This window comes from Budorcas taxicolor, chromosome 13 (genome assembly GCF_023091745.1).
Source record: "Budorcas taxicolor isolate Tak-1 chromosome 13, Takin1.1, whole genome shotgun sequence".
Lineage (NCBI taxonomy): Eukaryota > Metazoa > Chordata > Mammalia > Artiodactyla > Bovidae > Budorcas > Budorcas taxicolor.
Window position 1 is genome coordinate 24,327,452 of NC_068922.1, and position 144,179 is coordinate 24,471,630.

The following is a 144,179-nucleotide window of genomic DNA, read 5'->3' on the forward strand; positions in this document are numbered from 1 at the left end:
TGACATCACAGCGATGGTACAAGACTGAGTACTTCCCCTCTAAGACAAGAAACAAGGCAAGGATGTCTCACCACTTCTATTCATCATCATGTGGACCTGTAGCCAGTGTGGCCAGGCAAGGAAAAGAAATAAAATGCATCAAGATCAGAAAGGAAGAAATGAAACTGGTTTTATTCACACATGACATAATTACCTATGGGAAAAATATGATGAAAATGTATAAAAAGAAGTTGCTAGAACTAAAAACTGAATTTAGAAAAGTTACCGGATACAACAACAACATACAAAAGTCAATGTGTTTCTATATATTAGCAGTGAGCTGTCTGAAATTGAAAACTGAAAAATAGTATCATTTACAGCAGCACCAAAATGATACAATATTTGGGATAAATCTGACAAACAATGTGCAAAATCTATACACTGAAAACTATAATCCACGCAGAGAGAAATTTTAAGAGATCTAAACAGAAGGAGAAATATGTCATATTTCTGGGTTGGAAGACTTCACATTGTTAAAATACCAATTGTTTCCAAATTGTTCTATAGATTCAACATAATCCCAATATAGAAAAACAAGCTCAGGGCTAACATTCTACTAAAATTTCTAAACCACACCACAGAATTGGTTTTAGAAGAAATTATGGCCACAGTTGCCACTGCATTAGATATACCTGGCTTTGCAAAGGCTGCCAGCAATTCAACTTGGCTTCATCTGCTCCCACTGCCAAAAGGGATTCCACTTATAAAGACATTACTTTGCAATCACAGCTTCTGCTAAAAGCTGAAAAGTCTTCTCCATCAGTCTCTCCAGCAAAATGGATACTTCACCTAGAGGTTATTTCTCATACAGTTCCCTTCTGAACTGAAGTCTCCTGTGGGTGTAACAGACCACTGACACCATGTGGTCACCTGCCTGTGCTCTAGCTGCAGGGGAGGTTGAGGAAGAGAGACATTCACTTTTTTAATCTTGAAAAGGTGGAATTTACAAAGTGGAACATTTCCCAAAATTAGAAGGGTTTTCAAAAGTGTTGGGCAGCCAGAGACATATGTCCCATATATAGGGCAAATACTAAAAATATTCAACATAAAATAATTGGACTTCAGCTGTATTTTAAAAGAGACTCCCTAAATTAGATGTATAAGAGTCCTTTTGTTAGTCCTTAAGACAAGAAAGGCCTGTGTTTTAAACCAGGTTGTACATCCATCTCCATGTCCCTCTGAGTCACTTCAGTTTCAAAAACGCGTATATAGGTGGCATTCAGGAAGACAAGATACAAAAACAAAAAGTAGCTTAAGGGATGCATAAAGTCTCTATCAAAAGTCTGAGAAAAAGTGACCTATTTCCCTTTGTCCAATTTGCATCGTTTTCCAGGGAGTCATAGAATGGAGAAAGGGGGCCATGTGTGATCAGCATGTGAGCAAGACATGGACCACCTCCTTGGAAGTGTTTCAAGAATTAGTGCTTGGATATTGGGACTTGTCCCTCACTTGGTTTCCTGTTGTTGTTTTCCAAATATCCAGAAGTTCCTGGAAAAAAAAAATCCAGACACCAGGGTCATTGTCAATGTTGCTGTTATAGTTTAAGGTATTCCTGGCATCCTGGAGAACAGATCAGCAAGTAAACTGTGAAAGAATAGTATCTTTCTTCATGGTGTTTTGGATCTTTGGTTTTTTTTTTTTAATCTTTTTCCATAGCTTTATGTGGATGTAGTCTGAAAATATCTAATCTATTTCTCCAGGCCACCACAAGTGCAGGGACTTAATAGACATACACACAAACACATACATATACGTATCGTATTTATATAATTCTTCCCTGACCCACACTCTCTTAAAGGGCTTTAATCCTCCACCTACAGAGCGTTCCTTACATGTCCTTGAGGACTCCAGCTCTGGACCAAAATCCTACATGGGATTGTTCAGGGTCAGATAATTACAAGGGCTTTACCTGGCCAGTCCCATGGAGGCAATCTGCCCTCATCACACCAGCCTTGGTAAACGACCACGACACTGTAGTTTTCTAGAGGGAGTTACAGTCAAGAACTCAGGCCCCCAAGGCCAGCCACCCTCACCCATATATCTGCTTTCCTATAGTCCAGGAATCTTCATTCAGAGACCTCTTTCTGAATGCCCAGAAACAGCTTGCAGCAGTACAATAAAAGGACATATTTTGAACTCACAGCCATAATCACAGCCTCAGAGGTAGGTCATGGCTTGCTTGAGAATTCAGTTCTATATATTTTTTGCATATCATTTCTAGAGTCTCATGTCTGCCGTCAGAACTTTTTCCAATGGATCTTGCAACGATTTTGTGGCAACCAAATTCTGGACCTTGAATCACTGCTTCCTTAAAATATCTAGAATTTCTGTTCCCTATCTTGAACCCTGACCAATACACTTCTCTTGCCAATAGATCTCTAGGTGGGGGACAGTGATATACGCTTACACACAAGCCAGAAATGTCCTTTCTCACCTTAATCTCACCCATCCCCCCTGCTATAAATACTTCTCTTTTGATATATACATTCTTTCCTGCCAAAGACTGAGAAGTATGTATCTTCTGATGGTGTTTTAACTAAGATGTACAGTTTCAAACTTCAGAAGAGGTTGCTAGAGAACAGGTACCATGCATTTCTCGTTTTATCATTTTAATGGGAATGTCCGGGAGACATTTTGACCTGCATTTCTCATTTGCCATGGTATTTTACACACAAATCTGAAGAGTAGATTGTCATTTTTTTTAAGCAGTTGTTGAAGACACACAAACTTAATGATTATTATTGTGGACTGGGTAATGTTTTAAATGATAACATCCTCCCAAGTCAGCTCTATGTACTGTACAAATCGATGGGGTTTTGCTCTGTTGGAGAGGATGGAAGGAGCCAGGATTGTGCAGACTCAGTGCCTTTGCCGTGTTTCTACTCTGTGGCCAGCCAGTGAGCGGTTCTTTCTGGGAACTTTGCCTTAGGTATTTCTGCAGTGGTGTCAAAGGGATTTCTTACTATATGGTGCTATATCCAATTAATTCAGAAGACTAAAAATATAGCTGGAGACACTGAAATTTGTGACTGCAGAAGTCTCTGGCCGAGGTTTCCATCCTGACACATTAAAATAACATTACTGCATCAGAAGGAAAGCCCCAGGCAAAAAGCAAGAAAGGCGGGGAGCTCCCTTTTCTTAGGCAGTAAAATGATGTGAGATTTTCAATTTTATGTAGTACAGCTCTTTCTACACTGTATATTTTCAAATGTCATAGGTGTTTTGGACATGTGACCTGTCTACTTAATGATTTACGCTACAGTTCTAGCTTAATTACCTCAACCTGGTAACTCTGTTGCAGGAAAAGATCAGCAGCTCTGCATATTACAAACTGGGAGATATTTTTGACAATGTTTCCAGCAATTTCTTTGCTCTTTCCTTGAGTTTGATGATGAGAGGATGTTTCCTGATTTCTACAGTGAACTCAAGGCTAATGTTTGGATTGCTGTTTAATCAAACAATGAAAGTTCAGGCAGTTTGCAGTTGTGGCCATGGGCAGTTACCAGTGGTTAACTCATAAATCTTGAGTGCTAGGTTTCAGCATTATGTGAACCAAGAACTTCCAGATGTCCAAGCTGGGCTTAGAAAAGGAAAAGGAACGAGAGATCAAATTGCCAACATTCACTGGATCATAGAGAAAGCAAAGGAATTCCAGAAAAACATCTACCATTTCATTGACTACACCAAAGCCTTTGACTGTGTGGATCATAATAAACTGTGGAAAGTTCTTAAAGAGATAGGAATACCAGACCATCTTACCTGTCTCTTGAGAAACCTGTATGCAGGTCAGAAAAGCAACAGTTAGAACTCTGTATGGAACAATTGATTGGTTCAATATTGAGAAAGGAGTATGACAGGGCTGTCTGCTGTCACCTTTTTTGTTTAATTTAGACACTAAGCACATCATAAGAAATGCCAGGCTGGATGAGTTACAAGCTGAAATCAAGATATGCTGGAGAAACAGCAACCTCAGATATGTGGATGTTACCACTCTAATGGCAGAAGCGAAGAACTAAAGAACTTCTTGATGAGGGTGAAGGAGGAAAGTGAAAGAGCTGGCTTAAAACTAAATATTAAAAAAATTAAGATCATGGCATCTGGCCCCATTACTTCATGGCAAATAGTGGGGAGAAAGGTGGAAGTAGTGACAGATTTCCTCTTCTTGGGCTCTAAAATCACTGCAGATGGTGACTGAAGCCATCAAATCAGAAGATATTTGCTTCTTGGCAGGGAAGCTATGACAAACCTAGACTGTGTGTTGAAAAGCAGACATTACTCTGTGAACAAAGATCTGTATAGTCAAGGCTATGGTCTTCCTAGTAGTTATGTATGGTTGTGAGAGCTGGACCATAAAGAAGGAAGAGTGCTGAAGAATTGATGCCTTGGAACTGTGGTGCTAGAGAAGACTCCTGAGAGTCCCTTGGACCACAAGGAGATAAAACCAGTCAATCTTAAGGGAAATCAACCCTAAATACTTGTTGGAAGGACTGATGCTGAAGCTGAAACTCTAGTATTTGGGTCATCAGATGTGAACAGCTGACTCATTGGGAAAGACCCTGATGCTGGGAAAGATTGAGGGCAGAAGGAGAAGAGGGCATCAGAGGATGAGTTGGCTGGATGGCATCACCGATGCAAAGGACATGACCTTGGGCAAACTTTGGGAAATGGTGAGGGACAGGGAAGCCTGGTGTGCTGCAGTCCATGGGGTCACAAGAAGTTGGACATGACTAGGTGACTGAACAACAACAGTGCACATAAATGCCCCCAGGCCCTGTGTTTCCTGCAATAAGTGTGTGGCAATCTATAATTCTCATGTCCTTTATGTGGGACCAATTATACACTCCCATCTTCTTATTTAACTTACTCCTTCTGGACAAATACATCTTAACCATACTTAATGCTGCCTGGCTTTTTGGGTGGAAAAGGCTTAAAAGGAGATTACTTTGAATACTTTGCAACACGAATACCACTTAAGTATCACCCTGCCATTTCTGTAGCCTAGAGGCGGGTGGAGAAAAACTGCAGGTGCGTCTCCCTGCCAGAATATATAGTAACATATTTTTGGAAGATTGTATAATGTAGTGCCCATTATACCATTGGTTTCATGAGATAATTAGGATGCACTAAAGCAAATCAGCATACTAGACTGGATGAATATGCTCACATTCTAATTTTGTATAGAGGGTGATTACTGTTATTATTATTTATAGAGTGCAGTAAGTGTATGTAATGCTTGATAAACACGTAGGCAGACAAGGGCTTGGTCCAGAGGTGCTTCAGTTCTAATTTCCTGACTTAGACAATGTAAATGAAAAAAGGCTACACTATGCAAAAATGGAAGGGGACCAGGCAGAAAATGGGGTTAATGAAGTAAGTGTTCCCAATGGACTACAGGATAAAAGCACGTGTCCTTTTAGACTTGGGCTGAAGTTTCTCTTAACAGTTCAGGAAGAATCACATATTGTAACCAAACCCACTTACAAATAATTTCTGAAACCTTTCAATGAGATCCAACTAGTCCATTCTAAAGGAGATCAGTCCTGGGTGTTCTTTGGAAGGAATGATGCTAAAGCTGAAACTCCAGTACTTTGGCCACCTCATGCGAAGAGTTGACTCATTGGAAAAGACTCTGATGCTGGGAGGGATTGGGGGCAGGAGGAGAAGGGGACGACAGAGGATGAGATGGTTGGATGGCATCACCGACTTGATGGATGTGGGTTTGGGTGAACTCCAGGAGTTGGTGATGGACAGGGAGGCCTGGCATGCTGCAATTCATGGGGTTGCAAAGAGTCGGACAAGACTGAGCAACTGAACTCAACTGAACTGAATTCATTTCTGTAAATTTAGCTCTTCCCTACTTGCCCAGGTCTAGCTCTATGGACTCTTAGATCCCAAAGCACCACTCCTAGGGACTTTACAAAGAAGGTAGGAAAATAGAATGATACCAGATTGCAGATTCTTTGAAGGCAGGAATGAAGTCTAATAGGTACTTGACCTTCTACATCCACTCCCTTCGTTAGGATTTTTCTTGCCTTGACACCTGTAATGGGAAAAAGGAAGACTTTGTAACTAGCAGTATTGTTTTCACTTTCAAGCAAACCCACATATAGGAGTTGCTCTTGTTATTGCTCTGTAGCTAAGGTGTGTCCTACTCTCTGCAAACGCCATGGACTGCAGCACACCAGGCTTCCCTGTCCTTTACTATCTCCCAGAGTTTGCTCAAACTCATGTCCATTGAGTCAGTGATGTTATGTCAAAGAATGTTCAAACTGTCGTACAGTTGCACTTTCACATGCTAACAAAGTAATATTCAAAATCCTTCAAGCTAGGCTTCAACAGTACACATGCATGAACTGAGAACTTCCAGATGTAGTAGATGGATGAGAAAAGGCAGAGGAACCAGAGATCAAATTGTCAACATCCTTTGGATCATAGAAAAAGCAAGATAATTCCAAAACAAAAATCTGCTTCACTGACTACGCTTAAAGCCTTTGACTGTGGATCACAACAAACTGTGGAAAATTCTGAAAGATATGGGAATACCAGACCACCTTACTGGTCTCCTGAGAAATCTGTATGCAGGTCAAGAAACAAGAGTTAGAACTGGTCATGGAACAACAGACTATTTCCAAATTGGGAAAGAAGTACATCAAGGCTGCATTTTGTCACTCTGCTTATTTAATGCTTAACTTACATGAATGCCCCTTATATAAAAACCCACCCTATAAAAAACCTACCAGCCATGAAAGTCTTCCCTCAAGTGTTAACTGAAAACAATAACAAATTGTCTCTTTACTATTACTCTTCAGGGTTTATAATGTGTCCAAAATGTTCTTTGGTGCCAAAACAGTCCATTTTGGGTGAGTACTCCATAATTCATGAGAACGTATCTCCAGGGAATGCTCTAAGTCCTATTTGGAAATCTATGGAGAAGTATAATTACAGTGAACACATATATAAGTAAAATGTTGTCATTATTTTTTTAATATAATAACACTAGCCAAAAATTCAACTTTCGTTACAAACTTATTGCTAACCTGTAATAGTATTTCAGGAATATTATCTACAAATCAATATAATTACATGTCAACTACTTGTCTCAGTTGTGACAGTTTTAAAATTTGAATTCATCAAATTATCAAGTTGAATTTAGGATTTCAATGTTTTAAAAGAAATCAGCCACTTAGATTTTGTCTTTGGGGTTAACTCTACCAAGAGTAGATGGCGCAACATAAGAAGTTGAAATACTAAGCTATTAATATATCATGAAGCAGGAATATTAAGAGCAAATCCAAGTCTTGAGAGAAGTTGCAGGAAAACTCCAGTGATTTATTCCAAATTTGTTACATTCTAAAGACAGTGTTTGAAAATTGTGATGTTTTCTTCATCATGAGCTCTACTAGGCTCTTTTAAAATGCTTCTCTAGAAAATGTATTACATAATTGGGCAGATTTATGAAAATTGTAATCTATAACTGAAATATATAGATAATACACATATATATGAGATATATGTATTAACTGTTTTTTAGGTAAGTCCTATATGAAATGAATTTTATCCCTATTCTTGCCTCTTTTCTTTGGCAAAAAATGAGAAGCTGTATTAAGGAGCTTGTTTTGCTCAGGAGATAACTTCTGGAAGGACAGAATTATGAGTCTCCATAGTTTTGCCAACATGTATTTGCTAGAGGGTTTGATTTAGAGACTTTAATGTTACAGAGTATATTATGAAAAGCCACTGCCATATTGAAATAGTGTGCCCCTGCCCACAACACTGCCATCTCTACTCCCAATAGAGCCATTCCTTCTTTGTAAACTTGATGTTTTGGCTCTCTGGTAGCTATGGACTGGTGTGCACGTGTGTGTGTGTGTGTGTGTGTGTGTGTGTGTGTGTGTAGCTAATTTTCCATTTGGACTCTAAAGTGTGCATGAGCTGAACTTCCTGGTCAACTATCATGCCTTTATTTGGGGCACCTCATTTTGGAGAAAGCAATGGCACCCACTCCAGTACTCTTGCCTGGAAAATCCCATGGATGGAGGAGCCTGGTAGGCTGCAACCCATGGGGTCTCAAAGAGTTGGACAGGACTGAGCGACTTCACTTTCACTTTTTCCTTTCATGCAATGGAGAAGGAAATGGCAACCCACTCCAGTGTTCTTGCCTGGAGAATCCTGGGGACGGCGGAGCCTGGTGGGCTGCCGTTTATGGGGCCGCACAGAGTCGGACACGACTGAAGCAACTTAGCAGCAGCAGTACACAAGCTTTGGTCCTCAACCTACTTGGCCATATGGCAGTGTGCAGACCCTTGTGAATGTCCACATGTTGATTAGGGCAAAGGCCAGGGTGAGTTCAGCTAACAGTGTTTTCTACCTTATCATATATGCATGCACCCAGCTTAAATGACATGCTGCCTTCTGACCGATAGGAATATATTTGTAAGGCACTTTGGAATTCTGAGTGATTCTGAGTTCCAAATACTAAACTTTTAAAACACGTACATGTCAATAGACAAACATAAAAGAATTCTTATATAATAAGAGCAGCAGGTGATGTTTCTATGGATAATTTAACATGATCAGTTATGAAGGATTATTCTTTTGAGAACTGATTTTTCTTCTCCTTTCCATTTCATACATAAATATATTTGTTTTACATCAGATATATAGTTTTTTCACATAGATGGCATACGAGTTCATTTAAAACAGATTTTAAAATGTAGTTATTTCATACTCTTTAAAAAAACAACTAATTAAATCAATATGTATTTATTAAGTGCCTACCATTTATCAGACATTGCACTGTTTCACGTAGAAAGGAAGACAGAATTACTGCCTTGGAGATTATAAATTTAGAAGCAAGACAGATATGCAAACAACCAATCAGTTCAGAATGTGAAAAAAGTTATCCTGCAGCTGTGAACCAAATAACAACAGGAAACCAAGGAAGGATGCTTAGGCTTGCCACATCAAATAGCCATTACTTACTGTGGCTGTGTCAGCCAGGTTGTCATACGTGCTAATATAGCATCACTAATTAGCTGTTGACATGGAGCACTCAGAATTGTGTCCCAGCTTAGAAGGCTCATATGTACCAGCATAGCTGCCACTTCACCATCTTGTTTTCAGACCTTTTTATATTTTTGGCCAATGACTTGCTTATTCCCACACTATTAACCTGAATTAACATTATTAGGAACAGTGATTCCTGCTGAGGAATTGCTGTTTCTGAAACAAGCATCACTAGGACTTCGTTATGTAATTCCTTCATGATGACAGGGTGTTTTTAAATTTATATATTAAAAAATAGGTCGGTTGAAGAGGGCCTGGAGGCTGGTACCCAGTGTCCTCTGAAATTCCCTTGTTCTCTGTTCTAATTAGGAACATGCTGTATCTTTACTAATTTCAAGTATTCTATTTATTTGTTAACTCGAACCCCTAGTTAAGGATATCCATGACATTGCCTAATTAGCTAGAATTCTCTTTTTTCAAATGTGGGGATTCCTAAGATTATTAAACGTAAGACAGTAGACCAAGATTCCACACTTCCTTCTATTTTGTTCAGCTTCCTCGGAGATTGAAGATTGCAGGGAAACTTTCTGCTCCTCCTGGATCATATTTTGAATAACTTTGAGAAGTTGAAGTTAAAAGCGTGTTTGTGGACAAGGGATCGTTTTCCTCGCATTCTGTTTCTTTCCCGCTCTCTACCATCACCTTTTCCATTTTAAGCAAGTATTTTCACGAAAGAGGCATCACGGCGATCAGTGTTCTGGATTCAGGAAGAATGACGCTTGCATTTAAAAAGCACTGCCCCTCGACCGGGGCAAAATTGCTGGCTACTCGCTTGGTCACTGCAGTGCGAGTCTGACGCCTCGCTGCTGACCGCGGATCCAGCCTGGGCAGGAGGCGCTCCTGCACATTTTGCTCAGACCCCGAGGCTGCGGCCGTCCCCGAGCTGGGCACAGCCGCAGGGTACAGAGCGCCGCGGGCGCACAGAGCCGCGCACTCTGCCCCACTGACGGCGGGGTCGCAGCAGAGGAACAAACCTTAAGTCATTCTAGAACCTCCTAAGACCCTTCCTTTGGCGCCGCCTCAGGAGGTTACTTCCCTGTTGGTTCCCCAGCATAACTTCAGAGAACTGGGCAAGTGAGGTGACGACTCAGGCCTCCTCCGAGAATAAGTTCCTGGTGGGTGGCAGAGATGCACTACGATGGTCAACGATCTCCAGGGACTCGGTGCGGAGTTCTAACCACCATGGCCTCAGACCCCACGGCAGGGTATGGGGCATCCGGAGGCCGGCCTTGGCCTCTTTTCACTGGTTCCGGGAGTGTTTACCCAGCTTCTGTGGAAAACTCCCCCAGGGTCGCGCGGGGCGGGGAATTAGGTGCGGAAGGCCCGGCCTCGTTGCATCAACTTCTCAGTGCGCAGCGGCGGCGGGCTGGAGGTGAGCTCGGAGCAGGCTACAGCTGCCTTTGGCGCACCCAAGAGGGCTCCTTGCTGGGACCTGCGGCGGCCGTGGAGGCCCGGAGGACTCTCAGAGCTCCTCCTCCCGCCTGCTTCCTACAGGAGTGTGAAAATCCGCCCGCCTCCTCGGTCCACTCCCCTTCCTACTGTACCTCTAGTGCAGCTTTTTAAAGGCGTCTCGTGCTTCCTCCAACTTTGGGGGAAGATAGTGCCCAACTCCAAGGACACTCCCAACTCCTGCTTTCCCAACCCTCCTATCGCATTAATCCAGCCTCTTTGGTCGCATCCAAACTCGGTGTGCGTAGCATCGCCGCCCCAACTTGGAACCGAGCGCCCCCGGCTGTTCACGGCCGCCCCTCGGCTCCTTGCAGGGAGCTCGTCGCAGGATCCAGCTGCGGTTCCGACAGGTCCCCGGGCTGGCGAGGCCCACGCGCGCGTGCACAGACACGCGCTCACAGTCCCGCTCACACTCCCGCGTCCTCGCTCCCCGCACCCCACCCTCCGCGCGGCTCCTCTGCCGGGTGGGGGGGTGGGGTGACGTCAGGACTGCAGTCCCGAGGAGAGCGGCTGGAGAGGGCCGCGCGCTCCTCGCCCAGCTGGAAAGCTGGAGGCGCACTGGGGCGGCCGCGCTCCGCCCTCTCCTCTGCACCCGCTGTGGCGCTGCCAGCCCGCGGGGGAGCCTCGCGAGCCGCCAGGTGGGTTGAAAGTCGTTTCCTGGGAAGGACGGAGAGGGTGCTGCAGACCTGGCAGGCACTGAAACAGCAACTCGGACAGAAACGACCCAGCGGAGGAGCTGGGCGCGGGGCGCCGTGCGCAGCATCCCTGGGCGGCTGGGGGCGGTCGCAGCCCAGCGCGGCGGCCCGACCTCGGCCCCTGGACTCGGGCCCCGGGCGCGCTCGTCCGGTAGAGACCTCCCAGCCCTACGCATTTCGCGGCGGCTCTGGTGCGGGGAATGCGAGCGCGCCGGCTCCAGGTCACCGCCGCGGAGCAGCTGCCTGTAGGAAAGCGAGGAGAGGAGAGGGGGCGGCAGCCTCAGCCCGAAGTAAGTGCGGCAGAAGTTTGCGTCGGTTTCCCCGTCGCTCCCCTGGAGCGAGTGGGAGGCTTATCCCCTGCCCTCGCTCTCTGAGGATAGCAGACTTGCCGGCGACCCTCGCCGGGAGAGAAGGGGAGCGTCACGGGAGGGTCGAGGACGCGGGGCGCTAAGGCACGGAGCCAGGGGAGTAGATCCTCCACCTGCGCGGAGGAACGCGCAAGGAACAGGCCGTGGGGGTCTCGGAAAGGGAGGGGTTTGGGGAGAGAGAAGGTGGAGGTTGGTTGTCACACCTACTCTGGTGACCTTGGCGCGCCATCCTGGAGTGGCGAGCCGGGAGGGTCTCAGAGGTTGAAAACCGGTGAGTCTAGGAAACGGCGTGGCTTCTCATTCGGGGCTGCCTGGGGTGGAGGATCGCTGCCGCTGGCGGACCATGGAAGACCCGGGCAAGGGGAGACAGAAGAACCCGGCACCGGGCAGCGACGGTGAAGGGTGGGGATTCAGGGCAGTCCAGATCCAGGGGCTCGGAGTGGGAAGTTGAGGGGCGTCCTCTGAGATGCTCCAGTCTCGACGGGGGAAACAGCGGTCTAGGAAGAGGGCGGGTGTGATGCTCCGGGACGTTACAGTTGCAGTTGGGCGCCTTGGGAGCTTCAGTGGCTAATTCTCCCATGCAGAGAGCACCCGGGCTGCGCCCGTCCCCCGGACCCTCCGGCTCCCGGTCTCTGCGACCCTCCCCGCGCGGCCGCGGGTGCCCGCAGTCGTCAGGCTGTTCCCCGTGGCGGGTAGGGCGGGGGAGACCCGGTGAACTCAAGAGACCCTCGGCGCTCTGCTCACTTGTTCCCGGGGCACTCAGGTCGTTTTAGGTTCCGTCCTCTCTAACCCGCCTCCGGAAGGAGCTTTTATTCTTTATCAATTGACCAAACTTCGAACCTGGAGAAAAGTTCATAGAAGCTGCGCTCCTACTTGGAGCTGAGCACCGCAGAGGGCAAGGGAGGGTGGCACGGGCAGCTCGCTCATCCTTTTCTCAACTGGAGAAGGTTCTCAGGGAATTTGATTATTAAATGAGATGCGATTATTCTAGGAAGTCAACGAAGCATCATTTTTCCAGAGTAGGACCGTCTGTGCTTAGGAAACCAGTATTCCACTCAGCTTCTGGTACCAAGGGTGCACTTTGTGGGTACAGGGAGATTGTTAACTAAATTCCATTTTTTTGGTAAGTTATTCATGATGCATAGTGATTACCTAATTTCATTTACTCAGATTTATTCATGCAAAACAATTTATGAGGCCCAGTATGTGTCAGGCATTGTGTTAGATGCTGGGTTGATAGAAATGACTCATGTGTGGTCCTAGTGTTCAGGGAGCTTACAGTCAGTCTGTAAGAGATGTGGTCTGGAAAGAAGGTGGAAAAAATACATGCCCTGCAGCAAAGGGCAGGTAATACCTGTTCTTTAGGAAAATGACTCACTCCAACTCCTTAACTAAGGGGTCCAGCATCTACTAGATTTCATCTTCCCTGAAATCAGGGATATTATTATTCATATTTGATGGCCAGAAGACAATCTTGTGCCAGGCACATAGTAGGTCAATAATAAGTTCAGTTAAATGGATGGATGAATGAGTGAATTATTCTTGGTGAAAATATTAGAGGAAGGTATCATGCTGTATTGGGGAAGCATGTAAAGAATAAAAAGTGAATTGGAAGGAGAAGGAATAAATGGAGTTCTGGAGGGCAAGAAAGAAAAGAGGCTAGGGTTTGTAAACATTTGAAAATTATGTAACAGCAGAGCTTGTTTCCCATTTTCACACAATGGAAATCAGTAAAGTTCTTTATCTGTGAAATACACACATCTCTTTGTGTATTTACATTTTAACTTTCTTTTTTTTTTTTTAACAGCAGATTCTCTGTTACTTTCCCATGTTGCTGGTGGTGGTGGTTTAGTTAAGTGAGTCTGACCCTTGTGATGCCATGGACTGTAGTCTGCCAGGCTCCTCTGTCCATGGGATTTCCTAGACAAGAATACTGGAGTAGGTTGCCATTTCGTTTTCCTGGGGATCTTCCCCACCCAGGGATCCAACCTGCTTCTCCTGCATTGCAGCCAGATTCTTTACCAGACAGCCACGAAGGAAGCCCTAATTTACCATGTGGAGGTCATCATGCCATGCTCATGTGAATATGTTGATAATGTGTTGATTCAGATGTGTCTAGGTTAGTGGGACAGGTTGGTGAAAAAATTCTTTAGAATTACCGAAATCATGCATTCAGATATCTTATGATATTTTGCTACTTCATGTGTACATTTCTACTCCTATGTGTTAGCCATATTTAATTTAAACATGATTAAAATATTTATACATAGATTCTGCCAATGAAAATTAAATATATATATACATATATATGTATATAAGCAAGACTGTTCTTGGTTTAATTATCTGAACCAAGGTTACCATTGCACTCTGGTAGAAGGTGGTAAGTCACTCAGGTTCCAGAATGAATGATACTTTTTCCCCCATAGTTTAATTTTATTATATTTACTAGGTCCATATATTTTTCTTGTACAACAGAGCTACTTACTTTTAAAAAATTAGTATTCATTAATGGTAATAATAATTCAGTGATCTGAGTCATGAGTTTATAAGCAATAATTTTGGATTTAGAACTTCTTAGTGACATGTGATTTGGAGCCATCCTAGAAATTTTGTAAAACTCATTTTTTTCTACTTACAAAATGAGATAATTTTACTTGAATGATTTAATTAGACATTTAAAACAATATGTCAGTATACAGTACTGTTTTATTTGGGGCATTGTTTTCTCTAGTCAGTGCCATTAATTTAGTATACCAACACTGACAAGTAATTTGTAATTAACAGGAAAAAAAGTCCATATTTTCCATTAATGGGTATTTTGTAGGTGTTTTAGGACATTAATGGAGTTTTAGAAAAAGTACTGTGATTGTGGACAATGCATGGTGATTAAAACAATGTTTTAGAAGTAAATGTAAATACTTTAAACAGTAGCTAAAATTTGGAATTCTTTAACCAGACCGTTTGTTGTGGTTATTTGATTTGGATTATTACCATAATCATGCTGTTGGATTGAATGACCATTTGCAAGGATCTTGCAGGTGTAGAAGCAGTACATTCTAGAGGGCAGACTCTTTGTTTTAGAAATGGAGTTAGAGTGCAGAAATACTGAGATTTTAGGAATGTGGTGTCACAGTTACTGAGCTTGAAAATGATCTAGCCCAGTTTTTGGACATGAGAAAAGGAAGGTCTAAAAAGATGAAGGGTATAAATTTCCCAGGATAGCATTTGGACATACAGAAGATTCCCACATACTGTCCATTCCAGGGGCAACTTAAAAGGTCTGCTATCCTTGGATGTCCTCTTTCCTAATTAGCTGTGTATATACACATATACCCTCCCTCGTGGACCTCCCTCCCTCCCCACCCACATCTTACCATCTTGGTCACCACAAACCACCTAGCTGCGCTCCCTGTGCCACACAGTGGGTTGGAGGAAGAAAACTTGTGTTTATATTACAACCCTGTCTCTTCCCAGCTACATGGGCAGGTTGCTTTTTATTTATTAGTAGGTTTTTGTTTTGTTTATAGGTAATTACCATATATGCGGATAGATGTAGTTGCACAATTGTTTATTTCCCCTCTGTATTGTAAGTTTTATAAGAAAAAGAACTGAGTATTTCTTGCTCACTGCATGTCTGAGACTTAGCAGCTGTTGGGCACACAATGGATATCCAATAAACATTTGTTGAATAAAAGAATGAATGAATGAGTGAGTATAAAATAATGATTGAGTGAAGGACACATCTCTTCGGTAGAACTGAATCCTTAATGTGAGAGCCATAACCTTATAAAGATTCTTTATCTAAAATACTGTTCCCTTTGCCAACATCCCTTTCTGGATAGATGAGCTCCTGATGCACCCCTTCCCCAAACCTGCCTCTCCCATTTACTCCTCTCAGGAAGGGGTAGCTCCATTTTTCTGGTTACTGGGGTCAAAAACCTTAGGAGTCATCCTTCATGCTTATTCTTCACAGCCGGCAGTGAATTCATTTACAAATCTTGCAGCTGTGCCTTCCTGATGCACTGACATTTCGAATCTGACCAGTTCTCACCATCTCCCTTGCTACCAGCCTGGACGGAGCCTCCATTATTTCCCAGCTGGTTTACTGCTGCTGCTGCTGCTGCTGCTAAGTCGTTTCAGTCGTGTCGGACTCTGTGTGACCCCATAGACGGCAGCCCACCAGGCTCTGCCGTCCCCGGGATTCTCCAGGCAAGAACACTGGAGTGGGTTGCCATTTCCTTCTCCAATGCATGAAAGTGAAAAGTGAAAGGGAAGTCACTCAGTCATGTCCGACTCCTAGCGACCCCATGGACTGCAGCCTACCAGGCTCCTCCGTCCATGGGATTTTCCAGGCAAGAGTACTGGAGTGGGGTGCCATTGCCTTCCCCGTGGTTTACTGCAGTGGCCTTCTAACTTCTCTCTAGGCTTCCATCTTGGGCCCACCCCACAGTCCAGGTTCAGCACCCAGCCAGAGCCATACTATGAGCACATAAGGCTCTTCATATGACTCCTCTGCTTATATTTTCCAGTGTCTTCCCACCTCTTCTCAGAGAAAAAGAAAAAGGCCTTCCAGTACATCAGATGAATAAGGCTCTACACTGTCTCACCCCTTGTAGCTCTCTGGCTTCTTATACCCCCCCAACCACCCATAACTGTGCTTCCGCTGCACTGACCCCCTTTCTATTCCTACAACATATCACATTGGCTCTCTCCTAAGCAGTTTTGGACTAAGCAGTTTGAACCTTTTTCTGGAATGTTCTTTCCCAGACACCTGCTTGACTCACTTCTTTCTTTACTCCCTCTTTTCTCAAATTCCCCTTCTCAGTGAAGCCTCTCTTGGCTACCCTGTTGAAGATGACACTCTAGGTTTTTATCCCCACCTTTCCTACACTCATTTCCTTTTAGCCTTTGTGACTATTATAACCATAAATTCTGTCTTTATCTTGTGTTTCTCCCATTCGAAGGCAAGCTCCATGAAGGTAGAGATTTTTACCTTCGTTTACTTCTGTACTTCTAGTGCCTAGAACAACATGTGGCACATAGTAGGTGTTCAGTAAATACCTGTTGAATAAGTACATGGAGATGAAATAGTGTCTGTAACCTAAATAGGGTCTTACTAAAATTAAATGAAAATGCATGTGCAGTGATCATCACAGTGCCTGGCACACAGTATGTGCTTAGTATCAGACACAATTACTGTGGTGTCTTCTCTGGTCTCCTGGACTTTTTGTCCCTCCTTTGACCAGGACTGTGGTCAGAGGCCCTGCTCTCCCAGGATCCTTAGCTGTTATTTTTGGAAATGACTTTGAAGAAGCCCCAAGGGTTGTTTATATGTGCTGCTGGAAATAATTAGGAAATAAATACAGTTAACTCTCTAAGATACAGTGTAATTCTTTTCATTAAATACCTTCTGGCCTGGGGCTTCTGGAAAGTGGCTGCTGTAAGTTTCATCTTCAGGGTGAGATCGAAGGCTATCCTGATCTCTGGGTGGGACCTCCTGTAGTAGAGCAGGGGTCTGCTTCCCTTCTTGGGTCACACTGCAGTTCTTAAATGGCAGTGGCAGTGGAATGCTGGGGAGAGTGATATCCTGGGGGTGGGGGTAAAAGTGGAGATCAGAGCTAAGCTGGGCAACAGAACTGTTTCTGGAACGTTATTTCTTAATCAAGTCATCTAATCAAGTCAGGACTGAGAGCAGAAACATGAGAAGGGACAGAGAGAAACTTTATGGGTCACTAGTTGGCCACCCAGGTTGGGTTTTAACTACTTTTCCTGTCTCTTAATGCTGGATTTACTTCTTGCTTGACTTAACATGTCTGTTCTCATTGGTTGCCTCCTGGTCCAATGGATTCTAGCCGAGGAGGAGTTATAAGGCCATATCAATTAACCAATGATGTACTGCATTAAGAAAATCATAATATAAGTGGAGCCTTGTAAAGCTATCTCCAGGGCTTAGATTAGCCTATGTGGTAAATACTACTCCTTAATTCTAAAAATCCAGCTTAAGAATAGGCTGTACCTGTTTAAATGCACAGTTGGCTGAGCTGTTAGGATGTTTTTTATGGTTCTACCAGGATGTTGTGAGCAGATATTGTGCTTATGTGTTAAAGTTGGGTACATTGTTGCATTTCTATAAAATTACATACTAAGCCCTACAGCTCCTAATTCCTGCTAGCTAAGAGCAGTCACACTTTATGAGTTTACTCAGTGGATAGTATTTGCCATCCTGAGTGTTCATAATGGTTTTGCCTTAACAGAAAAAATGCTACGTTGTGCCAAATTTTGCTCTAGAAATAGAAGGAGAGTCTTGGGTTTAGTACTTGTAGGTTATCAGATCTGTTCTTAGCATGCTCTGTGACCTTGTCCGATTTGCATTATTTTAGAGTAGCTTTTCTGGAGCCAGGAAAAGTTACCAAAGCAGCAAAAATGGGGCCAACAACCTTGAAATATAGCCATTTGAAATCCGTTTTCTTATAACTGTAAGAGATGCAGCTGGAGCAACTTTTCAACAGAAACTGTGTGTGTATGTATATATGTGTTGTGTGTAGGGGAAGATAACAGACTCTAGGACAGAGGCTCAAAATATCACAACACAACACTGTAAAGGAAGAGGGAGTGGCTTAGCTTTCCAAACAACTGTGTACACAGTTTTTTGTGTTCTTTTTTTTTTTTTTTTTTTGGTGCCTGGTTTGAACTTTTAGAACAAACACACTTTGTTCTAAATGTTTTTAATAAGTAGGTTGTTGGGAAACTTCTTCCTCCTAGAAACAATGTTACATGTGGAATTCAGGTTCCCAGCTGCCTTGGGAGAAATCTGTTTAATTCATTGCTGACCATTAAAAAATGATACTGTAGGTTTCTTCTTCATATGAGAAAATCAGTATTAATTTCTAATTAAGAAGATTCTAATTTCCATTTTGTTATAACCAAAAGATCTAGGCTGGCACTGTTGTAAGTAATCTCTCTCTTGACTCTTACTGGTATATTCAGCAGACCAACAGATTATATTACATATCATGTATAGTATACATCTGTAGTATAGAAAATAAGTAAGTGGACATATCCTTCTTTTAAATATATAGATAATATTGGATCTCCTGCATTTACAAATTTTTAAAAATCAATTTATAAAATCATGTTACCTTAATAAAACATAAATAAATAAACCACATAACCAATGTTAACTACATAGATATCCTTGAGAGTTCATGGTTTACGTATTGCTGAAGCCTGGCTTGGAGAATTTTGAGCATTACTTTACTAGCGTGAGATGAGTGCAATTGTGCAGTAGTTTGAGCATTCTTTGGCATTGCCTTTCTTTGGGATTGGAATGAAACTGACCTTTTCCAGTCCTGTGGTCACTCACTGCTGAGTTTTCCAAATTTGCAGACACATTGAGTGCAGCACTTTCACAGCATCATCTTTTAGAATTTGAAATAGCTTTACTGGAATTCCATCACCTCCACTAGCTTTGTTTGTAGTGATACTTCCTAAGGCCCACTTGACTTCACATTCCAGGATGTCTGGCTCCAGGTGAGTGATCACACCATCGTGATTATCTGGGTCGTGAATATCTTTTTTGTGTAGTTCTTCTGTGTATTCTTACCACCTCTTCTTAATAACTTCTGCTTCTATTAGGTCCATACCTTTTCTGTCCTTTATTGAGCCCATCTTTGCATGAAATGTTCCCTTGGTATCTCTAATTTTCTTGAAGAGATCTCTAGTCTTTCCCATTCTGTTCTTTCCCTCTATTTCTTTGCATTGATCACTGAGGAAGGCTTTCTTATCTCTCCTTGCTATTCTTTGGAACTCTGCATTCAAATGGGTATATCTTTCCCTTTCTCCTTTGGTTTTTGCTTCTCTTGTTTTCACAGCTATTTGTAAGGCCTCCCCAGGCAGCCATTTTTCTTTTTTGCATTTCTTTTCCATGGGGATGGTCTTGATCCCTGTCTCCTGTACCATGTCATGAACCTCCATCCATAGTTCATCAGACACTCTGTCTATCAGATCTAGTCCCTTAAATGTATTTCTTACTTCCACTGTATAATCATAAGGGATTTGATTTAGGTCATACCCGAATGGTCTAGTGGTTTTTCTCACTTTCTTCAATTTAAGTCTGAATTTGGCAATAAGGAGTTCATGATCTGAACCACAGTCAGCTCCAGGTCTTATTTTTGCTGACTGTATAGAGCTTCTCCATCTTTGGCTGCAAAGAATATAATCAATCTGATTTTGGTGTTGACCATCTGGTGATGTCCATGTGTAGAATCTTCTCTTGTGTTGTTGGAAGAGGGTGTTTGCTATGACCAGTACGTTCTCTTAGCAAAGCTCTATTATCCTTTGCCCTGCTTCATTCCGCATTCCAAGGCCAAATTTGCCTGTTACTCCAGGTGATTCTTGACTTCCTACTTTTGCATTCCAGTCCCCTATAATGAAAAGGACATCTTTTTTGGGTGTTAGTTGTAAAAGGTCTTGTAGGTTTTCATAGAACCATTCAACTTCAGCTTCTTCAGCATTACTGCTCAGGGCATAGACTTGGATTACCATGTTATTGAATGGTTTACTGTGAACTTCCAGATGTTCAAGCTGGTTTTAGAAAAGGCAGAGGAACCAGAGATCAAATTGCCAACATTTGCTGGATCATCAAAAACGCAAGAGAGTTCCAGAAAAACATATATTTCTGCTTTATTGACTATGCCAAAGCCTTTGACTGTGTGGATCACAACAAACTCTGGAAAATTCTGGACGAGATGGGAATACCAGACCACCTGACCTGCCTCTTGAGAAACCTATATGCAGGTCAGGAAGCAACAGTTAGAACTGGACATGGAACAACAGACTAGTTCCAAATAGGGAAAGGAGTACATCAAGGCTGTATATTGTTACCCTGCTTATTTAACTTCTATGCAGGGTACATCATGAGAAACGCTGGGCTGGATGAAGCACAAGCTGGAATCAAGATTGCTGGGAGAAATATCAATAACCTCAGATATGCAGATGACACCACCCTTATGGCAGAAAGTGAAGAACTAAAGAGCATCTTGATGAAAGTGAAAGAGGAGAGTGAAAAAGTTGGCTGAAAACTCAACATTCAGAAAACTAAGATCATGGCATCTGGTCTCATCACTTCATGGCAAATAGATGGGGAAACAGTGGAAACAGTGGCTGACTTTATTTTTGGCTCCAAAATCACTGCAGATGGTGACTGCAGCTATGAAATTAAAAGATGCTTCCTCCTTGGAAGGAAAGATATGACCAACCTAGATAGCATATTAAAAAGCGGAGATATTACTTTGTCAACAAAGGTCCGTCTAGTCAAGGCTATGGTTTTTCCAGGAGTCATGTATGGATGTAAGAGTTGGATTATAAAGAAAGCTGAGTGCCAAAGAATTGATGCTTTTGAACTGTGGTGTTGGAGAAGACTCTTGAGAGTCCCTTGGACTGCTAGGAGATCCAATCAGTCCATCCTAAAGGAGATCAGTCCTGGGTGTTCATTGGAAGTACTGATGTTGAAGCTGAAACTTCAATATTTTGGCCTCCTGATGTGAAAAGCTGACTTATTGGAAAAGACCCTCATATTGGGAAAGAGTGAAGGCAAGAGTAGAAGGGGACGACAGAGGATGCGATGGTTAGATGGCATCACCGATTCAATGGACATGAGTTTGGGTGGACTCCAGGAGCTGGTGATGGACAGGGAGGCCTGGCGTCCTGTGGTTCATGGGGTTGCAAGGAGTCAGACACAACTGAGTGACTGAATTGAACTCACTGATCCTTGAGAGTTAAGTCTCGTACAAGGCAAATCTTAGAGTCTTGCTGGGTCCACCCATCAGTGTCATTCATGGCTTTGGGAGGAATAAGCAGCTCTCTAGCCACCTGCCCTGAGGCCTCTGCTGTGGCCACATCTGCACAGAAGGGTACTCGGCTACCTAGAAACTCACTGAGAGTTCTGATCCCACATTTCTCAAGTGTATCTGTGTCCTTTGTTTATCAGATCCCTGAGATTGGATGCTGCCATCTTGTACCCCTTCCATAGAAGTCACAAAACAATGATCCTTTTCCTTCTGCTTTGTCCTCCTGTCCTTCCTACAGTCTTCACCCTCTCTCCTTCCTTTGGTCTCATTTCCCATTAAACCCCAGCGTTCAGGTCCCTCAAATGCCTTTACACAAAATGTAACCCGCCCTCCCTCTAGTGGCGATCAGGAAATCTCTTCTGTTACCTTTCCCCCCAACTTTATTGAGATATAATTGCCGTATAAATTTGATTCATTTAAGGTGTACAATGTGTTGATTCGATACACTTATATGTTGAAAAATGATTACCATTAGTTAATACCTCATCACATCACATAACTGTCTTTTTTTCTTTCCTTTTTTTTTTTTTAGTGGTGAGAACATTTAAGCTCTATTCTATTTCCAATCCATTGATACACACATATCGAAAAATGATCACCACCATATGATTAGCTAACGCCTCCATCCTGTGTTGTATTTACCTTTTGTGTGTGTGTGTGTGGTGAGAACATTTAAGTTCTACTCTCTTGGCAATCCATGACCTTGGTTAATATCAGGAGCTTGTTTTACCTACAGTCTTGGCAGTGGGCTGGCCCTTCCCCTCACAACCATCTCCAGAGACCTGGGAGTGGAGACTGTCTTGGTCACTCGTGCAGAGAATGGGTGTCCCGGCACTGGGGGGAGAGGGAGAAGGGGGATAAGAGACAGTTACTGTGAGAGTCTGTGGTTTCTTTTCTTTGGAGGACCTTGTACATTGCCCTGAGAACTTCCCTATCCAGTTCTAGCTTAGTTCCATGGGGTCCCATCTATGCATTCCCTATAGACACAAAGACAGATTCAAAGCTTCTTTGATACCCTCTGGTTTCTGAAAAGTAGGACTTCTCAGGTGGTTCTAGTGGTAAAGTAGTCACCTGTCAATGTAGGAGACACAAGAAATGGGGGTTTGATCCTGGGGTTGGGAAGATCCCCTAGAGTGGGAAATGGGAACCCACTCCAGTATTCTTGCCTGAAAAAGAGTTGAATATGACTGAGCATAGCATAAAAGAAAGTGAAGGGAAAGAAAGCAAACAAAAACAAAAACAAAAACAAAAACCCACCAAGAGAGGTGAGATTTCAGGTTTCATTTAGAGGTGTATTGGATCCCTGGTGGAGCGAAAAAGCTCTGATTTGTTGCATTTGTTGATTTCTGTGTTGTAAATACTTCTATCATAGCTGATTTCAGCATGATGTCAACTGATTCTCAAAACTCTTCAAAATGTAACAATTAACACTCATGAATCTGTACAAAAATGCCTTCCTTATTCTACTGTTCATGTTGCAAGCAATAAGGTAAGAGGAAAGATACAAGTTTTCCTCTTGTTCTTTCTCCTAGCCACTCCCTTGCCTTTTTAACTCTGTGAATAGTAGGGGGGGAAATGTTTAGATCCTAGAGTCAGCAAATTTGTTTTATAAGGACCCAGATACTAAATTAATAAATTAGACTTTGCAGTCCACATTAGATTTTTGTCACAGATTATTCTTTTTTTTTATTTTCAAACAACTGTTCCTAGTTTTTTTTTTCAAAGAACTATTCCTAACTAACGGGCAGTACAAAAAACAAAACATAGGCTATTGGTTGGATCGGGCCTCTGGGTCTGTTGACCCCTGGAATAGATGATCAGATGATTAGAAATTTAAACTTCAGAAATTTGAAATTTATAATTTAAAATTTCTATATATACATAAAATGTGATACAAATTGCTGCTGCTGCTGCTGCTAAGTCGCTTCAGTCATGTCCGACTCTGTGCGACCCCATAGACGGCAGCCCACCAGGCTCCCCCGTCCCTGGGATTGTCCAGGCAAGAACACTGGAGTGGGGTGCCATTGCCTTCTCCGTGATACAAATTATATATACATATATATGTATGTGTGTGTTCAGTTCTGTTGCTCAGTCGTGTCTGACCCTTTGCTACCCCATGAACTGCAGCACGCCAGGCTTTGCTGTCCATCACCAACTCCCGGAGTTTACCCAAACTCATGTCCATCGAGTCGGTAATGCCATCCAGCCATCTCATCCTCTGTTGTCCCCTTCTCCTCCTGCCCCCAATCCCTCCCAGCATCAGAGTCTTTTCCAATGAGTCAACTCTTCGCATGAGGTGGCCAAAGTATTGGAGTTTCAGCTTCAGCATCAGTCCTTCCAATGAACACCCAGGACTGATCTCCTTTAGGATGGACTGCTTGGACCTCTTTGCAGTCCAAGGAACTCTCAAGAGTCTTCTCCAACGCCACAGTTGAAAAGCATCAATTCTTCAGTGCTCAGCTTTCTTCACAGTCCAAGTCTCACATCCATACATGACCGCTGGAAAAACCATAGCCTTGACTAGATGGACCTTTGTTGGCAAAGTAATGTCTCTGCTTTTTAATATGCTATCTAGGTTGGTCATAACTTTTCTGTGTATATATATGTATAAATGGGCTTCCCTGGTGGCTCAGATGGTAAAGAATCCACCTGCAATGCGGGAGACCTGGGTTCAACCCCTAGGTTGGGAGGATCCCCTGGAGGAGGGCATGGAACCCACTCCAGTATTCTTGCCTGGAGAATCCCTACGGACAGAGGAGCCTGGTGGGCTACAGTCCATGGGGCCCCAAAGAGTCAGACACGATTGAGTGACTAAGCACACTATATGTATATATATATATTTCAAAGGTAAAGCCCAGACTGAGTGAGGTTATCCTGAGCATCTCACCATAGGACCCAAGCTTCGGTCTCTGTTAGAAGAATAAGGCCTCTCAGGGTTGGGGGTGGAGGAGGTGAGGACACCAAGGATGATCTCAGGGTTGACTAAGGAGAAGCCTAATCTTAGGGCATCCTTTTCTTCCCTTCTTTCTTTTATAAAAAAATTTTATTGAGATATAATTTATATATTATAAAATACATCCATTTAAAGTACACAGTTCAATTTTTTTTTTAGTGTATTCATAGGATTGTGCAACAATTGCCACATTCTAATTTTAGAACATTTCAGTCTCCTCGAAAATATATTCCCATACCATTACCAGTCAATAACCATTCCCTCTGTACCTTCCAGCCCTTGGCAGCCACCAAGCTACTCTCTGTCTCTATGGATTTGCTTGTTCTGGACATTTCATATAAATGCAATGTTTGTCCTTTGTGAGTGGCTCCTTTCCTTTAGAACAATGTTTTCAAGGTTCATCCACATTGTAGCATGTATCAGTACTTCGTTTCTTTTTACTGTCAAGTAAGTATCTTGTATGGATATACCACATTTTGTTTACCCATTTATCAGTTGATAGATATCTGGGTTGTTTCTTATTTTTGGCTAATATGAGTAATACTGTTATGAAAAGTCATGTACACCTCTGTATATGGATTTATGTTTTCATTTCTCTTGGGTAGATATCTAGGAGTGGCATTATCATGTGATATGATAACTCTTATGTTTAGCATTTTGCAGAACTGCCACACTGGTTTTCAAAGAGGCTGCATCATTTTACATTGCCACCAGCATCATTTTACATTCCCACCAGCAGTATATGAGGGCTCTATATTTTCCACATTCTTACCAACACTTGTCTCTTTTTTTGATTATAGTCATTCTAATGATGTGAAGTGGTATCTTCTCATCATCATTTTGATTTACATTTCCTTATTGACTAATGATGTTGGGCATCTTTTCATGTGCTTATTGGGCATTTATATATTTCTTTGGAAAAATACATGTCTGTGCAAATATATTGTCCATTTTTTTTGTTTTCTTACTATATGTATTTTATTGAACTATAGTTGAGTTACAGTGTTTCAGGTGCAGAGCAAGGTGACTTAGTTATACATAGATGCATAGATTATTTTTTAGATTATTTTCCATTGTCACTTCTCGGCCTTTTGGCTAAGATTGAGTGTAGTATCAAGTATGACTTCCCTGGTGGCTCATACAATAAAGCGTCTGCCTACTATGTGGGAGAACTGGGTTCGATCCCTGAGTCAGAAAGATCCTCTGGAGAAGGAAATGGCAACCCACTCCAGTACTCTTGGCTGGAAAATCCCATGGACAGAGGAGCCTGGTAGGCTACAGTCCTTGGGGTCACAAAGAGCCGGACAGGACTGAGCAACTTTAGTTCAGTTTACAGTGTTTCTGGTGCAGAGCAAGGTGACTTAGTTATACATATATGCATAGATTATTTTTCAGATTATTTTCCACTATAGGTTATTACAAGATATTGTATACCACAGGGAACTATTAAATGGAGTTCTTTTTCTTTTTATTATTGGTTCGTAAGTTGTCTAAATACAAGCCCCTTGTCAGATATATGACTTGCAAATATTTTCTCCGCTTATGTGGGTTTTCTTTTCACTTTTCTGATGGTTTCGCTTGCAGCACAGAAGTTTCGATATTTAGAAGAAGTACAATTTATCTATTTTTTTCTTTTATCACTTAGGTAACAAATTCAAGTTCAGTAAGATTTATTCTTATGTTTTCTGCTAAGTATTTTGTAATTGTAGCTCTTGCTTAGTTTAGGTCTAATCCATTATGAGTTAACTTTTGTGTACAGTGTGAGGAAGCTGTCCAGTTTTTTCTTTTGCATGTGGTTGTTCAGTTGTTCCAGCATCATTTGTTGGAAAGGGTTGACTTGTTTTGGCATGCTTGCTGACGTTAATTGACTATAATGTGGGATTTATTCCTTGACTCTCAATTTTACTCCGTTGATCTATCCTAATGTCTTTTCTCATGCCAGTAGCGCATAGTCTTGATTCTGTGACTTTGCACTGAGTCTTTAAATTAGAAGACTCCAGCTTGCTGAGTCCTCCAGCTTGCTTCTTATTTTTCAAGACTGTTTTGGATATCTGGCCCTCCCAAATTTCCATATTAACTTTAGGATTTGTTTGTTAAATTCTGCTAAAAAAAAAAAAAAAAGCCAGCTGGTATTTTGGTAAGGAATTGTTTTAAGTCTGTGGATCAGTTTGGAGAGTAATGCTATCTTAACAATATTAATGCTTCTGATATTCTTCTGATACATGAACATGGAATGGCTTTTTATTTATTGAGGTCTTCCTTTATATTTTTAATAATGTTTTATAATTTTAAGAGTGTAAGTATTACACATTTAAAAAAAATTATTCTTTAGCATTTCTTCCTTTCCCTCCTTCCTAAACGCTCTGTCTAGAACCTGTAGGACAAGGTCAAATTGAAGGGACGAGAGTGAGCATCCTTGTCTTGTCCTTGATCTTGGGGGGAAAGAATTCAGTCTTTAACCATCAGGTATAATGTTAGCTGTGAGTTTTATCAAAGGTGCCTTTTATCAGGTTGAGGAAGTTCCCATTTTCCTCTTGGTTGTTGAGTGTTTTTATCACAAAATGGTATTGGATTTTGTGAAACTCTTTTTCTGTGTCTATTGTGCTATCACTCATTATTTCTGCTCTTTCCATTTTAGTGTTTTACTTTTATGAAACTCAAAAGTGGAGAAATGGAATAGAGTGTGGGTAGACAAAAATGATTTTAGGCTGCTTATGGAGAGAAGGAAGGGAGGAAGAGGGCAACAAGATGAATTTTAACAGTAGAAAAAAAGAAGGTTGGGGTTGGAAGGAACATGACCACACTTTTGGTCCCTACCCCTAGTTTTCTAGGTGGACACACAGACTTGGAAACACTGGGTGACTTCCTTCTCACATAGCCTGGAATGGCAGTGCCAGTACGCAGGCAGACCTTTCCACTTCCCTTTTGGGGGCTCTTTCCACTGGTCAGCGCCATTCCTCAAGCTGAGCTCTGAAGGATAAGGAGTAGTCTATCAGATTAAAAAAAAATAGAGGAAGGAGGTTTCTGGTAGAAGATGCCTGATATATAGAGGCCTTAGGGCAGGAGAGAGCTAGTATGGAGACTTCCAAGATGGTGGCTCTGGTTGAAGCTCTGAGTGAGAAGAAGGTGAAAACTGAGAGGGAACAGTTGGGTGAGGGCTTCATCCCAGAGTCCTGTGGCCTGTACTGAGTGTGGATTTATTCCAAGTACAATGTGGACAGTTTTAAGGTGGGAAAAGCAACTTGAAAAGATTTATGTATTGTGAAGATGACTTGCTGCATTGTGGAGAGATTAAATGTGGCCAGTGCTGAGGTGGAGAGTCCAGGTGTGACCCTGCGGAAGGTGAGATGGGTGAGGGGAAGTGGGCAGACTAGAGATTTGGTTTGGAGTTAGAATCCACAGGACTTTAAAGCATTGCTAGGCATTCCAAGAGGAAGTTGGGTGTGTTTAGACTCAAGAAAGAGGGCTATGTGGATCCCCTCCTAGGAAGCTGGGTTACTCTGGAACCAGATGTATTAAGAGGTGCAAGGTTTTAGTTAAGGTGTTCCTGACTTGCTCTCTAGGTATTTTGACCAGATGCTGCCTCACCCACCAGTAGCGGGTGAAAATTTGTGGAGAAAAAGAAACTTCCTTTTACCTGAAATGCCCTTTCTTCTTTCCTGATGGACATTGTTGCTATTGTTGCTCAGTTGTGTCTGACTCTTTGTGAACCCATGGACTGCAGCACGCCAGGCTTCCCTCTCCATCACCAACTCCTGGAGCTTGCTCAAACTCATGTCCATCGAGTCAGTGATGCCATCCAATCATCTCATCCTCTGTCATCCCCTTTCCCTCCTGCCTTCAGTCTTCCCCAGCATCAGGATCTTTTCCAATGAGTGGGCTCTTCTCATCAGGTGGCCACAGTACTGGAGTTTCAGCTTCAGCATCAGTCCTTCCAATGAATATTCAGGACTGATTTCCTTTAAGATTGACTGGTTAGATCTCCTCGCAGTCCAAGGCACTCTCAAGAGTCTTCTTCAACACCACAGTTCAAAAGCATCAATTCTCTGGTGCTCAGCTTTCTTTATAGTCCAGCTCTCACATCCATATATGACTACTGGAAAAACCATAGCTTTAACTAGATGGACCTTTGTTGGCAAAGTAATATCTCTGCTTTTTAATACACTGTCCGGGTTTGTCATAGCTTTTCTTCCAACGAGCAAGTATCTTTTAATTTCATGGCTGCAGTCACCATCTGCAGTGATTTGGGAGCCCTGCCCAAAATAAAGTCTGTCACTGTTTCCATTGTTTCTCCATCTATTTGCCATGAAGTGATGGGACCGTGCCATGATCTTAGTTTTTTGAATATTGTGTTTTAAGCCAGCTTTTTTAGTCTCCTCTTCCCTTTCATCAAGAGGCTCTTTAGTTCCTCTTTGCTTTATATTTACATGTTCTTCAAAGCCGGTCTCAAATATTACCTCTTTTGTGAAACTTTCAAGTTCTTTATTTCAGACACTGACATAACATTTATTATGTCTCTCTAGCCTTTGTTACTAGGTAACCCTTATTCGGCCTCAAATCTGTGTTGAGCACATGATGATAGGAAGCACAGAGAAGTTAAGTCACAAAGGGTTCCAGGGTTCCGGTGTCCCTGCTTGGCCACTATGCTATGCTGCCTCTTGCTGGGAGCTCTCTAAACAGAATGCCTGACCCCTTCTCTTGCTTCCCATGACCTTTGTTGTAGCTCTTTTTATATTGCGCAAAGAGTGAAATGAATGTTTCTCTTCTCTGACAAAGAGGGAGCATATTGAAGGCAGGAACCGCATGTTGTTCATTTTCATAGCTCCGGTGCTGGGTGCATGATAGATGCAGAATAAGTGAGTGAAAGAAAGAATGAACATGAATGAATGACTGGCTGAGGAACTAAGAAAATGAACTGGTAGAAGTGGGATGGAGCTTTCTGTCACCTTTTGCAGGCAGCGCTTTCTCTAGGCCAGAGTCCCTGAACTGCATTATAATTTAGGCCAGTGAAATTTATAGCTTTGCCATCATATGATTTAAATTTTTCCATTAATCTTTCAGTGTGTTCTAATCAAATAATACTTTTCTCCGTTAAACAGATGATTAAGCTCTTGCACTGGCAGGTATTATGCTCTTTAAACACGGTTGCTTAGTTGTCACCAAGGACATTTCTGCATCTGATATTGATTTAAATATTCAATTATGAATGTGATGAAGACAGCTTTATTTATAGATAATGAGGATTGTATTGGCTGAAGAAACCAGCTCTGAGAACAATATGGTGTATTCTTGTTAATTTGATGTGGGTAAACTAGCTTCCTTGATCAGCATTCACAAGGCTTTTCGTTCTGCACCGATATGAAATTGAAAAATATTGGGTGCTATGATTTTACTGTATTTTAGTGTCAAGTAGTGAGGGTATTTGTGAAAAATTCATTATGTTTTGCAGATGATTCAAGTCATGTTGAACTTTTACTCAAATATATATTTACACAGCTATGCCTTGATTTTTGAAAAATTTGTTGTATAAGATTCAAATTGCAGAATATATATAATATGAAGCCCGTTACAAAAGAACCATCACGTAGTTCATCTGATGTCTGTGGAATGGGTGTAATGAGTCTAGGGGACTGGGTCACCATCCACCCTTCTCATTCTCAAAGGTTCTGATCAATAAAGCAAACCAACCAAGCAAGATTGCTAGCCAGATGGAGAATACAGTGATTTTGCTTTTCTACAGAATCTTCCGTGCAGAGTTTTGTGAAATCTATATTAAAATATATGCTTTAGGCTTATCCAAAGTGGAACTTTTTACTCCTACTCTTTATCTAGGATTGGGCCCCACAAACTCAGGTATGCTTGAATATGGATGAGGCTGGAGGCAGCTTCCAGAAAGTGTCATAAGCAGAATAATGGCCACCGTCTCCCAAACTATCTGCATCCTAATTCCCCTAAACGGTGACTGTTTTAATGTTGTGTTGCTTTAAGCCACTCCATCTGTGGTATTTGTTACAGCAGCAGTAGGAAACAAATACTGAGAGTTTGGGGACCTGCTCAGATGTGTTTGCCAATAGGAAACAAGAAACAAAGGAGAGCCCTCTGGGTCCCAACCAGAAAATGAAAGATGAAGTAGTCCTATCTGCTAGTAAACCATTGTCCAGTTAGTGGCAAATGTCAGCAGACCAACCAACCACCCCTTCTCTTCTAGAAAAGAGTGAGTGAGGGAAAAGAGAGGCTGATTACGGTGTCTCGGTGGGGAGAAGTTTAACGCCAAGGATCAGAGACCTACACAGCCCTGGGGAGGCAAGAGAGCCAAGCACAGGGTGACCAGCCTTAGGAACTCCAGAAGCAGGAGTCTCAGAAAGGCGCTATGTCTATAGGACATTCCTTACTTCTGCTGTCTGCCTGATACCTGTGAGCCTGCCTGCAGCCACCATCAAACCTAAACAAAACAAACTTTCTGCACATTTCCTGACTTATTATATAAAATGTTAAAGCCCCCTACCAAATGGAAGATATTAACTACTTAATGACCATGAGCACACAGCACCCCAGGGCTCCTGGAGTCTAAGGACTGATAATGTTAACCTCTGCGATAATGCCCTATTCCCTCACCATCAGCCAGTCAGAGAATGGTGCATGAGCTGAGCACATACCCTTCAATCCCCTTCCTTACCTGGCTTTTCAATATGCTCTACTTTGGGGAGCTTGAGTTTTTTGGGCCATGAGCCTCCCAGGCTTCTCTCATGGCCCTACAATAAACCTTTCTCTGCTCGAAAACAAGCAGATGGAAAACTCACTTCCAAATCTCACAGGAGGCCCTTTCACTGCTGAACTCTCAGAGGAGCTCTGCAGGCCAGGGAGAAATGTAGTTTCAGGACCTTACATGGGGTGAAGTATACAGGGTATCGAAGAGGAAACAGTGGCACAAATTTTGCTTCTCACTAGTTTGAGGGAAGAACATGCAAAGACGAGCATGCACGTTTTTCCCTATGACCCCCGGTCCCTTTGTTCTCTTGACCTTGGGACTGTAGCCTCCCTTATGGGCCCAGTCAGTGAACACACTGGCAAACTCTTTAAGAGACTGCATAGGGGTGCAGTGAAGTTGGTGCTCAAGAGATCAGAGATGGATGTGGAACTGCATATTAATGGATAAGTTTGAAATGATTGTGTTATTATTTAACTACAATTTACCAGATATCTATTTTGAACCTACATTATTTCAAGGACATTTTTCTTTGAAGCTTTTAACAAATAATTTAAGCCAAATTAATATTCATCGCAAATGTCAGAAACAGTTGAATTTTATTTTCATAGGGCCTTTGAACTTCTGTGTTTACTGAGAGAGATAAAATGTTATCACGTTGTGATTTCTACTTTTTAAAATTTGATAAAGTTGTGCAGGTAATTGTTATCTAATTATTAATAGTTATAAATACCATTTAATTAAATAATGCAGGAATAAACTCAGCATGCCTCATTTCTTCTTGCTCTCAATCAAGAGTTTGCAGAAGATTTTCATGTTACCTGTTAGTTCAGTCTTTAATTGCCTTTTAGGAGTACAAAATTGCTTCAGTTCTGCCAAAAGCAGCAAAGAGGTTGGAGTGGTTAGGGTGGCATGTGGTAGCCAGGTATTTGGCTCTGTATGTAATCTCAGAGTATGAAGGTAGGGAACAGCCAAAGTTAACAACACGGGGTCAGTAGGGTATCTCTGAAAATTTAGTGAAGAGGGAGTCAGGAAAAGCCAAAGTTTCTAACCATGAGCTAAGGGTTTGAAAAATAGTGAGAGAGGGATGTGTCATGGATTAATTGAGGCAGCATGGAAGTTGGGAGCAAGTTGCTAGAGCATCACTGAATGTTTGAACAGTTTGAACAGCTTTGGGCTGTTCTAGTACCTGGGAAGACTTTTTTTGTTGTTGTTGGCTGCACCATGGGGCATGTGGGAGCCTAGTTCCCCAACCAGGGATCAAACCTGCACCCCCTGCATTGGAAGTGCAGAGTCTCAACCACTGGACAACCAAAGAAGTCCCCGGAGGTGGCTTTTGTGAGCCCATCCATGACATGTTCTGGTTCATAAACCTGTGTTCATTTGTCTCTTTGCCTCTAGGTTGTCATGCCGAGTATTTCTCAGTTTCTAAGACCTCAAGGTCAATATCAGCAGCTGTTGGTTTCTGTTTATAGTCACCAATCATTTCAGCATTATTTTATCATTTGCAATTTTGTTTTTGTACTTTCAGCAGATTAGTCTGACTCCTGTCCAGGCAGATTACCATGCAACAGAACATATGTTTAAATACTTGTTGTTTTTCAGTCGCTAAGTCATGTCCAACTCTTTGCGACCCCATGAACTGCAGGGCTAAATACTGTTCTTCTGTAAAAATGCATCAGTCAGCAAGCATTTTAAAGTCCTTTGCATGTTTGCCAGCCTCATAGGAATGACAGTTTCAATGGTAGTGACCATTGTGTAGATCATATTTTCAGTTAATATTTTGCACTTATGTAGTCCCCTTGCTCTTTTTTTTTCTCTCTTTCTTTTTTGGCTGGACTATCCGGCTTGCTGGGATCTTAGTTCCTGGACCAGGGATTGAGCCTGGACCCAGCAGTGAAAGCACTGAGTCTAACCCACTGGACCACTGGGGAAGTCCCTGTACATTCCCATTTTTAAGGTTCTGTCTGATTTCTTTCTAGTAATCTGTGTTGATTTGCATGGTGATATTATTATCATTGTTATTATTAGTAGTTATTCTTTCACAAGACACCCACTAAAACTCTTTAGTATTTTTCATAAAGTTTGGCTTTAATCCCTACTAGAATATGAGATATGTGACGTGATTCTGGAGTTGAAGACAGTCTAAAAACTAGTCAATTTAGTTTACTCTATTCCTCAGCAAAATTAGTGCTTCATGGTCTCCTATTTCTGGGTACCTCTAGGCAATTTTATTTATATCCTTGACTTCAAACTCACTCTCAAGTCTGTTCAGCTCAGAACTGTCTTCTGGAGTTCAGCTTGGTGCTCTGTGATGATCTCGAGGGGTGGGATGGGGTATGAGGTGGCAGGAGGTTCAAGACGGAGGGGATATATGTATTCTAGTTGATTCATGTTGTTCTGCAGCAGAAACTAACATAACTTTGTAAAGCAATTATCCTTCAATCTAAAAACTGTCCTATGAAAAATCATTATAAAGAAGAATATTAAGAAAAGAATGTATATATATATGTGTGTAATAAAATCACTTTGCTGTACAATAGGAATTAAGAACACTGTAAATCAACTATACTTCAATTAAAAAAAAGGAAGAATTCCTTCTGAATGCAGACGTGCATCTATGCTGATTTTTAGGTAGCTGGCCGGCCCTGCTGTTTCACAGGCTTCCCATGTGGCACTAGTGGTAAAGAACCTGCTTACCAATGCAGGAGACCTAAGAGATGGAGGTTCGATTCCTGGGTCAGGGAAAATCCCCTGGAGGGGCAACCTATTCCAGTGTTCTTGCCTGGAGAATCCCATGGACAGAGGAGCCCGGCAGCTACAGTCCATTGGATTGCAAAGAGTTGGACATGACTGAATCGACTTAGCACAGCACAGCACAGCACCAGCTGTTTCATAGGCACCTCAAGCTTAATCCGTACAGTCAGAAATCATCGCTTCTCTAGATCTGCTCCTCTTTCTATATTTCCTGACTCAGAGATTGTCCCAAGCTGTCTGAACTTATCTTCGATTTCTTCTTTAACTTCACCTCCATATGCAGGACCGTTGCTAAGACCTGTCAATTCAGGATTGGGTGGTCCCCTTAGCCAATAGCTTTTATTGCCTATGTTCCCCAGCACTAGGTACCCACTTTGATTATAACAGTTATTTTTTGTATTACAACTGCTCTTTGCGTTACTGTCTCTCCCTTTTGCTGGTGGAGGAGAGAGACTTTTCATTTTATCCCTTTGGTTGTTGGTTTTTGTTTAGTCTCTTAAGTCATGCCTGGCTCTTCATGTCCATGTCCATGGACTGTAGCCTGCCAGGCTTTTTGTCCATGGGATTTCCCAGGCAAGAATACTGGAGTAGGTGCCATTTCCTTCTCCAGGGGACCTTTCCAATGCAGGGATGGAACCCTCGTCTCCTTCATTGGCAGGTGGGTTCTTTACCACTGAGTCGCCAGTGAAGCCCCATCCCTTTCGTGGCTCGCCTCAGATTTGTTAAGTCAATGAAGTGAGTGAAAGAGAAACTAAATTGGATGAAAGTTCTGTGACCAGAGTTTGTCCATATTACTTCCTAAATAATTTATTTTGTTGAGACTGCCACTCCCATTTTATCTTTTCTTTTTTGGTTGGAGGAGGTGAGTGCCGTGTCTTCTTACTCTGCCATCTTGATTCCCTTCCTATAGGTCCCCAAATTTCTTGATACAATCACTGTTAAAGGATCTGTTTTTAAAAAACAATTACTTTTCCAAAATAATTAACCATTGTTTCAAAATGTTCATTTGAAAAATAGGAGGCTTAGATTCTTATTTTGTTCATTTTAAATTCTATGACTCAGTAGCTTTTAAATTTTTATTATTTTTATAAAAAGACAGTGATTTCATAACAAAGAGATTCCTATTTTATCTTCTTTACACTTGAGTGTTATGTGACTGAATGATAAAAGTTGTATCAACTTTAGAGTTTCTTCATTGTAGCTGTAAGAGTTTACATTTATTTTCTGACTCACAACATGGAGTTTGAAATATATACCAGGGAGATTTAAAATGAGCATTAAACAGATGACTAACATGTAACTTTGGGAGTTTCAATGTCAAAACATATATTCACTTTGTCTCATCTACAAGTATTATCTTCTTAAAAATAAGGTAGAACTGATTCCAAAGAAGTAGTCACATTACCCAAATTTCAACAATTAAACTTGCCTGTGGAAGAAAAAGGCAAAGCTTATATGACACCTTAACTTTTACAACACTTCATTTAAAGGATTAATGTCATTACTCAGTCTACTGAAATGACCTTTGAAAGTCAGGATCTTTACCAAAGAAAGGGCTTTGTTTTGAACGGGAGCCCTTTGCCCCAATTTGCAAGTTAATGTTTGTATTTTGGCCTTATTAATGGTGATAAGAAAGCAGAAACTGTGACACAAAAGATACAAATGTGTTTCAATTTTGAAAGACATTATTGTTCTTTTTATGCCTTAAATAAGTTAATATGGAAGCATTCTGACTAATGCTGAATATAGAAACTTATGCTCATATTTCCATTAGTATATGAACATAGTAGACTCTGTGCACACAAAATGAAACAGAATATGCTCAGGGCAATTTGGAAAGCTTCTCCTTATGGAATGGATGAGCAATACCTTTCTTTAAATCCATCCAAAATAAAACTCTGATTTACAATATAGAGCTTAGTTTGGGATCATTGAATCCCCTTGGTTTGGATTCTTATGCACACATTTAGTAGTAGTTCCAAATAGGTAGGGTCATTTTGTGCTAAGTGCTCCTTGTGCTAAATCAATGCAATATGGAAACACTTCAGATTATAAATTAAAGATTCACTCAGTATATACAGTCAGGCTTTCTTGCCATTACAGGGTGAACCTGCTTTGTCTTTCCCTGAATACAATGAAAGTGGTTGGACCTTCCCAAGTCTTACATGTACAACAACTTCTCCATCTGCAGATGCTCCCCACTCACCCCTCCAGTCTGGTCCAGTATTGAACACACAGAAGACTGTGATTTGATGCTGTAAGTCAATGTGGAAAGCTGGTCTAGTTTACTAAGAGCAGCTTTTTAAGTCTGCATCTATAGTATAAAATTTATTTATATGCACATAACAACAAAGGAACATTTATTTGACTAAACTTATAAAGTGAAGTGAAGTGAAAGTCGCTCAGGCATGTCTGACTCTTTGCGACCCCATGGACTTATCCAGTCCATGATACTCTCCAGGAGTGAGTAGCCTTTCCCTTCTCTAGTGAATCTTCCCGACCCAGGGAAGAACAGGGGTCTCCTGCATTGAAGTCAGATTCTTTATCAACTAAGTTACCAGGGAAACCCAAGTTTTCTTTATTTTTTAAAAAATTTTGGCCACACCATGTGGCACATGGGATCTTAGTTTCTGAGTGGGGATTGAACCTGAAACCCCTGTCCCCTGCATTGGAAAGCAGAACCTTAACCACTGGACTGCCAGGGAAGCCCCTAAAAGTCTTTTTTTTAAAGACAAGCAGATTGTGAATGATAAATTTATAAAGTAGATCCCAGTTTACTACAAAATATTTTTACCTTTGACATCATCCATAATTCTTTTAGGTCTTAATATTTCATTTTTCTCACATTTTTAGCTTCTTATATGTGAGAAGTATGTACACATTTGTGTGTATTTATTTGTCATCATGCACATCTCTGTCATAGTGTATGTTCATGTTTTACTAATCTTAAAGCAACCATATTCACAAACATACATTGTTGTTATTGTTCAGTAGCTAAGTCATGTCTGACTCTTTGTGAACCCAGGGACTGCAGCACGCCAGGCTTCTCTGTCCTTCACTATCTCCCAGAGTTTGCTCAAACTCGTGTCCATTGAGTCGGTGATGCCATCAAACCATCTCATCCTCCGTCACCCCTTCTCCTTCTGCCTTCAATCTTTCCCAGCATCAGGGTCTTTTCCAATGAGTCGACTCTTCACATCAGGTGGCCAAAGTATTGGAGCTTCACCTTTAGCATCAATCCTTCCAATGAATATTCAGGGTTGATTTCCTTTAGGATTGACTGGTTTGATCTCCTTGCTGTCCAAGCGACTCTCAAGAGCCTTTCCAGCACCACAGTTCAAAAGCACCAATTCTTTGGTGCTCAGCCTTCATGACGAACGTACATTAAACAACCAAATAAACAAAACCATACACAGGACCTAAATTCTCCTTCGATACTAAACTTCCTATCTAGTTTGCCCCTTGTCCTCACAACCTGTCTTTTTAGAAGCATTGCCTGCACTGGTTATCTTTACTTTTTCACCTCATCTTCACTGCTAGGTTGGTAAACTTAAAATGTGTGTTAGTGTTAACAAATACTTGGTTACCTCTGCTGGTTCATTATAAAATAAAGTCGCCTGACCTATTCATATGTAAATATTTGTTCTAAATTAAGCTCATGGGAGGACACAATAGCTAAAAAGAGTTGATTTTAATTGGGCACTTACTATGGTCCAGGAAGTGTACTAAACTCTTTACATGAATTATGTAAGTTATGCTCCACAACCACATGAGGAGGTAAGAAGTTTGTCCAATGATAACTAAGGAAAATGAAGTATGTAAGTTGTGCCCATGGTCTCAAGCATGATAATACAGGTCACCCTCAGATCACCCCAACTTTTTGAAAAATTATGGATTTCGGCAAATGTGCCAACTAAGACTAGAGTCCTAGAAACAGAGGTCCACTTGGGAGTGGGATGGCTAAAGAGGCCGATTTCTTTATTCTCACATGATTCCTAATAGATTTTAAGTCAGAGGAAAGATAGGGATAAGAGAAAAAGAGCCTATGATGAAATTAGTATATAAAACATATGCTATGAACTCCTCTACCCTTGGAGATGTGGATCAGAAAATCAGATCGGGTTCTGAGCTCACTTGCAGCCAATGCAGAGATAAATAAGTCATCAGTGATGTCATTCACTCTGTCTACAATCTGAAAACAAAACAGCTCTTCAGGAAAAGTGCAGCTTATGCTGATAATGAGATCCAGACCATCATAACAGTGATCACAGAGAATTACATATAAATCCCCTTAAAATATGTGTTTCTTCTCAAAAAACTTTTCACATGGGTTTTCTGGCTTTCTGGAGCTGTGTTTTAGTGTCTAAAGCCGTTATGACCAGGCTTTTTTATTGGTTATCCTAAATCTCCAAGCCAGGCTTCAGCAATATGTGAACTGTGAACTTCCAGATGTTCAAGCTGGTTTTAGAAAAGGCAGAGGAACCAGAGATCAAATTGCCAACATCCGCTGGATCATCAAGAAAGCGAGAGAGTTCCAGAAAAACATCTATTTCTGCTTTATTGACTATGCCAAAGCCTTTGACTGTGTGGATCACAATAAACTGTGGAAAATTCTGAAAGAGATGGGAATACCAGACCACCCCTCTTGAGAAACCTATATGCAGGTCAGGAAGCAACAGTTAGAACTGGACATGGAACAACAGACTGGTTCCAAATCAGGAAAGGAGTACATCAAGGGTGTATATTGTCACCCTGCTTATTTAACTTCTATGCAGAGTACATCATGAGAAATGATGGGCTGGAAGAAGCACAAGCTGGAATCAAGATTGCCGGGAGAAATATCAATAACCTCATATATGCTGATGACACCATTCTTATGACAGAAAGTGAAGAGGAACTAAAAAGCCTCTTGATGAAAGTGAAAGAGGAGAGTGAAAAAGTTGACTTAAAGCTCAACATTCAGAAAACTATGATCATGGCATCTGGTCCCATCACTTCATGGGAAATAGATGAGGAAACAGTGGAAACAGTGTCAGACTTTATTTTTTGGGGCTCCAAAATCACTGCAGATGGTGATTGCAGCCATGAAATTAAAAGACGCTTACTCCTTGGAAGGAAAGTTATGACCAACCTAGATAGCATATTGAAAAGCAGAGACATTACTTTGCCAACAAAGGTCCATCTAGTCAAGGGTATGGTTTTTCCAGTGGTCATGTATGGATATGAAAGTTGGACTGTGAAGAAAGCTGAGCACCGAAGAATTGATGCTTTTGAACTGTGGTGTTGGAGAAGACTCTTGAGAGTCCCTTGGACTGCGAGGAGATCCAACCAGTCCATTCTAAAGGAGATCAGCCCTGGGTGTTCTTTGGAAGGAATGATGCTAAAGCTGAAACTCCAATACTTCGGCCACCTCATGTGAAGAGTTGACTCATTGGAAAAAACTCTGATGCTGGGAGGGATTGGGGGCAGTAGGAGAAGGGGACGACAGAGGATGAGATGGCTGGATGGCATCACTGACTCAATGGACGTGAGTTTGGGTGAACTCCGGGAGTTGGCGATGGACAGGGAGTCCTGACGTGCTACAATTTATGGGGTCTCAAAGAGTCGGACACGGCTGAGTGACTGAACTGAACTGAACTGAAATCTCGTTTCTTTCCATGTTAGCCTACCATCGAATGATTCAGTAGGGGCAAAATAAATGAGTTTCTTCTCTGTTCCCACCTTATATACCCAATACAAAGTGCCGTGCCAGGAGTTAAAATCAGTGAGTGCCTCTGGTATGGCCCTTCATCTGTTAAATATCTTAGGCCTCTTAAGAACAGTTTTATTTCTCATTTTTCTTTTTCAAACCATTTAAATGTGGTTTGCAGTATAGGAGAAATATTCCTAAGAGTCACTTGTTTTTTGTGTCACAGGGAAATGTTTTATGATTCAGGATTTGTCACAACTCTTTTTTCCATGTTTAAATAATTTTTTAGTTGCTTTGTTATTCATCATTAGCTAAAAACAGTTTTTAAATTGCATTATTTTAGTTACTGATAAACCCTTTATCTGGAGAGAAGAGTATGTGGGTGGAAAAGCATCAAGACTGGTCTCATCGGAAATAAATTTATAGAGATGGAAAGTTCCTGTCTATACTTTTTTTCTTTTAACCAAAATCTGTTTAGTGAAAGAAGATAAATGATAGGGTTTCTTTTTGTTAAAAAGAACTTTATTTTTTACAGTATTTTCCTATAGCAATCTCAAGGTCTGCCTAGATGAGGTAATTATTTAATAAATAGTTTTGGAGCATAGAGAGAAATATATCAGTAGCCATATAACTTGGAGAGATACAGACAGAGAGAGGGGGAAGGAAGGAAAGAAAGAAAGACAAGGATTTCCTTCCCTTTCAGAAGCTTATTTAGTTAAATAGAATATGCATGCAAAATGATGCTGTGTTTGTTGGTTCCTCAAAAAACTGAACAAAAAATTATGACCCCACTCCTAGGTATATACCCAAAAGAATTGAAAACAGATATTCCAACAAATACATGTACACACATTCATAGCAGTATTATTCACAATAGGCAAAAGGTAGAAACAGCCCAAATGTCTATCAGTGGATGCATGGATACACAATCATGGGGTATATGTACCATAGAATGTTCAGTTCAGTTCAGTCACTCAGTCGTGTCTGACTCTTTGTGACCCTACGGACTGCAGCATGCCAGGCCTCCCTGTCCATCACCAATTCCGGAGCTTACTCAAATTCATGTGCATTGAGTTGGTGATGCCGTCCAACCATCTCATCCTCCATCACCCCTTCTCCTCCCTCTTTCAGTTTTTCCCAGCATTAGGGTGTTTCCCATTGAGTTGGTTCTTCCCATCAGGTGGCCAAAATATTGGAGTTTCAGCTTCAGCACCAGTCCTTCCAATGAATATTCAGGACTGATTTCCTTTAGGATAGACTGGTTGGATCTCCTCGCAGTCCAAGGGACTCTCAAGAGTCTTCTCCAACACCACAGTTCAAAAGCATCAATCCTTCAGCGCTCAGCTTTCTTTATAGTCCAACTCTCACATCTGTACATGACTACTGGAAAAACCATAGCTTTGACTAGACGGACCTTTATTGGCAATGTCTCTGCTTTTTAATAGGCTGCTTAGGTTGGTCATAGCTTTTCTTCCAAGGAGCAACCGTCTTTTAATTTCATGGCTGCAGTCACCATCTGCAGTGATTTTAGAGCCCCCCTCAAAATAGAGTCTGTCACTGTTTCCATTGCTTCCGCATCTATTTGTCATGAAGTGATGGGACCAGATGCCATGATCTTAGTTTTTTGAATGCTGCATTTTAAACCAACTTCCTCACTCTCCTCTTTCACTTGTATCAAAAGGCTGTTTAGTTCTTCACTTTCTGCCATAAGGTGGGGTGTCATCTGGGTATCTAAGGTTATTGATATTTCTCCCAGTGATCTTGCTTCCAGCTTGTGCTTCTTCCAGTCCAGCATTTCTCATGATGTACTCTGCATAGAAGTTAAATAAGCAGGGTGACAATATACAACCTTGACATACTCCTTTCCCAATTTTGAGCCAGTCTGTTGTTCCATGTCCAGTTCTAACTGTTGCTTCCTGACCTGCATACAGATTTCTCAGAAGGCAGGTCAGGTGGTCTGGTATTCCCATCTCTTTAAGATTTTCCAGAGTTTGTTGTGGTCCACACAGTCAAAGGCTTTGGCATAGTCAATAAAGCAGAAATAGATGTTTTTCTGGAACTCTGTTGCTTTTTTGATGATCCAACAGATGTTGGCAATTTCATCTCTGGTTCCTCTGCCTTTTCTAAACCATAAGTCCATGCCATTTCTGTCCTTCATTGTGCCCATTTTGCATGAAATGTTCCCTTGATATCTCTAATTTTCTTGAAGAGATCTCTAGTCTTTCCCATTCTATTGTTTTCCTCTATTTCTTTGCATTGATCACTGAGGAAGTCTTTCTTATCTCTCCCTGCTATAGAATGTTATTCAGCCATAATAAGGAGTGCAGTGGTGATGTCTGCTACAGTATGGATAAACCTCCAAAATGTAATGGTCAGTGAAAGAAGCCAGACCCCAAAGGTTGTGTATTGTATGATTCCATTTAAGTGAAATAGTCATACTAGGTACATCCACAGAGACCAAATGCAGGCTCGTGGTTGCTAGGGACGGGGGAAGGATAAATGAGGAGCCACTGTGTAATGGGTGGTAGTGATGGGATGATAGAAGTGCTTTGCAACTAGATAGAGGTGGTGGTGGTACTCCATTTTAAATATACTGATGCCTAAATTATTCACTTTAAAATGGTTAACCTATGCTATCTGAATTTTACCTCAATAAATTAAGAAATAGCCCTATTTACATATGATGGAGAAATAAATACGTACATGCCAGATTAAACATTCAAAAAATTCAAAAGGCTTTGGCTCCATGGGGCTTGTGGAGAGATGGGACAGTGTCAGCATTTTTGTTTTAAACTTTGCAATAGCATTTAACCTGCTAAACTATGTGTTTTTTTCTTAATGAAATTAATTAAAAAAATTTTTAAAGTGTTTGCTTACCAAGATTTTATAATAGTATCAGTAAATAATAATGAAATAACTAAATCCTGGAGAAATAAAAAAATGTTTAATTGAAGTATAGTTGATTTGCAATGTTGTGTTAGTTTAAACCCTGGAGCAATGTTGACTAAAAACCTTTAGAATATTGAGGGTTATTTAAAGTAATATCTTTTTGGAAATGAGTTTGGAGCTGGATTTCAAGGCTAAGTTGACTAGATTAATGAAATGAATGCGGAGGGGGGAAACAACAATCTGAGTAGTGCAGAGGGACGGGACCGAAGCTTCATAGAAAGAACTTCCCCAAAGATACAGTAGAAGGTATTTGGAATCCAAAAATTGGTTACTTCTTCTCCATTTTGCTTTCCACTTGTGTTGAATACTCCCTTTGCTTTCAGTTTTCTGTTTGATTAAACAAACAAACAAAAAAGAATATTAGAGTTTATCTTGAAACTACTCTAAGAATGCTCTGTTCTCGGATAGGAAAATCCCTCCTAAATTTTATAGATAAAAATTCAATGAATTTTAATTATATATACTATAATATAAATATATTAACTACTTTAAGCCTAGAATTATTCCATGAACATGCACAGGACATCTATATGGAAATGGCTCATGTTCTCTAAGGAAGAAAAAAAAAATGGCTCATGTTCTCTAAGGAAGAAAAAAAAAATCTATGAGTCTAGGTTTTGCCTAGAAAATTAAAATGAAAAGGTAGAAATCCTACTGATACCTTTTTAACTTATTGAAGACCCTAAGAATACTTTTGGATTCAGGGCATTAATAATAGCTTCTATGCACCCAATTTTGTATAGGCTTTTGTCTTCTTTAGGTACTATTTTTTCTAGGCCCATTAAAAAAACCATTTTTAGAATGAAATATTTGAGAACTTCGTAAAACATCTGGGAAATTAGCCAGTTTCCCTGAGAGTGCCCTTGAAAAGTCAGATGGAACTTCCAAAGTGTCTTTGGGAATTCCAAATTGCCATCATCCCATTCTGATCACTCTGTGCAAAAAGTACTACCAGTAGCCACATTGGAAAGTGGGTTAGAGCTTCCTCTCCCCAGGATTATTTTAATTTAATGTCTTAGAGTTATCACCTTTCACCTGCCAGGTTTTGACAAACCCCATGCTTTGCACAGCGTGTGGGTAAAAGAATAGGTAAAGCATTATCATCTGTGGGAGTCAGGGTTACTGTTATAAATAACATCTTTTATTCCTTTAAAAAATATGGTTAACTGCTGCTATTGCTTTAACTGTTGATATAGGCTATTCTTTTTCAATGTGTACAAAAGTATAAATAAATAAATAATCCATGTTCTTGGTTACCTAAACCAATTCAGACTAAAAGGGGGTATAAAAATGTTCTCTGAGTATGTTTACCTTCAGTATAAATACGTTGCTCAGATTTTCCAGAAAAATATTCCTCATTTAGGAATCAGACTGTTTGCCTTCTGATAGAAGAAATTAGCATAAACCCACCAGTTCAAGAGTTGAAAAGAAATAAGCCCTTAACACATGTAGTGGGTACTTTTAATAACATTTTGAAATTTTGCTTTTCCATGAAATCAGGCACAGAGGTTTCCCATATTTTATCTTCTTTTAATATACTTGTTTCTATTCAGATTTACCTTTTATGCTTAAAAAATATTTTTCTGTTACAACCCAAGTATTGATAAACAGATGAATGGATAAATAAAAAGGGGATCTATCTATCTATCTACCTATATGCAATTAAATATTACTCAGTTTTTGAAAAGAAGGAAATTCTGATACATGCTGCAACACGCATGAACCTTGAGGACATTGTTCTAAGTGAAAGATGCCAGCTACAAAAAAAACCCCAAATACTGTGTGATTCCACTCATATGAGGTACTTAACAGTAGTCAGATTCATACAGACAGAAGTAGAATGGTGGTTGCTGGGAGCTGGGGAGTAAGGGGAGTATGGAGTTAGTGTTTAGTGGGCACAGAGTTTCAGTCGAGGAAGATAAAAATATTCTGGAGCTGCATGGTGGTGATGGATGCATAACAGTGTGAATGTACTTAATGCCACAGAACTGTACACTTAAAAATGGCTAAACTCACAAATTTTATGTGAACTTTACCATAATTAAAATTGTCTGTATATATATATGCATATATGTATATGTCATATGTAAATAATGTTAGCACTTTTCCATGAAGCCTACTGTTAGCTCTTGGATTAGGATAAATATTGTCATGCTAAAGTAAAACATTTTGCCAGTATTTTTTAATTAATTATTTTAAAAAATCAAATAATTCTGGGAAAAATCTTTTCTGAATGTATCTAGGTTCTTAAATATGGTCTATGTACAGTCCTAGTTTTCAGGATGAGCCATCCTTTGGAGTAACAGACCACGGTGATGCAGTATGCTTTACCTCTGTTTTCTCAGTAGATCCCTACAGTGAGGAAATGGAGGCTCCAAGAAACGAAGTGCCTTATTCCAAGTTACCCCATACCAAACCCAGGAGTTGAGCTTAGTCTGTGTAATAATAAGCTTTGGACTGACTGCCTGTAACAGAAATCCCAATGGAAACTGGCATCCCCAGGAGATAATATAATTCATATATTCCAGTTCCTGACGGGCAGGTTTGGGCTCATGAATCTTGGGTCTAGCTGTTGCTCCGTTCCCCCCTTAATTCAGCCCTACTCAGTGTTGGCCCCATTCTCGTACTGGTGACAAATGGTGAAAAGAATTGTTGAGTGTCACCAGACAGCCTTTGCATTGACTTGAGCACACACCTCATTGGCCTGAATTAGTTCATGTGCCCATTCCTAGGCTGGCCAGTAGAAAATGATGAACTTAAATCATAATTTGGAGTCAAGTGGCTATTTTAGTCTATCTGATTCTCGTGTCCCATGCCACTTTCATAGGACTTTTAATGTTTTCAATCTGTTTCTGAATAGCCATATGCTTCTGTGCTTCCTGCATGATAGTATCTGGCTTATTACAGTTTCTAATGTTTGCTGTCCCTGTAAACTGCTATTTCCAGTTTCTATTAGCATGTTTGCTACTGATAGTATGCCCATTCCTCCTCAGATTATTTGATTATCTGCTTCCTAGCTGCTATGACCTGGGAAGATGAAAACATATTACTTTATTAGGCTTTTATATAAAAATCTAAAGAGAGACTAATAGTAATGGCATGGTTGTCTCTCCTAAGGGGGGAAAAAACAAATGTACAAGCTTTAATGCGTGCAACTTGTATCATCCCTTTTCATTGTTCAGATTTGTTTTTGTACATTTACTGGTTCTCAAGTGTCTTGATTACTGAGACTGGCTTATGAGTAACTGCTAATTGTGAATATTTGAAGTTATACGGAAGACTATATAGTATGTCTATGTTTTTTAAGTTAATGAAATTAATAGAATTAGAATTTTAGCATTCTTAAGATGCTATCCAAGCTATTTTTCACTGTGATTTTTTGACTTATCAGTAGTGGAAGGGAAGGTTGAAAGGTGGACAAGGAGCTGAGTGTGGAAGATTTTGATTGCCAGGCTGGATAACATAGCAGATTCTCTCAAGTTTTATCCCTAAGTAACCCTAAAGGTGGAAGAGAATGAAGGCATAATCTCATAATTTGGGTATGTTCAGTCGCTCAGTCGTGTACGACTCTTTGCAACCCTAAGGACTGTAGCCCACCAGGCTTCTCCTTCCGTGGCATTTTCTGAGCAAGAATATTGAAGTGGGTTGCCATTTCCTTCTCCAGGGATCTTCCCAACCCAGGGATCGAACCAGCATCTCTTGCATCTCCTACATTGCAGGCGGATTCTTTTACCTCTGAGCCACCAGCTTCCCTTCATAACTTGGGTGGTGAGCCCTAAATAGTTTCAAAAAGCCCACCGAAATGTATCTCAGCTTTTGTGTTGTGATTTAAAACTTCATGTAAATTTTGCATTCCCCACCATAATGTATGTAATTATTTTAATATGAGTTATGCTTTGATTACTTGTCATGAAGTTAATTGATGCGCCAGGAGATATTCCATGTTTATCTGATGACTTTTGCCTTCAGTCTGTCCCACACCCAGGAGGACTTGCATATCTAATCATAACCTTGTGCATATGAAGCTCTCCAAGTTCATACTTCCAAGTACTTGAAGCCATTGGGTCTGCCTCAGTCCTACACCAGAGAGCCTCCCAATACACAATATTTTGCAAAACTCTTTTCTTCCAAAGTGCTGTTGACCTCACAGTTTCCTTTCCCTCGTATATCTTCAACTATAAAATGTTTCTGGTATTTTTTTCCCCTTTGAAACCAAATTTGGATCTTGCTACCCATTGTCAGCACCCTGGTTCAGCCCATTCCATGGAGTGAGACTGAAATCTGAAGTTTTTTTTTTTAATTTCATTTTTAATATTTATTTTATTGAAATACAGTTGATTTACAATGTTGTGTTAGTTTCTGGTGTACAGCCAAATAATTCAGTTTTTCTGCAATGTATATAATAGTTTGCATCTGCTAATCTCAAACTCCCAATCCATCCCTCCTCCACCCACACTCTCCCTTGGCAACCACAAGTCTGTTCTGTATGTCTATGAGTCTGTTTCTGTTTCATAAATGAGTTCATTTGTGTCATATGTTAGATTACACATAGAGATGATATCATATGCTATTTGTCTTTCTGTTTCTGACTTATGGCACTTAGTAGGATAATCTCTAGTTCCATCCATGTTGCTGCAAGTGGCATGATTTCACTCCTTTTTATGGCTAAGTAGTATTCCATTGTAGATATGTACCATGTTGGTTATCCATTCTTCCGTCCACGGACATTTAGGTTGTTTCCGTGTCTTGGCTATTATAGTGTGGCTATGCAAATAGCAGGGGCATGTATGTTTTTCAGGTTATAGTTTTGTCTGAATATACACCGAGGAGTGAGATTGTTGGATCATATGGCAATTCTGTTTTTAGTTTTTTGAGGAGCCTCTGTTGTAAAAACTGAAGGTTTTTATACCCTAGTGTGACTGATACACTAGTCTTTGTGGAAACTTGCCCTGAGAGTGGTCTGTGTAAATGGTTTAAATGGAGAACTGCAGTGTTAGGGAACACCCATTAAAGGCACATAGAAAGCCATTTCGGCAGGAAGGCTGGCATGATTTGATGTTCAATGTAAAGACTACAGAAAGGTCTTGAATTCTATCTTTGTCTCTCTTTAAAGATTGTTGTTTGGGGGAAATGTTGATTCATGTGACATGTTTAGGTATTTTCCTAGGTTTAACTTTATGATTGTAATCATGTTTGGAATCTATGAGAATAAGCATAATTAAATGTCACACAGCAAATGAGCTAGTTGGCCTGGTCCTCTTTCTTCCAAGTGGGATAAAATCAGAGCACTGCAGTTAATGGAATAATTAATGTCCACCACTGATTAGAGTGAATTCTTTGGTTTGGAACAATAAATGTCATTCTGCTGACATACAGGACTTGTTTATTCATTGAACTTTTGACTTATGGAAACTAGCATTTTACTGTAATAAACACTTGGTTACATCTGTTATAAATTGAACACAATTGGTTTTTCCAAGAATAGTGTTCCAACTCTAAACCAAAATTATAAGCAGCTGTCTGCTAATAGATAAGCACACCAACTCCCCACCTTTGTGTCCTGTTGTTTTAAAATGTCTGTGCCCCCCAAATCAAGTTTAAATGGATGTAGTTCCTCATTTGAAAAATGTGCTTTAGGATTTGGTGTTCTTTGCTCACTCAAAAAAAAAAAAAAACCCAATCTGGAGAAAAAAATGTTTTTACAGTTTTTTTTTGTTCACATTATCCTTTTATTTGAATTCAGGCAAATGTTTCTATATTAATTTAATCCAAAGTTTCAGCTAAATTTAGCTTTCTCTCTCTTTTAAAAATTCTTATAGGGTTTAAATTCATTTTATGTTTTCAAATTGCTTGCTTTCTTTTGTACCAACCTGGTAATGTTCCTAGGATATGGGGGAAGGGAAAACTAATTCGTTTTGAAAAGCTAAGCTTAATATTTGAGCATTAGTTGTTCATTTTCTTGTTGAGTTTCTCAAGTTACAAAAGAAATGTAATTTACATGGGAAAATGTTGGCATAGAGAGAAAAGAGTTACTTGTGGTCTTAGTGTTTGGGCTTCCCTGGTGGCTCAGATGGTAAGAAATCTGCCTGGGTTGGAGACCTGGGTCAATGAGACTTGTAGTGTAGTCTTATCAACACCACAGGACCACTATTATAATTCTGTATTACAGCAATCCTCTTCGGGGTTGGTTCCAAGACACCTCAGCTCTCCTGTGCTCATACCAGACTCCGCAGATGCTCTCATCTCTAAAATGGGTAATTCTATTGGTCCTCTGAATTCTCAGGCTGCCCTGGTGGCTCAGAGGTTAAAGCGTCTGCCTGCAATGCGGGAGACCTGGGTTCAATCCCTGGGTCGGGAAGATCCCCTGGAGAAGGAAATGGCAATCCACTCAAGTAAGGAAATGGCAATCCACTCCAGTATTCTTGCCTGGAGAATCCTATGGATGGAGAGGCCTAGTAGGTTACAGTCCACGGGGTCACAAAGAGTTGGACACGACTGAGTGACTTCACCTTCACCTTCTGAATTCTCAGTTCCATATCCATGAATTCAGCCAACCAGATCAAAAAAATTTGATCCTTGGTCATGGAGGGCCAGCTGTATTTAATTCTATTCCTTTTCATAGGCATTAAACAACTATAGTTGTCATTATGATGTACATGCAACTTTGTATTCTTTTTCATCTAATGTTTATTAACATTTTGTTGTGGTTTTTATATAATCTCTACAACTATCCACTTTAATGCCTATAAATATCCCTTTGAGGTGACATATGATGATTTACAATATTTTTTATATTGTTGAACATTACTTTTCACAGTTATAAGTAAAGTACAAAAACAAGGATTTTTCACAATAGGATATCTGGATTAAATACAGTTGACCCTTGAATCTATTGTTTCTTTGAGGAAAACAATAGAATTGGAATGACTAGAGATCTCTTCAAGAAAACTACAGATACCAGGGGAACATTTCATGCAAGTTCAGTTCAGTTCAGTCGCTCAGTCGTGTCCGACTCTGTGACCCCATGAATCACAGCACGCCAGTCCTCCCTGTCCATCACCAACTCCCGGAGTTCACTCAGACCCACGTCCATTGAGTCAGTGATGCCATCCAGCCATCTCATCCTCTGTCGTCCCCTCCTCCTCCTGCCCCCAATCCCTCCCAGCATCAGAGTCTTTTCCAATGAGTCAACTCTTTGCATGAGGTGGCCAAAGTACTGGAGTTTCAGCTTTAGCATCATTCCTTCCAAAGAACACCCAGGGCTGATCTCCTTCAGAATGGATTGGTTGGATCTCCTTGTGGTCCAAGGGACTCTCAAGAGTCTTCTCCAACACCACAGTTCAAAAGCATCAATTCTTCGGCGCTCAGCCTTCTTCACAGTCCAACTCTCACATCCATACATGACCACAGGAAAAACCATAGCCTTGACTAGATGGAACTTAGTCGGCAAAGTAATGTCTCTGGTTTTGGATATGCTATCTAGGTTGGTCATAACTTTCCTTCCAAGGAGTAAGCGTCTTTTAATTCCATGGCTGCAGTCACCATCTGCAGTGATTTTGAAGCCCCAAAAATAAAGTCTGACACTGTTTCCACTGTTTCCTCATCTATTTCCCATGAAGTGATGGGACCAGATGCCATGATCTTTGTTTTCTGAATGTTGAGCTTTAAGTCAACTTTTTCACTCTCTACTTTCACTTTCATCAAGAGGCTTTTTAGTTCCTCTTCACTTTCTGCCATAAGGGGGGTGTCATCTGCATATCTGAGGTTATTGATATTTCTCCTGGCAATCTTGATTCCAGCTTGTGTTTCTTCCAGTCCAGCATTTCTCATGATGTACTCTGCATAGAAGTTAAATAAGCAGGGTGACAATATACAGCCTTGACGTACTCCTTTTCCTATTTGGAACCACTCTGTTGTTCCATGTCCAGTTCTAACTGTTGCTTCCTGACTTGCATATAGGTTTCTCAAGAGGCAGGTCAAGTGGTCTGGTATTCCCATCTCTTTCAGAATTTTCCACAGTTTCTTGTGATCCATGCAGTCAAAGGCTGTGGCATAGTCAATAAAGCAGAAATAGATGTTTTTCTGGCACTCTCTTGCTTTTTCCATGATCCAGTGGATGTTGGCAATTTGATCTCTGGTTCCTCTGCCTTTTCTAAAACCAGCTTGAACATCAGGAAGTTCACCGTTCACGTATTGCTGAAGCCTAGCTTGGAGAATTTTGAGCATTACTTTACTAGCATGTGAGATGAGTGCAATTGTGCGGTAGTTTGAGCATTGTTTGGTATTGCCTTTCTTTGGAATTGGAATGAAAACTTACCTTTTCCAGTCCTGTGGCCACCGCTGAGTTTTCCAAATTTGCTGGCATATTGAGTGCAGCCCTTTCACAGCATCGTCTTTCAGGATTTCATGCAAAGATGGGCACAATAAAGGACAGAAATGGTATGAACCTAACAAAAGCAGAAGATATTAAGAAGAGGTAGCAAGAATACCCAGAAGAACTGTACAAAAGAGAGCTTCACGACCCAGATAATCATGATGATGTGATCACTCATCTAGAGCCAGACATCCTGGAATGCAAAGTCAAGTGGGCCTTAGGAAGCATCACTATGAACAAAGCTGGTAAAGGTGATGGAATTCCAGTTGAGCTATTTCAAATCCTAAAAGATGATGCTGTGAAAGTGCTGCACTCAATATGCCAGCAAATTTGGAAAAATCAGCAGTGGCCGCAGGACTGGAAAAGGTCAGTTTTCATTCCAACCCCAAAGAAAGGCAATGCCAAAGAATGCTCAAACTACCGCACAATTGCACTCATCTCACATGCTAGTAAACTAATGCTCAAAATTCTCCAAGCCAGGCTTCAACAGTACGTGAACTGTGAACTTCCAGATGTTCAACCTGGATTTAGAAAAGACAGAGGAACCAGAGATCAAATTGCCAACATCTGTTGGATCATCGAAAAAGCAAGACAGTTCCAGAAAAACATCTATTCTGCTTTATTGACTATGCCAAAGCCTTTGACTGTGTGGATCACAACAAACTGTGGAAAATTCTGAAAGAGATGGGAATACCAGACCACCTGACCTGCCTTCTGAGAAATCTGTATTCAGGTCAGGAAGCACAGTTAGAACTGGACATGAAACAACAGACTCTTTCCAAATTGGGAAAGGAGTACGTTTAGGCTGTATATTGTCACCCTGCTTATTTAACTTATATGCAGAGTACATCATACGAAATGCCAGGCTGGATGAAGCACAAGCTGGAAACAAGATCACTGGGAGAAATATCAATAACCTTAGATACTCAGATGATACCCCCCCTTGTGGCAGAAAGTAAAGAACTACAGAGCCTCTTGATGATAGTGAAAGAGGAGAGTGAAGAAGTTGGTTTAAAATTCAGCATTCAGAAAACTAAGATCATGGCATCTGGTCCCATCACTTCATGGCTAATAGATGGGGAAGCAATGGAAACAATGACAGACTTTATTTTTATGGGGGGGGTGCTCTAAAATCACTGCAGATGGTGACTGCAGCCAAGAAATTAAAAGACGGTTGCTCCTTGGAAGAAAAGCTATGACCAACCTAAGCAGCATATTAAAAAGCAAGAGACATTACTTTGTCAATAAAGATCCAAGCTATGGTTTTTCCAGTAGTCATGTATGGACGTGAGAGTTGGACTATAAAGAAAGCTGAGTGCTGAAGAATTGATGCTTTTGAACTGTGGTATTGGAGAAGACTCTTGAGAGTCCCTTGGACTGCAAGGAGATCCAACCAGTCCATTCTGAAGGAGATCAACCCTGGGTGTTCTTTGGAAGGACTGATGCTAAAGCTGAAACTCCAATACTTTGACCACCTCATGCGAAGAGTTGACTCATTGGAAAAGACTCTGATGCTGGGAGCAATTGGGGGCAGGAGGAGAAAGGGACGACCGAGGATGAGATGGCTGGATGGCATCACTGACTCGATGGATGTGAGTTTGAGTGAACTCCGGGAGATGGTGATGGACAGGGAGACCTGGCGTGCTGCAATTCATGGGGTTGCAAAGAGTCGGACACGACTGAGCGACTGAACTGAGCTGAAGTGAACTGAAAATGTTTTGACAGTTCAGTTTCCAAAAGTATCCCAACATGTGCTACTTCCAGGATTTTAAAGTGATACAAATTTAACTACACAAGAGCTGATATTGTATCTAATTTACTTTAACTGACAATAATTTGATTGTTAGTTAAGATCGAGTATTTTTCCATGTTTATTTTCCAGTTGTGTCTTGTCCTTTGTAAATTATCTAACAATTTATCTGCTGCATTTCAAATATTTTCCTTATATATTTGTATATTACTTACTACTCTCTGGGCTCCACTGAGGGCTCAGATGGTAAAGAATCCACCTGCAGTGTGGGAGACCTGGGTTCGATCCTTGGGTTGGGAAGATCCCCTGGAGAAGGGAAGGGCTACCCACTTTAGTATTATTGCCTGGGGAATCCCCACAGACAGAGAGCCTGATGGACTGAATTACTAAGCACATATCCTACTAAGAAGTAGCATTTTTGTCTTATAATACATGGTAAAATGTTTTTTAATCATGTAGCACTTGTAGTGAAGCAGACATGTAAATTATAACAATAAACCTATATTCTTATATTACCTCCTTAACTAGAACCAGGCAAATTAACTGGAATCCAGCTTAACCAGAACATTAGCACCTAACTTAATATTAGACTCTAACCCAACCAACCCCTTCACTTTTGTGCTCTTCCTAGCTCTCCTTTCTTTGGTAAGCACTAGTCTAATTTTGGGATTTATTATTCTCTTTGAAGTTATTTTAAAATTTTTACATATGTTTGTATTCCTGAGCAACATTTTGATTAACTTTAGTTTAAAATAGTTTTTAAATACTGTGTCCTACTCTCGGCAAATTGCTACTTCTGTAGCATGGTATGTCTATGAATCATCTGTGTTGTTGCATTTAGATATAATCCATATTTACCCAGATAAATATTCTGTTGAGAGAAAATACCACAATATATTCATCTTGTCCCTCCTTAATGAGCATTCGAAGTTTTTCCAGTTTGTTGTTATTATAAATAATGCTGTTATGAACGTTGCTGTTGGTGTCTAGTAAGGTACACAGGGATTCTTCAATGTGTGTTCCCAAGAACAGAATTATGGGGTTCAATTTTAATATATATGGCTGCATTGTGTTTTGAAGTGGCATGGCATACCACTTTTTTAACTTTCTCCAGTGTTGTGTAAGAGTTCCTACTGACCTGCAACATTGCCTACACTTTATACTGTGAGGCTCTAAAATTTTTAGAAATCTACGGTGTACTAGTATTTTTTCCATGCTATCTTTGTGTGAAAGGAAGTTCTTAATTTTAAGGAAGTTAAACATTAATCATTTATTTCATTGCCTCTTTTTTTAATGGTATTTCAGTTCTTCCCTACATGATTCCATAATGATGTTCTCCTATATGTTTAAGTATTTTAGGTTTTGACTTTTACTTTCAAATTCTTAATTCATTGTAGTGGTGAGTGTGGCATGATGTGGAACCTAATTTTATTTTTTCCATGTGAACAATTGTCTAAATGCTGCATATCAAACATCTATCCTTTCTCTTCTGACCTTCAGTGCTGCCCTGCTACCCATCACATTTCCATATATGAAAGGCTTCAGGTGATACCTCTCTTCTGTTTTGTTCATGTTTCTTCTGAGTCATTGCCACACTATGGTAATTAATCGCTGCAGTTTTATAATAAGTCTTAAGATCTGGCTGTGTAAATATCTTCACTTTTTTCCTGCAGGTTTCTTAGCTATTCTTGCCCTTTGTTCTTTCATATACATTTTAGAATCAATGTGCCAAGTTCCATAAAAAACCATTTCTAGGATTTTGATTGAACTGCATTTAATTCAAAGATCACTTTGAAAAGAATTGAAATCTTTACAAAATTGAGTATTCTGATCCATGAACATGGCATTTCTTTCTATTAATTTTTCTTTAATGTTTTTCAAGAGTTCTTATAAATGTTTCCATGAGTGCCTTACATATCACTTGTTAGATTTATTCTGATTTCATATACTGAAGGGAGACAGTCTCTTAAATTCCACTAGAACTTACTTTAGTGCTTTAAGAGTTTAGTCTCTTGCTTTTCCAATTTTCCTTCCATCACCCCTCCCCTCACTGTGCACAAATTTATCACTCTTGCATCAGTTTCCTCTGATTTAATGAACAAATCTTTTGAGCAAAATGTCCTCTTCTTCAATAAATGTATGTTTTGTATTCTGTCCTAGGTACTGTAATTGTAATAACTAAAATTATATTTGTTAGAGTACATTATTTTTTAAGTAAAAACCAATATACTTATTGAATTATGTCCAAGCAGTTAACCAATTTCGATGCCTACTGGTGGTTATTTTCTATTACATGTCTCCATTTTTTTGAAATTATAGTTTCATTAACCTGTTGGTGGTCTGGAATCTATTCGGTCAATTTTTATAGAAAACTCATTGGGTGGTAAATTCATCAGACTTTTTCATCTCCGAGCTGATATTCCTTATAGCATTCTTCATTTGCAGGTGTCATTATTTAACATATGTTGTCGTGGCATATGAATAGCACATGGATATTTATAAAATCTTTGACTCACAAGCTTTTCTGCTCTGTGTGCTATAAACTGCCTTGTTTTCTGGCGTCTGTTATAGAGGCGATATTGGAAAAGACGCTGTAGTTTTTTTCCCCTCAGTTGATTTTAGGACTCTTGAAAAATTCTTTCAGTTGAAACTTTGTGTGAAACTGTCAGAATATTTATTTCTGCCATTAAGTTTCTCTGAAAGATATTCAAGTATTAATTTCTAATCTAAAATTTGCTTTTTCAGGTCTGGAATGTTTTATTTTTCTCCCGCTTCCAATTATTGCTTCTCATCTGGATACTTGTTCTTTTACTGGAGGGTTTTCTTCAGATTTGCTCTTCCAGTTTGCCATTTGCTTTGTGCACATTTTCACAGCTTTATCCATTTGGCCTTTCTTCTCAAGTTTATTCTCTATAATTATGAATGGGTTTTCTGTATTACTTACTGATTTTATTCCAGTCATAATTTCATTTTTCTACACTTGTATCTTATTTCACTGAGTTCTTGTTTAATACATTCTTTTAGCATATTGGGCTGAAAAAGTAGATAACAATGTTCTTCTGTTTCTTAAAATCTGTGGGAGGGGGAGGATGGTGAGAAGGCAATAAGATTTACCTTTAAGCCATTATACTTTCTTTTCTTGGCCGGAGAAATTTATGAAGAGATAGTTGATTTATTAATTCAACATGTGTTTACTGAAAAACCTACCAGGTGCCAGATACAATTCCAGGCAGTGGGGAGGTAGTCGTAAACAAAACAGCCCTTCCCCCAAATCCCGACTCCAGCGATTATAGTCTGCTGGGGAGACACAGGGGATAAACAAATAAATAAAGAAGGCAGTTGTACATCAGGTGGAGAGATGTGCTCTAGAGAAAAATGAAATCTGGAAAGAAGAGAGGAAACGTTGCATGGGGTTGTGTGGACTGCTTTTAATCTGAGAAGGTAAAGATACCCGAGGAAGGGGATTCCAGGTAGAAGAAACTGTTAGCCCAATAACAGTTAATAGGAGCACGCCTCGTGTGCACAAGGAAGCACAAGACGATAGCATACCAAGTAGCAGAAGGGACATCAGAGGGACATGGGTTCCACAGGCTCAGTGCTTATCTTTGACTTTTTACTGCTTGAGGTGGGAACGCAAAAGAGGATTGGGAACATAGGCGTGACTTTTTTTCAAATAGGATTGCCAGGGCTGCTGTGAGTTCAGAGTAGAGTTGGGAGGCTGCTCCAGTGACCCAGGTGGTCGCAGTGGAGAAATTGCCCACGGGTATATTTTGAAGCAGAGCTAATGTGATTGGCTGAAGCATTGGTTACCAGGTGAGAGAACAATTAGGGATCAGTTCAAGGCTGTTTACCTAGAAGTGAAATGGAGTAGACTTCTCCTCTGAGCAGAAGACTGACAGGGAATCAGATCTGGGGAAGGGTGAGGGTTTCCACTTTGTACATCCTAGGATTGAGATGTCTTTTGGATATTGAGTGCCAGGCAGACTGGAGAGGAAATGCCACTCAATGGAGGTGAACTTTGAATGATGCGAGAACAGAGTAAGTGCCTGAATGGATGACGGTCTGGCGGAATGAAGTCCAGGCAGAGGAGGCAGTAAAGACCCAGTGGAGGAATGAGCCTGTGTGTTTGAGTAACTGTTGGAAAACTGAGATGGGGGAACGAGTGAAGGATGGAAAGAGTGGCAGTCAGCGTTGTACCAGAACCAGGTCTTGTGCAGCCTTGGGGCCTGAGGGCAAAGAATTGGAATGTTCTGTGTGTTGGGCAGGGCTAGGGAGGTGGAAATCCTCCTGCTGTGGGGGTTGGGGGGTGGCAGGACCACAAATGACAGCCTGGTCTCTTCCCTCCGCATCCAAGCCTCTTTCTGCCATTCTCCAGCCTGGGCGAGTGGACCAGGGTCTGCAGGCCCATCCAGGATTTTGGTGTTTTTTCAAGAGCAGTGAGGAGCCATAGGAGGGTGCCGTATGACTGTCACAAGCTGCCGTATGACTTAGTTGGATCTTCATTTCAGTATGGTTCTTGGAGCCAGAATAGTGGAGTATTATTATTATTTTTAACCTGACGCAAACCCATTATGCTCAGTCAGTGATTTTTTTAAAAATGAAGTATAGCTGATTTACAATGTTGTGCTTGTTTCAGGTGTATAGCAGAGTGATTTAGTTATACATACATACCTGTTATTTTGCAGATTTTTTTCCCTAACTGGAAAATGTTGAGTATAGGTCCCTGTGGTATCCAGTAGGTCCTTGCTGGTTATGTATTCTATCTATGGTAGCTTGTGTATGTTAATCCCAAACACCTAATGTATCCCGCCCTCCACCTTTTTCCTTTGATAACCATGTTGTTTTCTATGTCTTTGGGAAGGCAGGGTGAAATAGTAGAAATCTCTTTGTTATTTTTCCCCCTGAAAATACATTTAAGATTGTCAATAGCAGAAACAAAACTCTAACTCGCTGCCCCTCCCCCATCCAAAAGGAAAGATGGCTTCTTAGTTGTCACAAGGGGCTTTTGAGTAGCTCTGAGCAGGGAAGTGATGTGGTTTGATTTATGTTTTAAGACCATGGTTAATGTTCTGTGGATCACTGACTGTAGGAGCACCTTGGAGACCAGTAAGGGGCTGATGTCATGGTCCAGGTGAGAATATAGGGTGACTTGGACCAGAGTGGTGGTAACAGGGTAGACAGAAATTGGAAGATAAAGGTGATGGGATTTGCTGATGGAGTAGCTGTGAGAACATGATACAACGTGTATGGCACAAACAGTAATAACAGACATCAAGCATTGTGTGTAAGGTTTTGACCTGAATAAATGCGTCACTGTGCTGTTAGTATACTAGTATTCATTGGAAGGACTGATGTTGAAACTGAAACTCCATCTGATGTGAATAACTGACTCATTTGAAAAAAACCTGATGCTGGGAAAGATTGAAGGCAGGAGGAGAAGGGGACGACGGAGGATGCGATGGTTGGATGGCATCACCAACTCAATGGACATGAATTTAGGTAAACTCCGGGAGTTGGTGATGGACAGGGAGGCCTGGCGTGCTGCAGTCCATGGGGTCGCAAAGAGGCAGACATGACTGAGTGACTGAATTGAACTGATGGCGAAGTGTGAGGGGTGGATTTTGGAAGAGGACTAAAAGAGTTCTATTGGAGAGCTGTTGTGTTTTGATGCCAGTATCCATGCAGGAGGAGATGTCTGCTCTGTGGGTTTATCTGAGAAGAGGCCAGGGATGGAATACACATGAGGATGTCAGTGACAGGTAGATGGGTTTACGGCCACCAGATGGGATGAGAGGTCCTGGGGTGTGTGTTTGTGGAGAGCAAGGAAGAGAAGTTAGAGGCCTGAGCTATGAGAAGATCTAGAAGAAGTTTCTAGGAGAGCTGGACTTGGGAGTTGTTGTTCAGTCACTCAGTCATGTCTGACTCTTTGCAACCCCGTGGACTGCAGCACTCCAGGCTTCCTTGTCCTTCACTGTCTCCCAAAGCTTACTCAAACTCATGACCATTGAGTCAGAGATGCCGTGCAGCCATCTCATCCTCTGTTGTCCCCTTCTGCTCCTGCCTTCAATTTTTCTCAGAATCAGGGCCTTTACTGATGAGTTGGCTCTTTGCATGAGGTGGCCAAGGGAGCTTCAGCATCAGTCCTTCCAATGAATATTCAGAACCGATTTCCTTTAGAACTGACTGGTTTGATCTCCTTGCAGTCCAAGGGACTCTCAAGAGTCTTCTTCAGCACCACAGTTCAAAAGTATTGATTCTTTGATGCTCAGCCTTCTTTATGGTCCAACTCTCACATACATATATGACTACTGGAAAAACCATAGCTTTGACTATACGGACCTTTGTTGGCAAAGCAATGTCTCTGCTTTTTAATATGCTGTCTAGGTTTGTCATAGTTTTCTTCCAAGGAGCAAGCATCTCTTAATTTCATGGCTGCAGTTACCATCCACAGTGATTCTGGAGCCCAAGAAAATAAAGTCTGTCACTGTTTCCATTGTTTCCCCATCTATTTGCCATGAAGTGATGGACTGGGGTGGGGGCACTCCCTCAAAGCAGAAGGTAGAAGTGGGGACCACAGGAAGAGGGGTGTTGACTGTATAAAACACTGCTGAGCATCCAGGTACAACTGAGAGTGAGAGATGATTGTTGACTTTGCCATCGTCTTTGTACATCAAGGCCAGGGTTAGGAGAGATGGAGGAGGCTCTAGTTAGGAATTAATTCTTGACCAAGTGTGGGAGGGGCAGTTATTTTGATGTACTAGCCACTAAAAGAAAGCAGAATGCACAAAAGTTGCCCAAATCCAGTCCTGCCTCTGCAGAAATATCAAGTGATGAGTTGGGTACTTGGAACAAAAGCCAAAATGGCACCATTAACACGTGGTGGAGGAAAACACAGATTGCCAGGAGTTTCAGTAAGTTTAAGATTATTTAATCACCTTTATGATATATTGGAACGTGACCTGCACAGAAAACCTGAAAGTTAAAAATATGTCCAAAACTGAAACTGTCCCCTGGGGGCTCCAGGCAACAGATGAGCTTTACAAAAATCAGTGTTTATGGTAGTTCTTACCACAACCTATTGGTAATCCCATCGGGCATCTCTTTCCAGAATGAGCTCAGTTTTATGATTTCTTGTGCAAATCACCTCTAAGTTGAGCACATGATATGTGCTAAAAGCAGCCTGAGGGAGAACAACTTCTCTGGCATTTAAATGGATCTGACCTGTGTTAGTTTTGAAAATTCCCAGAAAGAGGGGACATTTTATTCAGACATTCCACTGGAATAAAGTGATAGCTGCTTGAACTGGTTTCAAGACAGTACAATTACACTCACTTTCAGGGATGAAGGATCTAAAGCAGAGAAGTAATTAAGTTGATAATAACATCAGTTCAGTTCAGTTCAGTTCAGTCGCTCAGTCGTGTCCGACTCTTTGCGACCCTATGAATCGCAGCACGCCAGGCCTCCCTGTCTATCACCATCTCCCGGAGTTCACTCAGACTCATGTCCATCGAGTCCGTGATGCCATCCAGCCATCTCATCCTCGGTCGTCCCCTCTCCTCATGCCCCCAATCCCTCCCAGGATCAGAGTCTTTTCCAATGAGTCAGCTCTTTGCATGAGGTGTCCAAAGTACTGGAGCTTCAGCTTTAGCATCATTCCTTCCAAAGAAATCCCAGGGTTGATCTCCTTCAGAATGGACTGGTTGGATCTCCTTGCAGTCCAAAGGACTCTCAAGAGTCTTCTCCAACACCACAGTTCAAAAGCATCAATTCTTTGACGCTCAGCCTTCTTCACAGTCCAACTCTCACATCCATACATGACCACAGGAAAAACCATAGCCTTGACTAGATGGACCTTAGTCAGCAAAGTAATGTCACTGCTTTTGAATATGCTATCTAGGTTGGTCATAACTTTTCTTCCAAGGAGTAAGCATCTTTTAATTTCATGGCTGCAGTCACCATCTGCAGTGATTTTGGAGCCCCCCAAAATAAAGCCTGACACTGTTTCTACTGTTTCCCCATCTATTTCCCATGAAGTGATGGGACCGGATGCCATGATCTTCGTTTTCTGAATGTTGCGCTTTAAGCCAACTTTTTCACTCTCCTCTTTCACTTTCATCAAGAGGCTTTTTAGTTCCTCTTCACTTTCTGCCATAAGGGTGGTGTCATCTGTACATCTGAGATTATTGATATTTCTCCCGGCAATCTTGATTCCAGCTTGTGTTTCTTCCAGTCCAGCATTTCTCATGATGTACTCTGCATATAAGTTAAATAAGCAAGGTGACGGTATTCAGCCTTGACGTACTCCTTTTCCTATTTGGAACCACTCTGTTGTTCCATGTCCAGTTCTAACTGTTGTTTCCTGACCTGCATATAGGTTTCTCAAGAGGCAGGTCAGGTGGTCTGGTATTCCCATCTCTTTCAGAATTTTCCACAGTTTATTGTGGTCCACACAGTCAAAGGCTTTGGCATAGTAGATAAAGCAGAAATAGATGTTTTTCTGGAACTCTCTTGCTTTTTCCATGATCCAGTGGATGTTGGCAATTTGATCTCTGGTTCCTCTGCCTTTTCTAAAACCAGCTTGAACATCAGGGATTTCATGGTTCATGTATTGCTGAAGCCTGACTTGGAGAATTTTGAGCATTACTTTACTAGCATGTGAGATGAGTGCAAATGTGCAGTAGTTTGAGCATTGTTTGGCATTGCCTTTCTTTGGAATTGGAATGAAAACTGACCTTTTCCTGTCCTGTGGCCACTGCTGATTTTTCCAAATTTGCTGGCATGTTGAGTGCAGCACTTTCACAGCATCATCCTTCAAGATTTGAAACAGCTCAACTGGAATTCCATCACCTCCACTAGCTTTGTTTGTAGTGATGCTTTCTAAGGCCCACTTGACTTCACATTCCAAGATGTCTGGCTCTAGATGAGTGATCACATCATCATGATTATCTGGGTCGTGAAGATCTTTTTTGTACAGTTCTTCCGTGTATTCTTGCCACCTCTTCTTAATATCTTCTGCTTCTGTTAGGTCCATACCATTTCTGTCCTTTATCGAGCCCATCTTTGCATGCAATGTTCCCTTGGTATCTCTAATTTTCTTGAAGAGATCTCTAGTCTTTCTCATTCTGTTCTTTTCCTCTATTTCTTTGCATTGATCACTGAAGAAGGCTTTCTTATCTCTTCTTGCTATTCTTTGGAACTCTGCATTCAGATGCTTATATCTTTCCTTTTCTCCTTTGCTTTTTGCCTCTCTTCTTTTCACAGCTATTTGTAAGGCCTCCCCAGACAGCCATTTTGCTTTTTTGCATTTCTTTTCCATGGGGATGGTCTTGATCCCTGTCTCCTGTACAATGTCACGAACCTCATTCCATAGTTCATCAGGCACTCTATCTATCAGATATAGGCCCTTAAATCTATTTCTCACTTCCACTGTATAATCATAAGGGATTTGATTTAGGTCATACCTGAATGGTCTAGTAGTCTTCCCTACTTTCTTCAGTTTGAGTCTGAATTTGGCAATAAGGAGTTCATGATCTGAGCCACAGTCAGCTCCTGGTCTTGTTTTTGCTGACTGTATAGAGCTTCTCCATCTTTGGCTGCAAAGAATATAATCATTCTGATTTCAGTGTTGACCATCTGGTGATGTCCATGTGTAGAATCTTCTCTTGTGTTGTTGAAAGAGGGTGTTTGCTATGACCAGTGCATTTTCTTGGCAAAACTCTATTAGTCTTTGCCCTGCTTCATTCCACATTCCAAGGCCAAATTTGCCTGTTACTCTAGGTGTTTCTTGACTTCCTACTTTTGCATTCCAGTCCCCTATAATGAAAAGGACATCCTTTTAGGGTGTTAGTTCTAAAAGGTCTTGTAGGTCTTCGTAAAACCGTTCAACTTCAGTTTCTTCAGCGTTACTGGTTGGGGCATAGACTTGGATAACTGTGATATTGAATGGTTTGCCTTGGAGACGAACAGAGATCATTCTGTCATTTTTGAGGTTGCATCCAAGTACTGCATTTCGGACTCTTTTGTTGACCATGATGGCTACTCCATTTCTTCTGAGGAATTCCTGCCCGCAGTAGTAGATATAATGGTCATCTGAGTTAAATTCACCCATTTGAGTCCATTTTAGTTTGCTGATTCCTAGAATGTCCTCTTGCCATCTCTTGTTTGACCACTTCCAATTTGCCTTGACTCATGGAGCTGACATTCCAGGTTCCTATGCAATATTGCTCTTTATAGCATCGGATTTTGCTTCTATCACCAGTCACATCCACAACTGGGTATTGTTTTTGCTTTGGCTCCATCCCTTCATTCTTTCTGGAGTTATTTCTCCACTGATCTCCAGTAGCACATTGGGCACCTAATGACCTGGGAAGTTCATCTTTCAGTATCCTATCATTTTGCCTTTTCATACTGTTCATGGGGTTCTCGAGGCAAGAATACTGAAGTGGCTTGCCATTCCCTTCTCCAGTGGACCACATTCTGTCAGACCTCTCCACCATGACCCGCCCATCTTGGGTTGCCCCGCAGGCATGGCTTGGTTTCATTGAGTTAGACAAGGCTGTGGTCCTAGTGTGATTAGATTGACTAGTTTTCTGTGAATATGGTTTCAGTGTGTCTGCCCTCTGATGGCCTCTTGCAACACCTACCATCTTACTTGGGTTTCTCTTGGAGCGCATACCCTCCTCTCTTGAGAAGAATGGCCAGCACCCATAGCACCCACCTCACCAACACTGCACCAATAAGTTTTTCTAACTGGAAGTTCTTGTATTTGAGAATTATGTCTGATTTATGAGTTAAATAATCTCTGAAAAGCATCCTATTGTTTGGAGTTACTCAGTGCTGTGAAGCTCTGTTTACAGATTGCATTTGTAAAGCATGGAAATGAAAGCAGAAGAAAACTAGTAAAACTTGTACCATCTCATATTTAGACTAGTTTTCTAGAACAGTTTTCATTGAGCTGGTATTTGAATGTTTGGCTAATATAACCGTGTTTCTGTGTGTCCTTTTTAATCTTCAGAAGTCATACAGATGTTTCTGGGAACACTGTTAAAAGAGTAATTAATTTTTTTCTAGCTGGCATCAGGAAATGCCAGAAAAAATGTAACTACTTTTAAGGCAAGGCTGGGAGGATGAACAGTTTTGTGGTAGAAGAAGGGAAGTAAGCATTCCATGCAGAGGGAAAGCATGAGCAAAGGCAAGACCAATTGGAACTGCCTGATGTGCTTGCGTCCACGTTGAATCCAGTGAGAAGAGGATGACCTTTGAATTAAGGACTTTAAAGACAAGAGTAGAACTTTTCCGTGTATAAAGTTTCCAGTTAGCAAGTGCATGAGCCACTAGGTGGCCTGTTGTCCCTGGGGCAGTTTGACTGCCACTTAAAAAACGTTTTTTTGAAGTTTAGTTGATTTACAGTGTTGTGTTAATTTCTCTGTACAGCAAAGTGGTTCAGTTAAACATATATATACACACACACACACACATTCTTTTCCATTATAGTTCATTACAGGATATTGAATACAGTTCCCTGTGCTATGTAGAAGGACCTTGTCATTTATCCATCAGAAATGTTATAGTTTGCATCTGCTAACCTCAAACTCCCAAACTATTCCTACCTCCTCCAATCCCTTCCCCCTTGGCAACCTCAAGTCTTTTCCCTATGTTGTGAGTCTGTTTCTATTTATAATAAGTTCATTTGTGCCATATTTTAGATTCCACATATAAGTGATATCATATGGTATTTGTCTTTCTCTTTCTGACGTACTTCACTTAGTGTGGTGGTCTCAGTTGTATCCATGTTGGTGCAGATGGCATTATTTCATTCGTTTTTATGGCTGAGTAGTATTCCATTGTATATACAAACCACATTTTCTTTATCCATGAACATTTAGGTTTTTTCCATGTCTTGGCTATTGTGAATAATTCTGCTGTGAACACAGGGGTTTATGCATCTTTTTGAATTATAGTTTTTTAAATTTATTTATTTTAATTGGAGGCTGATTACTTTACAATATTGTAGTGGTTTTTGCCATACATTGACATAAATCAGCCAAGGGTGTACATGTGTTCCCCATTCTGAACCCTCTCCCACCTCCCTCCCCATCCCATCCCTCTGGGTCATATGCCCAGGAGTGGGATTGCTTGATCATATGTTTTTTTGCTCTTTGAGGAACCTCCATACTGTTTTTCATAGTGGCTACACCTATTTACATTCCCACTGGTTGACTGCCATTTCTTACCTGGTACTTTCTTTCTGCTTTTGACATGGGCATGATGCCAGCAGAAGATCCAAAGTGGTGTTGCTACAATCTGAAAATTGACTAAAGCCAGCTGAACTGGGTGATTTCTCAGAGAACATACTAGAACAAGTGAAGTTGAGGGTATGCCTGTGGAAGGTGCCAAAGGGAGGGCTTTCCTTGATATTGTTAACCCAGTTGGGGCCGTACCCAGAGTCCATCATGTGACTCACTCCCCCATATAGATAGATAGATAGAAATATAGATGCACATGCACATACAGGGTGGGATATCAGGCTGGAGACCCAGGGGAGAGCCTGTAGTAAGGTTCAGTTCAAGTCTAAAGGCTAATCACAGGCAGAATTTTTTCTTGCCCAGGGGAGATAAGTCTTTGTTCTGTTAAGACCTTCAACTGATTAGATAAGGCCCACCCACATCGTGAAGCATAATCTGCTTTCCTCAAAGCCCAGCAATTTAAATATTAGTATTATTGGAAGATACACCCTCACAAAAACGTCCAGAATAATATTTGACTCAATGTGTATAAGCACTGTTACCCAGCTAATTTGGCACATAAAATTAACCATCACAACCTACCAAAGACTGAGGTAGAAGAAAGATTCTCTAATTAGATTTCTATATCTGTTTATTGTCTTTTTGCCAACAAAGCATCAAAGGTTTTTGATTATTTTATCCATGTTGCTGTATTCTCAGCACCAGTACTATTAACTGGCATGTAGTAGTTGCTCAAGAAGTGTTATATAAATGAATGAAAAGAGAATAAATATTTGATTTTAATTATTTGGAAACATATCTGACACTCCAGTTATTTCCATCCTGGCCAAAATGCTTGCTAACAGAACATGTTTACATTGAGTCACTCAGTATATCTGGCTGGAGCTTCTGAGCCTTCCCAGACAGAAATTAGGTATCTTTGGAAATTGGTTGTTAAATTTTTCATATTGCCAATTACTGCGGAGATGTTAGGAATAGACTTCAGTGCATCACAGTTCAGCAAGTCCTGAAGAGCACCTCTCGGCCTAGTGAGAACCTCTAATAAATGGTCTGAATAATTTTAGCTGCTTTGGAGATATATAATATTTGTATTATATATATAATATTTGTATTATATATATAATTTTATATTATATATAATACATGTAATATATTTACATACATATTATATATATATATTTACATATATTATGTATCTCCAAAACAGCTAAAACGGACTTCCCATGTGACTCAGTGGGTAAAGAATCTGCCTCCAGTGCAGGAGACGCAGGAGATGCAGATTCAATTCCTGAGTCAGGACAGTTCCCTAGAGAAGGAAATGGCAACCCACTCCAGTATTCTTGCCTGAGAAATCCCATGGACAGAGGAGCCTGGGGGCAACAGTCCATGGGGTCGCAAAGAGTCAGACACGACTGAAGTGACTGAGCACAGGCATATATATATAAATAAACACAAGTGCTTTGAGACACGAATAGAGCTGATCTATCTTCTTTACAAGCAAAACTTGGGAAGGCTATTTGTTACTGTACTTGGCCCACAGATAATATGTAGCCTTGGAAAACAGGAGAGGCAAGTGTGGAGAAAGCTCACCCAGAGCCCACAGAAAAATGAACGATAAGATGCAGCCCAGTGAATGAATGGTTCACCACTGGGAGACAGAACTGGCGTAAGGAGGTTCATCAGACAGTGTGTGCAAATGAGGAGACGAATCCATGCTTCTGTCTCTCTGATAGTTCAGGTTTTTCTGATAATTTTGCACCCTTTTTAAACATTGACTTTTTAAAAATTATTCTGTGGATTGCAATGAACATTCATTCAGCAGATTCCTTGCTCTCTATTAACCTACATCCCAGATAGATGTTTGGGGCAGAGGCATGTTCATCCTTTTTACCTAGTCTGCAAAATCGTTTGCGTGAGTTAGAATGTGAGCAAGAACTTACATGAGGAAACAGAGGGGCCATGGTGATGGGTGATAGGAGTCAGTCTTTGCTAGCTGTGGTGGGGAAGGGGATATGGAGATGAGAAGAGAAGGATTAAATAAAGTTCCAAGTGCCAAGGTAGAAACACACAAAACAAGATTGTACTGTATAATAACGAGGGCATTTCAAATTCATTGCCAAAAAAATGTACTCAATAAAAACTGTTGCTGTAACTGGCTATATTTGGAGAAAAACAAAACTGGTTTCCTCTGTTACCCTTCCAGATGAATCAAAATTAAAACATTTAAAGAAAAGAATGAGTAAAGAATACTGTAACCTTAGGGTGGGAAAGATTTCTAAAGACAGTGCAAAAACCATAATCATTAGGGGAAATAATAATAAATGTGAACATATCAAAATTTTAATTAACTCTATAGGAACATTGTTAGTCAACCAGTCATGTCTAACTCTTTGTGACCCCATGGACTGTAGCCCATCAGGCTCCTCTGTCCATGGGGATTTCCCAAGCAAGAATACTGGAGTGGGTTGCCACTTCCTCCTCCAAGGGATTTTCATGACCCAAGGTGGAACCCAGGTCTCCCCCACTGCAGGCAGATTCTTTACCATCTGAGCCCCCAGGGAAGCCCTATGGGAACAAATCCACACCAAAAAAAGTAAATCATGGGCAGGTAGGGGGAAATATTATAAGATGTTTTACAAACTTCTGGTTCCCAAAGTTTAAAAAAAAAAAAACTTAAGACTTACAGGGGGGAAAAAAAAGGGAGGGGTGCAAAAGAATATTTGTTTTGGTTGGAGTGAGGGAACATGAAAAATTTCAGGAGGTAAAGACAGAATCAAGAAGCCTGGCAGAAGGCCTTGAAACCACCAGGAAGGAAGCTAAGACTGAGACCCAGAGGACCATCCTGACTCATGAGACTGTCTCATCTGAAAAGCACTTTGTATTGTGTGTAGCACTTAGCTCACAGGAACACAACATGACGCAAATATCTGGCAAGGAAAAAATACCTCTTTGAGTCTCTGGAGAGGAAATTACTAGAACCAAGAAGTCTGATGAGGAGACGGCAAAGCCAGAGGTCTGTCGTAAGGAGTAAGAGGTAAATGAAGGTAATGAAGATGTTGGAGGAAGCATGGCATTTTATTTCTTCTAGAATTTGGATCAAGAAGGTGATGTGCCTTTTATTTCTTGGTGTTCTGACCTTGGGTGACTAACGGGGTTCTCAGAGTCTTTGTGAAGATGAGTATGGTGGTAGGTTTCAAAAGATAAAGACTGGTCTTTAGTGTATGTTCAGGCAAAAAAAAAAAAAAAGTTCAAAAAAATACATTGCCAACACAACGGCAAGTGAGCATCTTGGATTGGGCCAAAACACATGTGGATGGAGTGACTATCAGAACCATGTGTGTGTTGTCACTCAGTCGTGTCTGACTCTTTGTGACCCCATGGGCTGTAGCCTGCCAGGCTCCTCTGTCCATGGGATTCTTCAGGCAAGAATACTCGAGTGGGTTACCATTTCCTTCTCCAGAAGATCTTCCCAACCCAGGGATCGAACCCAGGTCTCCCGCATTGCAGGCAGATTCTTTACCATTTGAGCCACCAGGGAAGCCCATCAGGGCTATGGTAATCAAGATAGTTAAGGCAGAAATTATCTTATTTCTCACTGGGGAGGAATGGGGACTAGATTTCAGAGGAAGATGCACATGTGGTGAGGGAAATGATGAAGATGAGCATTCAAAGAAAATACAAAGGTTAGAAAGATACAGATGACCTAGATCAGAAGTGAATTCCTTCCAAAGCATGGTCTAGAACTGACAGGCTCCTTTGCAAAAGGTTCAGCTTTCTCCCTGAGCATCAGGGGCTGCTTCTGTAACTGACATCGGAAAGTACATTCTCAGGCGTCCCATGGTCCTGCTTTTAGATTCCCTGGGTCCGCAGTCTAACCAGGCTTAAGCTGGTTTCATACTGAGAGGTAGGTCCCAGAACCTTCTGCTGTGTCCTACGCTTGGATTCCCTGAGAAGCCCAATTAATGATGACCTGCCTGTTTGGGAGTGATACCCCTGGAGACCTCAAGGCCTGTTAATTAGTTAGCTCCTCCAGGCTTCACACCCCTGACATTCCCAGTCGCTTCTCACAATGAGTCTTTCCAGGGTGAATTCCCTCTTCTGTGGGCCCGGCCTGCTCTGTCCTTCCTCATCTGACCCTGCCTCCGCCACGCCCTTTCTCCAAAACCTGTGCTCTGTGGCTTATGGTTTCTTCCTGGACAAAACTCCCTTCCCCTGTCCTCCCCTTCAGTGGAAGCTTTCTTCCCCCCTAAATCTCCAGTGACACCTCCTCCATCTCAAGGCTTCCACATTTCCAACAGCCTCCCTACTGTAGGTTCTGTGAGAGCAGGAAGCACACAAGAATCTTCCAAGTACCTAGCACAGCCCTCAGGTACCCAAGAAATACTTGAATCAATGACGAGATGAGTGAGTGAAGGATTTTCTCATTGCCACAGCCTGTGTTGTCGGTCAGGAGTTGGGGTTGAGACCCCTTTGTTCCCCTGAGTATCTTACAGATAATGACTCTTCCTCCACTTGTCAGTGCCTGTCATTTTGAGGCCCGTGCTATCTGGTTAAAACCCACTACCCCGTTACTTCAGCAGCTGTCCTCACTTCTATCTCCTTGTCCTTAAGGCTTTGCTCTCTGGCTCCTGCCTCTCTGCCATGCCAAGTCTGGAGTGACTTCAGTGTCCACAAAGATGATGCACCCAGCACTCTAGCTTTTTGGTTCCTTGACCTCTTCAATACCAGTGACCCTCCTCTTCAATTCTCTGCATTTGTCTGTGCTCCTGGATTCATCCTGAAACTCATTGCCATTTGGAGTGATGTCATGTCCAGCATTTTTTTCCCCATGGATGTAAATTTCCAGAAGCGGACTTTCAGAGTTCATGAAAATGTTCTTTACACTTTTATCTCCAACTCCTCATCTCCTAGGTGTACCCTAACTCAGTCCAGTCAAGCATTTGTACAACCAGGAATCCCGCTTATCTATTATCCATCTCTCTTTAAAAAAAAAAAAAATCCACTGCATTTCCCTATCTTTATTTCAGTTAACGGCTTGGCAGCATTTGCGAATTGTGAAGACAACTGCCTTCTTGAAATATTTGTCCTTGGCTTCCTGGTACTCTCTTAGTTTCTTCCTGCCTCTCCTTGGTCATCTTTCTTTATGCTCCTCCACTGATGCCCATTTCTAGAATGTTGGTGTTCTTAGTGTTTTGTCTTCTGCTCTTCTTCCTCTTAATTCTGTGCATTCTACCTGTGCTGTGCACTGGAGATTCTTCCAACTTTAGACCTTCCTTAGACCAGCTTTGGCATCCAGGTAGATACCTCACTGCTGTGCAGTGATTAATTGTACATAAAGAACTAATGTTGACCTCAAATACAGCCTGTTATAAATTGAAAATGTAGTTTCCAAACCATCTCTCCAAATTTTCTTTGTCCCCTGAATTTCTTTTATTTTGTTCTGTAACCTTCCACATGTATCTTGATGCTCTTTCATACTCTCCAACTTCACTCCCACAGCTTTATTCTGGCCATTGTCATTTATTGCCTGGGTTACTGCAGTCCTTTCTTTAAACGGCTTTCCAGCTGTCCACTCCTAACTCCATCCAATGTCAGATTCAAATTGTCATCTTTCTAACATAAAAATCTGCTCATGTCATTTTATCTCTCAAAAGTCTTCAATTTTTCCACACTGCCCTTAAGGAAAGTCTATAAACTTTTTTGGCATGACATCTACAACCCTTCAAAAGCCCAACCCAAGCTGACCGCTTCTGCTTGGTTTCTAGCTACTCCTTTCCCAACTCAGCCCTAACTTACAGCCCTGCTGGGTGGTTGGCAGCCTGAGGATGTGAGAATGGGTCTTTGTTTCATTCATGTCTGTTTCAGTTGCCTGATAACAGCCTTCCTCTTGCTTCTCTTCCAACCTCCTCTTGGTTCCGCTTACCTACTCTCCCCAGCTTGGTGGCCCTGGTGCATCTCCTGCTTTCACTGCACTGCCCCTGTGTGTCATATTTGCCGTTTACTTTTCTTGTCTCCATCACTACATGGAATGCTCTTTGACTGCAGCCTCTCAAATCATGTTCATGCTTCTCTTCTCCCCTGCCCAGGACAGTGTCTATCTCAGAATATACTGTTGAGTTAATAAATGACTAAGAGTTTGAATGAGAGTCTGTGACTAAAGCTGACATAAATGAAGGAGAATTGCAGTAGCAGCATCTTGGCAGAATGAAGTTGTTGGTCCTGTCTTGATTGTCATCAATATATTCAAGTCCTTTCTTAGTTTAGAAAGAGGTGAAGTTTAATAGTCTATTGGCAGGCATGCATCTTGTCATTCCTACTCATAATAGTCTGAATGCTGTCTCTGATTTTGTGTGAGACATCCTGGACCCAAGAACAGATGTGTTTGGGAGGCTTACTCATTCTCAGATTTTAATAATTGAAACCAATGAGAGTTATGTGTGCTGAAGTGTTTTGAAATCTATCCTGAAAATGGGTCTCCTGGTTTTCATGTCTCCATTATGAATCATGAAGTCCTTACAGAAGCTAAAATGTCCTTTGGGTATCGTTGTTGGTTAGTTGCTAAATCATGTCTGGCTCTTCGTGACCTCATGGACTGTAGCCCACCAGGCTCCTCTGTCTGTGGGATTTTGCAGGCAGGAATACTGAAGTGGGTTGCTTTTTCCTTCTCTGGGGGCATCTTCCTGACCCAGAGATTGAACCTGTGTCTCCTGCTTGGCAGGCAGATTCTTTACCACTGAGCCCCCAGGGAAGCCCCCTTCAGATGCTAGGACCCCATTTCTCCATCTCTTCCTTTGTGCCCTGGAATTTACTCTCAGTATGAAAAAATATTCAATTTCGTCTCATTTTACCATGATGGATGAACTTAATTTGTTTGTGTGGCTAATGGTCTTGCAAATCAAAATAGTTTCTGTGGTTTAGCAAAGCTGGTGGAAGAAAAATGTGAAGAGAAAATTTTAACTTCATGGCTTCCTTTCCTGTATTCCGAGACATCTTCGGGGGCTCTTTGTCAGATTATGTGTCTTGAAAATATTTGTAACTATTTATCGGCAACTGAACCTAGAAGGGAGGCAGTTCAGGTATAGGTTTTGAGAAACACTGGAATGAGGACACATCAGCAGGCATCTTTCATGATGTCTACTTTTAAAATAAATTTCTTGGAAAATTGTTTTTAGAGGCACAGAGTGGGTCTGGTGTGTTGTTATTTGTTTTACTTCCGACAGCAGATTCCGTATTTCACATCCTTTGAAATTCACCCTTAGGTTGCAGGGAAGACAGGTAGGTGGTTTTGGATAGAGCCAGTTGGACACCAGTGTCTGTCTTTGCTCAATTATCCTGTGCTGCACGTGAAGCCCAAAATAGTTTTCATAAGGAAACAGATTGAATTCCACTGTGAACATTTTCATCAGTTCCTATAATCTCAGAATGTCATTAAATTTTCAGGTAGAGGTGTTGTGTTACGTGTCAGGAGCAAGTTAATGAACTGAAATAGTAGTAACTTTGCCTTTCTTTGGGTTCCTAAGGCATTTACAGTGGGCTTAAGCAAACATTTTTTTAGAGTGGAAGTCAGTGAACAAAAATATTTATTTGATCCTAAGATAGGTTGATTTTATTGCCATGAGTTGCATGGGAAAAAATTGTACTTTGATCCAAATGTTAATTGAATGCAGAAGAATTGTTTCTGAAAATTTGACTGTTTTTAACGACCTTGATATAGGCTCCCATATCATTAAAATAGCCACCTGTGACATTCACTTTTATTTTCATTAACTCAGAATTAAGAAGCATGTTGTAAATATAATTTTCCACTATTCACACAATCTTGTACTTTCTCTATTTCCCTTAGGTATTTTACATTTGATTATATTTATTTAGAAATGACTTTTCTCTCTTGTATCAAAAGCATTAGTTGTGATTTGCTGCTAATGAATGTAAGCATAAAGGAAAGACATTTTTATTAAATCCTAGCATTATTTTATTCCATGTCTTTAGATGGTTGGCTTTTTTGAAAGTTCTTTCATGAGCCAAAGTAAATAGGCATTTACTGAGTGTCTCCTATGGGTCAGGTTTGCAATAAGCTATGTGTTAGAGACTCCCCAGGTGGCACAGTGGTAAAGGATCCACCTGCCAGTGCAGGAGATGCAAGAGACCCAAATTCTATCCCTGCGTTGAGAAGATCCCCTGGAGGAGAGCATGGCAACTCACTCCAACATTCTCGCCTGGAGGATCCCATGGACAGAGGAGCCTGATGGCTACAGTCCATGGGGTTGCAAAGAGTCGGACACGACTGAGGGACTGAGCACAGCAGCACCATGTTACATATGTTCTTGAATTAAACTATACAAGAGTCCTACGAAGGATTAATATCTCCAGCTTTTAAAAAAATTATTTATTCTTTTGGCTGCATGGGGAGTCTTAGTTTCAGCACGGGTGATCTTCACTGCATTATGTGGAATCTTTTGATGCATCCCACAGACCCTCTAGTTGCGGCATGCGGGCTTAGTTGCTCTGTGGCATTTGGGATCTTAGTTCCCTGATCAGGGATCAAACTCAGGTCCCCCGCATTCCAAGGTAGATTCTTTACCACTGAAAAGTGGAAAAGGGAAGAGAAGACCCCTAATCTCTCCAGTTTTACATAGAAGGAAGCTAAGGCACAAATTTGAATCCTTAACCCAGGTCCACATACACAACAGTTGGTGGGTATTTGTAGATCTTTGAAATTAGATGCTCTGCACAATGATTCTGCAGTCTAATGCCTCTTATTTTCTTTTTTTTAATGAGAGCTCCAGTCTTTACATAGAAAATATTCTGTGCTTAGTTGAAAAAAGATTCCAGATTTGATAGACAGTAGAGCCAATGAAGTATTAATAGACGTCTAACAATGACAGAGGAAAAACTGGCTAACACCAGCAGCTTGGGTTAGAGTTAGAGTGTTCCTGAGGACACTCTGGAAGCCTTATAGAATGAAAAGATAAAGATAACATTCTCAGTACAAGGATTAGGAGACCATTTGCACCCCAGGAAGCTTGCCTGCTAAGCTCACAATTGTTAATAGAAATAATTTGAGAGTTCTGTACTGTAACATGCTATTTCTGTTATGCCTGCTTCATCTCTATGTTCTGATTGTGAACATAATCAAAAGTCAATAGCCACCCACCTTTTTCTTGGTTGAAGTAGCTATAATAATTTTAGAAAATTTAGGATTCAAGCTAGGACTTGGATTTGGAGCTTGGCAGCTTTCATGTGATTGGGTTGACCCCACTCTCTGAGAACATTTGGGAACAGGAATCTTCTGATTGAAGCAAACATTATCTGGACTTCCAGATTCTGGAAGAATTTTAGAGAACAGAATGGGAGTATATTCCATAATAAGCCAACTAATCTTTTTTAACGATTTAAAATAACATTGGTTCAAAATCCATACTAATCTCAACAGTTAATCAGTGAAAAATCATTAGGGCTTTTGATGTACCAACCCGAGTTTTAAAGCATCTACTTTTTTTTTTTTTTTTTACAACAGAAAGGAAATCATAGATCTAAAACTTTCAGACTTTCCATCTCAACTCCACCTTTGCAGCTTAATTTTTCTAACCCTTCTTGTCTCTCTGACAAACTTGTTTTTTACTTGCAAGACCCAGCTCAAAAGTGCCCTGATCTATAAATTCTCTCCTAACTGCTTGCTCACTGTTCCTTCTTCCCTGCCCCTATCAGAGTTAAACCCTCCCCCGTGTCTCCTGTACACCGTTTAATGGCTGACCTTACTGGCCCTCCTCTCAGTGGCTGTCCTCTGAGCTGCAAGAGCGTAGGGAGGAGTGGACTGATTCATCCTGTGAGTGCATGCTAAGTCACTTCAGTCCTGTCCAGCTCTTTGTGACCCCATGGACTGTAGCCCACCAGGCTCCTCTGTCCATAGAATTCTCCAGAGAAGAATACTGGAGTGGGTTGCCATGCCCTCCTCCAGGGGATCTTCTCGACTGGAAGAACCCACTTCTCTTATGTCTCCTGCATTGGCAGGTGGGTTCTTAACCACTAGGGCCACCTGGGAAGCAATGTTTGCTTAAAAACAAAACCAAAAAAACACTAACAAAACTGTCATAGCTGCTGCCTTCATATCATTTTCCACTGCTCTCTGCCCCTTTCATCCTTAATGTCCCCTGATCTCAAGCAGAAAGTGTCCCCTCTTCTGGTTCTGCCCTCCAGCTTCTCTTTGGGGCCCTGGAATCTTGACATTCACCTTGTGAAATTCCCAAATGTGCCTGTTTTTTTTTTTTTTTTTTTGGTTTCTCATGTCTCATTCATCTCTGGGCATCTTCTGAGAGAAGGAGCAGTTACATCCATTGTACCATTTTCTACAATGTAATTTTTTTTATAAGCATTGCTAATTTTTTCCATTTGTGAGCCTTAATCAGTGGTATTTAATAGCTACATTAAGAGGAAAGATAAAATCAGAAGAAAAGGAATTTTAAAATACCATTGGCAAATGATTTAAAACCACCAAATTATCAAAACAATAATTAAATACAAACTGAATTTTATCCTCATTATAGAAATATGTAGGCAAATCACAGACTGTGTAGCCATCAGGGCTGGCACTCCTGATCCAGAGTTCTGCAGCTGTACCACCCCGGCTGACTCTTCTGGGCTCAGCTGCATCTGGCTGTGGCCCAGATTCTTTCCTGAGCTGTAGATCAAACAGAGGAAAAGGTTTGGTAGAGAAGATAGCTCAGACCCTTGGAGCTTACTAGGGGAAGTTAAAATCTTGATAAAATCCTAGGAACCCAAAGGAAAAAAGAAATTAGTATATACTGTTATTCCAGATCTTTTGCCGAGATCCAGAGAATCTTGGGTTAGGCCCATTTCAGGCTTCCCCTATGACTCAGCAGTAAAGAATCTCCCTGCAATGCAGGAGACTCAGGTTCAATCCCTGTGTTGAAAAGATCCCCTGGAGAAGAAAATGACAACTCACTCCAGTAATCTTCCCTGGGAAATCCCATGGACAGAGGAGCCTGGGGGCTACCGTCCATGGGGTTGCAAGAGTTGGACACAACTTAGCAGCTCAACCACCACCACCACTAAGTACCTCATATAAGTGGAATCATACAGTATTTGTCTAAAAAAAAAAAATTGGCTTATTTCGCTAAACATAATGACCTAAAGCTTCATTGATATTGTGGCATTTAGCAGAATTTCCTTCTTTTTAAAGGCTGAATAGAATTTTTTTGTATGCATATATACATTTTGGTTATCCATTGATCCATCAGTGGACACTTGAGTTGCTTCCACATTTTTGCTATTGTGAAGAATGCAACAATGAACATGGATGCAAAACCCTGCTTTCCACTTTTTGGTATATATCCAGAAGTGGAATTGCTGGATCATATGGTAATTCAGCTTTAAATAGAATTATTCAATAGTGCATAAGGATTCCAATTTCTTCACGTTTGCCAAAACTTGTTTTCTGGTTTTTTTCACTTGTTTGGTTTTTTTTTTTAATAATATCCATTCTACTGGGTGTAAGGTGGTTTCTCATTGTGGGTTTGTTTGCATTTCCCTAGTCATTAGTAATGTTGAGCATCTTTTTTATGTGCTTATTTCCCACTTGTGTTTTTTGAGAAATGTCTTTTCAAATTCTTTGGTAATTTTTGAATCAGGTTATTTGTTTTGTTGTTGTTGAATTTTAGGAGTTCTCCAAACTAATTTTGTAGTAACTTTTAAAATCAGAAAGTGTGTGAACTCTGGTTTTGTTCTTCTTTCAGAATTGTTTTGACTTTTTAGGGTTCCTCAAGATTCCATATGATGTTTAGGGTGGATTTTCCCATTTCTATAAAAAAGTGTCATTGAGATTTTGATAAGGATTATACTGAATATATGGATTGCTTTGGATAGTGTTGATGTCTTAACAGTACTAAGTCTTCTAATACATGTACATGGGACAATTTTCCATTGATTTATGTTTTCATTACTTTCTTTAAGAAATGTTTTATAGTTTTTATTGAATCAAGTCTTTCACCTCCTTTGCCAAGTTAATTCCTAAGTGTTTTATTCTTTTTGATGCTATTGTAAATGGAAATTGTTTACTTAATTTTTCTTTTGGATTGTTCATTGTTGGTGACTAGAAATTCAGTTGATTTTTGTGTGTTGACTTTGTATCCTGCTACTTTGCTGAATTATAAGTTATAACAGATTTTTTGTGTGGAATTTTTAGGTCTTCCCAGGTGGGGCTGCTGCTGCTGCTAAGTCGCTTCAGTCGGGTCCGACTCTGTGCTACCCCACAGAAGGCAGCCTAGTGGTAAAGAGTCCACCTGCCAATGCAGGAGATGTAAGAGATGTGAGTTCAATCCCTTGTTTGGGAAGACCCCCTGGAGGAAGGCATGGCAACCCACTCCAGTATTCTTGCCTGGAGAATCCCACGGACAGAGAAGCTTGGAGGGCTACAGTCCATGGGGTCACAAAGAATCGGACGTGGCTGAAGTGACTTAGCACGCACATGTAATGTCACGTCATCTGTGAGTGGAGGTTTTTTCACTGCTTTCTTTCTAATTTGGATACCTTTTATTTCCTTTTCTTGCCTAATTTGTCTGATAGGACTTCTAGTACTATGTTTTATTCCTTTTACTCCCAGTTTTATTGAGAAATAAATGATGTATCACTAAGCTGTGTCCTACTGTTTGCAACCCCATGAACTATAGACCACCAGGCTCCTCTGTCCATGGGATTTCCCAGGCAAGAATACTGGAGTAGGCTGCCATTTCCTTTTCCAGGGGATCTTCCCCACCCAGGAATCAAACCCATGTCTCCTGCATTAGCAGCCAGGTTCTTTACCACTGAGCCACCAGAGAAGCCCCCATGCCACTGTATATTTAAGGTGTAAACATGATGGTTTGATTTACATACATTGTGAAATGATGACCGCAATAGGTTTAGTTAATATTTATTATCTCATACAAACACAATAAAAAGAAAAGAAAAAAGTCTTCCTGTGATGAGAATTCTTAGGCTCTCCTCTCTTAACAACTTTCTTGTATATCATAGTTATTTATAGTCATTGTGTTATACATTATATACCTTGTAGTTATTTATAACTGGAGTTTTGTACCTTTTCCACTCACAGAAATTAACTCAAAATGGATTAAAGACTGAAATTTAAGACCTGAACCCATGAAACTCCTGGAGGAAAACATAGGAAAAAAAGCTCCTTGACATGCGAACTTATACCAAAAGCACAAACAACAAAGTTAAAAATAAACAAGTGGGGCTACAACGAACTAAGAAAGCTTCTGCACAGCAAAAGAAACAATCAACAGAGTGAAAAGAGTACCTAAGGAATGGGGAAAATATTTGCAAACCATATATCTGATAAGGGGTTAATAGTCAAATAAAGAATTTATACAAATTTGATGTCAGTAACAAAACATCAATACTATATTGAATAGAAGTGGCAACAGTGGGCATCCTTGTCTTATTCTTGATCTTAGAGGAAAGTTTTCTGTCTGTCCCCATTAGTGTGATGCATGCTGTGGCTTTTTCATATATGTCTTTTATTTTATTGAGGTATATCAGTGTTTAATTTAGAAACTATAGTTTTTCTAAAGGCCTGATTTCAGGATAGGTAGTTTTATTGTGTAAAAGGCAATGACGGGAACAACAGCCATGCTCATAATGATTAGGTGATGGTGTAGAGAGAAAATCATTATATCTAAAAGATCTTGGGCTGATTCACAACTCTTCAGTTTTATGGTTATTGGATTTGAACAAGGTGCTTCACTTGTATGAGTCGCCAGTTTCCTGTCTGTGGAATTGCCCTCAGAAAGTTGTATGCATGCTTTAAAAATTTCAGGTGCTTTTGTGTCCATACCTGCATTGTGCGTATGAAGAGTACACTACTTTTCTGTATTCTTTGTGGTAGAGAGAGTGAGAAATGATTTCCTTAATACTGTATCCCCACTTAGCTCACTTCTTCCATTCACCTCGAATTATACACGCACATAGGAAACGGTCATTTATTCTTCAACCCCAGTGTTAAGTTCATTCAACCAGCATTTAAGTTCTCAGAGCTGGAGGTGCACCCCACCATTTGGATGTGAGGACAATTGGGCTGCGACATCTGTCACCCATTGGTCTCCAGGGTCAATTTGGCTGACCCGGGTGTCCCCTTCTTCCCTTACCACTATGTGCGCCCTTCCCATCATGTACTTGCTAAGCCCTGTCAGCTCCCTTTCGCACCAGCATGGAGTGTGTGAGGACGAGTCACTGGTTACAGTGATGTGCTTACTACAGTGCATGACCAGGGCAGATGAAAGTAACTCTTTTCACTGGGCTGCTGATTGGCTAGTCCTTGATGTTACCACTCCGTCTGAATACGACTGAAAGTGAAGTTAGTAAATTATTTGCATTATAAAATGGCATCAGGGGACTTCCCTGGTGGCCCAGTGGTTAAGAATCCTCCTTCTAATGCAGGGGACATGGTTTGATCCCTAGTTGGGAACTAAGATCCCACATGTTGCCAGTAGCTTGCACACTGCAACTAAGACACAATGTAGCCAAATAAATAAATATATTAAAAAAAAAATAAGGTTGCATCAGTATACACTGAGATGGAAACATTTAGGAATAAGCAAAGCAGAAGGGTCTGGAATGGACAATGGGACAGAAGTTGAATTCTAGCAGTCACAATGGGGCATCTCTATTAGCACCCTAAACTTTTTTTTAACCTTTTACCAATAACAAGGAGAATAACAGTAAAGGCAAAAGGAGGTAGCAACATGGGAGGATGAAAAAACGTCAAAAGGTTAATAAGACCAAGGTTCTGCAAATGCTTATGTTGAGACAGTTTCAATTCAGTTCAGTTCAGTCGCTCAGTCATGTCTGACTCTGCGACCCCATGAACTGCAGCACGCCAGGCCTCCCTGTCCATCACCAACTCCCGGAGTTCACTCAAACTCACGTCCATCAAGTTGGTGATGCCATCCACCCATCTCATCCTCTGTCGTCCCCTTCCCCTCCTGCCCCCAATCCCTCCCAGCATCAGGGTCTTTTCCAATGAGTCAACTCTTCGCATGAGGTGGCACAGTTTACCAGCTGTTAAAAAAAGACTTCAGAGAGTTGAACAAGTATCCACTAAAAGGCTCGTCTAGTCCCAAATTCAGTCACTAAATCTTAAATATTGATTTTAAAAAAATTAATTGGGCATTTAAGTGAAACGCAGTGTTAGTTACGATAAAGACTGTAGGACAGTTGGACAGGCAACTCTTTCCTTTGTCTTCCCTTTGCTTTCCCTTCTTTACCACCCTTTTCCTACCCCAGCAACACGTATGAAACATCAGGGAAAAGTGTTCATTCGCTACCCTGCCTAATACTTGCTGCTTTCCAATTTCCAAGTCTTGTCAGGTTTGCTTGGTAATTTTAATTTTTTTGTATTATCACAGTAAGGAGTAATTTGAAGGTGACTTGCGGAGGAAAATGTGGCTGATAAGAAGGTAGACAGTGGTTAAGTTTCTTTAATTAGCAATGATTTCAGTATTCTTCTACTCTGTAGGAGTTTGAGTCAGATGACAAATTGAAAATCATGTATTCTAAAAGAAAACTGGGTCCTTCCTGAAAAGATTTTTCTGGCTTTTAAATCAAGTGTGGTTTCATGCCTGGTAGTTGTAACTAGTGGTGTGAAAGAGTGAATGTAGCAAATATTGATTTTGCTTTTGTGATATTTAAATGGTAGCTTTTATTCTTGGGAATGATCTTAACGTGTAAATAAACAGCTAATAGTTTGATCAAGTTTATCACCATATAGTTTCCTCTAGGCACCACTTAACAGCAAAGAACAATCATTTATTCTTCAACCCCAGTGTTAACTGGAAGTTCATTCAACCAACATTTAGATTCATAGAAGCCATTTGACTCCAGAGCTGTGGTTATCACTATATGCTCAAATTGCCTCTTTGGGAACATGGCATTCTTACTCTGGCCTCTGTTTAGTTATTCATTCAGTAAATATTCATCTCTTGCACTAAGCCCAAGAGAAACAGAGATAGGAACACAGAGCCCTCCCTCCTGGGGGCCCCATGGATTAGCTGGGAGACACAGGAGCTTTCAGGGTGCTATGGAAACATAGGAACCAGTGAATAATTAGGTAAGTAGTTGGAGAGGGTGGTCAGAAATGGTTTCCACAAAGATGCACAATGAAGGGAATGAGTATGATGATGTAGAGAGATGAACGGTGTGTAGTACACACCGAGAAGTACGCTTGAGGGTGGGAGGAGCTGAGACTGCAGAGGTGTGTGTCGTGGAGGAGCTGGGCTTTGCTCTGGAAGCTTTGCGGAGACAGAATTTCAAGCAGGAGAGTAGTGTAATAAAGTTTTCACTTAGAGATCAGTGTGGACTGAGGACTGGAGGTGGGCTGGGCTGGAGGAAGGGCGGCGGCTGGAGCTTCTAACACTCCGGGTGAGAGGTGCTGGAGCTCCTGCTGAGGGAACAGACATGAGAAGGACAATTTTCCTGCTCGAATCTTTTTTTAGAGTAAGAACAGCCTGGAGTAATTAGCAATAATTTGAACCTGGAGATCCTACATTGGTCTGAGCGAGCCTGTGATGAATGCCAGCTCTCATGTAGACAAAGATTCTAATGGGATGGAAATAAACCAAAAAAAGAACTGGAAAGTCAAAGTAACTGACCATGGATAAGGGAGAAGGAAGACGCTAGGACCACTCAGCTTGGGCAGTTGCTGTTCAGTTGGGAGATGCCACTCAGCAAGAAAACAAAGGGCAGGGATAGAAAAAAAAAAAAAAACACGACTTTTTTTTGGCCACATCCCATGGCATGTGAGAGCTTATTTCCCTGACTAGGGATCAACCAAACTTGCATCTTCTACATTGGAAGGGAGCGTCTTAACCCCTGAACCACGAGGGAAGTCCTGGGTAGGCAGAATTTTAATATCCCTTTCCTCTCCATAGTTCCCTAGCACAGAAGTGTGTATGTAAGAAAAACTAATGAGACAGAAAGCACTGCTTTAGTGATAATCAGGCAAGCACCCTGCCCCACAAAGCAAGCCCAGAGAGGCTTAAATCCAGGAATCCAAGCATGCTTTCTCCTTTGCTCCTGGGAGGCAGATGCCAGGATCTCTAACTCAGGAGGCCAGAAGGAGGGGGTTTGTTGCCCCCTTCCCCATCCAGAGCTGGTTCCTGCTCCAGAGTTCTTCCTTTGGAAAAACAAGACTGTGGAGAAAAGTAACCTCTGAATTAGCAAAAGACAACAAAGAGGGTGAAATCCCATTCTGTCGCCAAAGAACAGTCACCTCATCCGTTCTTAACATGGGGCCCCATGAATGTTTCAAGAGCTGACCAATAAGATTTGTAGCTTTTCCTTTGGAGAAGAAACAGTGAGGCTGTGGAACAGTGGGGGCAGGGACATCATTTCTTTATTACAAGAGACGAGGCGCTCTCAAGTGCCTGGAGATGGTTCTTTACTGTTTAGTGCAGCCCAGGAATGGGTTAATTCAAGGATCTTGGACTTAACTTGCCTCAGGAGGGTGCTTGGAGCTAAGCAGCTAAGGGTGGTGTAGGTTGCCAGGGTCTTGTGGAGCCTCACGGATCTCCAGCAGACATCCTTCCAGAACCACACCAGACACATAAGTCAGCACAGACCCCTATATTGTGCTCTTCCCACTGTTGGGGGTTCAGGAGTCCTCAGCTGTATGGTGCACAGCCCTCACTCCCACAGAATTTCAGGTCTAGTGAGGACTTCTTGTAATGCAAAAGGAGGTGAGACAGCAAATGTGCTTTATCGAAGAAGTGGGATGGATTGAGGCTACATCATTCTTTCATCCCCTCAGCTCTCATAGGCTTTGCTGTAATGACCTTAGCATCTAAGAAGCTCTGTTCCAAACACTGGAGCACATTTGGCTTCGACATGTGCAATCAGTGCCTGCCATGGGAACTGGCTCCCTTTAAACTCAAAATTAATTATAGGCATTTATATTTCCAGCAACCAAATGGGTAATCAGACCTAATTAACTGGTAATCAATCAATGCTGCTTTTCTTTGCCTATCCTTCCCCATGTACAGTAGTAAGATAGTTTGGATCTGAGAAACTTAGAAGCCCTTGGGAGGCTGGAGTGAACCATTCTGACATCATGCCTGGGGATGTGATGTTTCTCTTCTTGGTAATGCTGTATGGTGGGCATGTGCCCATATCTCTCACTGTGCTTCCAGCCCTCTTCTGTTTGGCTTAGTGGTTTTCATGTCTTCTGTGCCAGAGGCTGTACTAAAAAATGCAAATCCTATTTCTCAAGTGGCTACACGCTGGATGAATCTTGATTCTTGCTGTATGTCTTGTTTAGGTTTCAGTAGAGTTGCATTTATGTAGTTTAGTTACACATTATCTATTATTGGTTAAAAGATAATTTCAACCTAACCTCACTTTTCAGGAACCCCTCACTGGTAGATAAAGTTCACTGTGTTTAGTGGTGACAGAGAAGTAAAACAGGAATTTGTGCCCTACTACTTCAAAAGCAAAAGCAAAATGTTGCTACCTTGGCCCCCAAGGATGGAGAAGACTCTGTGATGCAACTTATTATATTAGAGCCAATGGTACCCATTATATTAGTTCCCATTTTATTTTTGAGGAGTGATATTAGTGTTGCTCTTATTCACCCCTGAGTCAGTCTGGTCCTCTGGTGTCTTTGTGATGTACCAGATCTTCCCAGTGTCTCCAAAGTAAGCAGGACCCAGGGGTAGCTCCTGTGTACACGTTGACCACTGTGTATCTCCAGTGGCTCCCAAGAGCCCATCTGTTTTTCCAGTATCAGGGAACTCTATGAAGTGGGAAGCTTGATGGGGTGAAGTAATATATTACATACAGAATACAAGTCACCTTTTTATGATGGGTAATAGTAGTGCCATACATTCAAGGTACATCTGGTCAGGTGTGAGGCACCCCTCAATGTGGCAATGTAATGTAGCATGTTTTTAACCTGGCACTCTTTCTGTAATCAACTCTTCTCTCCTTTTGTCACCTTGATAGAAGTCCTCAAGTGCTAGGAAATTCTAAAGAAATGTCCTTTGTAAGATCAGAACTAGCATTGAAACAATGCCACCAGGTTTGGTTATGGTATTTCTTGTGGTGGTGTTGGAGCTACTGCAGAGATGGTTTCCAAAGACATAGCTTTGTTTCCTACGTGGTTCAGGTTGAATAAAGCTCTGTCTCCCAATATAAATTGCCCAGCTTGGAGTTTCTGCAGTGACTATTGGTTTTTTTCCTCCTCATACAGTACACTTTTGAATCACTTCCTTGTGCCATAGGTTTTGATGTAGAAAATGCAGGCTAATTTTTAATATTAGCATGAGTAAGATAGAAATGAAAAAGTATGTTTTTTGCCACCAAATCCCCACAAACATATTACTCCAATCCAATCAAGATACTGGTGCTTCTTGATTATATTTTATGGAATTTATATTGTATATGATAACCCTGGCCTCTGTACAACAGATACACTTGAAAATCTCAAGGGCTCAACACAAGAGAAGTTTATTTCTTGGTCGCATTATGTGTGTTCCTAATTAGTGAGTGGCATTCTTCCAGGAATGATTTGAAACTGGCTTTCTTTCATTCTGTGGCTTTGGCATTTCTGATACAAAGTTTCCAAGTAACCATGAAAGGAGAAAGGGCATGAAGGATTGATTATGTTTAAGGACCATGGCACACATTGCTCTGACTCACGTTTTGTTAGGCAGAATTCAGTCCCATGAGAGAAAATTGAGACGGGTTCAACTTAGTGCCCAGCGGGAAGAGGACACCGCTGTGGTCTGCAGCTAGCCCAGCTCCGTCGCAGTTGTGTTCTCTCTTTTCCTTCATACCCTCTCCATTCTTTTGCCATTTGTCTCTTTTTCACTTCTGCAACATAAAGTTCAGAGCTTCCCAGGTGGCTCAGTGGTAAAGAACCTGCCTGCCCATGCAGAAGACCCGGGTTCAATCCCTGGGTTGGGAAGATAGATCCCCTAGAAAAGAAAATGGCAACCCATTCCAGAGTATTCTTGCCTGGAAAATTCCATGGGCAGAGGACCCTGGCAGGCTATAGTCCCTGGGGTCACAAAGAGTCAGACATGACTTAGTGACTAAACAACAATGACAGCAAACATGAAGTTTGGCGACATGGCCCACATAGTGACAATTTTTATGAAAGCATCTAAAAATACACCACACTGTCAAATTTTATGAATTTTAAACTATGTGAATTTAAAATTCATATACTTTTTAAAAGTATGATTCAAATGTTAGTGTATATTAGAATCTCACTTTATATGTAAAATTTGAAAAAATCAAATATACCAAATTTTAAAATCATTTGAATTATATAATTTCTAAGCTGGCTGGTCAAGCAGATTATAATGTATTTATGTCATTGACAGTTGGAGGTTCCACAATATTTGAATGCAGTAGGTATAATGTGAACCATAAATTCTTCATATGCATTAGAATCTCTGAGGATGGTTTTATATGACTGATATATTGTCATCTTAATGGCACTGAAGGCATTCTGTGTTGCCGGCATATAAGGTGTGCTGGCCTTAAACTTGGGGTACAGGTGTCTTGTTCTGGCTCCTGAACCTTAGGGAGTATCACTCTGGTAAGAGGTCCCTACAGCCCAGGGGTCCTGCCAATCTGGAGTCCATCCCCGCTGTGCTCCAGGTCCCAGGGATTTGGGCATGCCTGCTCAGATGACTCCCAAGTTCACATCCAAGGTCGGTGCAGACCTCTTGCACTGGCACTTCCCTTGGAGGTCAGGAAGCATAATGGATTTAGGCATCGCTAAGCCTGAGGTTGGCCCAAGGGTTGGTTGTTCTCAGAGGGATGTGGTTGAGCTCTTGACCTCAGCCAGGGCTGTCTACAGCCTGCCCCTCATATTGCTCATGAGCAGAACCCATGAATGGAAGAAAAGGAGGGGGGATGTAGGCTGGGGACCCAGAGTTTTCCTTTGCTGCTGTTTCCCATGTGAGTCTCTGAGGAACCCAAGAATTCTAAATTCACCACCAGTCTCCAAGTCTGTTAAGCAATTACATTTGTTAAGATAGGAGGCTCGAGTGTATTTAACAGTTTATGAGCTTGATTTATTTATATGTTTTAATGTTCATTCATATGGATATGGGCCTTCATTTCTATTCTTGTCTGGGCCTCATGCATGTAAAGGGTTGACGACTTGCAGAACATGAAGCAGATGAGAGAGGTTGCAGTCAAATGCTGAAGATCTTGACACATTGTGCCAAGTAGCAATGGGGAGCTGACAGACATATTCAAAAGTCACACGATGAGATTAGTTTTTATAAAAGACAACTGAGGGCAAAGTGAGGCATGAGCTGGGCCGGCCTTCAGACAATGAGTGGGTTAGAGGCTGTTGTGGATGCTTAACTCGTAGAGGATGAGGCAGTGAACATGCAGGTGGGTGATGAGGAGGATCTGGATTTGAGAGACAGTTATGAGGTAGAATCAATGAACTTTGCTGATGAAGATGGGGAGTTAGAACTCAGAGGAGGGATTGAGAAGGACTTCCTCTGTTGTCTGGGAGACTGTAAGGATGGTGATGCCGCTGGCGGAGACTGGAAGGCAGACAGGGTTTTTGCGGAGAGACAAGTTCAGTTTCAGGCACCCTATGTTGCAGGGGTGGGTGTGCAGCAGGCAGTGGGTGTCTGGAACCACACTGGGCAGACAGGTCAGAGAGTTGCACCTTGACCTCTGTCCTGTCTCAGCACACCCTGCAATTCATACACAGGCTGTCTCATATAAGAGTGACCAACATTAATGACTGTTTTGACTAAATAGACTAAATGTTCAATTTAAAATTTTAAGCTTAATTTATGACAAACGCACCATTTTAGGTCATTCATATCATTCCATATCTCATGGAACTTCAGGGTGATTAAATTACCTGTCTAGACATATTGTGGGGGCTTCCCAGGTGGTGCTAGTGATAAAGAACCTGCCTTCCAATTCAGGAAACACAAGAGACATGGGTTCGATTCCTGGGTCAGGAAGATCCTCTGGAGGAGGGCATGGAAACTCACTCCAGTATTCTTGCCTGGAGAATCCCATGGACAGAGGAGTCTGGTAGGCAACATTCCATAGGGTCACAAAGAGTTGGACATGACTGAAGCGACTTAGCATGCATGCACAGATGTATTGCATTAAAATGGGATAAATCTGCATTTTCTTCCTTTGATATGACTTTGTAGAATAAGACCTTTTCATCACCATTTTTTCCCCAATGGTCAGTGGCTTCTCTGGGTATTTTATTTATTCTTAGTTTAAATCATATTGTGTTGTAATCCTGTTAGCTTCTATAACCTGTATAACTATAAAATGTAATTGTCCCTCAGACATAACAGATAATGTTATGAAAGTAACATGGAATCAAAATGACTTTCATTGAGTCAGATAAAGAACACTAATGATTTCTTTTAAAATTATAGGGCAGGTGATGTTCAGAGAGAATCAAGTATTAAGTAGAGGAATGACATTGGATCAGTGCCCAGTTTCTTGAGAGACCATCAGTGATAACCTGGTTTTCTCTGGGCTTGAATCCACATCATGTCTTCTCAGTATAGCATCCCTCACAGTAAGCTTCCCTGGTGACTCAGAGGATAAAGCATCTGCCTGCAATGCAGGGAGACCTGAGTTTGATCCCTGGATTGGGAAGATCCCCTGGAGAAGGGAATGGCAACCCACTTGGGTACTCTTGCCTGTAAAATCCCATAGATGGAGAAGGGGTAGGCCATGGGGTCACAAAGAGTCAGACACAACTGAGCGACTTCAATTTCAGTTTCTTTCACAGTAAACTTAATTGTTCAGATGCCTCCTGAAGGGACATTGTAGTTTATAAATTGATTCTTTAAGGATTTTAATCTGCATTAACCATGTAAACTTTGGGGAACTATTTGAAATTACATACATATTTAAATGTTTTCATCGGTGAAGATATAGATGATGATACTCTTATGCCTAACTTATTACTTTATTCACACATTTATTTATAATATTCTCCTACATCAGCCTCTTCTCCCAGGTTACAGTTGTTTACACCATTAGGGGTATTTTTGGCTATAGGCATTACAAGAGGTTAGTATCTCAATTAGAAATTAATATTAATAAAAATCTAAATGTCTTTTATTATTTTAAGACACACAGACAAGATTACTAGAAAAAATACATGGAAATTACTAGTATGTGTACTGAATGTTAGGACTATGGATACTTTTTCTTTCATTATACATATCCTGTAATTTCCAAAATTTCTGCAGTGAACACACAATTCTTAAATGTGAAACAAGGAAATATGTTGTTGTGTAGCCTCCTGGACTGACACTCAAGAAAGCTGTCCAGCTTCCTGCAGATATGACTTAAAGCAGGTTGGCTTCCTGGGCTGTTAATTGAGAGAAGGGGTGTTTCCTGGGCAGGTGGCTGCAGGTTGGGGGTCAGAGCTCTATTTTTCTATGTCACCTGTCTGTATATTCAGTCTTTCATGATACTTGAACCTCAGATTTATTCATGTTTACCTGATGAGTGGTATTTCATTGTATAACTATGCAACAGTTTATTCATCCATTCTCTGGCTGATTTGAATTCCAGCTTTTTACCATCATGAACAACGCTGCAATTAACATTCATGTCTGCTTGTAGAAGAAATACTTTTATTTGGTGATTCATACCATGATTTTCTTGCTGTATGTCTGCTTTCTGTTTGGGGGCCAGAAAGAAATAATGGCTTTTTATAACTTGTGTCTTTCCTGTTAATCAAATTTGAAAAGTCATCGTTTCTTTCTGGCCCCCAAACAGAAAGCAGACATACAGAAGGAAAGTCAGTATATGAAGCATTGAATAAAATATTTCTTCTACAAGCTACTTTCCCTGGTGGTCCAGTGGTTAAGAATCTGCCTTCCAATGCAGGGATATGGGTTCAAACCCTGATTGAAGAACCAAAATCCCACATGTAGCAGAGCAGCTGAGTCAACATGCCACAGCGAGAGAGAAACCTGACTGCTGCAACTAAGATCTGACACAGCCAAAAATAAGAAACAAATAAATAATAATTTTTTAGAAAAAGAGCTGAATTAATGATTGCCAGAATAAGTAAACACTGTCTAGGATTTCCAGGGCTACAAAAGTAGGCCAGTGAATTACATTTGCCTGGTATGTAAATGTTTATGATTTTTAAAAAAAATCATTTTTGCTCCTCCTGCAAAAATACAAATTCTACCACCTCTTCTTCCTCTGTGTCTCTCCTCTTCAGCTGTAATTAGTTCGTGGCAACTTCATGACTTCCCCAAGATGGAATCTCTTGAAGCTAGCCATTATAAATTGCCTCCAATGTTGCTTATTCAGGACATTATATCACATAAAGCTCACTCACTGTGAATGTTTATGATCAAGGCCAGGTGACTAATAGATACTTAACTAGAAGTTAAATTGACCACAAGTTCTAAGATGAACCCCTGCTATTGAATACTTGTCAACATTGTTATTTTATGTTTACCTTCTCCTTTAAAAGTGCTACTATGTATTGAATATTAATATTGTAATGCAGCCTTTTATGTGTATATGCTTTCTAGGATGTTTATAGCTTTTCTCTTCACTCCAGATAATCACTTAATGGGCATTCATCTGAATAGTATTTATTTCAAAGAAATAGTAAAAAAAAAAAAAAAAATTAAAAACATACCTGATGGAAAAAATATGAAGTTGTGCTCTGTCCTTTGTGACCAAGTTTAAAATCCCAAACACTTAATTCACAAGCTTGTTCCCTTTGGTGTGTCCCACTGCCTTCAATATTTCTTGCCTGGATTTGAAAACAAAAAGGCACTTTTTGACAGATCTTGCTGTCTCTGGGCTTACCTGCTTCAGCTTATTTTTCCAACCATGAGCAGAGTGATCTGATATAATGAATCTAAAGACTTCCCTGATGGTCCACTGGTTAAGCCTCCAGCTTGCATTACAGGGGATATGGGATTGATACAGCTTCCATGGTGGCTCAGGCGAGAACAATCTGCCTGCAATGCAGGAGACCCGGGTTCGATCCCTGGGTCAGGACGATCCCCTGGAGAAGGGAATGGCAACCCACTCCTGTATTGTTGCCTTAGGAATTTCATGGATAGAGTAGTCTGGAGGGGTCCATGGGGTTGCAAAGAGTCGGACATGACTGAGAGACTAGCACTTCTTGGGGAAACAAGATTCTGCATGCCAAGTGCTGAGGTCAAAATATAAAAAAAAAAGAAGAAGAAGAAGAAGAAGAAACTCTAATTACCCCCATGCTTAAAATCCATTAAGGACTTAGTGTTGAGTTTAAGTCAACTTTTTCACTCTCCTCTTTCACTTTCATCATGAGGTTCTTTCGTTCTTCTTCGCTTTCTGCTTTAAGGGTGGTGTCATCTGTGTATCTGAGGTTATTGATATTTCTCCCAGCAATCTTGATTCCAGCTTGTGCTTCATCCAGCTCAGCATTTCACATGATGTCAGTTCAACTCAGTCATGTCCAACTCTTTGCCACCCCATGGACTGCAGCATGCCAGGCTTCCCTGTCCATCACCAACTCCTGGAGCTTGCTCAAACTCATGTCCACCAAGTCAGCGATGCCATCCAACCATGTCATCCTCTGTTGTTCCCTTCTTCTCCTGCCTTTAATCATTCCCAGCATCAGGGTCTTTTTCAATGAGTCGGTTCTTCACATCAGGTGGCCAAAGTATTGGAGTTTCAGCTTCAGCATCAGTCCTTCCAATGAATATTCAGGATTGATTTCTTTTAGGATTGACTGGTTTGATCTCCTTGCAGTCCAAGGGACTCTCAAGATTCTTTTCCAACACCACAGTTCAAAAGCATCAATTCTTCGGCACTCAGCTTTCTTTATAGTCCAACTGTCACATCCATACATGACTACTGAAAAATCCATAGCTTTGACTAAATGGACCTTTGTTGGCAGAGTAATGTCTCTGCTTTTTAATATGCTGTCTAGGTTGATCATAGCTTTTCTTCCAAGGACCAAGCATCTTTTAATGTCATGGCTGCAGTCACCATCTGTGGTGATTTTGGAGCCCCCCAAAATAAAGTCTCTCACTGTTTCAATGGTTACCTCATCTATTTGCCATGAAGTGATGGGACCAGATGCCATGATCTTAGTTTTCTGAATGTTGAGTTTAAAGCGAACTTTTTCACTCTCTTTTACTTTCATCAAGAGGCTCTTTAGTTCCTCTTCACTTTCTGCCATAAGGGTGGTATCATCTGCATATCTGAGGTTATGATATTTCTCCCAGCAATCTTGATTCCAGTTTGTGCTTTATCCATCATTTCACATGATGTACTCTGCATATAAGTTAAATAAGCAGGGTAACTATATACAGCCTTGACTTACTCCATTCCCGATTTGGAACCAGTCTGTTGTTCCATATCCAGTTCTAACTGTTGCTTCTTGACCTGCATACAGATTTCTCAGGAGGCAGGTCAGGTGGTTTGATATTCCCATTTCTTGAAGAATTTTCCACAGTCTGTTGTGGTCCACATAGTCAAAGGCTTTGGCCTAGTCAGTAAAGCAGAAATAGATGTTTCTGGAACTCTCTTGCTTTTTTGATGGTCCAATGGATGTTGACAATTTGATCTCTGGTTCCTCTGCCTTTTCTAAATCCAGCTTGAACATCTAGAAGTTCATGGTTCACATACTGTTGAAGCTGGGCTTGGAGAATTTTGAACATTACTTTGCTAGTGTGTGAGATGAGTGCAACTGTGTGGTAGTCTGAACATTTTTTAACATCGCCTTTCTTTGGGATTGAAAGGAAAACTGACCTTTTCTAGTCCTGTGGCCACTGCTGAGTTTTCCAAATTTGCTGGCATATTGAGTGCAGCACTTTCACAGCATCATCTTTCAGGATTTGAAATACCTCCACTGGAATTCCATCACCTCCACTAGTTTTGTTCATAGTGATGCTTCCTAAGGCCCACTTGACTTCACATTCCAGGATGTCTGGCTCTAGGTAAGTGATCACACCATCATGGTTATCTGGAAATAAGTCATGAAGCTCTTTTTTGTACAGTTCTTCCGTGTATTCTTGCCTCCTCTTCTTAATATCTTCTGCTTCTGTTAGGTCCGTACCATTTCTGTCCTTTATTGTGCCCACCTTTGCATGAAATGTTCCCTTGGTATCTCTAATCTTGAAGAGATCTCTAGTCTTTCCCATTCTATTGTTTTCCTCATTTCTTTGTACTGATCACTCAAGAAGGCTTTCTTATCTCTCCTTGCTATTCTTTGGAACTCTGCATTCAAATGGGTTTATCTTTCCTTTTCTCCTTTGTGTTTAGCTTCTCTTCTTTTCTCAGCTATTTATAAGGCCTCCTCGGACAACCATTTTGCCATTTTGCATTTCTTTTCCGTGGGGATGGTCTTGATCCCTGCCTCCTGTACCTCGTGACAAACCTCTGTCCATAGTTCTTCAGGCACTCTATCAGATCTAATCCCTTGAATCTGTTTGTCACTTCCACAGTGTAATCATGAGGGATTTGATTTAGATCATACCTGAATGGTCTAGTGGTTTCCCCTACTTTCTTCAATTGAACTCTGATTTTTCCAATAAGAAGTTCATGATCTGAACCACAGTCCTCTCCCTGTTTTGTTTTTGTTGACTGTATAGAGCTTCTCCTTCTTTGGCTGCAAAGAATATAATCAATCTGATTTCGGTGTTGACCATCTGGTGATGTCCATGTGTACTCTTCTCTTGTGTTGTTGGAAGAGCGTGTTTGCTATGACCAGTGCATTCTGTTGGCAAAACTCTGTTAGCCTTTGCCCTTCTTCATTTTGTACTCCAGGGCCAAACTTGCCTGTTACTTAAGGTATCTTTTGACTTCCTACTTTTGCATCCCAGTCCCCTGTGATGAAAAGGACATCTTTTTTGGATGTTAGTTCTATCTTCAGAGAACCATTCAGCTTCAGCTTCTTCAGCATTACTGGTTAGGACATAGAGTTGGATTGCTGTGATATTGAATGGTTTGCCAGGGAAACAAACAGAGATTATTCTGTCATTTTTGAGATTGCACCCAAGTACTGCATTTCAGACTCTCTTGTTGACTATGAGGGTTATTCCATTTCTTTTAAGGGATTCTTGACCACAGTAATAGATATAGTGGTCACCTGAATTAAATTCTCCCATTTTATTTCACTGATTCCTAAAATGTTGATGCTCACTTTTGCCTCTCCTGTTTGACCGCTTCCAATTTACCTTGATCCATGGGCCTAACATTCCAGGTTCTTATGCAATATTGTTCTTTACAGCATCAAACTTTACTTCCACCACCAGTCACATCCACAACTGGGCATTGTTTTCTCTCTGACTCTGTCTTTTCATTCTTTCTGGAGTTATTTCTCCACTCTTCTCCAGGAGTGTATTGGGCACTACTGACCTGAGGAATTCATCTTTCAGTGTCATATCTTTTAGCCTTTTCATACTGTTCATAACAGCTGTTTAGTCTGATATGAAAGCTCCTGAGGGCATCTTCTCTAAGCTCCTTCCAGGTATTTCCAGCACAGCTACCCAACAGGCAGGCATGTTCTTTACCTACACCCTGGGGTTCCCAGAGATGCCAAAGGGCCCTAGCCCCTTTAGCTTGGATATTCCCCCTTTTCCTGTTTATCTGACTAGCTCACCCTTTAGGACTCAGCTCCAGAGTGTCTTGTTCTGTGAAGCTGCCCCCTTGCCCAGAGAAGCAGGAGTCCCTCCCCTCTTTTTTGTAATTAAGAACATGTTTGCCTCCCCTATTAGACAATGGGCTTTTCGAGGGCAGGAGCTATCTCGAAATGCTGATCTATTTGCCTTTTCAGTTGTGAATTAAGAAAAAATGTGTACATATGCATACACACACACACATATATGCATGCAGACATATACCTGACTCCTCACTGCCAGTTGCTTTCTGAACTTGGACATGTTTTTAAACCTCAAGCCTTCAGTTTCCTCTTGAGGAAGTTGAGCCTAGTTAGGTTTGGGATTTTTGGAGGAGTCATTAGAAATCTTAACCAAAGATTCACTTAAAAAAGCACCATTTCTCTTAACTCGCTTTTCTATCCTTGCTGCATGTTTAGTCACTCAGCCACGTCTGACTCTGCGACCCCGTGGACTATGCCCGCCAGGCTTCTCTGTCCATGGAATTTTCCAGGCAAGAATACTGGAGTGGATTGCCATTTCCTTCTCCACAGAATCTTCCCAACCCAGGGATCGAACTTGCATTGGCAAGTGGATTCTTTACCTACTGAGCCATCAGGGACTGTTGGATAACTGGAGGGAAGAAAGGAATGAAAGAGGAAGAACAGAGGGGAGGTATGCACGGAGGAAGAAAAGTGAATGAAGGAAAGCAGCATGTGATGATGTCAGATGTTTCTTGAGATCTGCATCAGTGAGAAGACTGCCTAGATGGCATAAAATTCTATTGGAAAAGAGGAAACAGGAGGATGCTGATACTGGGTAGGCAGCAAATAGTGTCCACACCAAAAATTGCTTGTGGGATACAAATAAATCAGACTTGCAGCCTGTCTCCAAGGCACTTTCTGTCTAGTAACAGATTCTGAAACGTGTGTCTGCACAGAATTACAAAGCAAGTGGTGAGGTTTGTTATAGACAATGGGCCTTCTGTTAAAGTCAATTGAGTGAATACATAAATTAATAAACTGAAGTACAGATAAAGCTCTTATAGGACTTCCAAGGAGGAATAAATTCCATCTAGCCAAAAGGCTCTTGGAAGGGAGGAACAATACTTAACCTTGAACTTGAGGACTGGGAGTATAACAGGAGTAAGTTGCAAGGGTCTAGGGTGATGGAAGGATGGGAAGGGGGCACATACTTGATGACTGAAGAGGAATGAATGGTAACTGAGATTGATCCAGTTCAGCCAATGACTCATTCTCGATGGCTCGCAATGAAGGTGGCTATGCTTGCAGCATTACAAATTCTAACAAATGTAGACACACATTATTTACTCATGTTGGCTTTTCTACTTCATTGCCATCCAACACCATTGCTACCTCTCCAAAAGCTTAAAAGTATATTAAGAGGTAAGCAAAAGAACATTAGTCAAAATAGTGACAGATAATTATTATAACTCCAACCTTGTTACATGTGACACAGGGACCAGGAGGTGAGGTTCCTAGTGTGGCAGGGTTGTCATAGCCTTTTCCCCTAATTATTAGGGAAGAGTTCCTCAACCAGAGTAAACCAAAGGCTAAAGGAAGTCCTAAGAGCAGTAGGCACAACAAACCCAGAAATGTGATTGCACGTGATCCCGTGGAATTGCACCTTCTGCTTGTGTTCCTAAGGAGAAAGAAAAAAAAAAAATTCCAGTCATCAAAGTTTAACCTTTAACCACCATGACAGCAATGTTTGTGCACTGCTTACAGGTCCTCGACTGAGGAGATTGAGTATGACAGTGAGAATGGGAAAAAAATGTTTTCTGTTTTATAGACATTTAAAATATGTTAAGGTGTAATAGCATCACCTTTTTCCTCTCTAGTAATGTTTTAAAATTTAAAGAGATCTTCGAGTCATTTTTTTGGTATATTATGAGCAATCATATAAAAGAGAGTAAAAGGGGGAGTTCAATATATTTTTCAAATAATATGAAAAAAACAATTTCCTGATCTTTATGAATTCTCTCCTGTTTCCAAATGTTCCCCATTTGCATGGATTCTCTGGGGTAATTTAAATATGGAAAGTTTGCTAATGGAAAATCCTCTTGTTAGACAATTGAATGAGAATATATGAGATTCTAAGAGATTTATATTGTTGAGCTTTCCATAAATACAGGATACCTGCTGCTACATCTGTTACTCGGCTGGGTATTGAAGAAATAATAACAGATACTTCCCTGACAGTGTCATTCAAGGGTCAGGAGAAGCAAACAGGGTCTCACAATTCTGGGCCATGTAGGTAAAGAGAGTAGTAAATACATGTTTCTTCAGGAGTTTGCAGTAAGGCATTTGACTTAATTTTGAAGGTCAAGGAAAGAGCCTAGGAGACCTCGAGTATATCAAAGAGAAGGGTTGCAGATAATGGTCTGGGACAGAAGGCACAGCATATGCAGAGGCTCAGAGGACAGAGAAGGCAACATTGCAAGGGAGAGGGCCAGGAGTTGGGAGAAAACCAAAGCAGGCCAAACCAAAATCCATCATGCTTCCCAGCTTCCATATTCAGCGTGCCATACACATATTGTATTTCTGAAATAGGACTAGCCTTCCTTAACTAATATTTCTTTTCTAAACCAATAACTGAAGTCGCTCAGTCATGTCCAACTCTTTGCGACCCCATAGACTGTAGCCTATCAGGCTCCTCCGTCCATGGGATTTTCCAGGCAAGAGTGCTGGAGTGGATTGCCATTTCCTTCTCTAGGGGATCTTCCCCACCCAGGAATTGAACCTGGGTCTCCCGCATTGCAGGCAGACGCTTTACCGTCTGAGCCACCAGGGAAGCCAATAGGTGAAATCAGTAATAGTATTTATTGTTTTGTTTTCATCCTTTTAAAAATTGTGGACCCTGTTATGATGAGCATCCCTGTTATATGTATCTCAGTGCCTTTGGGTCATCATTTCTTTACAGTAAATTCTTAGAAGCAGAATTACCAGGTGAAACCCAAGCGCACTGTAACACTTTTGATGAATTTTCCCTACAGTTTTATTTATACTCCTGCTAGGATGATGGAGTATCCCTTTATCTGGATCTTGATTGCTCAGATTTTTAGCAGCTCTATCTGCTCACTCAGTTTTTAAAATGTTAATCTACTGGAACTCCTTTTGGAGTATATTCTTGAGGACAGAGATTTGTGAGAAGTCTCTTGTGTTTAGGGTTTTGTCATTGGCAAATCCTTTTTTAATTTATTGTTTATTATTTTGATGTGGACCATTTTTAAAGTCTTTATCGAATTTGTTACAGTATTGCTTCTGTTTTAGATTTTGGATTTTTGGCTGTGAGGCACGTGGGGTCTTAGCTCCCTGACTAGGGATTGAACTCACACCCTTTCTGCATCTGAAGGTGAAGTCTTAACCACTGGAATGCCAGGGAAGTCCTGGCAAATCCTTTTTTAAACAAAATTGGTTATTGGAGAGTTAAGATCCCTCTCCATGCCATTTGGAGGTAGCCTGATGGGGGAAACATGGAATACCTGAGCCGGAATTTCTCACGGAGTTCACAAGCCTCGGTCCACCAGGGAGGCCCCCAAGTGCAGGATGGAGGGTGCACCTTGCCCAGGGTCATTCAGCTTCCGGGGCAAGAGTGAGGTCTCTGTACAGTCCAGGTTTCTAAATCATCACACAGTGTGGTTCCCCTACCACCTGAAGTTTAGTCCTAAAATTTCCAGCAATGGCTTTATAGGGAATGTGCTGGCTCTTCTGTAGAGTGTCTACTGTGACATTATCCTTTGCTTTGCCCCCCCTCCTTCCCATGTGGAGCTTTCAGTTAATTAATGAAAGATCGGATGACAACTGATTCGCTTTCTGACGGGATTTTGCTGTGAATTGTTGAGCGTGATTATGTGTGCATATTTTGGGGACAGCAGTGTCCTTACAGCTCTCATTTCCATGGTTAATTACTGCGTGTGGCTCTTGTGAGCCAGTTCTGTCGGGTAGGAGCAGGACAGGGACAGGCAGACGCCACCAAGGACATAACACAAAACACCCAAATTAGGCTCTTTCATGACTAAGCAATTAGAGACTCATTTTAGATAAAGCCAAGTGACTTGTTGCAATTCTCAAGGTCTTTTTGCTTGAAGCTTTGGATGGCCATAGGACTCAGTGACATTAAAGAGATGAGCTGCAGGTCACAGGGGACTATTTTTGATAAATTTCTTTACAGTGTAAGAGGGTAAATGAACTCTTAATTACGAATAAAATGCAAAGCTCTTTTTGCATCTAATTCTTAATAAAGCTCTTACTGAGGAAAAAAGAGAGAACTTTTTTTTTCTGTTTCCCTTTCTTTGATTGCCTAATAAGTTTATATGAGAAAAAAGGAATAACTTCAGTTTTATTGAAGGTTTTTTTTTTTTTTGTATTTTTATTAAACTGGACCTTGTTAAGTCATCAATACTAGAAACTTGTGATTCTTCCCTTGTTTTTAATCTGTGGTGATTCAACCTCTGTGTCTTGATTTCTGAAACAGACCACTGTGTAAGTAATCTGGGATTATATAGTTCACTCTAACCTATAATCAAAAATGGCCATTTTTAAGCTTCTTTTTTTTCTGAAGAAATATGGTTCATAACTTCCTATGAGGTAGGTTCTGGAATCTGACATTTTTTGGATTTTTATCCCCGCTTGGCCTCTTAACATCTAAAAGACACTGGGTAAGTTTACATAAACTTCCTAGGGCTCAGTTTGCTCACCTGTACAATTGCATTAAAAAAAAAAAAAAAAAAAGATTCTCTGGCATCTTTGCCAAGCTGTCACATGAACACTTGCATGTTGTTGTTAGGAACACATATTTTAAATGAATGTTAGTATATTTCTTCATGAGAAATATATATATTAAGTGCTGGGCTTTTCTTTAATGTGAGAGAACCACATTGTGCTTAAAAATTTACTACTTGAATCACTATAGCATAAAATTGCTGACAGAATTAGAGTTTTCTTTCTAATTAACTGCCAAAGAAATAAAATAGAACCTTTTCTTTTTCCGATAAAAGAGCATGTCTGCATCACAGGGTTTTGGTGAGGATTCACTGAGATAAAATGGATAAAGCTTTTAGTGAGGTAGCAAGCCTATCATAAGAGTTCAGTAAATAATATCAAAATATAATGTGACTGGTTAGGTAAAATGTTTACAGTTTTCTGGATTGTATTTGCCATTTTCCACGTTTATACCTGGCTGAGTTCCATTGCTGAGAAATAGCCAGCTTCAGTCATAGATGTTGAAGCATGTATTTCTTTGTTGTCGCTGTTGTTCAGTCACCCAGCCACGTTCAACGCTTTGTGACCCCATGGACTACAGCACGCCAGGCCTCTCTGTCCCTCGCCATCTGCTAAAATTTTCCTAAGCTCATGTCAATTGCATCGATGATGCCATCCAGCCATCTCATCTTCTGATGCCCTCTTCTCCTTCTGCCCTCAATCTTTCCCAGCATCAGGGACTTTTCCAATGAGGCAGCTATTCGCATCAGATGACCAAAATACTGGCATTTCAGCTTTAGCATGAGTCCTTCCAGCGAGCATTCAGGGTTGATTTGCCTTAAGATCGACTGGTTTGATCTCCTTGCTGTCCAAGGGACTCTCAAGAATCTTCTCCAGCACCACAGTTCTAAGGCATCAATTTTTTGGCACTCCTCCATCTTTACGGTTTAGCTTTCACAACCATACACGACCACTGGGAAGACCATAGCTTTGACTATATGCACATTTGTCAACAGAGTAATGTCTCTGTTTTTCAACACACTGTCTAGGTTTGTCAGAGATTTCCTGCCAAGAAACAAAGGTCTTCTGATTTCATGGCTGCAGTCCCATCTGCAGTGATTTTAGAGCCCAAGAAGAGGAAATCTGTCACTACTTCCACCTTTTCCCCCTCTATTTGCCTTGAAATAATTGGGCAATATATTTCTTTAATACTAAATTGTCAACAAACGATCTTACTGGTGATATTTGTGGTAAGTGCCATGCAGTGATTTTATTTTGGTGAAAAGAGCTCATTTTTAAAGAATAATTGATGTTTCCTCATTGTACAGTCAAGTAAAATGAGGGAGAAAGGACTTTTTGTGAGATCTCAAATCTTAAATGTATAGCTTTCTTTCAAAGGTCCTTTAATTTGGTGTATTGATTGATGTAGATATTCTTAAGCTAATAGTAATATGACTTCTGATCATATTAATAGTTGAATGCTGTCTTTAAAAGCTTAGCATCATGAAAAATTTCAAGCATGTACAAAAATAGGATAGTATAAGAAGCCTCTATATGCATATCACATAACTTCCACAATCAGAAATACATTGCCTGTCCTTTTAAATGTTTTATTCTTCCTTTGCTAGATTTATTGAGATGTAATTAACATATAACATTGTGTAAGTTTAGGGTGTAGTGTCATGATTTGATACATGTATATATTGTGAATGATTACAAGAACGAGTTTAGTTATTCCTTTGTGATATGGATGCCTTTAATTTCTCTTTCTTGCCTAATAGCTCTGGCTAGGACTTCTAGTACTATGTTGAATCGAAGAGCCAAGAGTGAGCATCCTTGTTTTGTTCTTAATCTTAGAGGAAAAGGTTCTCACTGCTAGGTATGATGTTAGCTGGGGGCATGCCATGTATGGCCTTTATTATGTTAAGGTATGTCCCTTCTCTGTCTAATTTGTTAAGAGTTTTTATCATGAACAGATGTTGAATTTTGTCAAATGCTCTTCTGTCTCTGATGATCATTTGAGATGATCAGATGATTTATTCTGTCATTCTGTTAATGTGATGTGTTGCATTTATTGATTTGCTTATGTTGAACTGTCCTTGCATCTCAGAGGTAAATCCCACTTGATTATGATAAATAGTCTTTTAAATTTGCTATGAAGCTTTGATAACTAGTATTTTATTGGGATTTATCAGGGATATAAGTTTTCTTTCTTTTAGTGTGGTTATCTAGTTTTGGTATTGGAGTAATGTTGGGAATAAAATGAGTTTGGGACTGTTTGCTCCTTTCCATTTTTTTTTTTTTTTAAGAGTTGGAGAAGAATTTGTGTTAATTCTTTAAATGGTTGCTAGAATTAACCATAAAGCCACTTGGTGGAGATTTTCTTCGCTGAGAAGTTTTTGATTACTGACTCAATCCCCTTACTCATTATTGCTCTGTTCAGATTTTTTATTTCTTCTTAATTAATAGTGGTTCATTTCTTCATTGATTCATGTTTCTAGGAATTTTCCATTTTTCCTAAGTCATCCAGCTTGTTGGCACCTGGTTGTTCACAGTAGTCTTTTATGATCCTTTGTATTTCTGTGGCATCAATTACAATGTCTCTTCTTTCATTTCCAATTTTATTTATTTGAGTCTTTTCTTTTTCAAATCAGAAGTAACATTTTAAAAAACCTCTGTCCTATGGATTAATCCAAAATGCTTTGGTGAATTTTATTTAAAAAATAAGGTCCCCTGGTGGCTCAGATGGTAAAGTATCTGCCTGCAATGCAGGAGACCTGGGTTTGATTCATGGGTCAGGAAGATGCCCTGTAGAAGGGAATGGCAACCCACTCAAGTATTCTTGCCTGGAGAATTCCAGGGACAGAGGAGCCTGGCGGGCTACAGTTCATGGAGTCACAAAGAGTTGGACATGACTGAGCAACCAATGCTTTCCCATTTTTTTTCCTTAGTCTAGCTGCAGGTTTGTCAATTTTGTTTATTGAAAAAAAAAAAACACCAGCTTTTACATTCACTGATCTTTTTGATTGTTTTTCTGGTCTTTGTTTCTTTTATTTTTTTCTAGGTGATTAAGGTGTGAAGTTAGGCTGCCTATTTGAGATCTTTCTATTTTTTTTCTTAATCTAGGCATTAGTAACTATAAACTTTCCTCTTAGAATTACATTTACTGCATCTTGTAAGTTTTGGTGTGATGTTTTCATCTTCATTTGTTTCAAGATAATTTTTGATTTCTTCTTTGACCTATTGATTGTCCATTAGTGTTTTGTTTAATTTCCACATATTTGTCACATTTCCAGTTTTCCTACTTTACTGATTTCTAGTTTTATTCTTGGAAAATATACTTGGTATGATTTTTTATCTTTTTAAATTTGTTAAGACTTGTTTTATGGCCTACCATATTATCTACCCTGAAGGATGTTCTTTGTGTGTTTGAGAAGAATGTGTATTCTGCTGTTGTTGGATGGAATGTTCTGTAGATGTGTGTTAGGTCTCTTTGGTCTAAAATTTCCAATTTATAATCTGGAAGCCTATTGCAAACTTTTCCTGTGTTTTGCAGTTTGAGCTCCGTCTGTACCACATTCCATCTGGAAAAATATTAGTGTCTATGGAAGGTATCATGATCTTCATACCTAAAAGCAAAGAGCACCTTAGAAATGAATTAAATAGGAGCTCTTCCATTTGGTGATCATTTTTATGATGGTTATATAAAATGTTTAAAATTTTACATAAAATCTTTGTAAACTAGGACACTAGAGGGCAAAAGAAAGATTTAGCCTGTCCAGCAGAGTTAGGAGAAGGGCACACCTTTTTTACTTTCTGCCATAGCTGTTCCAGAATGATTGCTGGTAAGTCATAATTTCAGAGCCCAGTAATGCTGTTGATGCTTATTGAAGCTGGCTATTTAAGGAGAGTTACAGAAGAGAATCCTTTTGCAAAGTGAAAAATATATTATTCTGAACCTTGAATAAATAGTGTCAATTTAGTTCTCTTATAGTAAACTTTCCTATATTAGCCTTTTTCAAATGGATCATATTTGAATGTAATTACTATTAAAATATTACCCTATTCTTACTCTTTTTGTCTCAAAGTGAGAATGGATGTCGGTAAAAATTCTAAACCTCTATAGCTTCACAAGTGTTCTCTTTTACAGAATTGCTTTTCCCTGAGACTTGTTTGCTTTCCTTCTCTGAGCTGAGTTAGACTAAAATGGAGACGGTGGTAATCTTTAGCCTTGTTGCATGGTGGTTTACAGACTGTTAGAGCCAGTGGCTTGAATGGTTATCCAGAAATCATTACTGCACTAAGTCTGCTAGATCACTGAAACTCCAAGTCATGTCATGGAAGAAATGAGTTAAATGTTATGTATAGTTCTCTTCTATTTATTAGTAATTGGGGGCATTTTATTTTCATTGCTCTGCACATTCTACCATCAGGATGAGAGCCCTAACTCTATTCAGTTGTTCCACTGCAGTCACAAGCAAGGCAGCCTAGAGAACCCCATTTCTGCTCATGGAAAAGCAGCTCACAAGGTGTCCTAATCAGGCATTGGCATCACTTGGAGCCTCTTCCTGTGCCACGTCAGAGAACATGTGTCCATTATCTGCTTGGTGCTCTGCTCACTTGGTTATCTCATGGGATTGACTACCCAGGGTAAGGACTAGTTGTGTGTGTGAAGAAACTACATTCCTGTTCATGCCTTCCTCCACTTTTCCTACCTCTTCTTCCAACTGTAGTACTCTTTTCTTCCTAGACCATTTGTACTGCATCCAGCAGAATATTCATGCATTCAGTGAATATTTAGCACTATTAAGTGATGCTTGCTCCTTGGAAGAAAAGTTATGACCAACCTAGACAGCATATTAAAAAGCAGAGACACTACTTTGCCAACAAAGGTCCATCTACTCAAAGCTATGGTTCTTCCAGTGGTCATGTATGGATGTGAGAGTTGGACTATAAAGAAAACTGAGTGCCAAAGAATTGATGCTTTTGAACTGTGGTGTTGGAGAAGACTCTTGAGAGTCCCTTGGACTGCAAGGAGATCCAACCAGTCCGTCCTAAAGGAAATCAGCCCTGACTATTCATTGAAAGGACTGACGCTGAAGCTGAAACTCCAATACTTTGGCCACCTGATGCGAAGAACTGATTCATTTAAAAAGACCCTGATGCTGGGAAAGACTGATGGCAGGAGGAGAAGGGGATGACAGAGGATGAGATGGTTGGATGGCATCACCGACTCAATGGACATGAGTTTGAGTAAACTCCAGGAATTGGTGATGGACAGGGAGGCCTGGCATGCTGCAGTCCATGGGGTTGCAAAGAGTCAGACATGACTGACTGACTGAACTGAACTGAATATACTTCTACAGAGCACATCGTTGAAAAGGGAAACAATGCCTTGGCCGGCAATTAGTTGCCCAAAACATGCTGATAGTTACTAACCATAGACAATTTTCCCCAGAAAGTGTCTACTGAGAAAGCATCTGCTCCTTAGGCCTGGGTTCTTTGCTATCCCTGGTGCTGGTGCTGGAGCCTCTGCCTCCTCCCTCCGACCTGTGGCACAGGCTGGCCATGGACAAATCTGAAGGAACTGTGAGCTCACAGAGGTAATTTAGGCTTCTATCTGTAAAAGCACTTAAAAGCAAAAGGAGATGATTTCATTTTGACCTTTTCTTGCCATGTTTCAAATAAGGTGAACTTAATTTTAATAGTCATTCCTCAGAGGCATTTTGGCTACTATTATGAAATCATCATTTTTAAAAGTAAGCAAATGCTTATTAAAAGGAAATTATGGGGCTTTAAAAGAGTCTTCAATTTTAAAAACACCCTTTAGCAATCCTAGATTTTCTAAAGCTTCTTAAACTTTGCTTCCCAACTTATTTATAAGTTATTCATTTATAGACCAAAGTGCAGAGAGAAATACATCATTTATACCCACGTGTTTGGAGGTTGCTTTTTTAAGTGGATGTTTGTTTAATGTTCAGTTCTTCTGAGATACTCATTTCTCACTAATGTCCACTATTGCTGATTGGAAAATACTTAAATATTGTGGGGAATAGTCTAACACATATTCAGTGGATGTTTTGGGGGATAAAAATTTTCATACAATAACTTGACTTGGGGGTAAGCTAGTAGGAAGGAAGCTGCTCCATCTAATTCTCCTTTATCTCTCCTTCTAATTATAAGGGACCAAGCAAAGCTCAACTTTTCTCTAAAGAAGAACACATTTTTTCATCACACCTTTGCTTACAAAAGCAGTAAAAAGCTGTTGTTCCTATTTTCATTTAGCTGACAAAAATTGCAGCTATCTATTTTAAGGGAGGATTTGATTTTTGTTAACAACTGTGAGTCATTTCATATATAATACACGCTTTGGTTTTCATTCCAGCAAATTTCAGAACAAAATTTTAAATATTTTGAAATTAACATGGAATACTGACTTTCTCCAATGTGAAATAAATCTGCCCCATAAATTAATTTACACAAGATATTCAAAACAAAAGCATAATTAATTATTTTAATCTGGGAACCTGGGATCCCTAGAAGACCTGAAGATATCCTGGAAAATGTGTGATGATTTTAATGGATGTGTGCAAGTCTCTTTTGCTTTTTAAATATTTTTATTGGAGTATAAGAACACAGTATTGTGTTAGTTTCTGCTGTACAGCAAAATGAATCTTTTATACGTATGCACATATCCACTCTTTTTTCTTTTTTGGCTGTGTTGCATGGCATGTGGGATCTTAGTTCCTTGACCAGTGATTGAACCCACACCCTCTGCATTGGAAGTATGAAGTCTTTCACCACTAGGCTGCCAGGGAGGTCCTACACATCTCTTTTGATGAGAAAAATATAAAGATACGTTCTTTCACCTGATTGTCAGAGGTCACTGGTCAATCAAGTGGTTTTACTTCTTGTAACACAGGTGTCAGGAGAGTCTCCTACTCTGTGAAGCGCTGCTTACTCCTGGCCTGACCAGTTTCCCAGCGAGTGACACCCCAGAGTCCTTTGTGGGAGGGCCAGGAGCCCTGGGCTTTCTTCCCCAGGGGACCTTGGTCTCAGTGCCCCTGGGTCTGTGCAGGTCATTTGCTTCACATGGCCCAAGCTGGCCACCAAACCCAGCCTCTTCTGTAGTCAGTTTTCACAAGAAGAGCCACACTGGTAACATTTCCGGATTTTAGGAACCTCTGTGGACAATTCTGGGGCTGTGGGGAGGGGCCCCTCAAGAAGTAAGCCCTCTCTGATGCTTCCCTGGCTGGACATCACTCTCCCCTGATCCCTCCCAAGCCTTTACTGAAAATATAACCCTTCCTCCCACTAATCCTGTTAGAAGTCTCAGCTTCTACCCCTGCTGCTTCTCTAGATATTTCCCAAAGGAAGCAACCACCATCTTGTTAAATGCTGTGCAAAGATTTTAGCTTAGGTTCCCAGGAGGCACCTTGTGTGTTAGGGAAGAGCACCCACCAGGAAAACCAGGACATGTGCGTTCTGTTAGGCCTGCCTCTTACTCGTTGTGTGAGCTTGTCTAAGTCATGTAACTTCTCTGATCCTCAGGTTCCCCTTCTGCACAGTAGAGACAATAATCCCTGCATCCCCTTTCTTGGAGGCTGCTATGTTTGTCTCCCAACGACCCTGTGACATCCTGGAGGGCTCAATGGCTCCAGACTCCCTGCCTTCAGTAAAATACCCATGAGATTACAAATCAGCTGCACCCAGGAGTGTCTTATACAGGAGCCCTTCAGAGAAGCAGAGTACTTTTGCTGCAATGACTTAAGAACATTGTCAAATGTATATTTTAATACAAATACTGGACATGCTATTATGTATGTCTGGAATATTCCAGCCATGTCCTCCTTCCCCATAATATAAGGGTATTCTTATGTCATAAGACGTAAGGGTATTCTCAGGCCTGAGGGCTTGTGAGAGGGGACCTCTGGCCCCCTGGATGATGCTAGATGTGTCTTCATTGAGCACTCACTTGCCTGGTACCACCAGGCCCTTTATATAAACTCATCCCTTTACTGGACTTCCCAGATGGCTCAGTGGTAAAGAACCTGCCTGCAGAGCAGGAGATGCGGGTTCAATCCCTGGGTCAGAAAGATCCCCTGGAGAAGGACATGGCTACCCACCCCAGTATTCTTGACTGGAAAAACCCATGGACAGAGGAGCCTGGCGGGCTGCAGTTCATGGGGTTGCAAAGAGTTGAACATGACATAACAGCTAAACAACAACAATCCCTTTAATGCTCACAGCCATCCTGAAAATATTTTTTTCTTTAGTTCAGAAAGAAGGGGGCTTCCCTGGTGGCTCAGATGGTAAAGAATCCACCTGCAATGTGGGAGACCTGGGTTTGATCCCTAGGTTAGGAAGATCCCCTGAACAAGGGAGCGGCTGCCCACTCCAGTATTCTTGCCTGGAGAATTCCATGGAGAGAGGAGTCTGGAGGACTGCAGTCCATAGGGTCGCAGAGTCGGACACGACTGAGTGACTTTCACTTTCACAGAAAGAAGGGAATCGAATTTCTGAGAGATAAAGCAACTTGCTCAAGGCCCAAGTTAGTATGTCTGACTCTAAAACACATGATTCTGTTATTCCAAGTGAGGGCAGAGGTGGTCGTTCATCTTAGCAGAGGAACAGCATCTGTATTTTCTGCTCCCATCCTGTTCTCTAGAAGCACAGCAGGAGGTATAAACTGGGAGGAGTGATATATTAAAAGACCTTCAGGGTCACTGCCCACATTTTGAGAGCTTGTGAATCCAGTTCTTCAGCCACAGGTTAAACTGCATGCTCACGAGAGGAATTTCTTTATTCCTTGCTTTGCCTCTTTCTTTATTGATAACAGCGGTCTCTGGAATGTGACATCTAAGACAATCCATCCAATGTGGGAACAAAATGCTGGGCAAGTAGATGTTGCCAGTGTCTTAAGGTCTGGCTGGGAAACCTGTATTTTGGATTCTGTAGGTCAGGTGGTCACAGTGCCCATCCAGACTCAAGAGGAGGACAAACACCCTGCTCCCAGATGGAAGCAGTGCTGTGAAATGTCTGGCAGAGAATGTTCCTAGGAGCTCCATGTTCTCCACCAGCTCCATCCACAGGCTGGAGTGACTGATCCTCTGAATACTCCATACACTCTAGGGTGTTTTAAAAAATATGCCAGATTGTTAGAGCTAAAGACATAGGCAAGAACTTGAGTTTAGTTTTTTTTTTTTTCCTGCTATGAACCAAGCTGAAAACTTGATAATGGAATGAGTGTAGGCTCCCAAAGTTTGGTGTCTGTTAATATCTCATGAAATTAGAAAGGGTAGATTATGTCTTCCCATGTATTTTGAAATGTGTAGTGAGCCCTGCCAGGCAAGTTTTCTACTTCTATCAATTAATATAGGACTTTCCTGGTGGCTCAGACTGTAAAGCATCAGCCTACAATGCATCAATTAATATTGTAACAAGGACTTCCCTAGTGGTCAGTGGCTAAGACTCTGCACTCCCAATGCAGGTTTAATCCCTGGTCAGGTAACTAGACCCCACATGCTGCAACTGAGTTCATATATGTACTGTGCTTACTCAGTCATGTCCAACATTTTGTGACCCTATGGACTGTAACCTGCCAGTCTCCTCTGTCCATGGGGATTCTCCAGGCAAGAATACTGGAGTGGGTTGCCATGTCCTTCTCCAGGGGATCTTCCCAACTCAGGGATCGAATCCAGGTCTCCCACACTGCAAGTGGAAACTTTACCATCTGAGCCACTGGGGAAACCCAAGAATTCTGGAGTGGGTAATCTATCCCTTCTCCAGGAGATCTTCCCAACCCAGGAGTCAAACCTGTTTCCTGCATTGCAGGTGGATTCTTTACCAGCTGAGCAACAAGGGAAGCCCTAAGAGTTCTCATGCTGCAACTAAAGACCTGGCACAGCCAAATAAATAAGTACATAAAAATAATTATTAAAAAATCATAACAATAGCTGGCAGCTTCTCTGCACAAAGGGTCCTGACGAGGATGCTCAGGGTAAAGTGTAGAATCCTTGGAAGGAGGGATGGGAGGAGATGCCAGAGAGAAAAGAGGGTCAGACTGAGGAGCCTTTGTATTAGTTTCCTTGGGCTGCCCTAACAAAGTACACACATGGAGCAACTTAAACAGGAGAAATCTGTTGTTTCACAGTTCTGGAGGCTTGAAGTCCAAGAGTAACGTGGCGGCAGGGCCGGTTCCTTCTGAGGACTCTGAGGGCAAGTCTGTCCCCTGCCTCCTGCCAGGCTTCTGGCCATCTGCTGGCAGTCTTCAGTGTTCCTTGGCTTGCAGGAGCATCACCGTGGTCTCTGCCTTCATCTTCATCTCCGCATTCTCCTTGTGTACATGTCTGTGTGCAGATTTCTTCTTTTGTAAGAATACCAGTCATACTGACCGAGACCCCACCCTGAGGACCTCATTGTAACTACATTCCCTCTGTACAGACTCTCCTTCCAAATAAGGTCACATTCTGAGGTCCTGGGGGTCAGGATTTCAACATAAGAATTTTGCAGGAAACAGTTTGGCTTCTAACAGCCTTGTAAAGCAGCAAAGGAAAGTTTAGACTTTGTCACCAGAGTTTTTATTAAGATCATGTAAGATATGTTTATGAAAGCACTTCACAAACTGTGAAGTTCAACACAGATGTGAGTTATTGCTGTTTTAATTGCTGTGTATTTTACTGTTTTTCACCCTATTTCTTCCCATTTTCCTCAGATGTTTGGACATTGCATAGCAGGCTGTGTAGACAGTATGAAGAAGGCAAAATGCTTCTGCTGCTATAGGATTGTTAAGCAAGAGATAATAAAGCTGCCCTTAGCATAATTCTTCTAAAGAATTAGGATCCACTAATTAATTTCTGGTTTTCTGAGGGAATTCAAGAAACTTTCTCCAGAATTTTTATTGGTCTTCTTAAGACTCGCTCTTGTACTCAAGGTCACTGGACTTCTGTATGAAATTGAAATGTTCTGTTAAAGGAAACCTAGCAGCTTCCATGCTACACTGGAATGAAAAGCCCAAGGACCACTCTCTTTGGAATGTCAGGCTTAAAATATTAAAAAAAAAAAAAAGGATTTATATTCAGAGCAGCAGAAAACAGGGTAGAGTTCTATTAGACTAAGAATTAAGAATGTATTAGCCCTATGAGAAATGCCTTTCTAAGATGGAAACAGGATTGATTTTCAAGTGATTTCTTTTTCTTTGCCTGTATGATATTTTTCTGAGAGCAATTTTGTTTGCTTTGAAAACTGTCACCATCGGGTGTCTTAGAAATCCCTTGGTTGTTTTTCATTTCCTTGCAACCTACCAATCCCCCTTCTTTCCCAGCCTCTTACATTTTCACAAGAGTAGAAGATCAAAATTCATTTAAACAGGATGGACAACACCCATAAAACAGACCAAATAGTGTAACAAGGCACTCATTCATTCTGCGTGAATTTGTCGCTCTGCTTAGGTATGTGCTGTGCTGTGCTCGGTCATGTCTGACGCTTTGCGACCCCCATGGACTATAAGCCTGCCAGGCTCCTCGGTCCATGGTATTTACCAGGCAAGAATACTGGAGCAGGTTCCATTTCCTACTCCAGAAGATCTTCCCAACTCAGGGAGCAAACTAATGTCTCTTGCATCTCCTATATTGGCAGGCGAATTCTTTACCACTGGGCCACCCAGGAATCCCTCGAATGTATTTATTCCTCAGTGGATTTGATGTGGTTCTTAAAACCACATAAATTACAATAGGATTAAGTATCAATGAAGGGAATGGGGGTACAGGAGTGAACATGGATGACAAAATTAGAAAACTAGGTTTAACCAGTGACACGGATACCACCTGGACCCATGTCCTTGCTGGAGGTAGGCCTCAGACAGATGGTACCCACCTTGTCTGTGGCCAAGGCACTCATCCAGGGTGTCTGGGCTCCCTAAGGTTATACAGCTAATGAGCTCCTCCCCGGAGTCTTGTCTGCAAAATTTCTTCCTTGGCGCCTATAAAAAGGATACCGTGACAAGGGCCAGGGCCAGTAGATGAATAATAGGTACCATGTGGTTGGCCTCTTATGTCATCCCTCAGTGAGGCCAGTTGTGCAACACTAGGGACTAATTTTTAAAAAGCCAAGTCTAAAAACCATGGTCCAAGTCAAACTTTCTAATGGTCTCTCTCCATCTCAGGGTTTAACTGAGAGTATCCAGAGCAGCATTTCTTGAGTCTTGTAGGGGCTATGGACTATTTTAATAAGAAGAATAATGGCAAAAATGTAAATTGAGCACCTTCTGTGGAGGTGTGTTGTTCAAAGTGCTTTACCTGGATACCTGAGATGATCTGATTTACTCTGCACAGCAGTAGCTGGTATAGGTACTACTATTATCTTCTGGTTATAGGTTATTATCCATCTATAGGTACTATTATTATCTCCTCACAGTATCCTTTTTATGAGACTCCAAGGAAGAAATTTTGCAGACAAGACTCAGGGGAGCTGCTCAGGTGAGGAACTCATTAGCTGTATAATCTTAGGGAGCCCAGACACCCTGGATGAGTGCCTTGGCCACAGACAAGGTGGGTACCATCCATCTGAGGTCCACCTCCAGCAAGGACACAGGACCAGGTGGTATCCGTGTCACTGTGTTAAACTAAGTTTTCTAATTTTGTCATCCATGTTCACTCCTGTACCCCCATTCCCTTCATTGATACTTAATCCTATTGTAATTTATGTGATTTTAAGAACCACATCAAATCAACTGAGGAATAAATACATTTGATAGGCTGCAGTCCATGGGGTCGCGAAGAGTCGGACATGACTGAGCAACTTCACTTTGACTTTTCACTTTCATGCATTGGAGAAGGAAATGGCAACCCACTCCAGTGTTCTTGCCTAGAGAATCCCAGGGATGGGGGAGCCTGGTGGGCTGCCATCTATGGGGTCGCACAGAGTTGGACACGACTGAAGTGACTTAGCAGCAGCAAGATGTGGGTAAGGTGAGAGATCTCTCATGAAAGCTGAAGACAGTTACTGAGTGGGTGATTGTCTCCCTGCACAAGCAGGGAATTTGGCCAGGTAATCCCTGCAGAAAACTGCTCAGCACTGTTCAACACATGGATTAATGAGTGATTGAGGCCCCAAAGGTTTCTGCCTACAATACCATTTTAGCCAAGAAATATTGTTTCAGTAACATAACATTGGCCATATGAAAATTTCAGTAAAGCAGCTACAGTGTACAGTGTCTCTTCCTTTTAAATGGTGTGGCTCCTGGGTAACCTCCCTAGATGAACTCTCTGCAGCTCTACCCCCAGGTGTCTGATTGACTTAACCTCTTCCATAGACTTAGTGCATCTGAACAATTAAAGGTTGGAGGACCTCTGACATGGATGATGGGTTTTTGATTTTAGAATAGTTGACCTAACACTGTTCTTTCTACTATTCTCAATTATCTTTTGAAGCTCCATCTCCTGACAATAAAACCAAGAACAGAGGAGAAACTTAAATTGTTTTCTTATCACTCATGTGGAAGTCAGCCAAAGGTAGGGTGAAGTCTGCTACCCGAAAAGACGTTCCTGGCACTGACTCCTTGAAGTGGTTTATGAAGCAGTTCTGAGCATGTCCTTATAACCACAGAGAGACATTGAGTTCATAGAGTTTTCCAAAAATAATAATGCTCATTATAGCTAATGGTGTGACAGTACTCTTCTAAGACCTTTGCATGGATAATTTAATTTATTCTCTACACCCCATGAGGTTGTTACTATTATTACCGTCCTTATTGTGCAGATGAAGGAACTGGAGCCCTTTCCAGTGGGCAAGCATTTTGTCCGTCAGATTTCTCTACAAGGTGATTAAAGGTGTTTTTCCACATGAAGAACCTGCACTACAGTTGACTCAGTGATCTAAAAAGGCAGAATATCAGGAGAAACAAGCATCAAGTTCAGAAGGAATCTCTGATAGAGCAGGGGACTCCTAATTTGGAGTAACAAATAATTTGTTGTTGCTGTTTAGTCGCTAAGTTGTGTCTGACTCTTTGCAACCCCATGGACTGTAGCCTGCCAGGCCCCTCTATCCATGGGATTTTTCCTGACAAGAATACTGGAGTGGGTTGCCATTTCCTTCTCCAGGTGTTCTTCGTGACCCAGGGATTGAACCTGCGTCTCTTGCCTTGGCAGGTGGATTCTAATAGCTCTCATTTAAAAAAATATTATGAATGAGGAATTCCCTGGTGGTCTAGTGGTTAGAACTCGGTGCTTTCACTGCAATGGCCTGGGGTTCAATTCCTGGTTGGGAAACTAAGATCCCACAAGCCTCATGGTGTGGCCAAAAAAAAAAACGTTATGGACTCGCAAGAATTTTGCAATGATGCTGGGGGCACCACCCAGGCCCCCTACCATTTCCCCAGCTGCTGGCAGTGTCACTGCTGAGGGCTCATAGTTGAGTTCATCCCCAGGCATTGTCTTCCCTTGTCAAGGTTTTTACTCCTTCACCAGGGGCAGCCAACATCCTATGGCTGATCAAGGCAGGGGTGTAAAGACCCAGTGTCCTGTCATCACTCTGGGATGTCTCTGAAAGACCACCAAGCTCCAGAACTTCCCCTGGAGTTAACTGAGGCTCCTTTGGATCCTGAGGAGCAGTGCAATTCCTCCCTCTCCCCATCCTACTCCTGCACACCCAAGAACAGTGGTCCCTAAGGGCACCTTTTAATAAACATCATGAAGACACATTTTGATCTCAGAATCTGTTTTGTGGGGAACCCTGACCTAAGATAGCTGTCCAAATTTATGATTTTCCTTTCTTCAATTTTATTAAAATTTTTTATTGAAATATAGTTGATTTATAATGTCATGTTAGTTTGTGTTATACAGCCAAGTGATTGAGATATATATATATATATATATATATATATATATATATATGTTCTCTTTTTTAAATATTCCTTTCCTATTGATGTTTATCATAAAGTACTGAATATGGTTCTCAGTGCTATACAGTTCAGTTCAGTTCAGTCGCTCAGTCATGTCCAACTCTTTGAGACCCCATGGACTGCAGCACGCCAGGCCTCCCTGTCTATCACCAACTTCCGGAGTTTACCCAAACTCATGTCCATTGAGTCGGTAATGCCATCCAATTATCTCATCCTCTGTCGTCCCCTTCTCCTTCTGCCCTCAATCTTTCCCAGCATCAGGGTCTTTTCAGATGAGTCAGCTCTTTGCAACAGGTGACCAAAGTATTGGAGTTTCAGCTTCAACATTAGTCCTTCTGCTGAACACCCAGGACTGATCTCCTTTCAGATGGACTGGTTGGATCTCCTTTCAGTCCAAGGGACTCTCAAGAGTCTTCTCCAACACCACAGTTCAAAAGCATCAGTTCTTCAGCACTCAGCTTTCTTCACAGTCCAACTCTCACATCCATACATGACCACTGGAAAAACCATAGCCTTGACTAGATGGAACTTTGTTGACAGAGTAATGTCTCTGCTTTTTAATATGCTGTCTAGGTTGGTCATAACTTTCCTTCCAAGGAGTAAACATCTTTTAATTTCATAGCTGCAGTCACCATCTGCAGTGATTTTGGAGCCCCCAGAAATAAAGTCAGCCACTGTTTCCACTGTTTCCCATCTATTTGCCATGAAGTGATGGGGCCAGATACTATGATTTTAGTTTTCTGAATGTTGAGCTTTAAGTCAACTTTTTCACTCTCCTCTTTCACTTTCATCAAGAGGCTCTTTAGTTCTTCTTTACTTTCTGCCATAAGGGTGGTGTCATCTGTATATCTGAGGTTATTGATATTTCTCCCAGCAATCTTGATTCCAGCCTGTGTTTCATCCAGCCCAGCATTTCTCATGATGTACTCTGCATATAAGTTAAATAAGCAGGGTGACAATATACAGCCTTGACGTACTCCTTTTCCTATTTGGAAACAGTCCGTTGTTCCATGTCCAGTTCTAACTGTTGCTTCCTGACCTGCATACAGATTTCTCAAGAGGCAGGTCAGGTGGTCTGGTATTCCCATCTCTTTCATAATTTTCCACAGTTTGTTGTGATGCACACAGTTAAAGGCTTTGGCATTGTCAATAAAGGAGAAGTAGATGTTTTTCTGGAACTTTCTTGCTTTTTCGATGATACAGTGGATGTTGGCAATTTGATCTCTGGTTCCTCTGCCTTTTCTAAATCCAGCTTGAACATCTGGAAGTTCACAGTTCATGTATTGTTGAAGCCTGGCTTGGAGAATTTTGAGCATTACTTTACTAGCCTGTGAGATGAGTGTAATTGTGCGGTAGTTTGAGCATTGTTTGGCAGTGCTATACAGTAGGGCCTTATTTTGTATCCATTCTATACATAAAAGATTACATCTGCCAACCCCAACCTTCCACTCCATCCCTCCCCAATACCCCCACCTTGGGAACCACCAGTCTGTTCTCTGTGTCCTTGATTCTGTTTGTGTTTCAAAGATAGGCTCATTTGTGTCCTGTATTAGATTCTACAAATAAGTGATATCATATGGGTATTTGCCTTTCTCTTTCTGACTTACTTCACTTAGTATGATAATCACTAGTTGCATCGCTAGATAATTGCTAGTTGCCATCTTGCTTCAAATGGCATTACGTCATTCTTTTTAAGGCTGAGAAGTATTCCATTGTGTATGTGTATTGTACCACATTTTCTTTATCCATTCATCTGCTGATGGACATTTAGGTTCTTTCAGTGTCTTGGCTATTGTGAATAGTGCTGCTGTGAACATTGGGCTGCATATATCCTTTTGAGTTATACTTTTTTTCCTGGATATATGCCCAGGAGTAGGACTGCTGGATCATATGGCAACTCTAGTTTTAGTTTTTGAGGAACTTCTATACATTTTCCATAGTGACTGCATCGACTTACATCCCCACCAGCGGTGTAGGAGAGTTCCCTTTCTCCACGCCCTCTCCAACATTTGCTAACTGTAGATTTCTTAGTGATGGCCATTCTGACCAGTGTGAGGTAGTACCTCATTGAAGTTTTGATTTGCATTTCCCTAATAATTAGTGATGTTGGGCATCTTTGGCCATTTATATCTCTTCTGTGGAGAAATACTTTTTTATGTCTTCTGCCCGTTTTTTGAGAGGGTTGCTTATTTTTTGTTCTTGAGTTTTATGAGCTGTTTGTGTATTTTGGGTGTTAAGCCCTGTCAGTCACATTGTTTGCAAATATTTTCTCCCATTCTATAGGTTTTGTTTGTTTTGTTTATGGTTTCCTTTGCTATACAAAAGCTGATAGGTTTGATTAGATCACATTTATTTTTGTTTTCATTTCTGTTATCTTGGGAGACCGACCTAAGAAAACTGGTATGATTTTTGTCATAGAGTGTTTTGATTATGATCTCTTTTAGGAGTTTTATGATGTCATACCTTATGTTTAAGTCTTTAAGCCATTTTGAGTTTATTTTTATGTATGTTGAGAGTTGTGTTCTAACTTCATTGATTTATATGTGGCTATCCACCTTTCTTCAATTTTAAATCAACGAAAGATTGCATTCTCATTTCACACCAGGTATCTACTAAATTAGTTTTATATGTACAGATCTATTTTTCTTATACCCCGCTGCTTTAATAAAGAAATACATCTATAATTGCATCTTGATAAAACTACCATGAGAATGCCATGATTTTGGTTTGTGGCTTTCTACACACATACAACACACACACACAATGGCCAAGAAATTGATGCAGTTTCATACTAATATATGTGAGTTTATATTAATATAAAATTAAAATCATTATATGTGTGTATATTAACATCATGAAATATTGATATAAAGATGAATAAAAATGTAGCCATAAAGATAAAAATGTTTTACATGCATAAAATCATTGTGTGTAACTCTGTAGACATATAGATTAAATATAAACAAAATTATAGACACATAGAGAAGAATATAGCTGTGGGCATATATATATGCAATTTTGTTATTGGATCGTGTTTTAAGTTTAACACTCCTTTTTTTCTTCACTGTTGGCACTTCACCTTTCACAGGAGGATAAGTGAAGTGAAACTGTTCAGATGTGGTTTAAATTAGTTGCTGGGATAGTTCAGGGAAGATTGTAATTATAGGCTGAAGATAAGCTACAGAGTCCTGCAGGGCGCTGAGTACATCTTTCTTTCTGAGCCTGTGGTCAGTGGCTTGCTTCCTGTAGAGGTGATCATGCTCCAGAGTTGGATGAGAGGTTCCTTTGAATGTTCTGAATTCCTTCTCTTTGTGTGAGTGCAAGCCAGAGGAGCCACTCACACAAGATGCTTTGTATTAGTTATCATGAGACAAAACCAGATTTTTTGAAATATATGAATAAATGTTGGACTCCTCCTGGGCAAATTGTTTTTCCATTTTTTTAAACAGAGATCATATGCATGGGCGATATGAACATGAATCTTGTACGTGGTACTTTTATCAGTCTGATTTGCCCTGAGTTACTTTATCAGTGTGGTGTTAGAGATATATACATACCCTTGCCCATGTCCCATGCACTGGTGGTGTGGACTGATGAGAGAGCTGGCAGAATGAAGGTGTGTAGTCTGAGACATAATCATTTCCTAGTAGTCCTCGAGTCAACTAACCCCATCCTCATGTGTTGAATGAAAACTAATTTGAATTCAAGACCAGGACTCTGGAAGAGATGCTGTAAGGCAAATTCTTTAAGTTAAGATCTGTGGTCATCTGATCAGATGGAATTCTCATCTTGGGAATTCCCATTAGATTCACCCTAAAGATGTCTGACAGTTGATTGAGAGGTGTGTATGTGCATGTCTGTGTGTGTATGAAGGAAGAGTGAAAAAGTGTAGAATGGGAAAGAGGTGCTGAAAAGATTGTTGTCATTGATGAGCCATGTGACAGTATTTCCACAGGTAAAAAAGTATGAATATCTAAATGCAAATTAAAAGTGCAGCTCAATACTAGAAAAACAAACAACCCAATCAAAAAGTGGGCAAAATACCTAAACATTTTTCTGAAGAAGACATACAGATGACTATAACACATGAAAAGATGTCGACGACACTGCTTATTATTAGAGAAATGCAAATCAGAACCACAATGAGGTATCACCTCACACCAGTCAGAATGGCCATCATCAAAAAGTCTGCAAACAATAATTCCTGGACAGGGTGTGGAGAAAAGGGAACCCACTTACACTGTTTGTAGGAAAACAAACTGATTCAACCACTATGGAGAACAATATGGAGATTCCTTCAAAAACCAGCAATAAACTATCATATGACCAAGCAGACCCACCACTGAGCATATACCCTGAGGAAACCGGAATTGAAAAAGACACATGCACCCCAGTGTTCATTGCAGCACTATTTACAATAGCTAGGACATGGCAGCAACCTATATATATCCATCAGCAGATGAATGGATAAAGAAGTTGTGGTACATATGCACAATAGAATATTACTCAGCTATAAAAGGAACACATCTGAGTCAGTTCTAGTGAGGTGGATGAACCTAGAGCCTATTATACAGAGTGAAATTAAATCAGAAAGAGAAAGACAAAAATCACCTATATATGGAATCTAGAAGGATGGTACCGATGATCCTACATGCAAGGCAGCAAAGGAGACATAGACGTAAAGAACATTTTGGACACGTAGGAGGAGCGGGTGGGATGATTTGAGAGAATAGCATTGAAACATATATATTACCATATATAAAATAGATAGCCAGTGGGACTTTGATGTATGACACAGGGAACCCAAAGCTGGTGCTCTGTGACAACCTGGAGGGAGGGGGTTGGAGGGAGGGGGTTGGAGGGAGGGAGCACATGTATCCCTGTGGCCTATTCATGCTGATGTATGGCAAAAACCACAACAATATTATAAAGTAATTATCTTCCAATTAAAATAAATATTTTTAAGAAGTGGATTAAAAAGTCCAAGTTTAAAAATAAACACGAAGTGAATGATAAAATGTGAATGATTTTTTTTACATTGGCTGTACTTTTGAATAGCATAAACTGGAAGATCAGATGGTCATTTTTTACTTCTTCAGATCCTACCCTAATCAGTAAAAATCTTATTTACCCTGATGATGACCTTCTAATTTTATATTCATGAGCCTTCCTAAGGATACCATTTTACATTCTCATGAATTATTCTATGAGAAAAAAATTCTTGAAACCAACATCTGGGTGGAGTTTTCATGGTATTCACATTTCATATTCTATTACTTTCCTCTGTCATCTCTTCTAGGAATAATGATTTTTTGCTAACCTAGTTGAATCTTCTTAGGTTTGAACCAACCATCTACTCTTTTGAATGAGTTTAATTTGCACTGCTACTTTTTCTTTTTGCCGACTCTTTGAAGATTGCAATCAACTCCTTTTTGGCCTTCACTGTACATTTTCAAGTTATTGATTCACTTGCTATGTGGTATATAAATGAAGCTTACAAATGCAATTTCTTTGGTTCTTTAAGTTTTTTTTTTCCCCTTCAGCTCTCTGATGTCCCAGCAATTCTGACTCAACATTCACAATATCTCAGCCCATTAGCAGCTAGAATTTGTTGAAGCACAGTGAACTATATTTCCTTGCTCTAATGAAGCACACAAAATATAACTGCTGTCTCCTCAGCAGGCTACCCTTTCTAAAGAGGGCAGAGCAAATGTTCTCTGAGAGCAGAGAGCACTCTTAATGAACTCAGAGGGACTTTCTACACTGGCCAGCTTGCATCAGTATGAAATTCAACAGATTACGTGTACTGGGTCAGCTGCTTCTGTCTGCATACTCCCCTTTTGGTCTTTTGAATGGACAGGGATAATACATCAGCTATGTTTTCAAACCCCATTTGGCATTTTCTGAAATGGAAAATGCAGAGATTTTGAAGAATTCATAGCCTGAATGAAGGACACAACATATCATGATTATGAATATATAATGGAATATTACTCAGCTATTAAGAAGAATGAAATAATGCTGTTTACAGCAACATGCATGAACCTAGAGACTGTCATACTGAGTGAAGTCAGACAAAGACAAATATTGTATGACATTGCTTATATGCAAAATGGTTTTTTAAAAATGATACAAATGAACTTATTTACAAAACAGAAACAGACTCACAGACTTAGAGAATCAAACATATGCTTACAAGTAGGGAAGGGCAGTGGGGAGGGATATTTTGAGAGTTTGGGATTGACATGTACACACTGCTATACTTAAAATGGGTAACCAGCAAGAACCTGCTGTATATCAAAGAGAACTCTGCTCAATATTCTGTAACAACGTAACTGGGAAAAGACTTTGAAGAATTGTCATCTTAGTTGCTCAGTAGTGTCTGACTCTTTGCTACCCCATGGACTATAGCCTGCCAGGCTCCTCTGTCCATGGGATTCTCCAGGCAAGAATACTGGAGTGGATTGCCATTTCCTTCTCCAGGGGCTCTTCCTGACCCAGGGATTGAACCCAGGTCTCCTGCACTGCAGGCAGACTTTGTACCATCTGAGCCCCCAGGGCCTTTTAAAGAAGAATAGATACGTGTATCTCTATAACTGAACATGTATATGAGTCACTTTGCTGCACACCTGAAACTAGCATAACACTGTTAATCAACTACACTCCAATATAAAATAACAAGCTTTTAGAACAGAGATAGAAATTAGATGTAAAAACCGTCTCTAAGTGAAGTTTTTTAGAGATGTGCTGTTACATGGAATGTTGGGAAATGGAGCCTGGGTAGCTATTGCTGGAGCATGGGGTAGGAGAATGGATTAGAGATATGATTGCAGGTGAAATCAGGGAGCTAGGATCTTGTCTGGATGTGTAGTTTTATAAATAGCCAGATAAAGAGATTGACATGATCCTTAGGTGCCCATTCAATATGCAATCATATTTGTATTTGGAGGCATCAGATGAATATGTGTAAGCTGATGTGAAAGAGCTTGATTGCCTTTCAGTTCAATACCCAGGAATGTCATAAAATTAGGAAAATGTAAAAACCATAGTCAAGGCTATGGTTTTTCCAGTGGTCATGTATGGATGTGAGAGTTGGACTGTGAAAGAAGGCTGAGCGCTGAAGAATTGATGGTTTTGAACTGTGGTGTTGGAGAAGACTCTTGAGAGTCCCTTGGACTGCAAGGAGATCCAACAAGTCCATCCCAAAGGAGATCAGCCCTGGGATTTCTTTGGAAGGAATGATGCTAAAGCTGAAACTCCAGTACTTTGGCCACCTCATGCGAAGAGTTGACTCATTGGAAAAGACTCTGATGCTGGGAGGGATTGAGGGCAGGAGGAGAAGGGGATGACAGAGGATGAGATGGCTGGATGGCATCACTCACTCGAACTCCGGGAGTTGGTGATGGACAGGGACGCCTGGCGTGCTGCGATTCATGGGGTCGCAAAAAGTCGGACACGACTGAGCGACTGAACTGACTGAACTGAACTGAACTGAACTGAAATACCTGGGCCAGGTTCAAAATCCAGAAATGGAACCCCTCAGCTGTCAGAAATGAAGAAGAACTCAAAGCCAAATCAGTGAGCAGGAACTGAAACTTAAATGGACCGTGAGAGAAGGCAATAAAGATGCAGGGTTTAACTACTGGCAACTGAAGTTTTACGTTCCGTGGAGATTTCAGCCTTCCCTAGTGGCTCAGACGGTAAAGAATCCACTTGCAATGCAGGAGTCACAGAAAACACAGGTTTGATCTCTGGGTCAGGAAGACCCCCTGGAGAAGGAAATGGCAACCCAATCCAGTATTCTCACCTAGAAAATTCCGTGGACAGAGGAGCCTGGCGAGCTACAATCTATGGTATCACAAAGAGTCAGACACGACTTGAGTGAATAACACACATGGTGACTGTTACTAATGGCATATATTAGTGTTAGTTCATGTGAACTCCTGGAAAACAAGGGGTTCTCTTTGTTTGTGTGTCTTCCACTGTGCTTAACACAAGCCACAGTAGGAGCTTGGTGTAAGGTTGGTGAATGAAATAATAAGAATAATTATCCTTTTTTCTGGTTTAAAAAAAAAAAACCAGCCTTATTGGGATATAGTTCACTTACCATGCTATTCACTCATTTAAAGTGCACAATTCAGTGGCTTTTAGTATATTCACAGAATTGTGCAGCCATCATCACAATCTTAGAACTTTTTCATTATCTCCAGAAGAAACCCCCTGCCTAGCAGCTGTCCCCCTCAACACCCTTCTCCCCATCCACTTCCCACCTTAACCTTAGTTTACCACTAGTCTATATCCTATCTCTCTAGATTTGCCTGTTCTGGATATCTCATACAGCTGGAATCAGTATGTGGGTCTTTATGACTGACCGCTTTTACTTTGAAGGTTCACCCATGTTGCAACACAGATCAGTACTTAGTTTATTTTTATTGCTGAGTAATAGTCCATTGTATATAGTCTGTTTTATTTATCCATTTATTGTTTGATGGATAATTGGGTTGTTTTCACTTTGGCTATTATGAATAATGTTTTATGAACATTCATATGCAGATTTTTGCATGGACATATGTTTTCATTTCTCTTTAGTATGTGCCTAGGAGTGGAATAGCTGGGCCATAGAGAGAAGGGAATGGCAACCCACTCCAGTATTCTTGCCTGAAAAATCCCATGGACAGAGGAGCCTGGTGGGCTACAGTCCATGGGGTTGCCAAAGTTGGACACGACTGAGCAACTTCTCAGCAAAATGGTGACTTACTAGATCTTCCCTGGTGACTCAGTGGTAAAGAATCCTCCTGCAGTGCGACTTGGATTCGAGCCCTGAGTTGGAAAGATCTTCTGGAGAAGCAGTGCCAACCCACTCCAGTATTCTTGCCTAGAAAACCCCATGGACAGAGGAAGCTGGTGGGCTACGGTCCACGGAGTCACAAAAGAGTCAGACACAACTGAGCGACTAAACACCACCACCAAAAATGGTAACCTACTACTTGATCATTTGAAGACCTACTAGATTGTTTTCCAGAGTGGCTGCAGCACTTTGCGTTCCCCTCAGCAGTGTATGAGGATTCCAGTGTCGCTGCATGCTCCCCAATACTTGCTATTATTTGAGATTTTGGCTAGAGCAATTCTGGTAAGTGTGACGTGGTATCTCACTGTGGTTTGGGTTTGCATTTCTTTGATGGCTAATTATGTGAGCATCTTTTCATGTGCCTTCTCTGGACAACAATATCAGTTCCTTTGACCATTTTTCAAAATAGGTTACTTATCTTTTATTAATGAGTTGTAGTAGCTCTTTGTATGTTCTAGATGCAATTTCCCTAGAAGATGTGGTTCGCAACAATGTCTTCCAATTCTGTGAGCTGTCCTTTCATTTTCCTGATGGTGTCCCCTTGAAGCACAAAATTTTGATGATGTTCAGTTTATTTTTTTGTTTGCTGCTGGTGATTTGATATAATATCTAAGAAACCATTGCTTAATCCTAAGTGACTCTCCCTTAGTTTTTAAAAAATAACTTTTATTACTGTTTGATTGCCTTGAGAATTTTTTTGTTTTGTTTCATTATAGCTCTTTTTAATGCTTATATATCTGGTCCAGTTTTTCCTTCTCTTTCTCTCTGTAATTATCTATTTTTTAAAAAAGATCTTCATGTATGTAATCGTTTGATCCTGTTTTTCTCACTTAAAATTTTATGGTGAATATTTTCCAGTATCATTCAAAATATTTGGAAAAGATCACATAAAATGAGTGTAAATCCCAGTGTATAATGTATGTATTCTAATTTATTTACTCATTTTCATATTCTTATGCACTTATAACTTGCTTTCAATGTTGTAGTATTACTATGAAGGGCTAGTCAACATGAGTATAAATATAATATTGTGGTATTGCTATTAAGAGCTGGTGAGCATGCATATAAATATGCTGTGGTCCAAGTACCAAGTCCATTCCCTAGGATAGATTCTAGCTAAGAGGTGGAGTTAGTCAAAAGGCATGAACATCTTTCTAGAATGAATGCAAATTGCTTTTCAGAAAGTTGTACCAATTCACACTTTCCTAGTTAGTGACTGTTTCATTGTATCCTTATCAATATGAGCATTATTTTTTTACAAAAATCGAGTAGTAACTGTAGGATCCTCCTCTTCGATGCCCCAACCGCTCATTTACTTAAAACTTGAGAATGTAGCTGCTAATTTCAGTATGAAGCAGTCCCCAAGGAAAAATCATAAATTCTACCAAAATTTTCACAATATTTCAGTGACTTCACACTTCATTTAAAAAGACAATAAACAATTACCAAGTAATTAACAAATGCGTATTTAAGGAACTGAAAAAAGTTCTCTCGTAGAGATAACTTCTGAGCTTGTGTTGTTTTATTTTGGGGGGAGTGGGGGGAGAGGAAACGTTGACACAAATGAACAATTTAGAGGCAAGTATCAATTTATGGTAATAATTAGCAGATGACCCTACTCACTAGATTTTGGGAATCCCCTTGACAGCTTGAACTCTGGCTTACTCTTAAAATGAGAGGCACTTAACAGCATCGAGTCTAGGCAAGCAGATCAGTGTTAGAACCCAGGTGCTACCATTTCCTGGCAGTGCAGCTCAAGGTTGGCTTAAACTGCACATGAAGCACTTACCATAGCTAAGCACACGCTAGATACTCAGTAAATGTTAGCTATTTCCCCTTATTATTCATCTTTATATTCCCCAAAAGACAGCAAACACTGAGGAGAGCTGGTAACAAGTACTCAATACAATTATTAAGTGAGTATATAAATAAATTATGGAAAAACTAAAAGGAACGTATACGGAAGAAACCTCCCAGATTTTTGTGTTATCAGCCACTCATAATCCTCCATTCCAAAATTAAGCCATCTCACATTTGAAATTTCTCTAAGCGATTATCCGCTTATGCTTCCTTGGTGAGATATTACTCTGAAATAAAACATTGTTTGTAGCCTGTCATGTTTCTCTTCTTGCAGGGATGTGCATTGTGTTTTAGTTTAGTTTGCCATTTTAAATCATTTAGCAGATTTTTAAAAAAATAGGAAGAAAAAAGTAATCACTTAGGGTCTAATTTAATCAAGAGACACAGGATGAAGTGTGAAAAACTCAGTGTTGTTCTGATCCTTGGCTTCACTGAAGGCTGCAAAAAGGTATAAATTAAGTGACCTTTTCAGGTCAGGATTTTATGGCTTTGATAAATTCCCCAAGCTTAGCAGTTATCAGAGAAAAACATGTGAGCAAGAATAGGAAGATCTTTTCTCCCCAACTACATCTTTCCATGAGTAGATGAGATAATGGGTTTGAAAGTGCCTCAAGAAAAGTTAAGTTCTTTAAATCTACAGCATTATTATTATAATGTAAGGGATATAAGCACAGCTAAAATCTGGAAAGGTTCAAACTGAGCCAAAGTTTCTTTTTTATCACTTCATAAGCTCTTACAGCCAGAGGGATTATTAGCGATTTTATGGTCTAAACATCTTACGTTTATATATGAAAGAAAAGTAAGGTGACTTTATCAAGATTATATTGTTTAAAACCAAACTCCCTTTGCTCTCTATAAAAATAATGAATAGTAAAATTTAAATTTAAATTGTTCATAAAAGACTGTATTCTTTAATCTTCATGGTGCAACAAAAACATAAACTTATGTAGTTCATTCATAAAGAGTTTGAATGCTTTACTTTTGTACTGAAAACTTTTGTTTTAGAATTAGCCAGCTGGACTCAGTTTATTTATTTAGAGTTTTTGTTTATTTATTTATTTGGCTGTGCTGTGTCTTAGTTGCGGCATGTAAGACCTTTTGTTGCACCATGCAATCTCTCAGTTGCAGCATGTGGGATCTTGTTCCCTGACCAGGGATCCAACCCAGGCCCCCTGCATTGGGACTGCAGAGTCTTAGCCAGTGGACCAGCCGGGAAGTCCCTGGACTCAGTTTAGATAATCCCAGTTTTGTTGTCAACATCCTAAGCGTCATAGTCAGGAGTCAGTTGAACACATGCCTTCTCTCCATCAGGCCTGATTAGGGTGTTGACTTTAGCCACGTCAAAGTCACAGAGCTTCTTCACAGCTTGTTTAACTTGGCTCTTGTTGGCTTTGACATCCACAGTGAATACCAGTGTTGCTGTCTTCTGTTTTCTTCATGGCTGACTTGGTGGTGAGGGGGAATTTGATGATGGCAATAGTGGTCAAGTTTGTTTCTCCTAGGGGCGTTCTTCCCAGGATATTTGGACCACCTTGAATATTAGCCACAGTGTGGGCTGCCAGAAGGTGGGTGATGTCCGGGTCTTCTGTTTTTGTGGCTGTGGACCCCTTTCAACACTGCCTTCTTGGCCCTCAAAGCCTTTGCTTTGGCTTTAGCTTTGGGAGGGACAGGGGCTTCCTTCTTCACCTTCAGCGCCGTCTTCATGAAAAGCCGAATGCATTTTAAATGTTATTGTCCTAAGGTGAATTAAAAAATCTAAATGAGAAATTTCAATTATGGAAGCTTCATTGGAATTGATTAGTGTTTTAAAATGTTTTTGCTGCATAAGCAGTGCAGAGTTTAAATTCCCAGTCTCCACCCTTAGTATAAGTTAACCAAACAGCCTTGTCCTTTGGAGAACTGTTAGCCAGGAGGGTCCAATCTTCTCTGGAGGATAATATATGCTGAAATGAGTAAAGGTTAATTAAGGCTTTTAGGAACTTCCCTTTTTTTCCTGTGGAACGCCATATTTAATGTTAAGCCCTTCCCTCAAGCAAAGTTTAAGAAGGTTGTTTCATGGTAGCCAGCATTCATCTTAACTTGGAGCTAAAAGTCTTGCATGCAAAGTATTGAGTGACATTTTGAATATACAAAACCAAATACTAGGTTGCAAAAAATGTTTTGCAAATATTACTCTGATTCTTAGGAAGTACCCTTCCCTACACTCACTTTTGGATGATATTGTGTTTAAAATACAATTCTCCTTTAGCCAGTCCTATTTAGAAGGACTGAAGAGTGGAAGGATGAAAACTCTAAACCACTTGAAACTGAAAATACTAGATCTTACATTGTAATTTGAAGGGCAAATGGATGAGTGGTTGGAAGTTAAAGCTTTTGTATCATTTATCACCAACTAGAGAGATGTCGTCAGAAAGTGAGCATCAGAAATCGTCCATAGGGAACTATTCTTTATGTGACAGAGTAGGGCACACAGAAATCCTGGAAAAGAAGCAAAGGCAAAGGAGGGAAATGGGAAAAAAGATGATGCTGCTCTTCTTGGGCTGCAGCATGTACTTCGGTCCCTGCTGCTTTGAGCTTGAAATTACAGTGAGTGCTGTAGAATATATACTGCACAAGTCCTTGTCAAATACTCCTGCAGAGTTGGAAAGCGAGATGATTCCGTTCCCCTTGCAGAAAAGACAAAGTCCTAGTTCTTCCAAAAAGCAGTGACTGTGACATAATGCTCTTTTTAAATGATTTGAAATCATTTTAATTGGTACTTACCTGGCAGGCTCTATCACTTTTCATTTCACCAACCTTCTCAAAATGGCACAGTGTATTACCACTCATCAGCAGCTGTGAAAGTTTGATAAGACAGGATGATGTATACAAACAATTTCTTCTTCAGAAGAATTCATCCAGAAGAATTGTCAAATTATTTTTAAATGGCTGTAATTCTTAATGAAATATTGCAAGAGAAATTTAAAGCTTCCTTTCTGTGATATGGCTTGCTATTCTGTAGTTGCTGCTGCTGCTGCTAAGTCGCTTCAGTTGTGTCCGACTCTGTGTGACCCCATAGATGGCAGCCCACCAGGTTCCCCGTCCCTGGGATTCTCCAGGCAAGAACACTGGAGTGGGTTGCCACTTCCTTCTCCAGTGCATGAAAGTGAAAAGTGAAAGTGAAGTCGCTCAGTCGTGTCCGACTCTTCACGACCCCATGGATTGCAGTCTACCAGGCTCCTCCACCCATGGGATTTTCCAGGCAAGAGTACTGGAGTGGGGTGCCATTGCCTTCTCCAATTCAGTAGTTATGTTGTAGCATTGTGAGATGGGTCTGAGCTGCGACATGCTTTAGGGACTGTCTTTTCTAAAGCACTGATTTTTCTAATGAGATAAGGGAAATCCAGAGAGGTTAGGTAACTTGAAGGCTCTAAAGTAAATTTGAGGGTCAAAGGAACCTTTAGAAGTCCAGAAGATCACAGTCAGTCATATTATGAAGGAGGCGTCTAGTCAAGGCTATGGTTTTTCCTGTGGTCATGTATGGATGAGAGTTGGACTGTGAAGAAGGCTGAGCACTGAAGAATTGATGCTTTTGAACTGTGGTGTTGGAGAAGACTCCTGAGGGTCCCTTGGACTGCAAGGAGATCCAATTAGTCCATTCTGAAAGAGATCAACCCTGGGATTTCTTTGGAAGGAATGATGCTAAAGCTGAAGCTCCAGTACTTTGGCCACCTCATGTGAAGAGTTGACTCATTGGAAAAGACTCTGATGCTGGGAGGGATTGGGGGCATGAGGAGAAGGGGACGACCGAAGATGAGATGGCTGGATGGCATCATGGACTCGATGGACATGAGTCTGAGTGAACTCCGGGAGATAGTGATGGACAGGGAGGCCTGGCGTGCTGCGGTTCATGGGTCGCAAGGAGTCGGACACGACTGAGCGACTGAACTGAACTGATCATGACACTAGTGACCAGGATCAGCCAGGGAGAGCAAAGAGCCCTGGTTGCCTTGGCGATGATTTGTCCTTTGGCAGGGCCTAAGAAACTAGGAAAGTGGCAGGTGAGGTGGATGGAAAAAGCTGAGCAGACACTTGAAGAAATCACCCATTCTTATGAGCTCTCTTGACAAATGTCATGATCCGGTGACTAATTTCTTGCCCTATGAGGATTATCTAATAGCCCTGGGATTATTCCGCTACTCTTAGTATCAATAAGGCAAAGATGTGAGCTTATAATAATTGCATTCTACTAAAATATTCCTTCTATACCAAATGGGTTTAAAACTATTGTCATTATTCATATTACTTTATCTATGTAAATAATAGCATGCTATTTAATATTCTGATTTAATATTGTTTGTATAATATTAAAGTATCATTTGAATTTATTAAGAAAGGGATTATTGAGCAGAAATTCTGTGGAAAAGGATACCAGTAGCTCCTTATATTTCCCCCTTCTTCTTGCCTCGTAGCAGAACACTGATAGTAAAGCCAACATGGTCTAAGGTCCCTTGGAGCCAAGTCTGGCCACATGACTAGGATCTATTTAAGATGATACAGACAGAACTGTTGTTTGGGGCCTTCACGAGGTTATCTGAAAGAGAGGAGTGTGCCCTTTCTCTGCCCCTTCTCCTTTTTTTGGCTGAATTTAAAGGAAATGGATGGAGCTCAAGGAGAACCTTGAACTCAAAAGTAATATGGGAAAGATACGTAGCAGAAGACATATGAACCCACAGCAGCTTTGAATCCCCTGCTGCTGGACTTCTTTGCTAAGTTGTTTCAATAGTGTCCGACTCTTTGTGACCCCATGGACTGTAGCCTGCTAGGCTCCTCTGTCCATGGGATTTTCCAGGCAAAAATACTGGAGTGGGTTGCCATGTCATCCTCCAAGGGATCTTCCTGACCCAGAGATTGAACCCAAATCTCTTACATCTCCTGCACTGGTGACAGAAAAATTCATGTCATTCTCATTTAAGCCTTCACTACTTGGGGGATCTCTGGATATATTCAGCCACATGTAATCCTAAGCAATACAGGTCTTATTTTAAAATATTATGAAAAACATTTAGTCCATATAGAAAAATCATTGAGCAAAACATCTTGCCAGTAGACACACAAAAGTATATTATCACTGTAAATGGCCTTAGGAGTTGAAAAGTTTTCATGTCATAACATTGAGGTTTTGAAGCAGTTCAGTTCAGTTGCTCAGTCGTGTCCAACTCTTTGCGACCCCATGGACTGAAGCACGCCAGGCTTCCCTGTCTATCACCAACTCCCAGAGCTTACTCAAACTCATGTCCATCGAGTTGGTGATGCCATCCAACCATCTCATCCTCTGTTGTCCTCTTCTCCTGCCTTCAATCTTTCCCAGCATCAGGGTCTTTTCAAATGAGTCAGCTCTTCGCATCAGGCAGCCTAAGTATCAGAGTTTCAGCTTCAGCATCAGTCCTTCCAATGAATATTCAAGGCTGATTTCCTTTAGGATTGACTGATTTGATCACCTTGCAGCCCAAGAGACTCTCAAGAATCTTCTCCAACACCACAGTTCAAAAGCATCAATTCTTCAGTGCTCAGCTTTTTTTTATAGTCCAACTCTCTCATCCATACATGACCACTGGAAAAACCATAGCTTTGACTAGATGGACCTTTGCTGGCAAAGTAATGTCTCTGCTTTTTAATATACTGTATAGGTTGGTCATAGCTTTTCTTCCAAGGTCATAGCTTTTCTTGCAAGTGTCTTTTAATTTCATGGCTGCAGTCACCATCTGCTGTGATTTTGGAGCCCCCCAAAATAAAATCTGTCACTGTTTCTACTGTTTCCCCATCTATTCGCCATGAAGTGATGGGACCAGATGCCATGATCTTAGTTTTCTAAGTGCTGAATCTTAAGCCAAGTTTTTCTCTTTCCTCTTTCACTTTCATCAAGACACTCTTAGTTCTTCTTCCCTTTCTGCCATAAGTGTGGTGTCATCTGCACATCCGAGGTTATTGATATTTCTCCTGGCAATCTTGATTCCAGCTTGTGTTTCATCCAGCCTGGCATTTCACCTGATGTACTCTGCATATAAGTTAAATAAGCAGGGTGACACTATATAGCCTTGAGGTACTCCTTTCCCAATTCGGAACCAGTCTGTTGTTCTGTGTCCAGTTCTAACTGGTGCTTCTTGACCTGCATACAGATTTCTCAGAAGGCATGTCAGGTGGTCTGGTATTCCCATCTCTTGAAGAATTTTCCAGTTTGTTGTAATCCACACAGTGTTGTCCATAAAGCAGAAATAGATGTTTTCCTGGAACTCTCTTGCTTTTTCCATGATCCAGCAGATGTTGGCAATTTGATCTCTGGTTCTTCTGCCTTTTCTAAATCCAGCTCAAACATCTGGAAGTTCATGTACTGTTGAAGCCTGGGTTGGAAAATTTTGAGCATTACTTTGTTAGCCTGTTAGATGAGTGCAATTATGCAGTAATCTAAACATTCTTTGGCATTGCCTTTCTTTGGGATTTGAAGCAGATTTTCCCTTTAATGTTTTAATGCTGGCCTTGAGAGGGTTGCTGATCCAGTAGTTCAGGAAACTCAGTACTGTACCACGTGTGTCACTTACTGGTGCTGTGCTCTTGAATAAGGCCTTGTGACCTTGGATTGTCCCTCTGTAAAAATACCTATTCTGGACTAAGTCATCTCCATTCTTCTAAGCTCTGTGGGCCGTAAATTTATAAAATTGCCTATATCCTTGTAAAACCACCAGAACTCTTTCTGGCCCTAGCTACATACGTAAATATAGATTAACAGATACTTACAGAGTGCCTGGTATATGTAGATGCTTCCGCAGTTTTGCACTATAGGGGATATGTGTGTCAGGGAAAAGAGGCGCACACAGCTCATTTGCAAATAATTTACATTCTAATGGTGTAGCACATGAGGCAAATAGCAAGTCATAAGATTTTGAATGACCCATGTCTCCTGACTCCTAGTTCAATGCTGGCTCCTCTCTTCTCTTACAGAGCTCCACCTGTTAAAGTGACAGAGGTCTCCTGGCTATGTGGTCTATAGAGCTCTTACTAAATTCCAAAAATTTTATTTAATACCATGAACTACAATTCTACTCTCTTATGACTCATCTAAGTCTAATCTGCTTGCTATGATAATGATCGTTCAACTTCTCTCTAACATTAGCTGTGCTTTATCTCACTTGTAAAGCTACATGTCAGCGAGGGCAGAATATTCTCTTGATAACTGAATGCCACCATGTTGAAAGAATTGGTGAAACAATTAAATCAGATAAGACTTTCTGCAAGAATTGAGCTTTGATCTCAGGCTCTAAGAAGGTGACAAATGGAGGTTGTCAAAGATGTCAGGAAGTTGTCCTCTTTTATGTATAATTTTTAGATGTATTTATTTACTTATTTGGCTGCACCGAGCCTTAGTTGTGGCACACAGGATCTTAGTTGTGTCTTGGGGGATGTAGTTCCCTGACCAGGGATCCAACCCTGGCCCCCTGCATTGGGAGCTTGGAGTCTTAGCCACTGGACCACCAGAGAAATCCCAGGAAGTCATCGGAAAGGGGGTAAGTGGTGTTTGCAAAAGGAGTGGATTGGGAATGATGAAGGGCCTGCATGCATGTGGCTGATGGTGGCCAAGCTGGCTGTGGGGAATAGGACCTGAGACCTTTCCTGCCATTCTTTGTTGGCCTTGACTCTCTTATTAGCTTGAAATATACCTTTTAAGCCTAGTGCTTGTCTTGAGTATGGCAGGAGCTCAGGTGAAAGAGAGATGGGTAAGAAGCTGACTCTGGTTGAAGTCATTTTAAAGATACAAAGCAAGGAATGACAAAGTCATCACTGCAAGACTGTGTCCCCTTTGTGCAAAGATATTCTGCTTGCATATTTAGGTTTCATGCTTCACTGTGTGTTTGTATGGTAGAGATGAGATAAAGTTGCAGAAGGAACTTTGAATTGCTTGACTTTTGAAAGTTAAGTCAGCTGTGACTTTCCACTATCTTCGTGGGCTAAATTTTCTTGCAGGTGCGTGTGTGTGTGTCTGTGTGATGTATGTAGCTTGTATGTGTAGTGTGTGTGAGAGAGAGGGAGAGTTAATGCAAAGAGAATAAGTAGGCAACTGATTTATTGCAAGCAGTATATTTACCTGAGTGTATCATCACTGAAATTAACATAGATTTTAGAAGTGGAAAAATGCCCTGATGTTTAGTGTCAGCTCCCTTCTCCTCCTTTTGCAGCACAAATCTGCCCTACAGAGTCGTGATAGTTCCTGAGCACTGATTTGGACTTTGTCAAGGAAATAAAGCACAAAGTCACATGCTCAGATATCACACTAAATGGCTGCCTGCAGCAAGCTAGGTTGGCCAACCCAAAAGGAATGCATGTACATTACAGACCAATGGGACACTGGACTGTGTTTTCAGTCACAGGCATGGAAGCACTTCCTCCTCCTGCGTCCTCTTCTAAGCTTCTCTGCCATCTTGCTTGTGCCTGGGAAATCCCTGTCCTCATCAGCAAACACAAATGATCAAGAAATCCTTTTGAAGAAAAGAGCATGGCCCTTTCCAGTTTCCTTCCTTTTATAGCTATTTAAGCTATAGCTATTTATAGATTCTGACAGAATGTGGTCCACTGGAGAAGGGAATGGCAAACCACTTCAGTATTCTTGCCTTGAGAACCCCATGAACAGTATGAAAAGGCAAAATGATAAGATACTAAAAGGGGAACTCCCCAAGTCAGTAGGTGCCCAAAATGCTACTGGAGATCAGTGGAGAAATAACTGCAGAAAGAATGAAGGGATGGAACCAAAGCAAAAACAACACCCAGTTGTGGATGTGACTGGTGATAGAAGCAAGGTCTGATCCTGTAAAGAGCAATATTGCATAGGAACCTGGAATGTCAGGTCTATGAATCAAGGCAAATTAGAAGTGGTCAAACAGGAGATGGCAAGAGTGAACATTGACATTCTAGGAATCAGCAAACTAAAATGGACTCAAATGGGTAAGTTTAACTCAGATGACCATTATATCTACTACTGTGGGCAGGAATTCCTCAGAAGAAATGGAGTAGCCATCATGGTCAACAGAAGAGTCCAAAATGCAGTACTTGGATGCAATCTCAAAAATGACAGAATGATCTCTGTTCGTTTCCAAGGCAAACCGTTCAATATCGTAGTAATCCAAGTCTATGCCCTAACCAGTAACATGGAAGAAGCTGACGTTGAACAGTTCTATGAAGACCTACAAGACCTTTTAGAACTAACACCCAAAAAAGATGTCCTTTTCATTACAGAGGACTGGAATGCAAAAGTAGGAAGTCAAGAAACACCTGGGGTAACAGGCAAATTTGGCCTTGGAATACGGAATGAAGCAGGACAAAGGCTAACAGAGTTTTGCCAAGAAAATGCACTGGTCATAGCAAACACCCTCTTCCAACAACACAAGAGAAGTCTCTACACATGGACATCACCAGATGATCAACACCGAAATCAGATTGATTATATTCTTTGCAGCCAAAGATGGAGAAGCTCTATACAGTCAGCAAAAACAAGACCGGGAGCTGACTGTGGCTCAGATCATGAACTCCTTATTGCCAAATTCAGACTTAAATTGAAGAAAGTAGGGAAGACTACTAGACCATTCAGGTATGACCTAAATCAAATCCCTTATGATTATACAGTGGAAATGAGAAATAGATTTAAGGGCCTAGATCTGATAGATAGAGTGCCTGATGACCTATGGACTGAGGTTTGTGACATTGTACAGGAGACAGGGATCAACACTATTCCCATGGAAAAGAAATGCAAAAAAGCAAAATGGCTGTCTGGGGAGGCCTTACAAATAGCTGTGAAAAGAAGAGAGGCGAAAAGCAAAGGAGAAAAGGAAAGACTTAAGCATCTGAATGCAGAGTTCCAAAGAATAGCAAAGAGAGATAAGAAAGCCTTCCTCAGTGATCAATGCCAAGAAATAGAGGAAAAGAACAGAATGAGAAAGACTAGAGATCTCTTCAAGAAAATTAGAGATACCAAGGGAACATTTCATGCAAAGATGGGCTCGACAAAGGACAGAAATGATATGGACCTAACAGAAGCAGAAGATATTAAGAAGAGGTGGCAAGAATACACAGAAGAACTGAACAAAAAAGGTCTTCACGACCCAGATAATCACGATGATATGATCATTTGTACCTAGAGCCAGACATCCTGGAATGTGAAGTCAAGTGGGCCTTAGAAAGCATCACTATGAACAAAGCTAGTGGAGGTGATGGAATTCCAGTGGAGCTATTTCAAATCCTGAAAGATGATGCTGTGAAAGTGCTGCACTCAACATGCCAGCAAATTTGGAAAACTCAGCAGTGGCCACAGGACCGGAAAAGGTCAGTTTTCATTCCAATCCCAAAGAAAGGCAATGCCAAAGAATGCTCAAACTCCTGCACAATTGCACTCATCTCACACGCTAGTAAAGTAATGCTCAAAATTCTCCAAGCCAGGCTTCAGCAGTACATGAACCGTGAACTTCCAGATGTTCAAGCTGTTTTTAGAAAAGGCAGAGGAACCAGAGATCAAATTGCCAACATCTGCTGAATCATCGAAAAAGCAAGAGAGTTCCAGAAAAACATCTATTTCTGCTTTATTGACTATGCCAAAGTGTTTGACTGTGCAGATCACAATAAACTGTAGAAGATTCTGAAAGAGATGGGAATACCAGACCACCTGACCTGCCTCTTGAGAAACCTATATGCAGGTCAGGAAACAACAGTTAGAACTGGACATGGAACAACAGACTGGTTCCAAATAGGAAAAGGGGTATGTCAAGGCTGTATATTGTCACCCTGCTTATTTAACTTCTATGCAGAGTACATCATGAGAAACGCTGGGTTGGAAGAAGCACAAGCCTGAATCAAGATTGCCGGGAGAAATATCAATAACTTCAGATATGCAGATGACACCATTCTTATGGCAGAAAGTGAAGAGGAACTAAAAAGCTTGATGAAAGTAAAAGAGGAGAGCAAAAAAGTTGGCTTAAGGTTCAACATTCAGAAAACTAAGATCATGGCCCCATGATGGTACCATCACTTTATGGCAAATAGATGGGGAAACAGTGGAAACGGTGTCAGACTTTATTTTCTTAGGCTCCAAAATCACTGCAGATGATGATTGCAGCCATGAAATTAAAAGACGCTTACTCCTTGGAAGGAAAGTTTTGACCAAGCTAGATAGCATATTGAAAAGGAGAGCCATTACTTTGCCAACAAAGGTCCATCTAGTCAAGGCTATGGTTTTTCCTGTGGTCATGTATGGATGAGAGTTGGACTGTGAAGAAAGCTGAGTGCTGAAGAATTGATGCTTTCTTTAACTTTGAGTTGGAGAAGACTTTTGAGAGTCCCTTGGAATGCAAGGGAATCCAACCAGTCCATCCTAAAGGAGATCAGTCCTGAGTGTTCATTGGAAGGACTGATGCTGAAGCTAAAACTCCAATACTTTGGCCACCTCATGCGAAGAGTTGACTCATTGGAAAAGACCCTGATGCTGGCAGGAATTGAAGGCAGGAGTAGAAGGGAACGACAGAGGATGAGGTGGCTGGATGACATCACTGACTCAATAGACATAAGTTTAGGTGAACTCTGGGAGTTGGTGATGGACTGGGAGGCCTGGCATGCTGTGATTCATGGGGTGCAAAGTGTCAGACACAACTGAGCGGCTGAGCTGAACTGAGCTGATATATAGATTAAGGGAATTTCTTGGATGCACTTAATCTACTCTCTCCATGTGCCAATCCACACATAAACATAGCTGTATGAATTTGCTCCACAATTGTGTACAAAAACACCACATTGCTATATGTTTCTATATCTTGTTCAGTCTCTGTTTTAAGCCTTGTTGACTAGTGTAGCCGGCTACCCAGTTTCAGTCATTACTGAAGGCGTCTGTCCCTGATAGTGGCTCAAGCGTCCCATGGGATTCTGTGACTTAGAGAATTTGGGGAAAGACTTCCAGTTCTGTAGGCCATTGTGGTCACTGCTGTGTGTTGTGGTCTGTTGCAAGGGAGGAGGCCCATCTCCCATCTACTGGATGTGGGAGTAGGCATCATTCTTCACGTCAGTCAATCTCCTTGTTATCTCCAGTGCCCTTGGCCTACAGCGGCTCAAAGCAGGCTTTCCCTTCTGAGCCAGAGATTGAGGTTGGGCCTCAGCAGTGAGAGCGCTAAATCCTAGTCACTAGAGCCGTTGTCAGTGACATGGTTCTGGCCCTTTGGCTTTGCAGAAAAGAATTCCCGCAAAGACAGGAAGTAGTGAAATGAGTAAAGTATTTATTAGGAAAAAATAAAATGCAGTATGTGTGGATAGACATAGAGGGGTACTCAGAGAGTCACACCCTCGTGGTAGTTTAAATCACTTATCGGGACATTTCTTCTAGGTTTCCTTTGGCCAATCCTTTTGATTTGTCTGGTTCTGAATCTGTGTTTGGTACATCTCAGGATCCTCCTATGTTGTTGTTGTTCAGCCGTGAAGTTGTGTCCGACTGTTTGCAACCCCGTGGACTGCAGCACAGCAGGCTTCCCTATCTTTCACTAGCTCTCAGAGCTTGCTCAAACTCAAGTCCATTGAGTCAGTGATGCTATCCAACCATCTCATCCTCTGCCACCCCTTTCTCCTCCTGCCCTCAATCTTTCCCAGCATCAGGGTCTTTTCCAAAGAGTCAGTTCTTGGCCAAAGTATTGGAGCTTCAGTTTCAGCATCAGTCCTTCCAATGAATATTCAGGACTGATTTCCTTTAGGATTGACTGATTTGATCTCCTTGCTGTCCAGGGGACCCTCCAGAGTCTTCTCCAACACCAAATGTGTGCATGCAAATCTCTCAGCCAGGGTGGATTCCAGCAACAAGGCCTATGGGTAGACTTAGCATCACTCTTCTTTTGACCTGCAAGGAATTTACTAGTCAAGAAAGGCTCCTTGACTTTGAGAATGACAAATACATAGTCTCTTATCTGGGCACAGCCCAGCCTCCTTTCTCGATTACCCTGCTATTGATTTTTTGGAGTTTCTGTCCATAAGGAATCAACTCCTAATGCTAACCTTGTTGGGGGAGGGGGCATCTACCCCCTGCCTCACTTGTACTCAGGCTCCAGCCTTCCTGACCATCCCACCAGACATCATGGACAATCAGGAGAATAGGGGAGGGCAGAGGCAGGCTCTGTAGCACCTCTCCAGTCTCTTTTAATTTCCAGGTCATTTTAACCATCTATACTCAAAGCCACATCCATCTCTTTGGCTAGTAACAAACTCCAAAGCCTGGATAGTGGTTTTGCTTTTTTCCCCCCCAAGTTTCTGGCAATTTCTGTTTTCGATTCCTAAATCTAATATTTCTGGGTGCCCTAAATGTAAAACTCAAGACTTTGTCTTATCTACAAGAAAAGGAGCTAAATTTGCCTTATTTTTCCTAGATCTTATTGCAGTAGCAGGAACAAGATATAAAGTCATATCTTAATAGATTATCTGCCACATACATACCAGAGGAACTTGTGGCAGGGGAAGGAAAACAGGAATTTTTGATCAGTGGAAAATGGGCAAACTTTTTTCTTTGTTTTTATTATTGGTGTTGTTTAGTGTTATGAAGTACAGGAGTTTTCTAAAGATTGATGTGACTGATACATTGAGTCACCATCCAGAATTGACTGCTCATTTCTCTATCAAAGATCTGCCAAACTTGTTCCATTTAGGAATTCAGGTTAATTATTCCTCCATTCTGTTGGTGTCGTGCAGGATCATGTCTCTTGAATGCTTAAAGACACAAAATCATGATCTGATTGCCTAAGCCTCTTAACAAGGATGGAGAGGTATTTATAAAAAGCCAAACGAGGAAGTTTTTCCCAGAGAGTTTTGTGAGAATGAAAATGAAGTGAGTATTTATAGTAATGATGTGTGTTTTGTGAATGAGTCCCTCTAGATTGCTAAGTTTATCCTTTGATCTGAAAACATGACAGTGATTGAAAAATCAATTAGCACATATACCATATGTCCAAACAGCCTAAAATAAAGATGAGGAGGGTGATTTTTAAATGTATTAGGAGCCACCAATCCATGAACGACTCCTCCCCAAATTAAGCAGGGTTAATTATAAGGTATGTATACTGTATTCACTTTCTATTGCTGCTGTAACAAATTACTGCAAATTTAATGGCTTACAACATTCATTCATTATCTTCAGTTCCATAGAGCAGGAGTCATGGTACAGCATGCCTCAGCTGGGTCCTCCACTTTAAGTCTCGCAGAGACAAAATCAAGGTTGGGAGGGTTGTGTTCCTTTCTGCTTTCAAGCACATTCTGTTGTTGATCAAATCCAGTTCTTTGTGGTTGTAGGACTGTGCTTCCTTATTGGCTGTCAGCTGGGGGCCATCCTAGGCTTTTTCTGCTCCTTCCATCCTGTTACCCTCTGCATCCTGGTGCCAGTCAAAGCCTTCACTTCTTCTCACACTTAGAATCCCTCTGACCTGGTCGTTTAGTGTGTCTCTTGTCTCTATCTAGAGGAAGTTCTCTACTTTTAAGGGCTCATGTAAATGAATTGGCCTGCCCAGAAAATTCACATAATTTTCCTTGTAATGCATAGTTTAAGATGTAATCTTATGCTTTTTACAGAGAGGAAAATGAAAACTTATTTTGTAGATATATTTTCATATTTATTTCACTGTTTCAGGTCTTGGTTCTCTAGTTGTGGCCTGCAGGCTCTAGAGCTTGGATTCAGTTGCACGTGGGATCTTAGTTCCCTGACCAGGGATTGAACCTTTGTCCCCTGCATTGGGAGGTGGATTCTTAATCACTGGACCACCAAGGAAGTCTCCACTCATTATGTTTTAGATATTAAATCAAAATACGTTTTCTAGGAATTTCCCTGGTGGCCCAGTGGCTAAAACTCCATGCTCCTAAGGAGGTGGCCTAGCTTTGATCCCTGGTCAAGGAACTAGATCCCATATGCCACAACTAAGGACCCTGCATGCTGCAATGAAGATCAAAGATCCTGTGAGCCACAGCTAAGACCCAGCATGGTCAAATAATCTTTTAAATTAAATAATGTTTTCCAGTATTGTAGTTTTTTCACATTAAAATCTCAGCTTTTCTTTATCATTTGGGGCCTCTTTAAGTAGTTTTAAGTTCTTAGAAGCCATACTCATATTTGCGTGTTAATTAATCTGTATCGGTGAGAATATGTATAAAAAACATATAACGTGTATAATAAAAGAGCAAGAGACCAATAGGAAAACTAACTCTGGCTTTAATAAAGCTGTATTTCAGGCTGCTTGTGGTTATTAAACCACATATAAAGTGGTTGTCTTAGTTATTATACTCAGCAGGTACAGTTATTTTATTATGAGATAGTTTCAATTTTGGTTTAAATAAAATTGATTTTCATGGACTACAGTTTAGTTCTGAATATCTGTGTATTATTCTACCCAGGTCTGGGTAGCACACACCTGAGTAGCTTAAAAAAAAAAAAAAAAAAAGGAAGCAAACTTCAGAGTTAGGCAGAAGACCAAATGCTGACTTTGTTCCTTAGCAGCTGTGTGACCTCAGACAACTTGCTCATCCTCTCTGATACTTCCTATCTGCATGTGCATAATGGGGATATCAGTATAAAGCTGCAGGAAGAGGGCATTGATGAGGATTAAATGAGATTAATGAGAAATCCCTCACCACTTCTGGTATGCAGGCAGAGTTAAAAAATTATGGATTTCCTTTGGTTTGTCTCTCAGGGTCTCTAATATGCTGATATGTGAATCTCATCCTTGATAACTGATCTGAACCTAAGCCCTAATTTTGTGATGGAGGAGTCCATTTAGATTTAATATTCTTTAATATTCTTTCATATCCGGAGAAGGCAATGGCAACCCACTCCAGTATTCTTGCCTGGAAAGTCCCATGGACGGAGGAGCCTGGTGGGCTGCAGTCCATGGGGTTGCAAAGAGTCGGACACAACTGAGTGACTTACCGAGTTGGACACGACTGAGTGACTTCCCTTTCACTTTTCACTTTCATGCATTGGAGAAGGAAATGGCAACCCACTCCAGTGTTCTTGCCTGGAGAATCCCAGGGATGGTGGAGCCTGGTGGGCTGCCGACTATGGGGTCGCACAGAGTCCGACACGACTGAAGTGACTTAGCAGCAGCAGCAGCAGCATTCTTTCATATTGTCTTATTATGTTTAAAAAAAATTCAGTTTCATCTTTCAGTTCAGTTCAGTTCAGTTCAGTTGCTCAGTTGTGTCTGACTCTTTGCAACCCTATGAATCGCAGCACACCAGGCCTCCCTGTCCATCACCAACTCCCGGAGTTCACTCAGACTCACGTCCGTTGAGTCAGTGATGCCATCCAGCCATCTCATCCTCTGTCGTCCCCTTCTCCTCCTGCCTCCAATCCCTCCCAGCATCAGAGTCTTTTCCAATGAGTCAACTCTTCGCATGAGATGGCCAAAGTACTGGAGTTTCAGCTTTAGCATCAGTCCTTCCAAAGAAATCCCAGGGTTGATCTCCTTCAGAATGGACTGGTTGGATCTCCTTGCAGTCCAAGGGACTCTCAAGAGTCTTCTCCAACACCACAGTTCAAAAGCATCAATTCTTCAGGGTCTACTAAAAGAAGTATTTTATGATCATTTGCTAATGCAATAATAAAAATGCTTTTTAAAAGGATTAGAAACTTGAAGTTTCATTAGGGGGCCAGAAACAATAGAATTTTATTTTTTACATTAGATTTGTCATTTCAATAAAATAGCAAATGCTCCTAGTTGAAAGGTCTTACTTACCACAAGAGCTTAAAGTTAATCATTCTTCTCAAGAGTAGCTAGAATATCCTTTGTGTTGCATGTTTTTTTCTGGGATAAAAGAAAGTAGCTTTGATTGGTAATTTGAAGGCAGGGTCGCAGTCCCCTTGTGGTTCCTTTGGTTCCTTCTTTATTGAGCCGTCCAGATACCTCTGTCCATGGTGCTGACCTCCAGACTCGCTCCCCTTCAAGTATTTGATGGCCCAGGTTTGTTGTTTTTCATGCTAGGTGCCTAAGGAGCTCCCTTTGGTTTGTAGCTGCTGTTCTTCTCTGTTGAGTCTGTGTCATTTTATGCTCTTCTGCAACTTCCCCAGTGCTTAAAGGGCCAGCTTGTTCCTGGTTACTATTTTTTAAATGCGCTTATTCAGTGTTTCCATGCTGTGAGTTAGAGTTTTTTGAGATGTTTCTTGGTCCAATTCACTCATGGTTGCTGAGATTTAAATCCATGCCAGTGGTATCCTCATTCCACAGATTTTTACTGCTCTCTTTCTATTTAAGAAAATCTCAGTCTTCCTTCTGTGTTTCTCCTTTACTCTCACATTACAACCATACTTACAACACTTTGGGGGTCAACCACAAGTCCAGGTTGTCACCTGCACCTCTGATTGATAGGCTGTAGATCCTGGGTTCTACAAACCTTGGATTTCTTGCAAACTCCCTCCTTGGATTCTATTAATTTTCTAGAGGAACTCAGAGAATCAGTGTACTCAAGAGATTCTGAGTAACTCAGAAACAGCCAGATGAAAGAGATGTCATATAGCAAGTTATTGGGGGAGGGCACATAGCTTCCACACACTCTCCCAGCACTTGTTCACCATCCCAGAAGCTCTCCTAACCTTGTCCTTTTGGAGTTTATTGAGACTTCTTTACAAAGTCATGATTAATTAAATCACTGGCTGTTGGCAGTTGATTCGACCTCCAGCCCCTCTCCCCTCTCCAGAGGCTAGGGAGTGGGACTACAAATTCCAACCCTGAAATCACGTGATTGGGCCCACTGGCAATCAGTCCCCAACCTTAGATGATCTAGGGGCTTTCCAAAGCCACCTCATTAACATAACACAAGACACCTTTATCACTCCCCTCACTTAGGAAATTCCAAGAGTTTTAGGAGTCTGTACTAGACACAAGAGATGTTCTACACAAGGAACAGGGATAAAGACTAGCTATATATTTCTTGTTATAAATCACAATACTGCACCTCCTAAGTATAGACTCTTGTCATGGGCACTCTAGAAAAATAAAAGGGGAATATGATTTGGCACCTGACTTCAAGAAGCTTTGAATCTGGTGAAAGGTGAGAGGAGGAGAGCAGTAAACAGATGTGGGAAAGCGAGGCAGACATAAACTAGGTGTCACTGGAGAGGTGCCAGTAGTGCTGTGTGAGCTTGCAGCAGTGACTCAACTCTGGCCACACAGAAGAAGCACCTGGGGAGCTTTTAGACATCTTGGTGCACACTGTCAGTCCCAGACATATTCAGAAGCTCTGGGGATGCAGGTCAAACATCAGCATTTTAAAGTCCCAAGGGGATTCCAGTGTGTGGATACAGTTGAGAACCACCAGCCTGAAAATGACCCTGATACATTCTGGCTCTGTGACAGGGTAACAGCAAAGTCTTGCTTTCCTCTATTTTTATTTGATTTAATGCACCTCATGCTCCATATTGGATTTTGACAAGTACCTGCTTCAATGTTGATAAGACCTTGTATACTTAGTATATACTCAATAAACACTTGCCTGTTGATAGATGAATACCCACTTGTTTTAACGCTCCCCACTCCCTTAAACAACATTTATTGAGCACCTAATATATTTGGAGATTGTCATTTAGTTGCTCAGTCATGTCCAACTCTTTGTGATCCCATGGACTGTAGCCCGCCAGGCTTCTCTGTCCATGGGATTTCCCAGGCAAGAATGCTGGAGCGGGTGGTCATTTCCCACTCCAATATTTGGGGATAGAGCAGTACTCACTGGTGGGGAGAGAACAGTAAGTGCAACCATCTCTGCCTGGATGCGCTGTTTCCCACATGAGGCCATCTTCTCCATCAGAACCATTCTGGGAGCTTGTAACAGAACAGGCTCTTGGATGCTTCCTCAGCTTGTGACAGAGTTTCTGGTCATGAAGTCCAGGGAGACTTTTTGTTCACAAAGTGCCCAGATGATTCTGTATACATGAGAGTTTGAAAGGCCCTGCAAAGACAATGCAGGACAGGTCAGGGCAAGGTGTGCTACGGTGCCCCCTACAGAGAGACTGACGTTCAGGGAGCCCGGAAAGGGTGTTGGGAGAGGGTGGCCTCTGAGCTGGGTCTTAGGGATGATTATTGACTTATTCACAGGAAAGGGGAAGGAGAGCATTTCAGGAAAAGGCAAGCTCCTGGTCATGTCTCAGAGACGAGAATGAACACGGCACATGGCAGAGACTGGAGGCCAACTGTGAGGAGCCATTTATAATTTTGAGTTAATTAACCTCTATCGATCCCCACAATGTTCTGAGCAGTGCATGCGAGGAGGATAAAACTGCTCAAGGAACACGGTGTCCCTGAGTCTGGCTCTGAGCTCTTATTTGGTTCAGCAGAGCGATGCCTGATCACTGCCAAGCTCTGGAAGTCTCCCAAGAACCCAGATTCACGAGGTTGTAAAGCCACACCTGGGGTGACTGAGTATCTGCAGGAAGGGCACAGAGCTCTGGCTGGTGTCACCAGGGCCACCACTTCCTGATGCGTCTCTTCTGGAGGCTCTGAAAGAGGCAGAGTCTGGTCTGGGAAGTTGGCTGACAAAATGAGGTCAAGGCTGGTGATCCGGTGAAATTGGTGGTTTGGTTTTATTACACTGTGAATGCCAGGCTATAAACATTATCAGTAAAATAGGCTTTGGAAACCTAACATGGAATTCTAACCACTGTTTATAACTTCTCCTCTAAGAGAAAGAATAAACCATGGTCCAAAAACTAAATTATTTTTGAGTAACAATAGCTATTTACTGGGCTTCCCGGGTGGTGCTAGTGGTAAAGAACCTGCCTGCCAGTGTAGGAGACATAAGAGACATGTTTGATCCCTGGGTTGGGAAGGTCCCCTGGAGAAGGAAATGGCAACCAACTCCAGTATTCTTGCTTGGAGAATCCTTTGGACAGAGGAGCCTGGCAGGCTACAGTCCATGGGGTTGTAAAGAGTCAGACATACCTGGAGCAACTCAGCACACACTCCCAGCTATTTATTGATGACTTAGTAGGCACCAGGCCTCCAATGGCCTAAGCTTTACACTTTCTTTTTACTACTGCTTGTCTGTGTCTCTCCCTAGCCGTCTCAGAGATGTGGTATTATTCCATTTGCTTTACCGATCATGGAGCTTGTGAGCGACAGAGTTGGGATTTGAATCCAGATATGTGTAGCTATTAGAAACTGAGTGTGTGACAACTGTGCCAGGCTACTTTTGGAATATGATTTTGTATAAATTGGTGGTTTCCTTTACCTTCTTATTTTACATACACATCCCACAGTGTCTGTTGAGACCTTGACGAATAGTTAAC

At 41.0% G+C, this 144,179-nt stretch overlaps 1 non-coding gene across 1 annotated transcript; it reads right to left on the reverse strand.

The window, feature by feature from the left end:
- Nucleotides 1-96,285: 96,285 nt before the first annotated feature.
- TRNAC-GCA (transfer RNA cysteine (anticodon GCA)) lies at nucleotides 96,286-96,357 on the reverse strand. The gene has a single exon. It is a non-coding gene; the product is annotated as a tRNA-Cys (tRNA).
- Between the last annotated feature and the right edge of the window lie 47,822 nt (nucleotides 96,358-144,179).